The following is a 144,179-nucleotide window of genomic DNA, read 5'->3' on the forward strand; positions in this document are numbered from 1 at the left end:
TGGGTTCCTTGTCATATCACCATATATTTAAATGTTATTTAATATAATGCACCTATATACTTGGTAAAAGGTGGAAGGCTCGGCCTTTCTTGCCTGGTGTTTTGTTCCACCTTTGCCCCCTTAGTTTTCGGCTATCGGTGTTATCTTCCATAAATGAGCACTCCTAACACGATCGGGGTTGTTATGGGGACCCCCTTGATAATTCGTTTTAGATTAAATCTGGTCTGGCAAGGCCCAACTTTGGTACTACATTTGCCTAATAACTAATGAACTTCATAGGGAGTAATTAACCCGAGGATAATTTAATCAACCCCCGGGCCAGTGCTCCTCATGAGTGTTGGTCCAAATCGGCAGACTACGGGGCCACCGCGGGGCAACCCGAGGTTTGGTATCTCCTAGTGTGACCCATCCGTCGTGTCCTGAGAACGAGGTACGCGACTCCTATCGGGATCGTCGACACGTCGGGCGGCCTTGCTGGATTAGTTTTACCTTTGACGAAATATCTTGTGCATCAGGATTCCGGTGATGCTTTGGGTAATCTAAGAGTTGAGGTTTTCCACTAGGCAATCCGACGAGATCGCGAGCTTCGTGATTGAGGATTTCTATGCGGCTTGTGGTAATTTGTGATGGAATAGTTGGAGCACCCCTGTAGGGTTAAATATTTTCGGAAAGCCATGCCCGCTGTTATGTGGCAACGTGGTAGCTTTGTTTAACACTGGTTCTAGATAACTCGAAGTTAACTTAATTAAAACTTGCCAACTGTGTGCGTAACCGTGACTGTCTCTTTCGTGAGTTCCTTCTCCGATCGAGGACACGGTGGGGTTATGTCTGACGTAGGTAGGTGTTCAGGATCATTCATTTGATCATCAGTAGACACGTCCGTTATGTGTAGATCTTCCCCCTCTTAATTCTTGTACTCGTAAGTTTAGCCACCAAATATATGCTTAGCCGCTGCTGCAACCTCACCACTTAACCATGCCTCACCCATTAAGCTTTGGTAGTCTTGATACCTTTGGAAATGAGATTGCCGAGTCCCCTGTGGCTCATAGATTACTACAACACCAGTTGCAGGTACAGGTAAAGGTTACTCAACGCGAGCGCGTTGATTGTTCATTTGGAGTTGCTTCTTCTTCTTCTTCATCGATCTAGGATGGGTTCCAGGCCGGCAGCCTGGGATAGCAAGGATGGACGTCGTTCTTCTTTTCTCGTTTGTTTTCATCTATAGTTGGACCCTTCTCTTACTCTTGATGATTATGTAATGTAATGATGTGACTCTGATGTAGCTTGTGGCGAGTGTAAGCCAACTCTATATATATATCTCTTCTTTTCAGTATATGTACTTGTAACGATATCCATTCTTGCGACACGACGAGATGCGCTTCTATCCCTCACGAGGCCTTCGTGCCAAATTGAGGATGGGGTCGCATCTTGGGCGTGACAAGTTGGTATCAGAGCAGTACCGACCTAGGAGCCCCCTTGATTGACCGAACTTGGCCGAGTCGAGTCTAGTGAAAAACTACTTTGAGTCTAGTTATATATCAGAGAGTAGGATTCTTTATTTTCCTCTTCTATGCTATGGTGAGGATGCTTGACGTAATAAATTATTCTACTCCTCTTCTCACTCAAATTTTGTTAGGATCACGCGGATATTCTTGGAATCTATATGATGCTGATGTGACGGAGTTCTGTCTTGGTGCCTCGTGTCTGACTTGATTTTCTTCCGGGGAGTTGAGCTCCAGGGAATTCTCAAGCACATCGTTCTCATTTAGATTTCTTAGTATCTCAGAACGAAGGATGTTCGTAATTGCTTCAATACTAGTAGTGGCGAGATAACCCCGATGTCCCCAGTACTCGTGGAGATTGTTCGGGAGTACTGCCATACTTTGTATCGTTCTGATCACGAGGGTCTGTTGTAGATGAAGGTCCGAGATTCTGGTTGTGTGTTGACGGATGTGATACAGGTGAAGGGTTAGTATATGAGTTGTGTGAAATATTACTCCTTGTATCCGTGTACCAGATTGCATGACCAGATATTTCGGGAATTCAGAGGTGGGAAGTCAAGTAGTTACTTATAGGACGATCTTCCAACAAATTCGTGTTGCTTCAATGTCAAGTGGTGATTTTAGATATTTTCTAAGAGGTGTTCTCATATTTTATGAGAGTATTAATTCTTTTGCTCTATCAATTATCATGTCAATTCCTTTTAAACCGGAGTCATCGTATCAATTCCATTCAACCGGTGTGCTTCTCTGCAACTGAATTCAACCCTCTCCAATTTTTGCAGATCATTCTCTCAATTCTTTCCGGAGTTTGTCTCATCTGTCTCAAGTTGTCTTTGTTTTTCCCCGCTCTCCCACCCTTTTCTTCAGTGATTCAATTTTCATCCAAGAGTTTTCTCTTCTTTGTGCTTCTGCTATGTGTTCTTTTCTCTCTTACCGGGTGAATTCAGTTCAAGCTATCCGTGTTCACTATATACTATTCATCCCTTTAATTCTTTCCTATGTGGGAATTCTTGTGAGCCTATCTTGTTATTTATTCCTCTCTTTCTAGAGGCCGCAGGGGTACATGGGCACTCAGGCCCGAGTGTGTGCGTGCAGGCAGGCCAGAAGTTTCGGGTGCCGGATATTCCGAGCAGCTGCGAGGAAGGTTCCGGCCTTTCCTGAGTGATCTCGCTCGTCGAGGTGCCGAGGCTGAGCAGGGGCCGGATGTTCCGGGGGCCGAAAGTTTCAGGCTTGTTCCAGGCTAGGACGAAAGTTGTCAAGGCCGTGGTTCCGAGGTTGAGCAAGGGCCGGAGGTTCTCGGCAAGCTGGAAGCTCCGTGCACCGGAAGCTCCGGGTCCGGGGAGCTGACTTGTCCTTCTTCCTTTTGTCCTCTCGCTCGTTCTCTTTTGAGTCCATTTCCGTCGTGTCTTGGATACCTTGATCCTGGTACCTGAGCATGCACAGAGTCAATACTTGAGGTAGCACCCCGTTCAATTTGTATCAAAGGAATGGTCATTAAGGACAGATGTCACCGTGTGCGGGCTCTTGTCATGGGACCACTTTTAGCTTGAGGTGTATCCATGGGGATGATAGTGGTATGCTCCGTATCATCCCACCTTGGGAAAGATCCATCCTCGGTTCAAGTTCTTCATCACCATGGAAAGGAGATTGGTCCTTGACGTTGAATGTGTCGCTCATGTTGTACTTGTCGCATGGAATGTCGATCTTGTAGGCATTATTATTGTAGCGTGCCAACACCTTGATAGTTCCATCCGCTTGGGGTAGCAACTTGGACTTGCGTTCATTGGGGAAGCAATCCTTACGAAGGTGTAGCCACACGAGATCACCGGGGCTGAACACCATGGGGTGTTTGTTCATGTTGCGCTTGTTGGTGACACATTCCACTTGGAGTTCAATCGTGTGCCTTGTATCTTCATGAAACTTATTGATATAGCTTGCCCTTGTACTTGCGTCCATGTCCACTCGCTCTTGAAGTGGTAGAGGAAGGATGTCCAATGGGGACAATGGGTTGAAACTGTAGACCACTTCAAAAGGAGATTTTCCGGTGGTGAAGTGTCTTGCACGGTTGTAGGCGTACTCGGTGATGGGGATGCAATCTTCCCATTCCTTGAGATTCTTCTTTATTAACCCATGTAGGAGAGTTGATAGTATTCGGTTTGTAACCTCCATTTGGCCTCCGGTTTGTGGATGATAGGACGAAGAGAATAGGGGCTTGATTCCAATCTTGGTGCATAGAGTCTTCCAGAAGTAGCTTGATCTCGCGGTCTGACACAATCGACTTGGGGACGCCATGTAGTCTCAAGATGTCCCTACAAAAGATATTTGCAACATATGAAGCATCGTCTATCTTGTGACATGGAGTGTGAGCCATCTTGGAGAAATGGTCCACAACAACAAACAAAGAATCATTACCATTCTTTGTTTTAGGAAAACCGAGCACAAAGTCCATGCTTATATCTTCCCAAGGTTGAAAAGGTATAGGGAGGGGCATGTACAGACCATGGGATTGAGCTTTTGTCTTAGCTTTGCGACATGTAGAGCATTGGTTGGTGAAGCATGCAACATCACGAAACATATTTGCCCAAAAGTACTTGTTGGAGAGTGTGGCATATGTCTTGTCGCGTCAAAAGTGACCCACAAGTCCTCCACCGTGAGCTTCTTGCAAAAGCAACAAACAAAGAGAAGACTCGGGAATGCATAATTTGTTAGCATGCATAAGATAGCCATCTTTCATGTATTATTTTTCCCAACAAGGTTTATCATGTCATTTAGAATATGGGGTTGCATAGAAAGTATCATGCACATATAAATCTTTAATATGCTCAAACCCAATGACATTCAATTAAAGCTACGTAAGGAGCATGCATTTGCATGAAAGCGCATCGGCTACTACATTCTCTTTACCCTTAATGTATTTGATAAGATAAGGAAAAGGTTTAATGAATTCACTCCATTTAGCATGTCTCGTGTTCAACTTGGTTTGACCCTTAAGGTATTTCACTGTTTCATGGTCGGTATTAATGACAAATTCATGAGGTCTTAGATAATGTTCCCAAACATGCAAGACTCTCACTAAAGCATACAATTATTAGTCATATATGGGATAGTTGAGTTGGGCGCCCCAAAGTTTTTCACTAAAATAAGCAATTGGGTGTTTGTCTTGCATGATCACACCACCTATGCCATTACCACTAGCGTCACAATGCATTTCAAAAGTTTTATCAAAGTTTGGTAAGGCATGCAATGGTGCGTGAGTGATAAAGTTTTTAAGCTCATGAAAAGCGGTGTCGTGCGATGGTCCCCAAACAAAATGTGCATTTTCTTGCTCAAAGCATGTAGAGGATATGCAATGGTGCTAAAATCCTGAACAAAACAACAGTAAAAGCCGGCTAGGCCAAGGAAACTACGCAGTTGTTGCAAATTTGTGGGCATGGGCCAAGTTCTAATAGAATCAATTTTAGTTTCATGAACTTGCACACCCTTAGAAGATACAACAAATCCAAGAAAAATAATATTGTCAATACCAAAAGTGCATTTTTCCAGGTTTGCATAAAGTTGTTCATTTCTAAGGACTTGCAATACTTCCCTAACATGTTTAGCATGCTTCTCTAGAGTGTTGCTAAAAATAAGAATGTCATCAAAGTAGACCACACCACAATCACCAATGATGGCGTAAGACATAATGCATGACACACATAAAAGTACTTGGTGCTTTGGATAATCCCATACACATCACTAGCCATTCATATATACTAAACTTAGTCTTAAATGTCGTTTCCACTCATCACCTTCTTGTATGCGTATTTGATAGTAACCACTTTTAAAATATATTTGGTCAAATATAGTGGCACCTCTAAGTTCGTCTAGCATATCGTCAAGGCGAAGTATATGATGTCTATAATGAATGGTGATAGCATTTATGGGGCGGCAATCCGAACACATACACATACTCCCATCTTTCTTAGGAATGAGAATTATCGGAACCGCATAAGGACTTAGGCTCTCACGTACATTCCCATTATCTAGGAGTTTTTGGACTTGCCTTTGTATCTACTTAGTTTCTTCGGGGTTGACGTGGTTAGGTGCCTTGTTAGGAAGTGGTGCTCCATGTATGAGGTCGGTGAGATGTTCAATCCCTCGTTTTGGTGGTAGTCCCGGAGGTAGCTTGTCAGGAAAGACATTGGAATTCCTGCAATAGATGAGACAACACAAGAGGTAGATGTTGTGAAGCATTAGTCCTTACGTCCTCATCTTTGCACACAAGTACAAAGTGAAGAACGGTTGATGGGCTCTCACTCACATCCCTGAAGTCTCTTTTGGTGGCTAAAAGAACTATGTTTCTCTTGTCTCTCATCATGGAGTCACTCCATTTTGGATTGTGGAGCTCACTATCTTTTAAGTAGGTCGCTCTCTCAGTTTTGTCTCCATGACCTGGTGTATTTTTTTGTCGACGGTGACTTGAATTGGAGTCATTGGTCGAAGCATATATTACTTTGCCATCATCTTGAAACTATTGTGATTTGTCGGGACCCCGATCCTAAGCCATAGGAATCCAGCCTGTAACACATCGCATCCCTTTGTGGTCTCACGCACGGTTAACTCCACGGCTACAACCTTACCTTAGCCGGGACCGTTTGCGTCTTTTGACTCACGTATGCGATAGTGTCGCTAGCAATCCAATGTCAAAGAACCCGGATCGACATGTCTAGTGATAAACGAAAGTGGCAGTACCGCACAAGGACATGCATACATGACCCAACAAAGCAGGTGTCGGTCATTAGCGAACGTAGACGAGTCGTAGCAAGCTACAAGGGCTCCATTACGCCGCGTGACATTTCCCCAAAGGGGACAGACACAGCAGCTAAGAAGGACACATGCCGGTCAACCAATGTGTCTGGAGTAGTAGCGAACTACCAAGGCTCGTTGGATCACAAAGGGGCATTTCCTTGTAAGGAGTGCTACTAAAGTTCACGACTAGGTATTCGAACCCCATACATATCAAGTAAGACACACGTACGCATGGCATACCGATATGTATAGATACATCGATGGCATCACAACATAACCATAAACATACAAGCTTTATTTAAGAGGCTCGGAAGAGCCACACACATAATATTACACATTAAGGGTCTCACGACCTATAATAGCAGTCATACAATTACAAGCCAGCGGAAGAGTTATAAACTGTCTGGGTACAGACAGGGCAACTAGAAGGCACATGGCCTGACTATACTACAGAGCCGACGTAGGGCCAGATCGTAGCTGGGACACCAGCTACTCGTCGTCGTCGATGTCTACGAAGAACCCTCCATTAGGGTCATTAGCAACCTCTGCAACATTTATTAAGCAAACATGAGTACGAAGGTACTCAGAAAGACTTTAGGAGAACTAACTACTCATGCAAGGTATCAAAAGGTATTGTGGGGTTTCATGCGGGAAGCCAGCATATGACTCGTGGCTAGACAACTTGCATTTTTAAATAATTTTGACAACTTGATTTCTCGCACACGAGTCCACTAACACCACAACAATACACTATCGTGGAATCATTCCGTATCCGTACGGAAATGCCGTCCACGACACTCACGCTTATCTTGGCAATTTTATGAGTAGCCATTGAAGTTATCTATGAACAACATATGTCTCCAAGTAGTCCATATCCGCGGACGCGGCTATTCGAATAGATCATAACCCTGCAGGGGTGTACTTCGTCACACACGCTCTCGCCACTTATCGCCATGTGCACGTCATGCACCTCGGCAACCTTCAAGCGGAAGCCCAGGGAGGGAGTCGGCCACGACCGTTAACCACACTAGTACCTAGTCCAGGTTTATCGCCTATCTGAGAGTAACCCGTACGGAAGTCCGGCCGAGGTTTCCGCCACGGCCTCAAACGATGTGCGCAGGGTTCCCAAGCCCACCATCCGGGTGCCACTTGGTACACCGTGCCACTGCCTACCGCATCACGGTCCACCTCTCAGGTCAGCACCATGCACGGCCTCCAGCATTACGATAAACACCAGAAACTACTTGCAACTCCTGGACCGAGTACTACGCGATTAATAGGCTGAGCGGGGTCATATTTCAGGGCCCAGCATGTGGTAGTAACTAGTCTTGGAATACATACACGGAACTCAGTTCCTAAGGACGGTTCCAATGAAACAACCCGCCATGTACTCCTACACAGCCTTTCACTGGTACCTTTACCAAATCAAGTTCAACACACAACCTTTTCTCACCAAACACATTCCACAATTCTGTTCATCTCCCAGATGACAGACCATACACAACTCTAAGCATAGCATGCATAGCAGGATAAGGCACATCATAGCTCAAGCAACTACCAGGTATGCTAGGTTGGAAGGTTCGGCTATTTACAGTGACAAGGTTAGGTCATGCAAAGGAAGTGGGTTCAACTATCGTGGCAAAAGTAGTTGAAGCATTTGATCCTAATGCAATAAATAAGTGCAGGAGCAAGAGCATGGGAATTATCAGGATGATCAAAAGGGTTGCTTGCCTTGTTGCTCAGAGGAGGAACGATATCCGTCAGAGGGATATTCGGTGGAATCCGGGGGTGCGGAGCCTACCGAATGAATGGCAACATTCAATAACAATCATTTGCACTCAAAATGATGCATGAGCATGGCATGGAATGCAAGGTGATAAGTTATTATTTTCAACATGTATTAGGTTAGAGTTGATTAGAATCACATTCGAATAGCAATTCAAACGGGTATTCTCGGATACCGGTTTAATTGATTCGACCTGATGCTCAGATCAACCTGATGTTAACATGCATGAAATTTCATGTTATGGTACTGATTTGTATCTAGGACAGTGTCTGATCATTGCATTCATAATGAAATTTGAATATTTTTCCAAATTCCATTTTAAAAAGTAATTATAAGAATTGCATTATTCCTTATTCCACAATTTAGGGTTCTGTAACTTTTTCAAACATAGTTGAAAATAGCATATTCAGAATCCTTTAATTTTTCATATATAAATTATTTTCATATATAAATTATTTTCATGGGAGTTACAGATTAATTTCTATGATTTTTACAAGTTTTAGCAATTTCCTGAATTAGTTTTATACTGGAAATACTTTTATTGCATCAGCATGACATCAGCAGGTCCATCTGGCCGTTGAAAGTCAAACCTGACTAGTGGGACCCACTGGTCAGTCTCTCTGGTCAATTTTTTGATTAAGATTAACTTAATTAACCGATTAACCTTGCTGGACCCACATGTCAGTGACTGATTAACTTATTTGATTTATTTTTATTAGTTTTAAACTTGCCAGAGGCTGGCCCCACCAGTCAGTGGCTCAGGCCAGCCTAGATCCACCGGCGACGAGGTCGTCCTCGCCGACGGGGAGCCTCCGGCGACCACCAGCACGGCGGAGGGGCTCGGAAACGGCGCACAGGGGGCCAAATGCTGCGCGGAGAGCACCAGAGGAACGACACATCTCCCGCAGCTTCATTTCTGCACTTAGCCGGGGCTGATCTGGCCGGAGATGACGCCGGCGACGAGCTTGGCGGCGGCCAAGGCTCGGGCGTCATCGGGGTCCTTGATTCAGAGGAAACTACGCTCGGTTCTTAGCTGCTACAGCATCTACGCGTCGACATGAAGCTGCTGGTGCCCTCGGAAGGACGAGCTGATCATCGGAGGGCTACCGGCGACGAGCGACAGCGGCGGTCCTCGTCGGGCTCCGGTGAAACTAGAGCTAGAGGAGGGGATCGACGGGAAAATCTTAGGGGAAACGACCGCATGCTCACGGGGAGTGCAGAGCAGGGCTTAGACGGCTCGGGGAAGGCCTGGGGGCGACGAATCGACAGGAGAGGTCCGGCGGCCGGAGGTGGAAGACGATGGCGTCGCGGGCGTTGCAGGGCTCGGTGTGGCTTCGGCTTTTGCAGGGATGACGAGGGCGACGAGGCGGAGCTAACAGCGTGCTCTGGGAGGGGATCCTATGGCTAGGGGCACGGGCAGCTCGAGCTTTGCTCGGCTCCAATGGCGGCAACAAGGAGGAGGAAGAGATCCAGGAGGAGGGAGAGAGCCGATGCGGGGAATGGATAGGGGAGGCCTCGGGGAGCTTATCCCCGGCCTTGCCAGCACGAGGCGGCGGCCAGGCAGGCGCACAGGTGCGTGGCCGCGCCGGAGGAGGCGGCGGCCACCTCCTGCTCCTACTGGCATGAGGGAGGGGACGAGCCAGGGATGGGCCGGGCCAGGCTTAGGCAACAGGTAAGGGTTTCCCATTTTTTTTTTCTGTTTTTGTTTTTCTGTTTTGCTAACTATTGTTTTGCTATTTATTTCAGCTCCAAAACAAAAAGTAAAAACTATTTTAGACCTCCTGAAATATTGTTATAGCATTCCCAACCATTTCCAAAGTTTCCAACATTTTTGGAAATTTATAGATTCTGATTTCAAATTTAAAGTTTGAAACCAGTGGCTTTTGTATTAATTTAAAAATGCTTAAGGTGTCAAGAAAATAGTTTTCTCCAATGCTCATTTACTTTCATGATTTATTAGAAAGTTTGAACATTTCTTGAGGCCATTTTGGGTTCATTGATTTGAACTAGTTTGAGATTTCCTTTAATTGAAATAGTGTATAGGGTTTTGGGTTTTTCCTTTGCCACTTTGTTATTTTTGTTGAAACTTCTTAGATGCAAATGCAAAGAAGACATGAGCACAAGACTAACTTGCTTAAGGGTTAGGGATGTGACAACTCACCCCCACTCAAAAGAATCTCGTCCCGAGATTTAGAAGTCGTCGATAATAACGCAGGGTATTCAAGTCGGAGACGATCCTCTCTTTCCCAAGTTGCCTCCTTTTCGGAATGATTTGACCATTGAACTTTAAGAAACTTGAGGTTTCGACGTCGAGTGGTACGCTCAGCTTGATCAAGAATACGCACGGGGTATTCTCGGTATGAAAGGTTATCTTGGAGATCAAGCGTTTCGTGGTCCACTTCACGGATAGGATCCGAAAAGCAACGCCTGAGTTGCGAGACGTGGAAAACATCATGAACCTTGGAAAGATGCGGAGGAAGTTCCAAGTGGTAGGAAACTTCTCCTTGTTTGGCAAGAATGCGAAAAGGACCAATGTAACGAGGAGCCAATTTTCCCTTGATACCGAATCGATGGGTACCCTTCAAAGGTGTAACCCGAAGGTAAGCCTTCTCGTCAACTTCAAAGGTCACAGCCTTATGATGACGATCATATTGGCTCTTTTGACGAGACTGGGCTGTTTTCAACTTTTCACGAATAATGCGAACCTGCTCTTCTGCATCCTGGATCATATCCGGGCCAAAGAGTTGCCTCTCTCTGGTTTCTGACCAATTAAGAGGTGTTCGACATCTTCGTCCATAGAGAACTTCAAAAGGGGCTTTGCCCAAGCTTGATTGGTAGCTATTGTTATAAGCGAATTCAGCGAATGGAAGACACTTCTCCCAATTCATACCGAATGATATAACAAAAGCTCGGAGCATATCTTCTAGAATTTGATTCACTCTTTCTACTTGACCACTTGATTGGGGATGGAAAGCAGTGCTAAAAGATAAGTGAGTCCCCATGGCATTCTGAAGACTTTCCCAGAAGTGAGAAGTAAAGATACTTCCACGGTCCGAGTTAATTTTCAGGGTAACACCATGAAGAGACACTATTCGAGAGATATATAACTCTGCTAGCTGGCTAGCTGTTATACTCTCACGAACGAGAAGAAAATGAGCCACTTTGGAAAGACGGTCAATGACCACAAAGATAGCATTATTTCCTTTCTTGGTCTTGGGAAATCCGGTAATGAAATCCATGCTAACTTTATCCCATTTCCATTCAGGAATAGCTAGAGGTTGAAGGGTGCCAGCAGGCCTTTGATGTTCTGCCTTAACTCGATGACAAACGTCGCAGTTAGCAACGAACTCAGCAATTTCTCTCTTCATCCTAGTCCACCAGAACCTCTGGCGTAGGTCCTGATACATCTTAGTACTACCGGGATGAATGGTGAGAGGAGAATCATGAGCCTCCTTAAGGATTAACTGCCTTAGATGTGGGTTCTTAGGAACCACTAAACGATTCTGGAAGAACACAACACCTTGATCATTCATGGAAAATTCTTTAGCGTTTCCGCTAAAAATATTCTCCTTGATCCGTGATATACCCTTGTCACGCTTTTGGCCAGCTATAATTTGATCCTTAAGAGTAGGCTTCGCCACCAGGGTAGAAAGGAATCCTTGAGGAATAATATGAAGATTCAACTTCCGAAAGTCCTCATGGAGATGTGGTTGACCTTGTTGTAGCATCAAATTGTTACAATAAGATTTACGACTTAGCGCATCGGCCATAACATTGGCCTTCCCCGGGGTTTAAGTTATCCCTAAGTCGTAATCCGAGATCAACTCAACCCACCGTCTTTGCCTGAGATTCAAATCCGGCTGGGTGAAGATATATTTCAGACTTTGGTGATCAGTGAATATTTCGCAACGATTACCCAGAAGGTAATGTCGCTAGGTTTTTAGTGCATGGACCACAGCTGCAATCTCAAGGTCATGTGTGGGATAATTTTCCTCATGTGGACGCAACTGTCGAGATGCGTATGCGATCACATGACGATCTTGCATGAGAATGCAACCTAATCCTTGTCGCGAGGCGTCGCAATAGATAACAAAGTCCTTAGAAAAATCTGGTGGTAGCAACACAGCTGCGGAAGTCAGGCGTCTTTTCAGTTCCTGAAAACTATGCTCGCACTGTGGTGTCCACTCGAACTTTTTATCTTTCTTGAGGAGTTCAAGTAGAGGCTTTGCAACCTTGGAGAAATTCTCGACGAAGCGGCGACAATAGCTCGCTAAACCAAGAAAACTCCTAACTTGCTTAACCGATTCAGGTTGAGTCCAATCAAGGACAGCTTGAACTCTCTCGGGATTGACAGCAATACCCTTACCAGAGATTACGTGGCCTAGATAGGTCACTTCTGGTAACCAGAATTCACATTTTGAAAATTTGGCATAAAGGCGATGCTCTCGAAGTTTCATCAATACCAGCCTTAGATGCTCGGCATGTTCTTGTTCATTCTCCGAGTAGATGAGAATATCATCGAGGTATACCACGACGAATTTATCCAAATACTCCATGAAGATTGAGTTCATCAGCCGAGAGAAAGTGGCTGGGGCATTGGTTAAACCGAAGGACATAACGGTGTACTCATATTGGCCATAACGAGTAACAAAAGCCGTTTTTGGAATGTCCCCGTTCTTAATCTTGATTTGATGGTATCCCAACCTCAAATCCATTTTGGAGAAGACTGAGGATCCAGCGAGCTGATCGTACAGGTCGTTGATCCTGGGGAGCGGATACTTGTTCTTTATGGTGACCAGATTAACTGGTCGGTAATCTACAACCATCCGATCCGTTCCGTCTTTCTTCATAACGAAGAGGACGGGACAAGCCCAAGGAGAAGAGCTAGGATGAATGAAACCCTTGTTCAAGGCCTCATCTAATATCTTCTTAAGTTCGGCTAGCTCCAGGGGTGCCATCTTATATGGTCTTCTGGCTATTGGGACAGTTCCCGGAACAAGATCTATTACAAACTCTACATCTCTGTCAGGTGGAATTCCTGGCAGTTCCTCTGGAAAAACACCCGGGAAGTCACGGACTACCGGAATGTCTTCAAGTTCCGGAAGAGGGTTGGCATTTAGGGAATAGAGTTGGCATTTGGCAACTCGAGTAGAGACATTTACTATCTCACCCGAGGGATGGGTAAGCTGGACATTTCTAGAATGAGTATCAATCTTGGCATAGTGAGCTGACATCCAGTCCATGCCCAAGATGATATTAATATACGAAGATTTCAATGCTATCAATGAGGCTAGAAAAACTAGCCTGTCTACTAGAATTTCATTGTCATAGGTTATCCTAGAGGTTTGCCATTTACTACCAGGGGTTTGGAAAACCAATGGGATGGGCATATCACAAAATGACATGTTATGCAACTGTGCATAACTTTCTGAAATGAAGGAATGAGAAGATCCAGTGTCAAAGAGAACGAACGCTGGGTGATGATTAACAAGAAGCGTACCCAGCATGACGTCGGGATCCTCTGCAGCTTCTTCTGCTGACACATAGTTCACACGGCCACGTGCCGGAGTTGGCTTCACATAATAAGCTTTGCCCGACTTGGCCTGCCCGACGGACTTTCCGGGTTGCTTGGCACCCACATTCTGAGGACACTCACGGGAATAGTGCCCTGGTTCTCCACACTTGTAGCATATCACTTGGTTGGCATGTGGTGTAGCATTGCTAGCTAGACCACCATAAGCTTTTGCTGGAGGGTTGGCCTGATTCGTCTGAGGCGCCACGTAGGATGGCCTCGGAGTGTATCTTGGTGGCAGAGAACTGTTTGGAACCCACAGCCTACGTTTTGGAAACGCGGAACCAGAAGATGAGCCAAAGTCACGGGAGTGCTTCCTTGTGGCTTCGAAGTCAGTATGACCAGTCTCCGCACTGATCGCCTTGTTGACCAGGGCTTGAAAACTTGCACACTCATGGAGGCGCAGATCACGACGGAGCTCAGGGCTCAGACCTTTACGGAATCTTGCTTGCTTCTTGGCGTCAGTAGACACCTCCTCTGTTGCATAGCGGGCGAGGTTACCGAACTCGCGGCTATAGGCATCCACAGACAACTTGCCCTGAGTGAAGGCACAGAACTCCTCTCTCTTTCTGTCCATCAGGCCCTCTGGAATATGGTGCAGACGAAAAGCTGCACTGAAGTCTGCCCATGTGGCCACTGGTTCAGCGGGACGCATAGCTTCAAAATTCTCCCACCACAGATTGGCGGGTCCCTCCAGGAAATACGCCGCGAAGGTCACCTTGTCGGCCTCAGACACATTCGCAGAGCGAATCTTGCGTGAGATGCTGCAAAGCCAGTCATCAGCGTTGAGGGGATCGATGAAATGATGAAACTTTGGAGGATTCAGCTTCACAAAGTCATTGAGGGACACTGCAGCATTCCTAGGCTGTCGAGCCGTATTCTGCTCAATACGCTCTAGCAGTCGGTTGGTCTCCCTTTTGTTTCTTTCTGCCTCAAGCATCACTTCTACCAGAGAAGGTGGGTGAGGCAGGTCTTCCTGCGACGCTTGACGACCCTCACCTTGCTCATGAGCAGGGGCACGGTTCAACCTGGTGAACACCATCCTGACAAACAAACTCATAGCTTAGACCAATATTATATCAATACTAACTATGGATTAAGAATGTACTGAACACACGGAATGCGGAAATGATTATCCGAACAGCATGGTAACAAGCAACTGCTATATATACACCATGGTTCATACACACCCTTACATAGTTCAGTACACCCTTAACCGAAGAGCAAACTACTGAAATTGTGAAACTACTCATCAGAGGCTTACAAGCTGCCTATACATTATTTATCTAGGCCTCCGGAATTCATTTCACATTACAACCACACTTCACAAGTCACGCAGGACTGTGAACGTACGGCTACTACCATACTATCCTTCCGCTCACAGCTCAGGCATCCGCATAGAACATCTCATAGAGATTACCTCCATGACCTGGAAGCTCAACCTACGGATCAGGAAACACTCTAGCCTGAGATCCCTGGGATCCATAAGGACACGGATGTGGCCTTGGTCCCCTGACTGGTGGTAAGAGGGGTCCCCTAAGAGGTGTGACTCCTCCTATAGCTGGCCAGTCAACGTGGGCCGGAAGATGGTTCCTAACAGGGTTCAGCATCTCCCTCTCTCCATACCCTGTCTGGACTACCGGTGCCAGCTGCGTCAAAGCTGTCCACAGACGGGCACAGGCAGCATAAAGCTCCATGCGGAGAGCACGAGCATCCCTGTCTCTGTTCTCTAGCATCTCAACAGTGGACTGCAGTAGTGGATCCTCCATAGAAGAATCAAAATAGACTCCACTGAGGTATCCCTCTTCACCAGGCTGAGAGGCCGGAACATAGCAGAACTCTGAATTCTGCAGCAGTGCATGTCTCGCTCTCATAATGGTCAGCATTGAGTAGGCAGCATCCTGTACTGCCATGTCAACAGTGACCCCCAACCCATAGGACCAATGGATTGGCGTCTCCGCTCCAGGGTAGTCTGGAAATACCTTAACAGTGCAGATGTACTGGCTCTGGTTGAAGTCGCGGTACTGTTCCTCCACTGTGTACTCGGGGTACCAGCGGTAACCGCACACCGACATCACCCTGACCAGCATGGCCGTATGACCCGGTACATCAATGCACCTGGTCAGACGTACCACCTGACGAGAAGGACGACCAGGCATCTGTAATAGAGAGTAATGCAAAAACATTAGAGCTCCAAATGCCAAATTGGGCAGCATAACGGCTGTAAATGCTCAAAAACAAATTTTGAGACAACCCAAAAATGGAATAGCGTAACCACTCAACTATCAAGTTCAACTCTCTGATCATCAAACTTACTTCCTGCTTCCTAGGAATAAAAGAAACCCAATATCTCTCGACCCGTAGTCCTATAATCTACCGATCAGAAACACGAGCCTAGGAGAAGATGAGTTACCTAGTCCTTAATTCCCGCAGAAAAGACGAGGATGTCCAGAATAGAATAACTTGAGAAGAGAACAAGAGTCTTACGTTCCCTTCCACAAACAATTCCCTTATATATAACTAAAGCAATTCTAGACTCAACTTCGACCAGTTTGGCTTAGTAATCCTACAGTCAGTCACGCACTGATACCAACGCCGTCGGGACCCCGATCCTAAGCCATAGGAATCCAGCATGTAACACATCGCATCCCTTTGTGGTCTCACGCACGGTTAACTCCACGGCTGCAGCCTTACCTTAGCCGGGACCGTATGCGTCTTTTGACTCACGTATGCGATAGTGTCGCTAGCAATCCAATGTCAAAGGACCGGATCGACATGTCTAGTCATAAACGAAAGTGGCAGTACCGCACAAGGACAGGCATACATGACCCAACAAAGCAGGTGTCGGTCATCAACGAATGTAGACGAGTTGTAGCAAGCTACAAGGGCTCCATTACGTCGCGTGACATTTCCCCAAAGGGGACAGACACAGCAGCTAAGAAGGACACATGCCGGTCAACCAATGTGTCCGGAGCAGTAGCGAACTACCAAGGCTCGTTGGATCACAAAGGGGCATTTCCTTGTAAGGAGTGCTACTAAAGTTCACGACTAGGTATTCGAACCCCATACATATCAAGTAAGACACACGTATGCATGGCATACCGATATGTATAGATACATCGATGGCATCACAACATAACCATAAACATACAAGCTTTATTTAAGAGGCTCGGAAGAGCCACACACATAATATTACACATTAGGGGTCTCACGACCCATAATAGCAGTCAGACAATTACAAGCCAGCGAAAGAGTTATAAACTGTCTGGGTACAGACAGGGCAACTAGAAGGCACATGGCCTGACTATACTACAGAGCCGACGTAGGGCCAGATCGTAGCTAGGACACCAGCTACTCGTCGTCGTCGATGTCTACGAAGAACCCTCCATTAGGGTCATTAGCAACCTCTGCAACATTTATTAAGCAAACATGAGTACGAAGGTACTCAACAAGACTTTAGGAGAACTAACTACTCATGCAAGGTATCAAAAGGTATTGTGGGGTTTCATGCGGGAAGCCAGCATATGACTCGTGGCTAGACAACTTGCATTTTTAAATAATTTTGACAACTTGATTTCTCGCACACGAGTCCACTAACACCACAACAATACACTATCGTGGAATAATTCCGTATCCGTACGGAAATGCCGTCCATGACACTCACGCTTATCTTGGCAATTTTATGAGTAGCCATTGAAGTTATCTATGAACAACATATGTCTCCAAGTAGTCCATATCCGCGGGCGCGGCTATTCGAATAGATCATAACCCTGCAGGGGTGTACTTCGTCACACACGCTCTCGCCACTTATCGCCATGTGCACGTCATGCACCTCGGCAACCTTCAAGCGGAAGCCCAGCGAGGGAGTCGGCCACGACCGTTAACCACACTAGTACCTAGTTCAGGTTTATCGCCTATCTGAGAGTAACCCGTACGGAAGTCCGGCCGAGGTTTCCGCCACGGCCTCAAACGATGTGCGCAGGGTTCCCAAGCCCACCATCCGGGTGCCACTTGGTACACCGTGCCACTGCCTACCGCATCACGGTCCACCTCTCAGGTCAGCACCATGCACGGCCTCCAGCATTACTATAAACACCAGAAACTACTTGCAACTCCTGGACTGAGTACTATGCGATTAATAGGCCGAGCGGGGTCATATTTTAGGGCCCAACATGTGGTAGTAACTAGTCTTGGAATACATACACGGAACTCAGTTCCTAAGGACGGTTCCAATGAAACAACCCGCCATGTACTCCTACACAGCCTTTCACCGGTACCTTTACCAAATCAAGTTCAACACACAACCTTTGCTCACCAAACACATTCCACAATTCTGTTCATCTCCCAGATGACAGACCATACACAACTCTAAGCATAGCATGCATAGCAGGATAAGGCACATCATAGCTCAAGCAACTACCAGGTATGCTAGGTTGCAAGGTTCGGCTATTTACTGTGACAAGGTTAGGTCATGCAAAGGAAGTGGGTTCAACTATCGTGGCAAAAGTAGTTGAAGCATTTGATCCTAATGCAATAAATAAGTGCAGGAGCAAGAGCATGGGAATTATCGGGATGATCAAAAGGGTTGCTTGCCTTGTTGCTCAGAGGAGGAACGATATCCGTCAGAGGGATATTCGGTGGAATCCGGGGGTGCGGAGCCTACCGAATGAATGGCAACATTCAATAACAATCATATGCACTCAAAATGATGCATGAGCATGGCATGAGAATGCAAGGTGATAAGTTATTATTTTCAACATGTATTAGGTTAGAGTTGATTAGAATCACATTCGAATAGCAATTCAAACGGGTATTCTCGGATACCGGTTTAATTGATTCGACCTGATGCTCAGATCAACTTGATGTTAACATGCATGAAATGTCATGTTATGGTACTGATTTGTATCTAGGACAGTGTGTGATCATTGCATTCATAATGAAATTTGAATATTTTTCCAAATTCCATTTTAAAAAGTAATTATAAGAATTGCATTATTCCTTATTCCACAATTTAGGGTTCTGTAACTTTTTCAAACATAGTTGAAAATAGCATATTCAGAATCCTTGAATTTTTCTGATACTTTTTCATATATAAATTATTTTCATTGGAGTTACAGATTAATTTCTATGATTTTTACAAGTTTTAGCAATTTCCTGAAATAGTTTTATACTGGAAATACTTTTATTGCATCAGCATGACATCAGCAGGTCCATGTGGCCGTTGAAAGTCAAACCTGACCAGTGGGACCCACTGGTCAGTCTCTCTGGTCAATTTTTTTGATTAAGATTAACTTAATTAACTGATTAACCTTGCTGGACCCACATGTCAGTGACTGATTAACTTATTTGATTTTTTTATTAGTTTTAAACTTGCCAGAGGCTGGCCCCACCAGTCAGTGGCTCAGGCCAGCCGAGATCCACCGGCGGCGAGGTCGTCCTCGCCGGCGGGGAGCCTCCGGCGACCACCAGCACGGCGGAGGGGCTCGGAAACGGCGCACAAGGGGCCAAATGCTGCGCGGAGAGCACCAGAGGAACGACACATCTCCCGCAGCTTTATTTCTGCACTTAGCCGGGGATGATCTGGCCGGAGATGACACCGGCGACGAGCTTGGCGGCGGCCAAGGCTCGGGCGTCATCGGGGTCCTTGATTCAGAGGAAACTACGCTCGGTTCTTAGCTGCTACAGCATCTACGCGTCGACCTGAAGCTGGTGGTGCCCTTGGAAGGACGAGCTGATCATCGGAGGGCTACCGACGACGAGCGGCAGCGACGGTCCTCGTCGGGCTCCGGTGAAACTAGAGCTAGAGGAGGGGATCGACGGGAAAAACTTAGGGGAAACGACCGCATGCTCACGGGGAGTGCAGAGCAGGGCTTAGACGGCTCGGGGAAGGCCTGGGGGCGACGAATCGACGGGAGAGGTCCGGCGGCTGGAGGTGGAAGACGATGGCGTCGCGGGCGTTGCAGTGCTCGGGGTGGCTTCGGCTTCTGCAGGGATGACCAGGGCGATGAGGCGGAGCTAACAACATGCTCTGGGAGGGGATCCTATGGCTAGGGGCACGGGCAGCTCGAGCTTTGCTCGGCTCCAATGGCGGCAGCAAGGAGGAGGAAGAGATCCGGGAGGAGGGAGAGAACCGATGCGGGGAATGGATAGGGGAGGCCTCGGGGAGCTTATCCCCGGCCTTGCCAGCACGAGGCGGCGGCCAAGCAGGCGCACAGGTGCTTGGCCGCGCCGGAGGAGGCGGCGGCCACCTCCTGCTCCTACTAGCGCGAGGGAGGGGACGAGCCAGGGATGGACCGGGCCAGGCTTAGGCGACAGGTAAGGGTTTCCCATTTTTTTTTCTGTTTTTGTTTTTCTGTTTTGCTAACTATTGTTTTGCTATTTATTTCAGCTCCAAAACAAAAAGTAAAAACTATTTTAGACCTCCTGAAATATTGTTATAGCATTCCCAACCATTTCCAAAGTTTCCAACATTTTTGGAAATTTATAGATTCTGATTTCAAATTTAAAGTTTGAAACCAGTGGCTTTTGTATTAATATAAAAATGCTTAAGGTGTCAAGAAAATAGTTTTCTCCAATGCTCATTTACTTTCATGATTTATCAGAAAGTTTGAACATTTCTTGAGGCCATTTTGGATTCATTGATTTGAACTAGTTTGAGATTTCCTTTAATTGAGATAGTGGCTAGGGTTTTGGGTTTTTCCTTTGCCACTTTGTTATTTTTGTTGAAACTTCTTAGATGCAAATGCAAAGAAGACATGAGCACAAGACTAACTTGCTTAAGGGTTAGGGATGTGACATGATTGGTCCGTACTATGCGGATGACATCACGGTCGAATTGCCAAGGTCTTGCAAGTAGGAGATGGAAAACACACATGGGAACGACATCACACTCCAATGTATATATCTTCATAAGAGGCAATCTTGAATGATACTTTCACGGTTTGTTCGACTTGGAGTGTGTCAAAGTCACTAAGACATTGTACCTTGTAGGGTCGTGGATTCTTATGCTTGACCAATTGCAGATTTGAGCAAAGTTCCTCACTTGCCAAATTGGGGCAACTTCCACCGTCAATGATGACCTTGACAGATTTTCCTTGAATGCCTGCCTTTGTGAGGAAGATGTGGCAACGTTGGTACTCTTCTTGTTGTTGTTGAAGAGTCCACACCTTTGGAATAACGAGAGTGGGGCTCGAATCGTTGTCGCAATAGATTTGCGCATCTTCATCTTCATTTACTTGTTGGTGCATGACCACATGGTCCAAAGCTTCCATCTCGTCATCGCTCATAAAGTCATAGGTGCCGTCATCTTTGAGGATCATCGTGCGTCATGTGGGACACTCGTAAGTTTTTTGGCCACGACCTTGGCACGTGAAGCGCTGGATGGAGGTTGTTTTTTAGTTGGCATCCGGTGTTGGAGTAGAGGATGAAGCTCTTGGCTTGTAGTTTCTTGTTGTGGGAGTGCGGCTTGACGAAGTAATCAGGTTCTTGTAGCTAGACTTGTCGCTGGTTGTTGTAGGAGACTTTGGCGTTTAAGGCGTCATAGTCGGAGAAGCTTGAGCACTTGAGCCATAGGTCTTGGAAGAGAACTTGGAGTACTTGTAGTCATCTTGCACTTGGCATTCCGCTTTTGATGCTTGATGCACTAGCTTGAGTAAGTTGGCGCAGGGTTGGAAATCTGCAATTTTCTTGACTTGGTATTTGAGACCATTCAAGAAACGCACTATTGTTTGCTCTTCATCTTCCTTGACATTGGCTCGGATCATGGCCCTTTGCATTTCTTGATAGTATTCTTCTACCGACTTTGTGCCTTGCTTCAGTACATGTAGCATTTTGAAGAGGTCACAGTTATAGTGAGTAGGCACGAAGCTATCTCTCATGAGATCTTTCATTTGGGTCCAAGTCGTGATAGGAGGATCACCCTTTTCTCTTCTTCGCTCAATCAATTGTTCCCACAAAATGAGAACATAATCTTGGAACTCAAGTGAGGCCATGGCAATATTCTTATATTCATCAAAGTTTCATAGATGGAAGATCTTATCAACTTTGAGTGCCCATGAAAGATAATCTTTGGAATCATTGCTACCGGAGAACTTAGGCATGGTGAACTTGAGATTGTCGAGGCGGTGCTCTTCATGGTTGTTGTTTCGGTGTTGACCGTGTGTTGGCGGAGGGTCCTCAATGTCATTGTTGATTTTGTGTTGTTGTTATTGCCTTGGAGCTTGGTTTTCATTTGCCTCATCTTGCACGGTGTCGTAGCTCTTGGTGCTCCTCTTCGTGCATGACTCCTTTCCGATGTTCACGTCGGAGTGCATCTTATTCTTCTCGTGCTTGGCGGTTGTGTTCTTGCATCACGCGTGTTGCTTCTCGTAAAGAACATTGAGATTCAAGTGCTTGTTCTTCACGTTGTCATTCGTCTTCATAGCGTTGTTGAATGCGTGCTTGCTACAAAGCATCTTGTTCCTGTCGATGGCGTCGATCATGCTCATGAAGTCGATCTTGTGATCCATTGGCATGGAAAGGATTGTCCGATTCGTGGTTGTGGTGACGGTCGTCACATTGGTGATGTCGATCTCGTGCAGGACTTGCGCCGAAAGAGTACTCATCAAAGTGGCGACTTGAGTGGCTCTTCCGCGATGAAGTAGAGGTTGAGGACGCACGGTTCACCATCAATGCACGGATCTCGTTCATGTGGCTTGATAGCTTGTCATCTAGGTAGTCCCTTGTGCGGACCTCGGATTGACGCAAGTCGGTGGCGAGTTGCTCAATGCATTCATTCATAGCGTCTTGTGCTTGGTGCATTCCTTTTTGGGCATCGAAGAAGTGTAGTTTGGTGACATAGTTGTCATCATCATCGTCTTGCTCCTCAAAGGCCGTGTTCAACATGGTAGTCTTATCCATAGCACTCAGGTAGATATAAGTGGAAGAGTGAGAAGACAATATCATTTAGCGATCCAAAAGTTGAAAATGAATCAAGATCACCCAATGTGCAATTATGCAAATAGTAGATTTGGTACCGAAGCAATAGTAGATTTGTCCTTCTCACACCTACACAAATAAAGCTTATGGAGGAGCTTGGTTAGGATGGTGGAACAAAATTCAAGCTATCGTAAGATGAAAATCAATAATGTTGAAAGAAAATCACAAATTCACAAGTAAGACAAGCTAGATCAATAGCAATGAGTATACATGGAAACACAAACACGGATAGAAAAGTGGGGTCATGCAACCAAAAGATGAGCACAAATTGTGGTTTTCCATGAAAATTCTCGCGTTGCACAACACTAGAGAGACACTAGCACGATTGCTCAAATGGGCATGATACGAATTTGTGCACAAGCTATAAGAAACAAAATGCGTCGTCTTCCGATTCCCGACTTTTTCTATATGTACGAGCAAAGTTGTCATAATCGTGACTCAAGTCTTAGAATCTTACGATCTTACGATCCAAACTAGGCCCTAGGATTCTACGATTTTTGTCATAGAATCTAAGTTTCTACGATCCTGATAGTTATGATTCTACGATTCACGATCCTAGCAAAGGAGCTCCGATCCGATTCAGAATCGTTATACTGACAACTTTGTGTACGAGGCACAATGTCTCTCGCTCACGTGATCCAAGATGATCAAGTATGATATTGTATGATATTAGTGTTATGCAAGTTGGTGATGCTATTTCTCTTTGCACTTGCTTAAAAGCTTTGCTTTTATTTCTTTTGGGCGATGATATTTTGTATGCCACTATGCGGGACGTGCACAAACAAGATAGCAATTTTGTATGCGGGTACTGTTGAAACACAAAAGATACTAGTATTACACCACAATATGATGGTTATGGTGTTTGCATGCAATTGAAGCTATGCGGCATGTGTATCACTAATGTGCACATGTAGTGTGGCCTGCAATACTCAATGGCTAGTCTTGATAGGCAAGCTACGCAAGTAGGCTCGGGTTAACAATGCAATGGCAAGGGTGTATGTCAAGACTATCGTCGCGGTTACCGTCCTTGCTTACGGTGAGGCGTCAATGAAGAGGTGGTTCGAGAGGATACGGGGCGAGGATGAGTGGCGATGTCGGTGTAGAACTACTCCTAATTAACTGAAACACCTTAGGAAGTGGCATGGCTCGCGACTCAAAATCTCAAATGCAAATGGGTTGCGGAAAAAAATGGTGGTGGTTGAGAAAGAAATGGAGGAAACGCTGTGCGTAGCCCGGAAGGTCCGGACTGGCCGGAGGGTTCGGTAGCCGGAAGTTCCGGGTGGAGCCAGAAGTTTCGGGGGTCAGGAAACATGGGATGAACCCTAATTTCCAGATTTGAGATTTGGGTGGAGAAACTGGGAGAAAAGCCCAAACCGTGTGATGAAAAAGAAAAATTGGTGAAAGTTGGCTGGATGGAAAACTAGATCCACTCATCCACAACGAAATCCATGCATCCAAATGGACAAAATCTCTTCAAATCCAACGAATTCAAGAAATTTTGGGTATGGCTATTTTTGTGGGGAATTTTCCAAATTAGGTCAAATCAAATAGAAATTTGCTAGAAAGTGGGGGATGAGACTCCAAGGTGTTAATCAACCTGGCTCATGATACCAATATGATACAGGGCACACCTGTGGTGGTCGATCTTTTCACACTTGGAGGGGGAAAGGGAGGGAAAAATAAAGAGAAACACACAAACTCAAGAACATTCCTCAAATCACACATCCACTAGATCTACATAAACACATGGGTATACACGATCCAAAGTCAACAAAAGGATACACATAACTATAATATTCCCTATGAGAGGGGCCTTGTATCCACGAGGGGATCATCCCTAGATTAGGGCCCTTGGCATCACTATGGATCTTCTCACATGGTGGACATCTCCATGGAAGTAGGATAGTTGATGGAGATCAGTGATGGGGATATGTACCTACGGTAGGGTCACAGGCCTGACTTAGATGTCCTACCTAAGGGTACCTCATTAAAGACTTGAAGGCTACAAGGAAGATTCCGACTGGATAGCCATAGCGTCCAAGTCACTCGATAAGAAATCACTCAGAGTATTTTCCCTTCACTCAACAACCAACTTCCACTCGGAAGAAGCCAGTCGACACAAAAGACCAGAAGCCACTCCAGGGAGGCCAACAGGGAGCGTTCGGCTGGTCGTCATAAATATCATTGATTACATACGTTATTAGTAACGTACACCTTTAAACTCCATTGATCGAACCCTTAGATGCTGAGCCTTGATGAGGGGTAGCGCACTCTATATAAGCCACCCCTCCCCTCTGGCACAAGGGTTCACACTCATTGTAACACGCATTCCACACTGCAAGAGATCGCGAGCACTGAGACGCACGAGAGGGGCCTAAACTGATACATCTTTCTTACAATCTTGCCGTAGCTTGGACTCTGCCCTCTCCTTTTGTACCCCCACCTCTACTGTCAAGTTCATTTCCACGACAGTTGGAGCCCACCATGAGGCAGGCATCCAAGCGACTTCCGGCAAGTTTGTGATTTTCATTCTCCGTCATGTCTTCCAGCTGCGATTCATTCTTGGGCGGCAAGATCCGTTTCGGCACACTTGTCTTTGTTGGCGATGACTCGACATGGCTTCAGGAGGCGCCTCTCGACATCCAGGTGCTCCCGATCCGCAGGGCGACACACTTCTGTGCAAGCTCCTGCGGCGTACTCCTTCGGCAGCCGTCGACTCCGGTCGTCGTCTTCCAATTTCCAGTCAGCATCAGCGACAAATCTTTTCGAGTGGACGTCAAAACAACATCGAGGTATTTCGTACTCCGGTACTTAATGTTGCAACTGCCGCTAAGATAGAAGATTACATTCAGCCGTTAGACTCAGAGGCTGGTAGGGGCTTAGAGGAGATTCGTACTTGCTTCAAGCAGTGCAGTAACAAAACTCAGTTGTGTCACAGTCGCTCAATAGGTTGCATGGTAATTCACCCACAGAAGATACAATTCATTTAGTTTTCAGTCCAGGGTCACCTCAGTGTCACAGAGATGGAGGTTACCAAGAGAACCAACACAGAGATCAGCGTCACGGTGCAGTATCTTTTGGCATCAATATCATGAACATGTGGATTACTACGATCGAGATTCAATAAACCATTGAAGGTATTTATTCAAGCAAATAGAATAACTATTATTCTCTTTAAATGAATAATCGTATTGCAATAAACACGATCTAATCACGTACATGCTCAACGCAAACACCAAATAACATTTATTTAGGTTCAACACTAATCCCGATGGTAGAGGGAGCATGTGATGTTTGATCACATCAACCTTGAAATTTCTTCCAACACATATCATCACCTCACCCTTGCTAGCATCCGTTTATTCCATAACTTTTATTTTGAGTTACTAACACTTAGCAACCGAACCGGTATCTAATACCCTGGTGCTACTAGGAGTACTAGTAAAGTACACATGAATATCATGTATATCCAATATACTTTTGTCGACTTTGCGAGCCTTCTCATCTACTAAGTAACTAGGGTAGTTCCGCTCCAGTGACTGTTACCCTCATAATAGAAGCACTTAGTCTCAGGTTTGGGTTTAACCTATGGTTTCTTCACTAGAACTGCAACTGGTTTGCCTTACATGAAGTATCCCTTCTTACCCTTGCCCTTCTCGAAACTAGTGGTTTTACTAACCATCAACACTTGATGCTCCTACTTGATTTCTACCTTCACGGTGTCAAACATCGTGAATAGCTCAAGGATCATCATATCTATCCCTAATATGTTATAGTTCATCACGAAGCTCCATAGCTTGGTGGGTGTGACTTGGAGAACTATGTCAATCACTATCTTATGTGGAAGATCAACTCCCACTCGATTCAAGCGATTGTAGCACTAAGACAATCTGAGCACATGCTCGACGATTGAGCTTTTCTCCCTTACTTTGTAGACAAACAATCTTGTCGGAGGTCTCATACCTCTCAACACGGGCACGAGCTTGAAATCCCAATTTCATCTCTTGGAACGTCTCGTATGTCCCGTGAAGTTCGAAACGTCTTGAGCACCTCAATTCTAAGCCGTTTAAGCATTATGCACTGAACTATCATGTAGTCATCAAAAACGTGTATGTCAGAGGTTTGCAACATCTACAGACGACGCTCGGGGTTTAGCACACCAAGCGGTGCATTAAGGACATAAGCCTTATGTGCAGCAATGAGGACAATCCTGAGTTCACGGACCTAGTCCGCATAATTGCTACTATCATCTTTCAACTAAATTTTCTCTAGGATCATATCAAAAATAGTAGAGCTACAACGCACGCTACAACATAATTTGCGAAGACCTTTTGACTATGTCCATGATAATGACTTCAATTAATCATGTTACTTAAGAAATCCCACTCAAATTGACATCCCGAGTGTCGCATGATCCAAATTCACTAACTCAAGTCCAATCATCATGTGAGTTGAGTTGAGCTTCAATGGTGAACATCTCCATGTTGATCATATCCACTATATGACTCATGCTCGACCCTTAGGTCTCTTGTGTTCCGAGGCCATGTTTGTACATGCTAGGCTCGTCAAGTTTAACCCGAGTGTTTTGCGTGTGCAACTGTTTTGCACTCGCTGTATGTGAACGTAGAGTCTATCACACCCGATCATCACGTGGTGTCTCAAAATGATGAATTGACGCAATGGTGCACAGTCGGGGAAAACACAATATTATCTTGAAATTTATGAGGGATCACCTTATAATGTTACCGTCATCCTAAGGAAAACAAGTTGCATAAAAGGATTAACATCACATGCAAATCATAAGTGACATGATATGACCATGAACTTGTGCTTCTTGATCTGCATCACCAAAGCATGGGCATGATCTCCTTCGTCACCTGCGCCACACCATGATCTCCATCATTGTGCTGCCATCGAGGTTGTCGCGCTAACTATGATGTTACTACTAAAGCTACTACTAGTGATAAAGCAAAGCATCTCCAAGCGCAAAATAATTAAAGACAACCCTATGGCTCCTGCCGATTGCTGTAGCGTCGACGTGCAAGTCAATATTTAACTATTACAAAATAATCATCTCTTACATCCAATATATCATGTCATGTCTTTGGCAATATCACATCACATGCATACCGTGCAAAAACAAGTTAGACGTCCTCTAATTTGTTTATGCATGTTTTACGTGGCTGCTATGGGTATCTAGTATGATGACATCTTACTTACGCAAAACCACAACGGTGATATGCAAGTTGCTATTTAACATTCTCCAACGACCGCCTCGGTCAAATATGATTCAACTAAAGTTGAAGAAACTAACACCCACCAGTCATCTTTCTGCAACATGTTGCATGTTAGTAGATGAAACCGGTCTCTCGTAAGCGTACGAGTAATGTTGGTCCGGGCCGCTTCAATCCAACAATACTGCCGAATCAAGAAAAGACTAAGGAGGGAAGAAAATTGAACATCAACGCCCACAAGCTCTTTTGTGTTCTACTCGAGATATCATCTACGCATGAACCTAGCTCATGATGCCACTGTTGGAGAACGTTGCATGCGAAACAAAAAAATTACTACGCACACGCAATACCTATCCATGGTGACGATTGATACGTCTCCTTGGTGGGGATGGGCCAGTGGGCCACAAGCCCTGTAGCCGCAACCCCCTGGTGGAGGCTAGCAAGCTTGTGGGGCCCACGTGGCCCTGCCGCCCCCAAACTCAGCTCTATAAATTCACTTTCGTCCTAGAAAAATCAAGAGAGAAGATTTCGTCGCGTCTGCGATACGGAGGCGTCGGCACATCCCATTCTTCATCTGGAGGGCAGATCTGGAGTCCGTTTTGGGCTGCGGAGAGGGGAAATCGTTGCCATCATCATCATCAACCTTCTTCCCTCTCCAATTCCATGAAGCTCTTCGTCGTTCGTGAGTAATCTATTCGTAGGCTCGCTGGGCGGTGATGAGTAGGATGAGATCTATCTTGTAATCGAGTTAGTTTTGACGGAGATTGATCCCTAGTATCCACTATGTTCTGAGATTGTTGTTGCTACTACTTTGCCATGCTTAATGCTTGTCACTAGGGCCCGAGTGCCATGATTTCAGATCTGAAATTATTATGTTGTCACCAATATATGTGTGTTTTAGATCCGATCTTGCAAGTTGTAGTTACCTACTATGTGTTATGACTCGGCAACCCCGGAGTGACAATAACCGGAACCACTCCCGGTGATGATCATAGTTTGAGGAGTTCATGTGTTCACCAAGTGCTAATGCATTGGTCCGGTTCTTTATTAAAAGGAGAACCTTAATATCCCGTAGTTTTCTTTTGGACCCCGCTACCATGGGAGGGATGGACAATAGAGGTCATGCAAGTTCTTTTCCCTAAGCACGTATGACGACACACGGAATGCATGCCTACATCACATTGACGAACGGGAGCTAGCCACATATCTCTCCGTGTTATAACTGTTGCATGATGAATATCATCCAAACAAATCACCGACCCATTGCCTACAAGTTTGTCCCACTACTGCTGTTACTTGTTTTGCTCTGCTGCTGTTACTACTATTGCTGCTGCTGTTACTTGTTGGTGTTAATACTTTGCTTACAAATACTAATCTTTCAGGTGTGGTTGAATCTGACACATTCAGCTGCTAATACTTGAGAGTATCCTCTCAGTTCCTATTGGCGAATCAACAAACTTGGGTTGAATACTCTACCCTCGAAAGCTGCCTCGATCCCATGCGCTGGTGGGTCATTGCAAGACAATTTATAATTGTTGAGCAATCGAGAATAGCAATTGTCTAGCCATTGCTAGAGATCTGCTAAACATCATTTTTCTGGCGCCGTTGCCGGGGAAGCGATTGCTATATTCTGTGAGTCACTTGGGATTTATATCTGCTGATCACTATGAAGAATCTGAAAGATCCAAAAACCAGAGTTTTGCCCTCAACTACGAGGGGAGGTAAGGAATTGCCATCTAGCTCTGCACTTGATTCACCTTCAGTTATGATTAAGTTTGCGACATCACCTCCTGCTAGAAATCTTGATATGTCGCCTGTGCTTGATGATGCGTATGATGCTGCTATGCCTGATACTGCTAGAGATGCTATGCATGATACTGCTAGAGATGCTATGCCTGATGATGCCAGAGATGATATGCCTGATACTGCTTTGCCTGATGATGCTATGCTTGATACTGCTAGAGATACTACTTTGCTTGATGTTCCACTAGGGGTGTTCCTTGATGCTCATATTGCTAGAGTTACTGCCAATGCTCGTGATGCTTCTGAAACTGCCGATACTATTGAGATAGAGCCTGCTTTTGCTCCTGCTAGATCTAGCTCTCCTAGATATGAATTCCCTGATATACCTGAGGGTTACGTTATGGAGGGAGAGATAGCTGAGGATTTTCTTGCATGTAAGGATGCCTATGACGCTGAGAAATTACTTCTCAAGTGGAAGGAAAAATCTCTGAAAGTTAGGATGAAATACGACCCGAAGTTTGCCACTTCACCTCTCTTTATCACCGATAAGGATTATGAATTCTCTGTCGACCCTGAGATAATCTCTCTAGTCGAATCTGATCCTTTCCATGACTATGAGTCTGAGACGGTCGTAGCCCATCTTACCAAACTACACGATATAGCCACCCTTTTCAGTAGTGAGGAGAAGATCCGCTACTACTATATCCTTAAGCTATTTCCTTTCTCTCTAAAGGATGACACTAAAGCCTGGTTCACTTCTCTTGCTCCTGGATGAGTGAGTAGTCCCCAAGATATGGTCTATTACTTCTGTGAGAAATATTTCCCTGCCCATAAGAAGCAAGCTGCCTTGCAGGAAATATACTACTTTGCTCAACTCCAAGAAGAGAGTCTCCCACAAGCTTGGGGGAGGCTCATCCAGCTACAAAATGCTTTGTCTGATCACCCTCTTAAGAAGAATGAGATACTTGATATCTTCTATAACGGACTTACCGATGCTTCTAGAGACCACCTAGATAGTTGTGCCGGTTTTGTTTTTAGGGAACGAACTATCAAACAAGTTGAGATCCTTCTGAATAACATCTTGATCAACGATAATGCTTGGACTATTCCCGAACCACCTCCTAAGGCAACTCCTAAGAAAAGAGGTATTCTATTCCTCAGTCCCGAAGATATGCAAGAAGCCAAGAAATCTATGCAAGAGAAAGGCATTAGATCTGAAGAAGTCAAAAATCTACCACCTATCGAAGAGATCCATGGTCTCGATAACCTGATACAAGTAGTAGAAGTGAATTCTCTGCATAGGTTTGATGAGAGTGATAGTCCTTTTGACAAACCTGCTAGCCTATGCTTTGATGAATTTGATAAATTTCTTGCCAAACAACAGAGTTTCAATGATTATGTTAGCAGACATTTGGAACAAAGTACTCATATGCTTAGCCAGTTTAGTGCTTGTGTAGACAGAAATGTCAATGATCTGAGAATTAATGCTGATACACCTAGTCATCCTAAGGAGAAGAAGAAGGATGACAGAAACCTACATGCCGGTTCACCAAATACGGTCACACCTGAAGAACCTGATGATATTTCAGCGTTTGATGTAGAAACACAATCTGGTGATGAACATGAACCTGGTGACAATATGGACAGTGATGTTCATAATAATGCTCAACCTAGCAATGATGAGGATGTGGAGATTGAACCTACGGTTAATCCTGATAACCCACAACCTAAGAGATACGATAAGAATGACTTTGCTGCTAGGAAGCATGGTATAGAAAGGGAGCCATGGGTTCAGAGACCTATGGCCTTTGGTCCTAAGCCATCCAAGAAAAAGGATGATGAGGATTTTGAGCGCTTCGTTGAGATGATAAGACCCATCTTTCTACAGATGCGGTTAACCGATATGCTCAAAATGTCTCCATATGCCAAGTACATGAAAGATATCGTGACCAATAAACGGAAGATACCAGATCTTGAGATCTACACCATGCTTGCCAATTACACTTTCAAAGGTGGAACTCCTAAGAAACATGGTGATCCCGGAGTGCCCACGATACGTTGCTCCATTAAAGGAAACAACGTAAGAACTGCCTTATGTGACCTTGGAGCCGGTGTTAGTGTTATGCCGCTGTCTCTTTATCGTAGACTTGAACTGGATAAGTTGACACCCACTAAAATTTCTCTGCAAATGGCCGACAAATCAACAACTTTCCCTATCGTCATTTGCGTGGATGTGCCTCTTGTGGTTGCTAACACCACTATCTTAATAGACTTTGTTATCTTGGATATTCCCGAGGATGATGCCATGGCTGTCATCCTCGGAAGACCCTTTTTGAACACGACAGGGGCTGTTATAGATTGCAACAAAGGCAATGTCACTTTCCATGTCAACGGTAATGAGCACACAATGCACTTTCCGAAGAAACGATATCAAGTACATTGGATCAATGCTATCGAAAGAACTTCATCGATTCTTATAGGGAGCTTTGAGTGCCCTATTCCTCGTGTCAAGATGAAGTATGATTTGCTTGTTGGGGAGATACATATCCCGATTGAGGTAACTTAGTGGCTATTCGAAAATTCTCCGTTCTCTCTTGCGATTCGAGAAGGTTTTGTCATGAGGATTTGATCAACCCCATTGACAGATTTCTTTCGATGACCATGAAATGGATGATTCAAAGAGTCACATACCTCTGTTTTAATCTTTCACTTTCTGTTGCTTAGAAGAAAAATGATAGATTTATTTTAGTTTTTCCTGTTTTCTGTTTTAGCGTCCCGGAGAAAAATACCCCGAAAATAAAAGTTCTCCGATGGTCCTCAAAATCTAGTATGATTTTTTCTGCAATATTTGAAAAATACTGGGCCTCACACCTGGCCTGGGGGCCAAACCAGTGGGCCACAAGCCCTGCAGCCGCCGCCCCCCTGGTGGCGGCTAGCAAGCTTGTGGGGCCCACAGGGACCCCCTCCACTCATTCCAGCTCCCATCCTCTTCTTCCACCTCCAGAAAAAATTGTTTCGCAGCTCAAACCCGTGTTCTTGCTCATTTGGCTGTGATTTTCGATCCCCTTGCTCAAAGCACCATTCTCCGAACGTTTTCGGGAAATTACTCCTTGGTAAGTGACACCTCCATTGGTCCAATTAGTTTTTGCTCTAGTGCTTTATCCTTCACGTATTCTTGCTACCTTGGTGACCCTGTTCTTGAGCTAGAAATGTTGATTTTAGCTGGTTCCAAGTAGTTTTAGCGCATGATTCGGTCTCTAGGCACTAGTAGGAATAGTTGCTACAAGGTGTGGTTGGTCTTCATTCACTTTTCTCTTGAACTTCAAAAATTTCAGCAAAAGGAAATTATGTTCAGGAGGAAGTTTCATGGTGGTTCCTCAAGTAAGAAGGGTCCCCGTCTTTCTTTTTGAGAGCCCGAACCTTGTCAACTAAGGGATGCACCGGTACAACCATGTGAATGGCCTTCCAATGAGTTCATGAGCGAAGTAGGCTTCAAGGATGAGTTTGATACACTTGTCCGCAATGCCGGGTTAGAAGAATTTCTCTCAGATAAATATGAACAGTATGCTATGCTCACTGCCTCTTTCGTGCGTATATTTAAATTTTCAGTTGGTCGTGACTCATCCATACTTTTTGATCTGTATGATAAATCCTACACCATGGATTTGGAGGATTTCAATAGGATTTGCAAGATACCTGATGGGGGTAGTTTTGATAATCCTGCTAAGTCTTCGGTCAGAGACTTTCTCTCTAGTATAACTGTGGGAGAAACTAGAGATATCACGCAAGCTACCATAGGAAGCATTCATTTCCCTGCCTTGCACTACTTTGCCCTCTTCATAGGTAGGTGCATTAACGGCAAGGGTGCACATTGTCACCTATGCGCTTCCAACCTTATTATCCTTAAGAGCGCAGTAACAGGTGAAAGGAGCTTAAACATGGGAGCTATAATAGCAAGGAGGCTGAATAACAATGCCATTGAGGGGGATTTCTTTGGTGGAATTTATGCTACACGCTTAGCAAATTTTCTTGGAGTATCCATCCGTTCAGAAGACCCCCCTCTCCGTACAGCCTACCTTGATCGTGTCGCTCTAGCACGCTACCAGTTCCTTGAGAGGGATCATGGATCCCTCCTATACTGCTTGATATTTAACCGGCAGCGTGTTTTCCAAATTACCCTTCCTGCTCTTGCTTTCTTTGACTTTCAGGTAAAACGAAGATACTACATAACCATAGGAGAGGCAGAGGAGTATGAGAGGGAGGCGATGGCTGCTCGACTTCATGAGGCAGCTATTGAGGGAGTGGCTGCAGCACTCCCGTATAACACCCATTATGATTTTGGGTTTCGCCAGGACCATCCTTAGGAGTAGACCAAGCTAGGGCAAAAGCCTAAGCTTGGGGAATACGTGTTCTCACCAACCTAACATTCATGCTTATGCTTTCACTTTGTTAGTCGGTGTTTAGACTTTGCCGCTGTATTATCCGTGCTAGTTTATTTTCGTTTTCTTGTTTTCTTGTTTTGTGTCCTTTTGAGAAAACCCAAAAAGATTTTCCTTTCTTCATTTGCTTGTTGGGAGTTTTCCCGTGTAAATAGTTTTCTTTTTCTTTGGGTCAAGGTAGAAGATATTGGTTACAATGTTTAGAGCCTCTTGCATGCATACCTGTTTAGCTTTCAAAGAGCCATATTACTTTGTCTTCTCCTTTGTGTTTGCCTGCAGATTCAGCTTAGTCCAATGCACGAGCACTCTTATTATTGTTCACATCGTTCGATCGTGCAAATGAAAGGCAATAATGATGATATATGATGAAGTGATTGAGACTGGAAAAGCTGGTATGAACTCTATCTATTTTGTTTTTGTAAATATGACTAGCTTGTCATGCCCGATTCGGCCTTGTTGGTGAGAGAACCATGTTTGCAATGACAACTTAGAGATCATAGTTTCTGATGCCATGCTTAACTAGCTGAGAGCTTATAATGGTTTGTCTTGAATGCCAACATAGATTTTGAGATGACTATGATGTAATATGATAGGATGGTATTCTCCTTTGAATGATTCAAGTGGCTTGACTTGGCGCATGTTCATGCATGTAGTTGAAACAAAATCAACATAGCCTCTATGATATTCGTGTTCATGGTGATTTATATCTAGTTCATGCTTGCATTCAATGATAGTCAAACTCATTGCATCTTGATGAGTGTTGTCGCTCTCTAGTTGGTCGCTTCCTAGTCTTTTGCTAGCCTTCACTTGTACTAAGCGGAATACTGCTTGTGCATCCACTTTCATGAACCCAATTTTTTTTCCATGAGAGTCCACTATACCTACCTATTTGCGGTATCTACCTGCCGTTCCATGTAAATTTGCATGTGCCATTCTCTAAACCTTCAAGAAATAATCTGTTTTGCATGCCCGAACCGCTCATGTGGTGACAGAGGGCTATTGATATCTTCCATGTTAGGCGTGTTATCCTCGACATGTGTTTATTCACTTTCATTCACAAGAAAGGGACCGGTAATTGGAATGCCCAGTTCCACGCCTAAATCAAAAACATAACTGTAAAACAAGACTCCCCCCGGATTGATGTTAGTATGGACGGTACCCGAGGATTCGGCTAGCCGTGGAGTGTGATTGATTGGTGGTGGGGGAGTTAAAACTTTACTTTTCTATTTGGGAACCGCCTATAGCATGAGTAGCATTTAAGATATTGAGAACTCTTGGTCATTGCGTTGAGAATGAAAGCATGCCACCCAAAATTAATATCTCTGTTTTCAAAGCTTGAGCTCTGGCACCTCTGCAAATCAATGCTTCCCTCTACGAAGGGCCTGTCTATTTATTTTCCTGTTGAGTCATCTCCTTATTATATAAGCACCAATTAGAGAGCACCTCTGTCATTTTTATGCTTTGCTTTTGATTGATATTGAATATGACTATGACTGGATCTTCGTTGCTATAAATTATAATGTTCAGTCAGCCCTTGATTTTTGAAAGTGCTCTGCATTTATGTTTTGCGGTCTCGGAAAGAGCTAGCGAGATACCACCTATTCATATTGCTTCATACTTGTTTTGATTGAATTGTTGGTATTTGAAACTCATTATTATTTGCTTGTTAGCTGATTATGCCATTGATATTAGTTTACCGTGAGACCTTTGTGTCACTTGCTTATGTGGTTAACTTGTGATCTTGGTGAAATTCTGGTTATGAGTTAGACATAGTTGCAACAACAAGATCAAACAGAGTTTGTCAAAGTTTTTCTTTGTCTTTCAGTTTGTCAACTGAGTTGCTTGAGGACAAGCAAGGTTTTAAGCTTGGGGGAGTTGATACGTCTCCATCGTATCTATTTTTCCAAACTCTTTTGCCCTTGTTTTGGACTCTAATTTGCATGATTTGAATGGAACTAACCTGGACTGACGCTGTTTTCAGCAGAATTGCCTTGGTGTTGTTTTTGTGCAGAAATGAAAGTTCTCGAAACGTCCTGAAAATTTACGGAGAATATTTCTGGAAAATATGAAAAATACCTGCGCAAAGATCCACCGGAGGGGATGGGCCAGTGGGCCACAAGCCCTGTAGCCGCCACCCCCCATGGTGGCGGTTAGCAAGCTTGTGGGGCCCACGTGGCCCTGTCATCCCCAAACTTAGCTCTATAAATTCACTTTCGTCCCAGAAAAAATCAAGAGAGAAGATTTCGTCGTGTTTGCGAAACGGAGGCGCCGCCACATCCTGTTCTTCATCTGGAGGGCAGATCTGGAGTCCGTTTTGGGCTCCGGAGAGGGGAAATCGTCGCCATCGTCATCATCAACCTTCTTCCCTCTCTAATTCCATGAAGCTCTTCATCGTTCATGAGTAATATATTCGTAGGCTAGTTGGGTGGTGATGAGTAGGATGAGATCTATCATGTAATCGAGTTAGTTTTGACGGGGATTGATCCCTAGTATCCACTATGTTCTGAGATTGATGTTGCTACTACTTTGCCATGCTTAATGCTTGTCACTAGGGCCCGAGTGCCATGATTTCAGATCTGAAATTATTATGTTGTCACCAATATATGTGTGTTTTAGATCCGATCTTGCAAGTTGTAGTTACCTACTATGTGTTATGACCCGACAACCCCGGAGTGACAATAACCGGAACCACTCCCGGTGATGACCATAGTTTGAGGAGTTCATGTGTTCACCAAGTTCTAATGCGTTGTGCCGGTTCTTTATTAAAAGGAGAACCTTAATATCCCGTAGTTTCCTTTTGGACCCCGCTGCCACGGGAGGGATGGACAATAGATGTCATGCAAGTTCTTTTCCCTAAGCACGTATGACGACACACGGAATGCATGCCTACATCACATTGATGAACGGGAGCTAGCCACATATCTCTCTGTGTTATAACTGTTGCATGATGAATATCATCAAAACAAATCACCGACCCATTGCCTACGAGTTTGTCCCACTACTGTTGTTACTTGTTTTGCTCTGCTTCTGTTACTTCTGTTGCTGCTGCTGTTACTTGTTTTGATCTACTGCTGTTACTACTGTTGCTGCTGCTGTTACTTTGCTGTTGATACTTTGCTTGCAGATACTAGTCTTAAAGGTGTGGTTGAATCTGACACATTCAGCTGCTAATACTTGAGAGAATCCTCTCACTTCCTACTGGCGAATCAACAAATTTGGGTTGAATACTCTACCCTCGAAAACTGCCTTGATCCCATGCGCTGGTGGGTCATTGCAAGACAATTTATAATTGTTGAGCAATCGAGAATAGCATTTGTCTAGCCATTGCCAGAGATCTGCTAAACAACGATCATCTACGAGAGGGGAGAGTGTATCTACACACCCTTGTAGATAGCTAAGCGGAAGCGTATATAACACGGTTCATGTAGTGGTACTTCTTCGCGATCCAAGTCGCAGCCCGTCACGCGATCTCATCCCAATCCGTCCCGTGATCCCATGACGATCCATACCAATCTAGTGCCGAACAGACGACACCTCCGTGTTCAGCACACGTACATCTCGATGACGATCACCACCTTCTTGATCCAGCAAGAGGGGCAGAGAGGTAGATGATTTCTCCAGCATGGCGGCGTGGTGGTGGTGGTGGTGAATTAATCCAGCAGGGCTTTGCCAAGCTTCTGCGGAACTAATCTAGAGGAGTAAACGATCTAGAGGGAGAGAGGGTTGCACCTTTGCTTGAGGTACAAAAAGACTCTCTACCCTCTAGTATATATAGGAGGGAGGGAGGGGAGGAGGCATCCCAATGGCTCTTCCTTGGCTTGGCCGAATAGGTTGAGGTGGAAGAGACCACCTCCAATCCTACTCCAAGTAGGACTCCTACTTGGAAACCTCCTCACCTTTGGATTTTTTCCGTTCTTTTGCTCCTTGGCTGAAACAACCTTATTGGGATGGCCGCACCAGACCACTAAGGGCAGGTGCACTACCTTCAGGCCTATTAGGTTTTCTCCCGGGTGGGTGGCCCCTCACGGTAAAACTCCAGAACCATTCGTCACTCCCGGTACTTCACCGGTAATGCCAGAAAACTTTCCGGAAGCAAAATGAAACTTCCGTACATATCAATCTTTACCTCCAGACCATTCCGGAGCTCCTCGTGACTTCCGGGATCTCATCCGGGACTCCGAGCAACTTTCGGTCACCAAACACACATATAACTCAATAATACCAAAACGTAACCGCACCTTAAGTGTGCAGACCCTGCGGGTTCGAGAACTATGCAGACATGAAGTTGGACACTCTCCGGTCAATCATCAATAGCGGGACCTGGATGCCCATATTGGCTCCTACATATTCCACGAAGATCCCTATGTGTTGAATCTCTATGTCAAGGATTGAGTTAATCCCGTATGATGTTCCCTTTGTCCTTCGATATGTTACTTGCCCGAGTTTCCATAATCATTATCTCTATACCTAGTTCAATCTCATTACCGACAAGTCTCTTTACTTGTTCTGTAATACAAGATCCCGTGACTAACTTCTTAGTCACATTGCTTGCAAGGCTTGTTGTGATGTTGGATTACCGAGTGGGCCCTAAGATACCTCTCCGTTACACAAAGTGACAAATCCCAGTCTTGATCCATTCCAACCCAACACACACCTTCGGAGATACCTGTAGAGAACCTTTATAATCACCCAGTTACGTTGCGACGTTTGATACACACAAGGTATTCCTCCGGTGTCCGGGAGTTGCATGATCTCATGGTCATAGGAACAAATACATTGACATGCAGAAAACAATAGCAATAAACTGACATGATCATATGCTATGTTCATAGTTTGGGTCTTGTCCATCACATCATTCTCCTAATGATGTGATCCCGTTATCAAGTGACAACACTTGTCTATGGCCAGGAAACCTTGACCATCTTTATTCAAAGAGCTAGTCAAATAGAGGCTCACTAGGAACAATGTGTTGTCTATGTATCCACACATGTATTTGAGTTTCCAATCAATACAATTCTAGCATGAATAATAAATGATTATCATGAACAAGGAAATATAATAATAACCAATTTATTATTGCCTCTAGGGAGAATTTCCAACAGTCCCGACATGTGGGGCAATCGTTGTCTCCATCATCATTTCCTCAGTGAGAGAGTGCTCTCATAAAGATGATCATCACACTTTTACTTACTTACAACTCAGTATGAAAAATTGTAGTATGACTCTATATGAATGCCTATAGGAGATTAGTGGGATGCGTAATGATGTAGCATAGCAAAAGATATCGAAAAATGGACAAGCCATGGAAATATTATGATAGCTATCTTATGATCATGCAAGGCAATATGACAATGAAAGTACTAGTCATATAGTGTGACAGTGGAAGCTGCATGGAAATATATCTGAGAATGGCTATGGAAATGGCATGATAGGTATGTATAGTGGTTGTTTTGAGGAAGATATAATGAGGTTTAAGTGCAACAAAGTGTATCATGTCACGGGTTTTTGATTGCACCAGCGAAGGTTGCACCGATCCTTGAGGTGAGAATGGGAAATGCATGGTACCCAAGAGGCTAGCAAATATGTGAAAGTGAGAGTGCGTTTATCCATGGATTCACATTAGTCATGAAGAACTCAAATACTTATTGCAAGATTTTATTAGCTATCATGGAGCAAAGCACTACTCGCATGCCCCTAGGGAGGAGGTTGGTAGGAGTTAACCATCGCACGCCCCCCGACTTAAACAACACTAGGATTTCAACGAGGAATAAGTATGCTCAGACATCATCACCATGCCATAAAAATATCTGAATGAACATCAAGTTAGCAACCTCTAATTCACAATACATATATTAACCAATGATCATGCACTCATGCTTTTTCATATTACCACATTGAAAGGACGTGGATGTTGCCTAGAGGAGGGTGAATAGGCTCTTTAAAATAATTACGTTTTAGGATTGAAAAATTGCGGAATAAAACTAAAGTTTAAATAGTCAAGCACAAAACCTAAAACAACTAGGCTCACCTATGTGCACCAATAACTTGTGCTAAGAAAGATAAACATCTAAGTGATTGCAAGATATATAGCAAGAAACAATATGGCTATCACAAAGTAAAGGTCACCGAACCCGTACAAACAAGGTTGGGGAAATCTCCACAACTTAATTGGAGGCTCCCAACAACACCACGAAGCTTCCCCATAATGGATTGTGGCTCCGAGATGACCTCAAGTTCTCGGGGCAATCTCCACAATGTAATTGGAGACCCTGTCGCTTGCTCGGAGCTTTACATCACAATGATTGAGCTCCGAGGCGCCAACAAGCTTCTAGGATGCCAAAGCACACAAGAAGAACAAGCTCTTGGGTACCAAGAACCCAAGAGTAATGAGCTTTCCAAACTACACTTCCACATATCACCGTAGAGAACTCAAACCAATGCACCAAATGTAATGGCAAGGGCACACAGTGTGCCCAAGTCCTTCTCTCCCAAATCCCTCCACAAGAACTAATGCTATGGAATAAAATGAGAGGAAGAACAAAGAAGAACACGAAGAACTCCAAGATCTAGATCCAAGGGGTTCCCCTCGCATAAAGGAGAAAGTGAGTGGTGGAAATGTGGATCTAGATCTCTTCTCTCTTTTCCCTCAATAAATAGCAAGAATCATTGTAGGGATTGAGAGTTAGCAAGCTCGGAGAAGGTCAACAATGGGGGGGGGGGAAACACGAGCTCAATAGATGGGGTTCAATGGGGAAGAAGAACCCCTTTTATAGGAAGGAAAAAATCCAACCGTTACCCCCTCAGCCTGCAGATGAGCGGTACTACCGCTCCGAGGAACGTTACTACCGCTGGGGCAGAGGTCATCAGTCAATGGGGGAGGCAGAGGCCGGTGGTATAGCCGGAGCGGTACTACCGCTGCCAGGAGCGGTACTACCACTTCAAGGAGCGGTACTACCGATTATAAGAGGTAGTACCGCCCCCTATATCCGCTCATGGCGTGCTATAGACCTATCTAGGAGTACCAAGGGGTTGATACGCGGTAGTAACAAGCAGTACTACCGCTTGCTGGGCGGTACTACCTCCCTGCACCACCGCTCTTGAAAAGTGTCGATACCCACAAGCAGGGGTATTAGAGAGCGGAACTAGTGAGAGTACATCCGCCCGAGAGCGGTACTACAGTTGCCAGGGCGGTACTACCGATCATAAGAGGTAGTAGTGCTCCAAGGAGTGGTACTACCACTTGGATTATTCCACGTAGACCATAGGCAACAGATGAAAACATCAATATGAGAACTGTCATAACTTTCGCATACGAGCTCCGAATTGAGCAAACTCAAGCTTGTTGGATTCAGGACGACATGTGCTATCCAACAACTACAGTATAAAAATGCCAATGATATAGAGATGTGAAAACCTCTATGAGTGAAAAACCGGAAAAACTCCAGCATTGAAAACATTATATAAGATGCATATGGACTCTGCTTTTTATGAATTCGAGCTTGTCATAAAGATGATCATAATCTCTAAAACTCACAAAGAGAAACACCAAACACGAACCAATAAATATGATGAAGAATTCGAATGTTTTGAGATCTCAACGAATTATATGATCAAGCTACATACTTGAGAGCCCCCCCCCCCCCGTGACAGTATGACAATCTATCCTAAAATAGAAAACCTATGAAGGTAAAACCTATACCTTACATATAGTTCACTTGAGGTAGATTATGATGCATTGGCTTGATGAAGACTAGTTGATTGCTCCCCAACACTCACTATGGGTGAGGCACTCTTCAGCACATCTTCACAAGTCCATTGCCACCACAATGGACGTCATGCTTCAAGCATGATATCTTTGTGATGCTCCACTTGAACTTGCACACCGCAATCTTCATGAAGATCACCACTTCATGTCATCCTACCTGGCTTGTAGATCTTCCTCTTGATGCAAGCCCATGGAAACACACCTAACCCCACATAGAACTCTCACGAAGACCATGTGTTAGTACACAAAGCATAATGGACAATGCTTACCATACGATGGGATCACTTGATCCCTCTTGGTACATCTTGTACGCTTTGTGTGTTGATCAACTTGATCCACTCTTTGACTTAGTCTTTATCAACCTTGTGTGTTTATGACCAATCTGTGGATAAACCCTTAAATACCACCTTGGTCATCATATAAACTCCTTGAAACCAACAAATGGACTTCAAGAAGTGCCTATGGACAAATCCTTCAAGTATAACTGAAGGCAACCATTAGTACATAGGGATTGTCATCAATTACCAAAACCACATATGGAGAAATATGCTCTGACACATATTAATATCATAAACCATGACTTCTCTTTTATGTGCTACATTTTATTTTTATTATGCACTCATTGAATACCTATTATCTTTGGACTAGTGTTATAACCCATGCAAATCACCGCTATTGTTTATTAACTCTCAAGAAAATATAAGAAGAATGAGAGTGCAATTATTTCTTTAGAATCTATACACCACCGTGCTCCAAATGATATAAGTGAATCAATAGAAGAACTTCTAAGCTCAATATATATAAGTGAAGCACTGTGGGATCACTAGAAGGGATGTCAAGAGGGGGGGGACTGAATAGACTACTTGCATAAATTAAAACCTAGCCTTTTCCCAAATTTTACTGTTAGCAGATTTTAGCAATTCTAACAAGTCTAGTGCACCCTACACATGCTAGTCAACATATATGGCAGCGAAAGGTAAAGACATTGCACATGTAAGTAAGGAGTAGAGTTTAGGAAGATCAAACGCAAAGATGGACACGACGATTTTTGGCGTGGTTCCCATAGGTGGTGCCATAGTACGTCCATGTTAGTGGAGACTTCTACCCACAAAGGGTAACGACCGTGGGAGTCAACGGAGGGCTCTACCCACAAGCGGTCCATGAAGAAGCGGCCTTGTCTATTCCACCATGGCTTACGCCCACGAAGGACTAGCCTCACTCGGGGTATATCTTCACAAAGTAGGCGATGACCTTGCATGTACAAATTTCTTTGTTCAACTCCACATCTAGAAGTAGGACGCTCCCAAGCGATACCTAACCAAACTAGGAGGCACCACCCTCCAAAAGGTAATAGATGCGGTAGAAGGATGAACTCCTTGCTCTTGTTCTTCAAAAGATAGTCTCCTCAACACTTAATCACTCTCTCACAGACTTGCCATGGGTAGAAGAGATTGATTGGGTGGAAAGCAACTTGGGGAGGCTAGAGATCAAGTTTCTAGTGGATGGATTGGAATCTCTTGATGTCAATACATGAGTAGGTGGCTATCTCTCGAAAAAATGGATATGGAAAGTGTGTGTGTGTTCCGAGTGCTTCCCCTACGAGTGAGAGGTGGTGGAGGTGTATATATGGGCATCACCAAAAATCCAACTGTTACAACATTATTGCCCAACTCGGTGACACCAACATGAATCTCGGTGGTACCGAGTTGCACTAATTGTTGCAACTTTCGAATAGGAATCTCGGTGGTACCGGTATGGTGACTTTGGGTAGTTTCCAAATCTCGATGAGACCGAATTCAAAACTCGAAAATTTCGATTCTTGGAATCGACAAACGAGAAGGTTGGCCACTAATTTTCGATGGTACCAAAGTGAAAGTTGGTGGTACCGAGATTCTAGGGTTTGGCATAGGATCTGTCTGTGGAAAAAATCGGTAGGGACGAGTAGAAATTGTTGGTGGCACTGATTGTGAAGTTCAGGCTTTGGACATAGAATTTTGTGGGAGAATGACTGAACATTTTTGGTGGCTATCTCTAAGTAATTTGAGCAACCAATTCATCATAGATACCACACCCCTTTAATAGTATTGGATTTTCTATGGACTCAAATGTGATTTCTCACAAATATAAAATCTAGAGTCCTCTTGCTTGAAGCTTGGCCAATTATATTCCTTTCCTTGCATCAAGGGGCTTCTCCTTACAATCCTTTATCCAATGCATCTCTATGGACTATACCTGAAATATACTAGGTAAAAGTGTTAGTCCAACAAACAATGTATGTTGTAAAAAATTATCAAAACCACCAAGGGATCATATGTGCTTTCAATCTCCCCCTTTTTGGTAATTTATGACAACATACAATCAAAGCTTCAAATAAAGATGAGCAGTAGAATATGACAACTTTGAAAGATACATGACTAATACAATCTCCCGCTAAATGTGTGCAATCCATTTTAAGTGTTGTTTGCTTTGGACTGCCTGAGCACACACATAGTTGAAAGGACATGACAAGTCATGTGAATCTTGGCTATATGCATCAAACATATGGGAATTCAAGATTTCCATGTTCAAGACTCACCCTTGCAAACAATATGTGCAAGAGACAAGAGATAATCTTGAATAAGTATATGATGCATATAGTTACCTTGAGGATCTTGAGCATCTTAGTAGTAGGAGTACACCTGGGAAAACAAATGTTAGATAACACAAGAGTATTCTGCTGTAAAGAAGCAAAGAGCTTGAAAAGTACCAAGATATTCAAGACATATTGAAAATAGGATTTTCTAATAGGTATGTATCCAAGAATATTTAGAACTTTCTCAACTAAGAATGAATATGAAGATTTCTTCCCCCCTTAATCATAGCATGTAGATATTGGGACTAGGTAGGGTGAGGCAAGTTCAATCAAAAGTAGGCAAAAATAAGATGCAAATAAAATATTCTCCTTTTATATCCCCCTCCTTAATGGTATCTCTCCCTCTAAATGTGTAGGTTTTGATATATCTCCTCCTTTGGTAGATGTCCCCTTAGGATATAAACATTTAGAATCTTTAATATATCTCCCCCTTTGGCATTAGTTTTCAAAATGGTCAGAGAGAAACGGTTCATAGAGAATAAGGGCTCTTGGATTCTTATTCTTTTGACGAGGGTTCCTTGAATTTCTCCCCCCTGTTTGTTAGGGATCCTAGATAATTCTCCCCCTTGAGTATAGATAAGAGTTCCTTGAAATATCTCCCCCTTTTTTTAGGGATCGTAGATGAATATTATGGGATCACTGAAGTTCTCTCCCCCTTTGAAGTTTTCTCCCCCTTTGGCATAAATGGAAATGATTAATTAGAACTGAGGAAGTAATAAAACTTGGGATCACTTAGAAGTTTTTCCCCCTTTGGCAAAAGTCCAGAAATACACAAAGATCACATACATTAATAAAATTTGGAGTCACTAAGGCAATATTGTTTGGTAGAACCGAGAATGAACTTTTAGCCTCTCGGAGAAATCGGTAGGACCAATTTTCCCACATCAGAGAGACCGAGTTGCGATGAAGTATCAAATGCTCAACGTAAATAGAGAGAAAATATCCAGAAGTTTGAAAAAAGAAAAGAAACATACATATATATGAGAAACATACATATCGATGAGAAACATACATAAAGAAACATACATATCAAAGAGACTATTTTTTTTGAAATATATACATACATATAGACGAGAATTGAATGGTTCAAAGAAAGAATACAACAAAAATATGAACCATACAAGAATATTCATCTAGATGTTGTGCGGTGACTATGTCACCTATATTACAGTATATTGACTTGAGGAGTCAAGCAAGAATGCTTGATCATAGGTCATTGATACGGAGCACACCCGCGATGGTCAATCTTTTCACACTTGGAGAGGGAAAGAGAGGGAAAAATCAAGACAAACACAAGAACTTAAGAACAATCCTCAAATCACACATCCACTAGATCCACATAAACACATGGGGATACACGATCCAAAGTCAACAAAAGGATACATGTAACGATAGTCTTCCCTATTAGAGGGGCCTTGTATCCACGACGGTATGATCCCTAGATTAGGGGCCTTGGCATCACTATGGATCTTCTAACATGGAGGACATCTCAATGGAAGGAGGATAGTAGATGGAGCTAAGCTCAACAAAAGGTTTTTAAACATTAGCTAACCCTCAAACAAAGGTAGGGGAAGAGTATTTGTAGTCTAGGTCGAAAATAGAGGCCGAAGGGGTACATGGGCACTCGGGCCCGAGTGTGTGCGCGCAGGTAGGCCGGAAGTTTCGGGTGCTGGATGTTCTGAGCAGCTTCGAGGAAGGTTCCGGGCTTTCCCGAGTGATCTCGCTCATCGAGGTGCCGAGGTTGAGCACGGGCCAGACGTTCTGGGGGCCGAAAGTTTCGAGCTTGTTCCAGGCTAGGACGAAAGTTGTCGAGGCCGTGGTTTTCGAGCTTGAGCGAGGGCCGGAGGTTCTGGGCTAGCTGGAAGCTCAGTGCACCGGAAGCTCCGGGTCTGGGGAGCTGACTTGTCCTTCTTCCTTTGGTCCTCTCGCTCGTTCTCTTTCGAGTCCATTTCCGTCGTGTCTTGGATACCTTGATCCTAGTACCTGAGCATGCACAGAGTCAATGCTTGAGGTAGCACCCCATTCCATTTGTATCAAAGGAATGGTCATTAAGGAGAGATGTCACCGTGTGCGGGCTCTTGTCATGGGACCACTTTTAGCTTGAGGTGTATCCATGGGGATGATAGTGGTATGCTACGTATCATCCCACCTTGGGAAAGATCCATCCTCGGTTCAAGTTCTTCATCACCATGGAAAGGAGATAGGTCCTTGACGTTGAATGTGTCTCTCATGTTGTACTTGTCGCATGGAATGTCGATCTTGTAGGCATTATTGTTGTAGCGTGCCAACACCTTGAAAGTTCCATCCGCTTGGGGTAGCAACTTGGACTTGCGTTCATTGGGGAAGCAATCCTTACGAAGGTGTAGCCACACAAGATCTCCGGGGCTGAACACCATGGGGTGTTTGTTGATGTTGCGCTTGTTGGTGACACGTTCCACTTGGCGTTCAATCGTGTGCCTTGTATCTTCATGAAACTTATTGATATAGCTTGCCCTTGTACTTGCGGCCATGTCCACTCGCTCTTGAAGTGGTAGAGGAAGAATGTCCAATGGGGACAATGGGTTGAAACTGTAGACCACTTCAAAAGGAGACTTGCCGGTGGTGAAGTGTCTTGCACGGTTGTAGGCATACTCGGTGATGGGGATGCAATCTTCCCATTCCTTGAGATTCTTCTTTATTAACCCATGTAGGAGAGTTGATAGTATTCGGTTTGTGACCTCCATCTGGCCTCCGGTTTATGGATTATAGGACGAAGAGAATAGGAGCTTGATTCCAATCTTGGCACATAGAGTCTTCTAGAAGTAGCTAAGGAACTTGATCTCGCGGTCCGACACAATCGTCTTGGGGACGCCATGTAGTCTCAAGATGTCCCTACAAAAGATATTTGCAACATATGTAGCATCGTCTATCTTGTGACATGGAGTGAAGTGAGCCATCTTGGAGAAATGGTCCACAACAACAAACAAAGAATCATTACCATTCTTTGTTTTAGGAAAACCGAGCACAAAGTACATGCTTATATCTTCCCAAGGTTGAAAAGGTATAGGGAGGGGCATGTAAAGACCATGGGATTGAGCTTTTGTCTTACCTTTGCGACATGTAGAGCATTGGTTGGTGAAGCGTGCAACATCACGAAACATATTTTCCCAAAATTACTTGTTGGAGAGTGTGGCATATGTCTTGTCGCTTCCAAAGTGACCCACAAGTCCTCCACCGTGAGCTTCTTGAAAAGCAACAAACAAAGAGAAGACTCGGGAATGCATAATTTGTTAGCATGCATAAGATAGCCATCTTTCATGTTTTTTCCCAACAAGGTTTATCATGGCATTTAGCATATGGGGTTGCATAGAAAGTATCATGCACATATAAATCTTTAATATGCTCAAACCCAGTGACATTCAATTAAAGCTACGTAAGGAGCATGAATTTGCGTGAAAGCGCATCGGCTACTACATTCTCTTTACCATTAATGTATTTGATAACATAAGGAAAAGGTTTAATGAGTTCACTCCATTTAGCATGTCTCGTGTTCAACTTGGTTTGACCCTTAAGGTATTTCATTGTTTCATGGTCGGTATTAATGACAAATTCATGAGGTCGTAGATAATGTTCCCAAACATGCAAGACTCTCACTAAAGCATACAATTATTTGTCATATATGGGATAGTTGAGTTGGGCGCCCGAAAGTTTTTCACTAAAATAAGTAATTGGGTGTTTGTCTTGCATGATCACGCCACCTATGCCATTACCACTAGCGTCACCATGCATTTCAAAAGTTTTATCAAAGTTTGGTAAGGCATGCAATGGTGCGTGAGTGAGAAAGTTTTTAAGCTCATGAAAAGCGGTGTCGTGCGATGGTCCCCAAACAAAAGGTGCATTTTTCTTTCTCAAAGCATGTAGAGGAGATGCAATGGTGCTAAAATCCTGAACAAAACTACGGTAAAAGCCGGCTAGGCCATGGAAACTACGCAGTTGTTGCAAATTTGTGGGCATGGGCCAAGTTCTAATAACATCAATTTTAGTTTCATGAACTTGCACACCCTTAGAAGATACGAAAAATCCAAGAAAAATAATATTGTCAATACCAAAAGTGCATTTTTCCAATGTTGCATAAAGTTGTTCATTTCTAAGGACTTGCAATACTTCCCTAACATGTTTGGCATGCTTCTATAGAGTGTTGCTAAAAATAAGAATGTCATCAAAGTAGACCACACCACAATCACCAATGAGATGGCGTAAGACATAATGCATGACACACATAAAAGTACTTGGTACTTTGGATAAGCCCATACGCATCACTAGCCATTCATATATACCAAACTTAGTCTTAAATGTCGTTTCCACTCATCACCATATTTGATAGTAACCACTTTTCAAATATATTTCAGAAAATATAGTGGCACCGCTAAGTTCATCTAGCATATCATCAAGGCGAGGTATATGATGTCTATAATGAATGGTGATAGCATTTATGGGGCGGCAATCCAAACACATACACATACTACCATCTTTCTTAGGAATGAGAATTATCGGAACCGCACAAGGACTTAGGCTCTCACGTACATTCCCATTATCTAGGAGTTTTCGGACTTGCCTTTGTATCTACTTAGTTTCTTCGGGGTTGACGTTGTAAGGTGCCTTGTTAGGAACTGGTGCTCCATGTATGAGGTCGGTGAGATGTTCAATCCCTCGTTTTGGTGGTAGTCCCGGAGGTAGCTTGTCAGGAACGACATTGGAATTCCTGCAATAGACGAGACAACACAAGAGGTAGATGTTGTGAAGCATTAGTCCTTACATCCTCATCTTTGCACACAAGTACAAAGTGAAGAACGGTTGATGGGCTCTCACTCACATCTCTGAAGTCTCTTTTGGTGGCTAAAAGAACTATGTCTCTCTTGTCTCTCATCATGGAGTCACTCCATTTTGGATTGTGGAGCTCACTCTCTTTTAAGTAGGTCGCTCTCTCACTTTTGTCTCCATGACCTGGTGTATTTTTTTTGTCGGGGTGACTTGAATTGGAGTCATTGGTCGAAGCACATATTACTTTCCCGTCATCTTGAAACTATGGTGATTGGTCCGTACTATGCGGATGACATCACGGTCGAATTGCCAAGGTCTTCCAAGTAGGAGATGGCAAACAAACATGGGAACGACATCACACTCCAGTGTATATATCTTCATAAGCGGCAATATTGAAAGATACTTGCACGATTTGTTCGACTTGGAGTGTGTCAAAGTCACTAAGACATTGTACCTTGTAGGGTCGTGGATTCTTATGCTTGACCAATTACAGATTTGAGCAAAGTTCCTCACTTGCCAAATTGTGGCAACTTCCACCGTCAATGATGACCTTGATAGATTTTCCTTGAATGCCTGCCTTTGTGAGGAAGATGTGGCAACGTTGGTACTCGTCTTGTTGTTGAAGAGTCCACACCTTTGGAATAACGAGAGTGAGGCTCGAATCGTTGTCGCAATAGATTTGCGCATCTTCATCTTCATTTACTTGTTGGTGCATGACCACATGGTCCAAAGCTTCAATCTCGTCATCGCTCATAGAGTCATAGGTGCCGTCATCTCCGAGGATCATCGTGCGTCGTGTGGGACACTCGTAAGTTTTTTTGCCACGACCTTGGCACGTGAAGCACTGGATGGAGGTTGTTTTTGAGTTGGCATCCGGTGTTGGAGTAGAGGATGAAGCTCTTGGCTTGTAGTTGCTTGTTGTGGGAGTGCGGCTTGACGAAGTTATCAGGTCCTTGTAGCTAGACTTGTCACCAGTTGTTTTAGGAGACTTTGGCGTTTAAGGCATCATAGTCGGATAAGCATGAGCACTTGAGCCGTAGGTCTTGGAAGAGAACTTGGAGTACTTGTAGTCATCTTGCACTTGGCGTTCTGCTTTTGATGCTTGATGCACTAGCTTGAGTAAGTTGGCTCAGGGTTGGAAATCTGCAATTTTCTTGACTTGGTAGTTGCGACCATTCAAGAAACGCACCATTGTTTGCTCTTCATCTTCCTTGACATTGGCTCGGATCATGGCCCTTTCCATTTCTTGATAGTATTCTTCTACCGACTTTGTGCCTTGCTTCAGTAGATGTAACATTTTGAAGAGGTCACAGTTATAGTGAGTAGGCACGAAGCGATCTCTCATGAGATCTTTCATTTGGCTCCAAGTGGTGATAGGAGGATCACCCTTTTCTCTTCTTCGCTCAATCACTTGTTCCCGCAAAATGAGAACATAATCTTGGAACTCAAGTGAGGCCATGGCAATATTCTTCTATTCATCAAAGTTGCATAGATGGACTTATCAACTTTGAGTGCCCATGAAAGATAATCTTTGCAATCATTGCTACCGGAGAACTTAGGCATGGTGAACTTGAGATTGCCGAGGCGGTGCTCTTCGTGGTTGTTGTTTCAGCGTTGACCGTGTGTTGGTGGAGGGTCCTCAATGTCATTGTTGATTTTGCGTTGTTGTTATTGCCTTGGAGCTTGGTTTTCATTTGCCTCATCTTGCACGGTGTCGTAGCTCTTGGTGCTCCTCTTCATGCACGACTCCTTCCTGATGTTCACGTTGGAGTGCATCTTATTCTTCTCGTGCTTGGCAGTTGTGTTCTTGCATCACGTGTGTTGCTTCTCGTAAAGCACGTTGATAGTTAAGTGCTTGTTCTTCACGTTGTCGTTCGTCTTCAAAGCGTTGTTGAATGCGTGCTTGCTACAAAGCCTCTTGTTCTTGTCGATGGCGTCGATCATGCTCATGAAGTCAATCTTGTGATCCATTGGCATGGAAAGGATTGTCCGATTCGTGGTTGTGGTGACGGTCGTCACATTGGTAATGTCGATATCGTGCAGGACTTGCGCCGAAAGAGTACTCATCAAAGTGGCGACTTGAGTGGCTCTGCCGCGATGAAGTAGAGGTTGAGGATGCATGGTTCACCATCAATGCACGGATCTCGTTCATGTGGCTTGATAGCTTGTCATCTAGCTAGTCCCTTGTGCGCACCTCGGATTGACGCAAGTCGGTGGCGAGTTGCTCAATGCATTCGTTCATATTTTCTTGTGCTTGGTGCATTCCTTTTTGGGCATCGAAGAAGTGTAGTTTGGTGACATAGTTGTTATCATCGTCGTCTTGCTCCTCAAAGGCCGTGTTCAACATGGTAGTCTTATCCATAGCACTCAGGTCGATATAAGTGGAAGAGTGAGAAGACAATATCATTTAGTGATCCAAAAGTTGAAAATGAATCAAGAGCACCCAATATGCAATTAAACAAATAGTAGATTTGGTACCAAAGATTTTCCTTCTCACACCTACACAAATAAAGCTTATGGAGGAGCTTGGTTAGGATGGTGGCACAAAATTCAAGCAATCCTAATATGAGAATCAATAGTGTTGAAAGAAAATCACAAATTCGCAAGTGAGACAAGCTAGATCAATAGCAATGATATACACGGAAACACAAACACGGATAGAAAAGTGGGGTCGTGCAACCAAAAGATGAGCAAAAATTGTGGTTTTCCACGAAAATGCTCGCGTTGCACAACACTAGATAGACACTAGCACGATTGCTCAAATGGGCGTGATACAAATTTGTGCACAAGCTATAAGAAACAAAATGCGTCGTCTTCCGATTCCTGACTTTTTCTATATGTACGAGGCACAATGTCTCTCGCTCAGGTGATCCAAGATGATCAAGTATGATATTGTATGATATTAGTGTTATGCAAGTTGGTGCTGCTATTTCTCTTTGCACTTGCTTAAAAGCTTTGCTTTTATTTCTTTTGGGCGATGATATTTTGTATGCCACTATGCGGGACGTGCACAAACAAGATAGCAATTTTGTATGCGGGCACTATTGAAACACAGAAGATACTAGTATGACACCACAATATGATGGTTATGGTGTTTGCATGCAATTGAAGCTATGCGGCATGTGTATCACTAATGTGCACATGTAGTGTGGCCTGCAATACTCAATGGCTAGTCTTGATAGGCAAGCTACGCAAGTAGGCTCGGTTAACAATGCAATGGCAAGGGTGTATGTCAAGACTATCGTCGCGGTTACCGTCCTTGCTTACGATGAGGTGTCAATGAAGAGGTGGTTCGAGAGGATCCAGGGCGAGGATAAGTGGCGATGTCGGTGTAGAACTACTCCTAATTAACTGAAACACCTTAGGAAGTGGCATGGCTCGCGACTCAAAATCTCAAATGCAAATGGGTTGCGGAAAAAAATGGTGGTGGTTGCGAAAGAAATGGAGGAACGCTGTGCGTAGCCCGGAAGGTCCGGACTGGCCGGAGGGTTCGGTGGCCGGAAGGTCCGGGTGTAGCCAGAAGTTTCGGGGGTCAGGAAACAGGGGATGAACCCTAATTTCCAGATTTGAGATTTTGGTGGAGAAACTGGGAGAAAAGCCCAAATCGTGGGACGAAAAAGAAAAATTGGTGAAAGTTGGCTGGATGGAAAACTAGATCCACTCATCCAAAACGAAATCCATGCATCCAAATGGACAAAATCTCTTCAAATCCAACGAATTCAAGAAATTTTGGGTATGACTATTTTGTGGGGAATTTTCCAAATTAGGTCAAGTCAAACAGAAATTTTCTAGAAAGTGGGGGATGAGACTACAAGGTGTTAATCAACCTGGCTCATGATACCAATATGATACGGGGCACACTTGTGGTGGTCGATCTTTTCACACTTGGAGGGGGAAAGGCAGGGAAAAATAAAGAGAAACACAAGAACTCAAGAACATTCCTCAAATCACACATCCACTAGATCTACGTAAACACATGGGGATACACGATCCAAAGTCAACAAAAGGATACACATAACTATAATATTCCCTATGAGAGGGGCCTTGTATCCACGAGGGGATCATCCCTAGATTAGGGCCCTTGGCATCACTATGGATCTTCTCACATGGTGGACATCTCCATGGAAAGAGGATAGTTTATGGAGATCAATGATTGGGATATGTACCTACGGTAGGGTCACAGGCCTGACCTAGATGTCCTACCTAAGGGTACCTCATTAAAGACTTGAAGGCTACAAGGAAGATTCCAACTGGATAGCCACAACGTCTAAGTCACGCGATAAGAAATCACTCAGAGTATTTTCCCCTTCACTCGACAACCAACTTCCACTCGGAAGAAGCCAGTCGACACAAAAGACCAGAAGCCACTCCAGGGAGGCCAACAGGCGAGCGTTCGGCTGGTCGTCACAAATATCATTGATTACGTACGCTATTAGTAACGTACACCTTTAAACTCCATTGATCGAACCCTTAGATGCTGAGCCTTGATGAGGGGTAGGGCAGTCTATATAAGCCACCCCTCCCCTCTGGCACAAGGGTTCACACCCCTTGTAACACGCATTCCACACTTCAAGAGATCACGAGCACTGAGACGCATAGTCGTTACCTCTACGAGAGGGGCCTGAACTGATACATCTTTCGTACAATCTTGCCGTAGCTAGGACTCTGCCCTATCCTTTCGTACCCCCACCTCTACTGTCAAGTTCATTCCCACGACAGTTGGAGCCCACCATGAGGCAGGCATCCAAGCGACTTCCGGCAAGTTTGTGATTTTCATTCTCCGTCATGTCTTCTAGCTGCGATTCGTTCTTGGGCGGCAAGATCCGTTTCGGCGCACTTGTCTTTGTTGCCGATGACTCGGCATGGCTTCAGGAGGCGCCTCTCGACATCGAGGTGCTCCCGATCCGCAGGGCGACACACTTCTGTGCAAGCTCCTGCGGCGTACTCCTTCGGCAGCCGTCGACTCCGGTGTCGTTCGTTCGCTCTGCTGCTCGTCACCACAAACGATCTGGTCGCTTACGACTTGAGTGATGGGTGAAACACGCAATAGCTCGTGAGGCGTCAGCTCCGTCATCTCCGCAAATTGCTACAATCGAGCTTGCTGAACCTCTTCGGGGCGCGATCCACTCTGTATTAGATCCGTTTGATGTTCGTTCCGAGTGCGAGAGCTGCAATCCTATGGCGGAGCTCTTCATGGTGTGTTCTATGGAGAGCCTGCCTGGGTTCGGTCGGGGCGAACGTGAAGTTGGAGAACCGTCGAGTGGACACGCCCGTTGTCGTCTTCCAGTTTCCAGTTAGCATCAGCGACAACTCTTTTCGAGTGGACGTCAAAACAACATCGAGGTATTTCGTACTCCGGTACTTAATGTTGCAACTACCGCTAAGATAGAAGATTACATTCAGCCGTTAGACTCAGAGGCTGGTAGGGGCTTAGAGGAGATTCGTACTTTGCTTCAAGCAGTGCAGCAACAAAATTCAGTTGTGTCACAGTCGCTCAATAGGTTGCATGGTAATTCACCTAGAGCAGATACAATTCATTCAGTTTTCAGTCCAGGGTCACCTCAGCGTCATAGAGACGGAGGTTACCAAGAGAACCAACATAGAGATCAAGGGCGGAATCAGTTCTCCCCCCGATACCACCGTGATGACCGTTGTGTGGTGCATCCTCCTCCAAGGAGTGGTACGTATGTGTCCTGACACTACGACGAGAGGCGCCCATTCGGTGATGAGCGGAGTCTTGGATTTGATGCGAGAAATGTATTCGCGCAGAGGAGGATTGACACGAGCAGAGCTCACAGAGATGGCTTTGACAGAGATCGTCCGAGTGGTAACATCACTGCAGTTTCTGGCCCCGAGTGCTTCAGTAGAGCAATCCGTTCAGCTGATATTCCCCCAACTTCAGGTTGGCAGTTGGAATAAGTAAGTTCACAGGAGAATCTAATCCTAAAACATGGCTTGATGACTATCGAGTGGTAGTGAAGATTGGTGGAGGCAACGACAACGTCGCCATGAAGCATTTGCCTGTGATGTTGGATGGTTCGGCCAGGGTGTGGCTGAGTCAGTTGGCTCCTTCTAGCATCTACAGTTGGGTGGATCTCGCCCAAGTGTTCATCAAAACATTCGAGGGCACGTGCAAGCATCCTACTGGTTTGTCTAAATTGCAGCTTTGCGTGCAGAAGCCGAATGAATCTTTGAGAGATTATATCCAGTGTGGGACCAACCTTCATCACACGGAGGAGAATGTTTCCGACCACCAGACAGTCTGTGCTTTCAAAGCTGGTGCAGGTGCACAGAGCTATATTTGAATTCAGTCGTCGAGGCGACATGTCCAGGAGCAAGATGATGGAGATTGCTGCCCGATACGCCAATGGCTAAGAAGAAGACCGCATTCGCAACGATAAAGGAAAAGCAGTCGACAACAGTGCTGGTGGAAATTCCAATCGGAAACAGAAGCGCAAGGCTGATGGTTCCGCTCTAGCAGAAGCATCCGCCCTAGCGGCACAAGGAAAATGCAAGGCAAAACTCGAAGGGAAATTTCCACCAAAGAAGTCTAAGAACCAGTTAGATGTTCTGGATCTACCGTGTGCAATCCACACGAAGAAAGATGAGGATGGAAATCTGGTATTGCCCAAGCACACCACTCGTTAGTGTAGGCTGTTGATCCCAGAGTACAAAGATACGCCATCGAATGAGAAGACTCATGAGAAGGAGGATGAAGAGGATAAGGAAGATTTTCCAAGTATGAATGCCACCTTGATGATTTTTGCTGATGTAGAGAGCAGAAGTCGATTGAAGGTCATTAACAGAGAGGTCAACATTGCAGTTAGACCACCCCCTCAGACCTCAAGTGTTCTTAGACTCCCATAATGTTCGATCAGTCGGATCACCCTGCTCACGTCGCTACTCCTGGTCGACAAGCTTTGGTGGTCGACCCAGTTGTGGGAGGAGTTCGTCTTTGCAAGGTCTTGATGGATGGTGGGAGTGGGTTGAACATCTTGTATGTAGAGACCCTCATAGGAATGGGCATTCCGAAGTACCGATTGAGTGAAAGCAGTACACAATTCCACGGGGTCATCCCTGGGAAGAAGGCCAAGTCACTCGACCAGATTGCGCCGGATGTGGTATTCGGCACATACAAGAACTTTCATAAGGATAAATTGACTTTTGAAGTTGTAGATTTTTAGTGTGCTTATCATGCCATCCTTGGTCGCCCCGCTTATGCGTGTTTCATGGCACGCCCATGCTACGTGTACCTCAAGATGAAGATGCCAGGGCCCAAAGGAGTCATCACAATCACACGCAGTCGAAAGAGAGCCGAAGAGTGCTTGCAACAAGGCTCTAAGATCATTGATCAACATATGGTTGTGGTTGAACTAGAGGATTACCAGAAGAACATTGACCCTGCCGACCTGATACGCTCCAAGAAGCCCTCTTTTGAGTCCTCCTTTCAGTCAGCTAGTGAAGTCAAACCAGTGAACATCCACCCGACGGGTCCTAACGCTTCCCCGACCAACATCTCAACGACACTTGACATCAAATAGGAAGCCGAGCTCATCCAGTTCCTCTGTGAGAACTGGGACATATTCACATGGAAGCTTGCTGACATGTTGGGTGTGCCTAGGGAACTGGCTGAGTATCGGCTGAGAGTGGATCCGAAGGCAAAGCCTCTTAAAGAGCATTTGCGTCGGTCTGCAGTGGGGAAGAGGAAAGCAATCGGCAAGGAGGTGGCTCGACTCTTGGAGGCGAAGTTCATACGTGAGGTTTACCACTCCGAGTTGCTCGCAAATGACGTCATGGTCCCCAAGAAGGACAAGTCCCTTCGTATGTGTATCGATTTCAAGAACATCAACAAGGTCTACCCGAAAGATCACTTTCCGCTCCCCCGCATTGATGAAATTGTCGATTCGACTGTGGGGTGTGAGTATATATCCTTTCTTGATGCTTATTCTCGCTACCATGAGATTCGTCTGTTTGGTCCAGATGAAATAGAAATGGCCTTCATCACCCTTTCCGGCTGTTTCTGCTATATGTTGGAAATATGCCCTAGAGGCAATAATAAAGTGGTTATTATTATATTTCCTAGTTCATAATAATTGTCTATTATTCATGCTATAATTGTATTAACCGGAAACCGTAATACATGTGTGAATATATAGATCACAATGTGTCCCTAGTGAGCCTCTAGTTGGCTAGCTCGTTGATCAATAGATGGTCATGGTTTCTTGATCATGGACATTGTATGTCATTGATAATGGGATCACATCATTGGGGAATGATGTGATGGAAAAGACCCAATCCTAACCATAGCACTAGATCGTGTTTCTCATCTGCTAAAGCTTTTCTAATGTTAGGTATCATTTCCTTAGACCATGAGATTGTGCGACTCCTGGATACCGTAGGAGTGCTTTGGGTGTATCAAAGGTCACAACGTAACTGGGTGATTATAAAGGTGCACTACAGGTATCTCCGAAAGTGTGTGTTGGGTTGTACGAATCGAGACTGGGATTTGTCACTCCGTGTGACAGAGAGGTATTTCTGGGCCCACTCTATAATCCAACATCATACTAAGCTCAATGTGACTAAGGAGTTAGCCATGGGATGATGTGTTACGGAACGAGTAAAGATACTTGCCAGCAACGAGATTGAAAAAGGTATAGGGATACCGACGATCGAATCTCGGGCAAGCATCATGCCGGTAGACAAAGGGAATTGCATATGGGATTGATCGAATCCCCGAAATCAGGTTCATCCGATGAGATCATCGTGGAACATGTGGGAACCAATATGGATATCCATACCCCGTTGTAGGTTATCGACCGAAGAGGTGTCAAGGTCATGTCTACATGCTTCCCGAAGTCTACACACTTAAGGTTCGATGATGCTAGGGTTATAGGGGAATAGTGTACGTGGTTACGAAATGTTGTTCGGAGTCCCGAATGAGATCCCGGACATCACGGGGAGTTCCAGAATGGTCCAGAGGTAAATATTCATATATAGGAAGTGAGGATTTGGTCACCGAAAGTGTTTCGGGCGACACCGGTAATGTACCGGGACCATCGGAAGGGTTTCGGGGGTCCACCGGCAAGGACCACCAGCCCCAAGCTGCTACATGGGCCAAAAGTGGGAGGGAACCAGCCCTTAAGTGGGATGATTTGCCTCCACAATCTTCGCAAGGCGCAACAAGGGGTGGAAGAGGCAAAACCCTAGGTGTGGAGAGGCCACCTTGGGCCTCAAGGCCCACCCTAGGGCGCCTCCACCACCTTGGCCGCTGCCCAAAGCCATCTAGGGCTGCCGCACACTTAGAGTGGGAAACCCTAAAGGGTGGGCACCCTCCTCCCTCTCCTCGTATATATAGTGTGGGTTTTGGGATGATTTGAGGCAACAATTGCCTATCTCCATGGCGCAACCCTACTCCTCCTCCTCCTCGTCCTCCGTAGTGCTTGGCGAAGCCCTGTCGGAGTACCACGCGGCTCCACCGTCACCACGCCGTCATGCTGCCGGAGCTCTCCCTCAACCTCTCCTCCCTCACTGCCGGATCAAGACATTGCAGACGTCACCGGGCTGCATGCGTGTTGAACGCGGAGGCACCGTTGTTCGGTGCATAGATCAGAATCCACCATGATCTGAATCTCTACGAGTACGACTCCATCAACCGCGTTCTAGTAACGCTTCCGCTTAGGGATCTTCAACGGTATGAAGATGCTCTACCTCTTTGCTCGTTGCTGGTTTCTCCATAGATAGATCCTTGCATGACATAGGAATTTTTTTAAATTATTATGTTCACCAACAGTGGCATCCGAGCCAGGTTCTATGCGTAGATTCTATGCACAAGTAGAACCCACAAGTTGTGGGCGCTGATTTTGTCAATTGCTTGCTGTTACTTGTCTTATCTTGATTCGGCGGCATCATGGGATGAAGCGGCTCGAACCGACTTTACACGTACTCCTACGTGAGACTGGTTCCACCGACCGGCATGCACTTGATGCATAAGGTGGCTAGCGGGTGTCTGTCTCTCCCAGTTTAGTCAGATCGGATTCGATGAAGAGGGTCCTTATGAAGGGTAAATAGCATTGGCATATCAACATTGTGGGTGTCACGTAGGTAAGAAGCGTTCTTGCTAGAAACCCTAATCAGCCACATAAAACTTGCAACAACAATTAGAGGACGTCTAACTTGTTTTTGTAGGGTATGCTATGTGATGTGATATGCCAAAATGATGTGATGTTACATATGTGATGTATGAGATTGATCATGTTCTTGTAATAGGATTCACGACTTGCATGTCAATGAGTATGACAACCGGCAGGAGCCATAGGAGTTGTCTTAATTTATTATATGATATTAAATTACTTTATTGCTAAACGTTATCTATAGTTGTAGAAGTAATAGTTGGTGTGACGACTTCACGGAGACACAATGATGGAGATCATGTCACTATATGATTGCATGTGATATTTATCATGTTTTTCATCTTATTGCTTAAAACAATGGTAGCAAAGATAAGATGATCCCTCATTAAAATTTCGAGATATGTATTCCCCAAAGTGTGCACCATTGCGAATGATCGTTGTCTCGAAGCACCACCTGATGACCGGGTGTGATAGATTCTAACATTTGCATACAACGGGTGTAAGACAGGTTACAGACGCAAAACACTTAGGTTGACTCGACGAGCCTAGCATGTACAAACATGGCCTCGAATACGGAAGACCGAAAGGTCAAACATGAGTCATATGGTTGATACGATCAACATGGAGATGCTCACCATTGATGACTAGTCCTTCTCACGTGATGATCAGACACGGGCTAGTCGACGTGGATCATGTAACACTTCGATTACTAGAGGGATCTCGATCTGAGTGGGAGTTCATTAGTAATTTGATTAGATGAACTTAATTATCATGAACTTAGTCTAAAATTGTCTTCACAAATATTGTAGATCCAATGGCCAATGCAAATGTCTCATTCAAGTTCAACGCGTTCCTAGAGAAAACCAAGCTGAAAGATGATGTGAGCAACCATGTGGATTGGGCTCGTAACTTAAAGCTCATACTCACTGCTTCCAAGAAGGCATATGTCCTGAATGCACCGCTAGGTGATCCTCCCATTCCCGCGGCAACCCAGGACGTTAGGAATGCCTGGCAGTCACGGAGTGATGACTACTCTCTGGTTCAGTGCGGCATGCTTTACAGTTTAGAACCGGGGATCCAAAGGCATTTTGAGTAACAGAGAGCATATGAGATGTTCGAGGAGCTGAAACTTGTTTTTCAAGCTCATTCCCCGACCGAGAGATATGAAGTCTCTGAGAAGTTCTTTAGCTGTAAGATGGAGGAGAATAGTTCTGTCAGTGAGCACATACTCAGAATGTCTGGGTTGCACAACCGCTTGACTCAGCTGGGAGTTGAACTTCGAGATGATGCGGTCATTGATAGAATCCTCCAGTCGCTTCCACCTAGCTATAAAGGCTTTGTGATGAACTACAACATGCAAGGGTTGGAAAAGACTATTCCCGAGTTGTATTCAATGCTGAAAGCTGCGGAGATAGAAATCAAGAAAGAACATCAAGTGTTGATGGTGAATAAGACCACCAGTTTCAGGAAAGGCAAGGGTAAAAAGAACTTCAAGAAAGACGGAAAGCAGTTGCCGCGCCCGGTAAACCAGTTGCTGGGAAGAAGCAAAAGAAAGGACCTAACCCTAAGACTGAGTGCTATTACTGCAAGGAAACCGGTCATTGGAAGCGGAATTGGCCTAAGTACTTAGTGGATAAGAAGGCCGATAACATCAAAGGTATATATGATGTACATTTTATTGATGTGTACCTTACCAGCGGTCATACTAGCTCATGGGTATTTGATACTCGTGATGTTCCTCACATTTGCAACTCAAAGCAGGGACTGCGGAACAAGCGTAGGCTGGCTAAGGACGAGGTGACGATGCGCGTCGGGAATGGTTCCAAGGTCAACGTGATCGCCGTCGGCATGCTACCTCTACGTCTACCTTCGGGATTCGTTTTAAACCTTAATAATTGTTATTTAGTACCAGCTTTGAGCATGAACATTGTATCAGGATCTCGCTTGATGCAAGATGGCTACTCATTTATATCTGATAATAATGGTTGTTCTATTTATATGAGTGGTATGTTTTATGGTCATGCCCCGCTGGTCAATGGTTTATTCTTGATTAATCTCGACCGTGATGTTATATGTATTCATAGTGTGAGTACCAAAAGATGTAAAGTTGATAATGATAGTCCTACATACTTGTGGCACTACCGCCTTGGTAATATCGGTGTCAAGCGCATGAAGAATCTCCATACAGATGGACTTTTGGAGTCACTTGATTTTGAATCATTTGACACATATGAGCCGCGCCTCATGGGCAAGATGACCAAGACTCTATTCTCGGGAACAATGGAGCAAGCAACCAACTTATTGGAAATAATACATATCGCTTCATGCGGTCCAATGAGCGTTGAGGCTCGCGGTGGCTATCGTTATGTTCTCACCCTCACTAATGATTTAAGTAGATATGGGTATGTCTACTTAATGAAGCACAAGTCTGAAACCTTTGAAATGTTCAATGAATTTCAGAGTGAGGTGGAAAATCAACGTGACTAGAAATAAAGTTCTAACGATCTGATCGTGGAGGAGAATATTTGAGTCACGAGTTTGGCACGCACCTAATGAAATGTGGAATTGTTTCACAACTCAGGCCACCTGACACACCGCAGCGCAACAATGTGCCCGAACATCGTAATCGCACTTTATTGGATATGGTGCGATCTATAATGTCTCTTACCGATTTACCACTATCATTTTGGGGATATGCATTGGAAGCTGCCGCATTCACTTTAAATAGGGCACCGTCTAAATCCGTGAAGATGACACCATATGAATTATAGTTTGGCAAGAAACCTAAGCTGTCGTTTCTGAAAGTTTGGGGATGCGATGCTTATGTGAAGAAACTTCAACGTGAGAAGCTCGAACCCAAAGCGGAAAAATGTGTCTTCATAGGATACCCTAAGGAAACTATTGGGTATACCTTTTATCTTAGATCCGAAGGCAATATCTTTGTTTCCAAGAACGGATCCTTTCTAGAGAAAGAGTTTCTCTCGAAAGAAGTAAGTGGGAGGAAAGTAGAACTTGATGAGGTAATTGTACCTCCTCTCGAACCGGAGAGTAGCGAAGCGTAAGAAAATGTTTCCGAGGGGCCTGCACCGGCTAGAGAAGAAGTTAATGATGATGATCATGAAACTCAAGATTAAGTTGCTACTGGACCTCGAACGTCACAAGAACACGTTCCACACCAGAGTGGTACCACAACCCTGTCATGTTGTTGGACAAGAGTGAACCTTCGAACTATGAAGAAGCGATGGCGGGCCCGGATTCGAACAAATGGCTTGAGGCCATGAAATCCGTGATAGGATCCATGTACGAGAACATAGTATGGACTTTGGTGGACTTGGCTGATGATAGGTGAGCCATAGAAAATAAATGGATCTTTAAGAAGAAGACTAAAGCGGATGGTAATGTGAACATCTATAGGGCTCGACTTGTCGCTAAGGGTTATCGACAAGTTTCACGGATTGACTACGATGATACCTTATCACCCGTAGCGATGCTGAAGTCGGTCTGAATCATGTTAGCAATTGCCGCATTTTATGATTATGAGATCTGGCAAATGGACGTCAAAACGGCATTCCTGAACGGCTTTCTTAAGGAAGAATTGTATATGATACAACCAGAAGGTTTTGTCGATCCTAGCAATGCTAACAGGGTATCCAAGCTCTAGCGCTCCATCTATGGGCTGGTGCAACCATCTCGGAGTTGGAACATTCTCTTTGATGAGGTGATCAAAGTGTTTGGGTGGTTTATACAGACTTATGGAGAAGCCTGTATTTACAAGAAAGTGAGTGGGAGATCTGTAGCATTTATCATATTATATGTGGATGACATATTGTTGATGGGAAATGATATAGAAGTATGGGAAAGCATAAAGGCCTATTTGAATAAGAGTTTTTCAATGAAGGACCTTGGAGAAGCTGCTTACATATTAGGCATCAAGATCTATAGAGATAGATCGAGACGCCTCATAGGTCTTTCACAAAGCACATACCTTGACAAGATATTGAAGAAGTTTAATATGGATAATGCCAAGAAGGGGTTGTTGCCTATATTACAAGGTGTGAGGTTGAGTACGACTCAACGTCCGACCATGGCAGAAGATAGAGAAAAGATGAGTACCGTTCCCTATGTTTCAGCCATAGGTTATATCATGTATGCCATGCCGTGTACCAAACCTGATGTAAACCTTGCCATAAGTTTGGAAGCCATGTACCAAAGTGATCCAGGAGTGGATCACTGGAAAACGGTCAAGAACATCCTTAAGTACCCGAAAAGGACTAAAGATATGTTTCTCGTTTATGGAGGTGCCGAAGAGCTCGTCGTGAAGGGTTACACCGATGCTAGCTTCAAAACAGATCCGGATGACTCCAAGTCACAAACCGGATACGTGTATATTTTGAATAATGGGGCAGTTAGCTGGTGCAGTTACAATCAAAGCATCGTGGCGGCATCTACATGTGAAACAGAGTACATAGCTTCTACGGAAGCAGCACATGAAGGAGTGTGGATGAAGGAGTTCATCACCGACCTAGGAGTGATTCCAAGTGCGTCGGGCCCCATGACTCTGTTCTGTGATAACACTGGAGCTATTGCCATTGCAAAGGAGCCCAGGTTTCACAAGAAGACCAAGCACATCAAGCGTCATTTCAACTCCATTCGTGGATACATCGAGGATGGAGATATAGATATTGTTAAAGTACACACGGATCTGAATGTCGCAGACCCATTGGCTAAACCTCTTCCACGAGCGAAACATGATCATCACCAAAACTCTATGGGTGTTCGATTCATCACAATGTAACTAGATTCTTTACTCTAGTGCAAGTGGGAGACTGTTGGAAATATGCCCTAGAGGCAATAATAAAGTGGTTATTATTATATTTCCTAGTTCATGATAATTGTCTATTATTCATGCTATAATTGTATTAACTGGAAATCGTAATACATGTGTGTATATATAGATCACAATGTGTCCCTAGTGAGCCTCTAGTTGGCTAGCTCATTGATCTATAGATGGTCATGGTTTCCTGATCATGGAAATTGGATGTCATTGATAACGGGATCACGTCATTGGGATAATGATGTGATGGACACGACCCAATCCTAAGCATAGCACTAGATCGTGTTGTTCGGCTGCTAAAGCTTTTCTAATGTCATGTATCATTTCCTTAGACCATGAGATTGTGCAACTCCCGGATACCGTAGGTGTTCTTTGGTGTATCAAATGTCACAATGCAACTGGGTGATTATAAACATGCACTACAATATCTTCGAAAGTGTGTGTTGGGTTGTACGAATCGAGACTGGGATTTGTAACTCCGTGTGACAGAGAGGTATCTATGGGCCCACTCGGTAATCCATCGTCATACTCAGCTGAACGTGACCAAGGAGTTAGTCACGGGATGATGTGTTAAGGAACGAGTAAACAGACATGTCGGAAATGAGATTGAACAAGGTATAGGGATACCGACGATCGAATCTCGGGCAAGAATCATACGAGTAGACAAATGGAATTGCATACGGGATTGATCGAATCCTCGACATCGTGGTTCATCCGATGAGATCATCTTGGAACATGTGGGAACCAATATGGATATCCTGACCCCGCGATTGGTTATTGACCGGAGAGGTGTCTCGGTCATGTCTGCATGCTTCCCGAACCCATAGGGTCTACCGACTTAAGGTTCGATGACGCTAGGGTTATAGGGGAATATTGTACATGGTTATCAAAGGTTATTTGGAGTCCCGGATGAGATCCTGAACATCACGAGGAGTTCCGGAATGGTTCGGAAGTAAAGATCCATATATAGGAAGTGAGGATTTGGTCATCAGAAGTGTTTCGGGCGACACGAGTAATGTACCGGGACCACCGGAAGGGTTCCGGGGGTCCACTGGCAAGGGAAACAAGCCCCAAGCTGCTAAATGGGCCAAAAGTGGGAGGGAACCAGCCCCTAAGTGGGCAGGTGTGCCTCCACAATCAGCCTAAGGTGCAACAAGGGGCGGAGGAGACAAAACCCTAGGTGTGGGGAGGCCACCTTGGCCTCAAGGCCCATGTAACGCCCAAGATGCGATCCTATCCTCAATTTGGCACGAGGGCCTCGTCAGGGATAGATGCGCATCTCGTTGTTTCGCAAGAATGGTTATCGTTACAAGTACATGTACTGAAAAGATGAGATATAAATAGAATTGTCTTACACTCGCCACAAGCTACATCAGTACAATTTAAACATCATGAAGAAGAGCACGGTCCGACTACGGACGAAAACAAACGAGAAAAGAAGAACGACGTCCATCCTTGCTATCCCAAGCTGCCGGCCTGGAACCCATCCTAGATCGACGAAGAAGAAGCAGAAGAAGAAGCAACTCCAAATGAACAATCAACGCGCTCGCGTCAAATAACCTTTACCTGTACCTGCAACTGGTGTTGTAGTAATCTATGAGCCAGAGGGGACTCAGCAATCTCATTTCCAAAGGTATCAAGACTTGCAAACCTTAATGGGTGAGATATGGTTTAAGTGGTGAGGCTGCAGCACGCGACTAAGCATCTATTTAGTGGCTAACTTACGAGTACAAGAAATAAAGAGGGGGGTGAGCTACGCATAGCGAACGTGATCTACTGATGATCAAATGAATGATCCTGAACACCTACTTACGTCAGACATAACCCCACCGTGTCCTCGATTAGAGAAGGAACTCCGAAAGAGACAGTCACGGTTACGCACTCAGTTGGCATATTTTAATTAAGTTAACTTCAAGTTGTCTAGAACCAGTGTTAAACAAAGTTTCCACGTTGCCACATAACCGCGGGCACGGCTTTCCGAAATATTTAACCCTGCAGGGGTGCTCCAACTAATCCCTCACAAATTACCACAAGCCCCATAGAGATCCTCGATCACGAAACTCACGATCTCGTCGGACTCCTTAGTGGAAAACCTCAACTCTGAGATTACCCAAAGCATCACCGAAATCCCGATGCACAAGACATTCGTCAAAGGTAAAACTAATCTAGCAAGGCCGCCCGATGTGTCGACGATCCCAATAGGAGCCTGGTATCTCGTTCTCAGGACACGACGGATGAGCGACGCGTACGGTGGCCTGATAGAAATCTCCCAAGTTGCCCTGGGTTGGCCCCCCATAGTGCTCTGTTTTGGACCAGCACCATCAGCACTGGCCCTCCCTGTATTATGTAGAATTACTCCTCAGGTTCATGACGCCCTATGCTTTCAGTGTTAACAAAATTATTATGTTCGGCAAATGTAGTACCAACATTGGGCCTTGCCAGACCAGCTTTAATCTAAAACGAATTATCAAGGGGGTCCCCATAACAACCCCGATCGTGTTAGGAGCGCTCAATTATGGAACATAACACCGGTAGCCGAAACTAAGGGGGCAAAGGTGGAACAAAACACCAGGCTAGCAAAGCCAAGCCTTCCACCTTTTACCATGTATATAGGTGCATTAATTTAAATAGCCTTTAATATGGTGATAACAATGAACCCATGTTATCACATGGAAGCAACTGCACCTGCAACTAGCAATGCTAACACATGGTTAAGCAAGCGGTAACATAGCCAGTCAGTGGTTTGCTAGGTTGTCAACAGGTTGAAGGTTTTCATGCAATGTTGGGAGGCTGATATTTAACATGTGGTAGGCAACGAGACATAATCGATAGAAACAATAATGGTATCTGGGGAAATGGTCATCTTGCCTGAGATCCCGCTTGGAAGAAGAACGACTCCGTGAAGCAGACGAACCGACGTAGTCGAACGGGTCCTCACAATCCGACACGCTTGCGGAACTCTATCGACACGAAGGAAACCGGAAACAATCATCAACATAGATATTCACCATGCACATGCACGACAAGATGCAATCTGCATATGATGCATGATCAGCTGAACTTATGCAAGACATGGCATGACAAATCACTACAATCAAACACTACACGTTAAGTGAAGTTCAATATGCAACGAGTTGCATATTGACGAAACTCCACACACGAGTTACTTAGTTCTATCCCGATTAGGTACACGGCAATATTAAATGTGGTTAGGAAGTGAGCCTAGCTCACTTGGCTAGTGGAGTGGATGTACAACCCAGCCACCCAAGTTCAAGTCCCCACGGGTGCGAATTTGGGTTCTTATTATTTCAAAAAAAAAATCACTGTGGGGGGTCTCCCTTACAGTTTTCCTTCAAAATAATAATAATATTAAATGTGGTTAGACATGGCAAGAGGTGAAGCATAATTAAACTACCTATCTAGGCATTTTTAATGAGGTCGGAAATGACATATAGCACCTCCGAGGCGACCTCACATGTTAATTTATAATTCTGTCCAGATCTGAACTAACATGTTTAGTTAGTTGTTAAACAGAAAAACAAATAGGTTCACGTGATACTACACGTCGTTACAAGCAATTTACACATAGAGACCATCTCCAACGGAGCTACGATTCAAAAGATACGAACACCGCAAGATATGATGGCATGTATGCAATATGTGTGCAACGACAGTCACGAGCATCTCAAAACACTCAACCAGCAACATAATATGAAACTACACAAGATTCTAAGCAAGTTTCATATAGGACATGACCCAAACGGAGCAACGGTTCAACAATTACGGGCTAAACAAGAAATCACTATAATCTGCCAAAATCAGCCACATATCATTTTCTACACCCCACAACTATGAGCTACACAAATCCAACATGCTCAACCAAGCCATGAGATGATAGAGGGAAAGATGCAATACCACATGCAACTTATGACACCAAGCATGGAAGCATGGATCAGTAGGATAAGAAGTCACAAAATGGCTTATCACACACAGTTTCAGACTTAGTGAAAATAATAGTTTATGAAACTGCAGTTTTCGATCTGAAGGCATATTGACAGCAGCAAAACCATAAGCTACAGGACTCCAAATGGCATGAAAATACACAGCATGCTAGAGAATCCCAAAGTCTACAACTAACTCCATTGCATCAACCTCAAAAGAGCTATCGAACACCAGACAGAATCAAGACAAGACAACAACAAAATATAACAGATTTCAGACTTAGAAATATTTCAGCATCTCTAAAACAACACTATTTCCTAACAAGTAAAGAACAAACAAACCACACCGAAACATGGATTTTTATTGCAACCAACATTACGAGGGGCTGCACTAAACATCCAGGGTTATATCTTTAGTTGACAACTCCTTCATAACACGCATGGATTAAACATCCAAGGGCATATCTTTAGTTGACAACTCCTTCATAACACGCACGGATTAAATCCCACAAAATAAACAAAAGGGCAACATGGCAAAATATCACGCGAACTAACTTGCTCAAAAGCTAAAACTAAATGCACAGTTAAATCCAATGGATTTTTCAACCCCGAAAACATATATAACATGAGGGGTTGCAACACAAGCATATCGCCACACGTATATGCGAGATAATGTCCTAAACACGGTATAGCAAACTAGCTACAGAATCCTACATGCAAAAATACCAATGACTACTCTAAAATACATGGCAAAAGGGTTCCTAAAACATGATCATTTTATCTACATAGTTCGAGCAATCCGGGCACGCACGAAAAAATAACACGAGATAAACTCCTATTAGGACAGCACACTAAACTAGGCATATGGCAAGCCAAACTACTTCAAAAATTTATGCAAGTTATAAATTCGTAATCTACACGCAAATCTACACAAGATCCATATATAGATCACCTCAATCCGACATACAGATTAAAAACTACGGACGATTTAATATCTAGTATTTCCGTGAAAATAATTAAATTTGCAGGAATCTAAAAAAACAAACGGGCCGAATCCTATGGGCGCAGTATACAAAAAGGGTGCCTAGGCGGGGGATAGAGACAGCAGGGGGGCTTACCTCACGGGCTAGGCCGAATTCGAGAGGAGGGGCGGCTTGGGGCGATGATGGCCGCTGGAGGCGCTGGCCAGGGCAGACTCGGCTGGCGAGGCCCAGGAGCCAAGGGAGGATGGGCCTGGGGCGCGCTGGAGCAGGCCACGGTCGTGTGTCGAGCTGGGCCGGCGGCTCGGGGCGCTAGGCTGGCGCGAGGCGGGCCTCGGGGTGGTCAACGCGGGGCGATCTGGCTCCTCTCGTGCTCCTCCCGAGCAGGAGCCAGAGGCGGCTCGCTTCGAGGGCTCCGGACGGCGGGGATGGGAGAGTGGCAGCGAGGACCTGGCGTGGGGCGGCGGCTCCGGCCGCGTGGGCTAGCACCTGCGACGGGAGGCCTGGGGAGGGCCTCGGATCCGGGAGGTGTGCTCCGGCAGCCATGGCCGGTAGGGTCTGAAGCGGGGCGAGCCGCCTGATGCTGCGGTGGCCGGCCCCGGCAGGCTGCGGGGTCGCCGGCGGCGTTGAGGCAGGTGGCACGGGCGCGGAGCTGCGGAACCGAGGTGGCGGCAAGGGCTCCCGGCGGCGAAGGTTGCTCGGGAGGAGGATGCTGCACGGAGCTCAGAGGCGGACACGAGCGGCGGCGTTGGATCCGGACCCGGCGGGCCTCGGATGGGCTCGGGCGGGCCCGCGGCGGCTGGAGGCTGGTCGGAGGAGAGAGAGAGGCGGGAGGCTAGGGTTAGGGGCGTGGATCCCGAGGGGAATTCCGTTTGCTGTCTAAAATGCACGGGGGGGGGGGGGGGTCTATAAGGGGGCTAGGTTTAGTAGAATTCCGCCCCGGTTTCAAGCGCGCGGTCGGATTCGAACAATTCCGAACGCGGGACTGGCTAAGTGGCCGTGTAGAGTACTTATCTGGAGACGAGAGGGAAAACGGGCAACCCGACAATGAGATTTAAAATATCAAAAGACGTCGGACTATAGACCGAATACGGTGCCGCTACGGTTGACCGTTCGGGTACTAGACGGACTCCGATTGCGACGAAAGTTGACAGGCGGCCTAGCTACAACTATTTTCGACCGCACACCAAGTTACAACCCAATCAGAGAAAGTTTTATACACACATTTAAAACAGGGTTTTGATGATACCGCGGGCGCGTGCGTGTGTGGTCGGGCTCAGAATGGACAACGACGTGAACCAGCAACTACTAACGGATGCAAGTTTGAAAACTGGCGGCAACGGGGATGCCGATGCAATGCAGATGATGCGAATGATGCGATGATGAGGCGACAAATAAAATAATCACACGACGAAAAGGGAATAAAGGGGAATCTTTTGGGGCGTCGGTATCGGGTTGTCACAGCCCACCCTAGGGCACCTCCACCACCTTTGCCGCCGCCCAAAACCCTCTAGGCCTGTCGCACCCTTAGGGTGGGCACCCTCCTTCCTCTCCTCCTATATATAGTGAGGGTTTTCGGCTGATTTGAGACAACAATTGCCTCTCCCCACGGTGCAACCCTACTCCTCCTCCTCCTCGTCCTCCGTAGTGCTTGGCGAAGCCCTGTCGGAGTACCACGCAGCTCCACCGTCACCACGCCGTCGTGCTGCGGGAGCTCTACCTTAACATCTCCTCCCTCCTTGATGGATCAAGGCATTGGAGACGTCACCCGGCTGCACATGTGTTGAACGCAGAGGCACCGTTGTTCGGTGCATAGATCAGGATCCACCGCAATATGAATCGCTCCGAGTACGACTCCATCAAACGTATTCTAGCAACGCTTACGCTTAGCGATCTTCAAAGGTAAGAAGACGCTCTACCTCTTTGCTCGTTTCTGGTTTCTCAATAGATAGATCCTTGCATGACGTAAGAAATTTTTGAAATTAGTACGTTGCCCAACACTATATCACCATGCCTTTTGGTTTGAAGAATGCAAGGACCACTTTCATGCGTATGATCCAGAAGTGCCTGCTTGATGAAATCAGTAGGAATGTTGAAGCATACATGGATGATACTGTGGTCAAGTCTCGCAAAGGTTTCGACCTACCGACTTACCTGGTAGAGACATTCACCAACCTAAGAAAGTACGATATCAAACTGAATCCAGCTAAGTGCACTTTTGGAGTCCCTCGCGGCAAGTTACTCGTTTTCCTCGTTTTCGAAACTGGGATCGATGTCAACCCCGAGAAGATCAGAAGCATCGTCCAAGTGAAAATCCCTGTGCATGTGCACGATGTCCACAGGCTCATAGGCTGCTTGGAGGCGCTGATTCGGTTCATCTCTCGTCTCAGTGTGAAGGCATTGCCTTTGTACCGACTCATGAAAAAGTGTGATGTGTTCGAATGGCATGACGAGGCAGAAGCAGAGTTTGTCGAGCTAAAAGCCCTGCTTTCCACCTAGTCGGTGCTTGCTGCTCCATACAGCAAAGAACCACTGCTCCTATGCATCGCAGCTACTAATCAAGTCATCATTACAGCTCTCACTGTCGAGCGAGAAGAGGAAGGCAAAGCTTAAAAAGTCCAGTGGCCAGTCTACTACATTTCTGAAGTACTGACCCATTGAAGCCAAGGTATCCTCATTACTAGAAACTCCTTTATGGAATATATTTATCAGCAAAGAAGGTGTCACCTTACTTTGAAGACCATTCGGTATCAGTCGTCAGTGATGCCCCACTGTCAGAGATTCTTAACAATTGGGACGCATCTGGTCGTGTGGCTAAATGGGCCATCGAGCTGTTATATGTTGACATCAAGTTCGAGGCAAAGAAAGCTATCAAGTCTCAAGCGCTTGCTGATTTCATGGCCGACTGGGTGGAACAACATCAACCAGCTCAAATTTACTCGACACACTCGACTATGTTCTTTGATGGCTCCAAAATGTTGAATGGGTCCGGTGCTGGTGTGGTACTGGTGTTCCCAAAAGGCAACAAGCTCAACTATGTTCTCCAGATTCATTTTGATCCCCCCAACAACGAGGCTGAATATGAGGCCCTCCTCTACGGGTTGCGTATGGCCATCTCACTTGGCGTTCGACGCTTGATGGTGTACAACGACTCAGATCTGGTGGTCAATCAAGTGATGAAGGAATGGGATGTCAAAAACCCCGCCATGACGGGATATTGTCACGCAGTAAGGAAGATGGAAAAGAAGTTTGAAGGTCTGGAACTGCACCATGTTCCCCGATTGAAAAATCAAGCAGCTGATGAACTAGCCAAGATTGGGTCTACTCGAAAACCTGTCCCTAGCAATGTGTTCCTCGAACACTTACATATTCCTTCGACGCAAGAGGATCCTTTCACTGAAGAGCCCTCACAACCGATAAGCACCTCCAATCTGACTGATATTGATGTTCCACCAGTCGTTGATTTGGTTATGGAAATTCTGGTGATCACGCCCGATTGGACAGTACCATACATTGCATACATCCTTAGGCGAGAACTCCCAGAAGACGAAGTTGAAGCTAAGAAGATTGTCCGCAGATCAAAGGCTTTTACTGTGATGGGAGATCAACTTACAGAGAAAGTGTTACTAGCGTAGCTCAACGGTGCATCTCCCCTAAGGAGAGCCGACTGATCCTGGAGGAAATCCACTCGGGGACCCGTGGTCATCACGCGTCCTCTCACACCATTGTCGCCAAAGCATACCGAGCTAGGTTCTTCTGGCCGCGCTCTAATGAGATGGCCAAAGATATCGTTGATCACTTTGGAGGCTCCCAATTCTATTCTAACTTGACTCACAAGCCTGCGTCTGCCTTGAAGACCATCCCACTCGTCTCGCCATTTGCTGTTTGGGGTTTGGATATGGTCGCCCCATTCCAAATGGGCTAGAGTGGATTCACACACCTTCTTGTTGCAGTCGACAAGTTCACTAAATGGATCGAAGCCAAGCTGATAAAGAAGTTGGAATCGCGCACCGCCATCAAGTTCATGAAGGAAATAACATTTTGGTACGGAGTTCCCCACAACATCATAACAGACAATAATTTCTAACTTCGACTGGGAAGAGTTCAGACGGCTTTGCTTTGCTCAAGGACCCCGGGTGGATTATGCGTCTATCGCACACCCCCAAACCAATGGACAAGCTGAGCGGGCAAATGGCCTTATCCTTCAAGGATTGAAACCTCGACTCATGGGAGATTTGGAACTGAATACCATTTGTTCTGTGGGGCTTGAGAACAACTCCCAATCGGTCGAGTGGACGCACACCCTTCTTCTTGGTGTATGGAGATGAAGCCGTCCTGCCGAGTGATCTCCTTCACAATTCTCCCCGTGTGGATTTATATTGAGAAGCTAAGGCTGAACATGCGCGACATGGCAAAGTAGATCTCTTGGAAGAATAGCGTGAACTGGCCTTGGTTCGGTCGACTGTATACCAACATGATCTACGCCGCTTCCATGCGAGGCATGTCAGGAGTCGGGCGTTCCACAAAGGCGATCTGGTGCTCTGAGTGGATCAACAGCGACCTCACAAGCTTGCCCCTACGTGGGAAGGACCATTCGTCGTCACCAGGGTACTAAGTAATGGAGCTTACCACCTTTACAACCTCAAGAAGGGAGCCGACAAACCCCGAGCTTGGAATGCAGACCTACTCCGATGTTTTTATGCTTGACAACTGATTGGTTTGATGTAATAACACTAGTAGAAAATAGCCCATTTGTCCCGGTTCCAGAGGCCCATTAGTCCCGGTTCTTGAACCGGGACTAAATGGTCGGGACTAAAGCCCAAAATGCTTAGTCCCATTTCCTTTACCAACTGTGACAGAAGGGCCTCCACGTGGCCTCTGCGGGGAGCCCAGGCAAGAGGGCCTATAGTCCCGGTTGGAAATACCAACCGGGACCAGGAGGTGATTTTTTTGAATGGGGGGGGGGAGGGTATGTTGGGGGTTTTGGAGGGTTAATTTAAGGGTTTCATATTGTGTTAGCTAGCTAATAGAGAGAAGTCTCCTCTCTTTCTCTATGATGTAGAAGTAATGACTTTAGCAAGTTATCCTTGATCTCTTAGGTATTGTGGCGTACCGACCATTCATTTACAACATCTGGGCTAATGAACCCAATGTCGAAGATTCATCCACACATGAATCTAATCCGTTTTCCTTCCTAAAATGATATAATAACCAATCATGATCATAATAACAAATTATCATGATAATCATGATCAACATCATCATCATATTAATATAAAAACTATTGCATCACTATAGCTAATAATCATCAGAGTCATTGCCACCAACACTATTTAATCATCATTTTTGCCAATGAGACATCATATATATAAAAAAAGTTGGTTACTAGTCATAATCACAACTCCTCCTCCTCATCATCAACTATAACACATTGTAGAACATAATAACACATTGTACCTAAGACCTACTCCTCTCTCATAGGACCTACTCTACCCTCTTTTAGGTAGAATATCATAAAACAAGATGGGCCCTGACTCTCCATTATGGAGAATGTAGATCATCTTGTCTCCCATTCTTGGCCTACGCACAATGTTGCTTCCAAGTAGGTCTCTACGATTGACCAAACATTTTTTCCAATCTTTGATTGTCATTTCATCGATTTTAGAAATCCGGTATGGACATGAGTGATGAAGATACCTAGGCTGACCTGGCCGTGTTGGTCGTATGCTCATAACATCAATGCGACCTCTTGGAAACATCAGATGAGGCACACAATCTTGCAGGATTTTCTGTTGAAAAACATAGTATTAACTTTGTAGCTAGCAATGTAGTTTAGTTTTACAAGAATTTATGCAAAAGATGCACGGATGTTGTAATAGTAGAAATCTTAGCATGCAATCTCCATGCATGTTACCATAGTTCACCACGTGCACCAGTGGCACGTATTGACCATAATGTGGGGGAGTTTGCTGATAGGTATTGTAATTCTCAAGATCATTGATAAATGCGACAAGATGATGTTTCTCCTTACAAGTTAATTCCGCTTCATCATTGTAGTAATAGGTTTTGTCTACCATCTTCCGTACATTTTTTGAAGAACGAAAATAAGTTGTCAATGGAAATAAGTTGTCAACTATTTTTAAATAAACAGTATAAATTACCTAATAAATATGGTTGAGAAACTCACATAATGGTAGAACTGGAGGCGTTTGCACATCGACCCAGATGTCGATATTACCTTCAGTTTCATCTTCCGGACGAATATCGAAGATGATAAGCATATTAGGCTCAAATGCATAAGACTTGCATAGTGCTTGCCAATTTGTGCATTCAAAATAGGAGTAGGTGTCTGCATTGTAGAACTTTATGACAAAAGCATAACCATGCTCGGTCCTCAAGTGAACTCTCTTTACCTCCATAGTTTTTTCAGTACTAAAACCAATCTTATCCACGACAAATTCTTGCATGGCAGGGAATATGATACAAGAATAGTAAAAAAATAAAAATTATAAGTCGAAGCAAAAGAGGTCATGCTTAATTACAAAAAAAGACTTATCGTTGTGACTTACTGTATCCACATCGAAGTCCTCATCCAGCATGATGCTGAAGCGCCTATCATCAACTAGGTGAGGCATGTCGCACAAGCTGCGCTCGTCCTGGCAGTATTCGCACCTAGCGAATTTCCTTTCGTCGTTAGACATTTCCTTCCTAAAACTGATCAACACACACACCACTATTACTCAATATGCAACGTGGTGACTTTAGGTGTGTAGATTCTTTCCTTCCTAAACTCTCATCTCACGTATATCGTGGACACTCCCTCTGATATTTCGATCGTCGGTGATGGTCGCTACTCCTTCTTTCCCTAGTGCATTACAAATATGTAGCACAAGGAAAAGAAGGATAAGTGACCCCCACGACAACAGTCAGGATTCTTCCTCTATCTAGCACACAAGGAAAAGAAGGAGAAGCGACCATCACGACACCTAAAGTCAACCCGTTCCATACATAAAATAAATGACATATAACTCATCATCGTCTTACTCATTTAACAACTCATGGAAGTCATACAAGGAGCAACGACAAACCGAAATATAACCGATATTATCACTAATACATATCGAATATTATCATACAATATCACTGAAAAAACCTAGTTGACGTCTCACGGTGCAGGCGGTGGCAACCCAAAGATAAGGAACCATCACCGGATCATAGCTCGGGTGATGTCCATGGAGAACCTGCCAGGTATTGGAGAACATGGCATCCAACGCAGCCATGTAGCGACCGACAAGCTCGTCCTCCTTTGTGACACGGCGACGTACCACCTCCGTGGGGGCCAGCTCCCTAGGCACCGATAATGGCCCACGCGACCGCCACCAAAGAAGCTCCGGGTCAACGATGTGACCCGGATTCCTCACTATTGTTTGCCCCCCGGAAGGTAGCACCTCCCAGTGCCAGCCTGGCGGAGCCCAGTCCCGGACATGCTGGCGTGTATCAAGCAGGCTCTCGCTGACCACTCGACGACGAGGATGTGGGCCGGGCATCGTCGATGTCGAGACAAATTCCTATAAGAAAATTTTCTTATTGTTTAATGTTTTATTTTCTAGTTATCATTTATACAATAATTATCTGATTTGAATTTAGCTAGCGCCCACTACCTATTTTTCTCAACATGCAAGTATGACACCAAATATACAACAATAAAACACAATATATATATATTCTGCAAATATTTCCACAACAACATTCTGGGCTTGAGCAAATATTTTGCAAATATACAAGAATCATATCCTAGCAAGAACCCTATGCATGGGGATATGGGGATCTTTCACCAGAGGTTTGGGTCGGTGTCGGGGTCGAGGTCGGGGTCGAGGTCAGTGACGGGCTTTGGGCGGCGACGGGCTCGGGGCAGCGACGGCGACGGGCTCGGGGGCGGCGACGCCGACGAGCTTGGGGCGAGGGCGGCGACAACGACGGCTCGGGGGCGGCGAGAACGACGGGCTCGGGGGTGGCAACTACGACGGGCTCGGGGGCCTCGACGATGACGAGCTCTGGGGTGGCGACGCGGAGGAGGAGGAATGGATCGGCGGCAGCGGCGCGGGGCAAATTGGAGAGGTTGTGGAAAATTCGACAACTCCCGCCTTATATGCGAAAACCTCTTGTCCCGGTTTGAGGAACAAACCGGGGCTAAAGATCAATTTTCAGCAGCCTAACGTGCGGGAAAAAGAGACCTTTAGTCCTGGTTTGTGGCGCAAACCGACACTAAAGGCTGTCTTCGGTCCCGGTTTGTACCATCAACCGACACGAACGGAAGTCTTTGGTCATGGTTGGTGCCACAAACCGACAAGAATGTCCTGTGCCTGCCACGTCCCAAGTGCTTGGTGAAGTACCACCAAAAAGGTAGATGGTGAAGTTCCTGAAGCCGGGCAAAGCGGTGATCCTGCTACAGCGCAGGTACACCGGGAAGAAGGCGTTGATCGTGCGCGTGTTCGAGGAGGGCACCCGCGACCGCCCCTATGGGCACTAGCTGGTCGCCGGCCTGGCAAAATACCCGAAGAACGTGATCCGGAAGGACTCGACCAAGAAGACGGACAAGAAGTCCCGCGTCAAGGTCTTCCTCAAGCTCGAGGATTTGTTCAAGACCGGCAAGATCATGTGGTTCTTCACAAGGCTCCGCATGATTCGACATGATTCAAGAAATGCCAACAAGATCTATTATTCAAATGTTCGATATGATTCGACATGATTCAAGAAATTCCAACAAGATATATGATTCACATGATTCTACATGATTCAAGAAATTCCAGCAAGATCTATTCTTCACATGATTCAACATGATTCAGGAAATTCCAACAAGATCTATTCTTCACATGATTCGACGTGATTCAAGAAATGCCAAACAAGATCTATTCTTCACATGATTCGACATGATTCCAGAAATGTCAACAAGATCTATTCTTCACATGATTCGACATGATTCCACATGATTCGACATGATTCAAGAAATTCCAACAAGAAATATTCTTCACATAATTCAAGAAATTCCAACAAGATCTATTCTTCACATGATTCGACATGATTCAAGAAATGCCAACAAGATCTATTATTCTTCACATGATTCGTCACGATGCGACATGATTCGACATGATTCAAGAAATTCCAAGAAGATCAATTCTTCACATGATTCGACATAATTCAACATGATTCGACATAATTCAACAAATTCCAACAAAAACAATTCTTCACATGATTCGACATGATTCAAGATATGCGAACAAGATCTATTATTCTTCACATGATTCAACATGATTCAAAAAAGGCCAACAAGATCTATTATTCTTCACATGATTCAAGAACTCTTAGTAGGTTGAAAGTTGGCATGGTATCATCATTTCACCCACATAGCATGTGCTAAAAAGTTGAGAGGGTTGCCGCAAAAACTGGATGCACTTCATGTACAAATTGGACAATCTCTTTCAAAGTATGAGCGATTCATACAAAAACTCATCACTTACAAAAGGTATTTCATTTTTTTGAACTTATTTGAACTCCAGACTTTTTGCGTGTTCAAAATGAACCATTCAAGGCCACATTATTAATTTTCAACACTTTCTGACTTCATTTGGTATTTTTCATGCTTTTACCAATTTTTTGTAGCTAAATGACCCAGAAAATAAAAAGCACTACAAATGAACTCTTAATAGGTTGAAAGTTGGCATGGTATCACCATTTCACCCAAATAGCATGTGCTAAAAAGTTGAGAGGGTTGCCGCAAAAACTGGATGCACTTCGTGTACAAATCGGATAATCTCTTCGAAGTATGAGGGTTTCATACGAAAACTAATCGCTAGAAAAGGTAGTTCATTTTTTCGAACTTATTTGAACTCCAGACTTTTTGTGTGTTCAAAATGAACCATTCAAGGCCACACCGTCAATTTTCAACACTTTCTGACTTCATTTGGTATTTTTCATGCTTTTACCTTTTTTTTGGAGCTAAATGACCCTGAAAATAAAAAGCACTACAAATGAACACTTAGTAGGTTGAAAGTTGGCATGGTATCACCATTTCACCCACATAGCATGTGCTAAAAAGTTGAGAGGGTTGCCGCAAAAACTGGATGCACTTCGTGTACAAATCGGACAATCTCTTTCGAAGTATGAGGGTTTCAATCGAAAACTCATCTATTAGAGAAGGCATTTAATTTTTTCGAACTTATTTGAACTCCAGACTTTTTGTGTGTTCAAAATGAACCATTCAAGGCCACACCATCAATTTTCAACACTTTTTGACTTCATTTGGTATTTTTCATGCTTTTACTGATTTTCTGGATCTAAATGACCCAGAAAATGAAAAGCACTATAAATGAACTCTTAATAGGTTGAAAGTTGGCATGGTATCATCATTTCACCCACATAGCATGTGCTAAAAAGTTGAGAGGGTTGCTGCAAAAACTAGATGCACTTCGTGTACAAATCGGACAATCTCTTTCGAAGTATGAGGGTTTCATGTAAAAAGTCATCTCTTACAAAAGGCATTTCATTTTTTGTAACTTATTTGAACTCTAGACTTTTTGTGTGTTCAAAATGAACCATTCAAGGCCACATCATCAATATTTAACACTTTCTGACTTTATTTCATATTTTCATGCTTATACTGATTTTTTGGAGCTAAATGACCCAGAAATAGAAAAGCACTACAAATGAAATCTTAATAGGTTGAAAGTTGGCATGGTATCATCATTTCACCCACATATTATGTGCTAAAAAGTTGAGAGGGTTGCCGGAAAAAATGGATGCGCTTCGTGTACAAATCGGACAATCTCTTTCGAAGTATGAGGGTTTCGTACGAAAACTCATCTGTTACAAAAGGCATTTCATTTTTTCGAACTTATTTCATTTTTTCCACATGGGTGTGTGTATTAAAAACCATTACAACATATCATGAATAGAGAACTGACCAAATTAATAGAAATTCATTATCACATTAAAGCCAAAGTATAGTAGTGATCAAAATAAATACATAATGTTCTTACATAGTTCACATTATTGAACAACATATAGTTCTATAGAGCATCTAATTAGAACATATATTGAAACTACTAAATTTAAATGCAACAACAAATGCGATCATAACCGCAACTAAGCTACAAATTGATCCAACGGCATAACGATACCAAGCCTTAGTATGCATGACATATTTTCTAATGTTTCTAATTCTCAAGCACATTGTATTCATCTTGATCTTGTGATCGTCACGCACCTCAGCAACATCCAACTCCAATATCATCTTCTCCTCTTCAACTCTTTGTAATTTTTCTTTCAAGTAATAGTTTTCTTTTTCAACCAAATTTAACTTCTCGACAAGAATTTTTATGTGGGTTGGAATTTCCGGTTCACATACCTCCTAGATTAAAAAATATATGTCACGTTGGTCGTCATAATTGTCATAAAACTAAATAAAATAAATAGTTATAAAAGATACTATATACCACATCCAAATTATAGTCAGGACGAGGGCCAACGGAGCCGGATACCAAAACCATCACACTATATAATAACAAACAATAATAGAATTAAGAAAATTACACAAGTATCTATCTAATTCTAAGAACTTTTTTCTTTTAGAAAGAAGATAAGAAGAAGAGACTAACCACGGTAGTGCTGACGCCGAGATGGACGCAGGCGATCGACAGCGGTGAGGACATGGACGGGACACAGATGGACCGTCAAAGCAACACAAAACTAGAGGAAAATGGAGCTTGGATCAGGAGCTTCAAGAGGAGAAAGCTTAAGTGTGGCTTGGGCATTTCATCGAACACCTCATGTGCATAGGAGGTGAGCTAGAGCACCACAAAGCTCTCCCACGGCCGGCCAAAAAAAAACAAAGCAGTGCACTGCTCTGCTCGCGGTCAGGTGGTATATATAGGCCAAGCATTGGTCCAGGTTTGAGGACGGAACCGGGAGTGAAGGACAACATTTGGTCCAGGTTCCAACCAAAAACCGGGACCAATTGTTGTGGGCCAGGAGCGAGGCACATTCGTCCCAGTTCGTGTCTGGAACCGGGACCAAAGGGGCCAGACGAACCGGGACCAATGGCTCACGAGGCCCGGCCGGCGCCCTGGCCTCACGAACCGGGACCGATGCCCCCATGGGTCCCGGTTCGTATGTGAACCGAGACTAATGGGATTCCATCAGGTGGACCAAAGCCCTCTTTTATACTAGTGTAAGAGAGTTTTTATGAACAATGTTGCTTGTCAAAGTCATGATTCCTATAGTTTTTGTTAATTCTGATCGAGCAATTTCACACTCAAAATATACTCCGACTGACGAACAATCCTCTCACTCGGGGGCTTAGTTTCGAACATGTTTTCGCCTAAGTTAGAAACCCTTCCGAGTGAATAGCAACCAATTCACTCGGGGGTTTAGCTGCGAACCAGTCTTCGCCTAAGTTGAAAATATACTCCGTGTGAAGAGCAATCCTCTCACTCTGGGGCTTAGCTGCAAACCAGTCTTCACCTAAGTATAAAAACTACTATGAGTGAAGAGCAATCCTATCACTCAGGGGCTTAGCTGCGAACCAATCTTCGCCTAAGTATAAAAACTACTCCGAGTGAAGAGCAATCCTATCACTCGGGGGCTTAGTTGCGGATCAGTCTTCGCCTAAGTATGAAAACTACTCCGAGTGAAGAGCAACCCTCTCACTCGCGGGCTTAGCTGCGAACATATTTTCACCTAAGTTAAAAACCCTTCCGAGTGAATATCAACTTATTCACTCGGGTGCTTAGGAGCGAACCAGCCTTCGCCTATGTTTAAAATATATTCCGAGTGAAGAGCAATCCTCTCACTCGGGGCTTGGCGGCGAACATGATTTTGCCTAAATTAAAAACCCTTCCGAGTGAATAGAAACCTATTCACTCGGGTGCTTTGCCGCGAACCAACTTTCTCCCAAGTTTAAAATATACTCCGATTGAAGAGCAATCCTCTCACTTGGGGGCTTAGCTGCGAACCAGTCTTCGCCTAAGTATAAAAACTACTCTGATTGAAGAGCAATCCTCTCACTCGGGGGCTTAGCTGCGAACTACTCTTCGCCTAAGAATAAAAACAAGTCCGAGTGAAGAGCAATCCTCTCACTCCGGAGGTTAGCTGCGAACATATTTTCGCCAAAATTAAAAACCCTTCCTAGTGAATAGCAACTTATTCACTCGGCTGCTTAGCTGCGAACCAGCCTTCACGTGAGTTTAAAATATACTCCTAGTGAAGAGCAATCCTCTCACTTGGGGACTTAGCTGCAAACATGTTTTCGCCTAAGTTAAAAATCCTCCCGAGTGAATAGCAACCTATTCACTCGAGGACTTAGCCGCGAACCAGACTGCGACTAAATAGAAAACACACTCCGAGTGAGGAGCAATCCTGTCACTCGGAGGCTTAGCTGCAAACATGTATTCGCCAAAGTTAAAACTACCTCCAAGTGAATATCAACCTATTCACTCGTGAACTTAGCAACGAATCAGTCTTCGCCTAAGTTAAATTCCACTCGACACTTAACTGCAAAATAAATTTCGCTTAAGTAAGGAGTTTCCTCGAATGTCGAGAACATTGTAAAACCAAACAAACTCAGCCAAATGCGAATAAATTCAAAGAAATCCAGCATGGATTAAAGTCGTCCATCGAGATGAAAGTACTCGGGTTCAACACCCGAACGTAGTTTTAACGGATACATTAATACTCGACATACCGAGGTGAATTAAAGTTGGGACGGTAATCAAAGTTCCTTCTGAAGCCTCACCGGGACTCGCAGGCTCAACGAAGATGTCAAGGTCGATCCCATCAGCAATGCGAGTTGCCGCGTCGATGAAGGTCTCCATGAAGTCCTCAAAATGGAGATACTTCGTATTAGCCCCATGGAACGCCTTGAACTTATCTTCTCTAGCTTCTTTGCAATGGACTCGGACAAGCGAAAGGGTCACGTAGGGTCCACAGCGTGCGGCAGACTTCTTCCACGCCTGCACCCTGTTTGGAATCTGGTCCAAGTGGCTCATTATTGACTCCAGATCAGTGTGGACGGTGTCTTCATGCCACAACTCCTTGTCGACCTTCCCCAATGCGGCTCGCAGTCGGGTGATGTACCCTTGGACCTTCAAGAGATGAGCGTTGAGGCGAAACATATCCATGGACACGTCATCTGCAACATGCAACTTGATAGGGTCCAGATATGGCTCCACCTCTTCAGTCTCCTTATCAAAGTATTGGTAGAATTCTATGTGAAGTTAAAATGAATAGCCAGCCACAATTCATTCGGTAAAGTTCGAAGAGATCCACTCAGTCAAAAAAACATACCAGTAACTCTCCCGAGCATTTTGCCCAAGAAGTCCTTCAGATACTTTTCCATGGCGTTTCCCCTTTTCACCATCTTCTCAAGCGTTTTCCCTCATTCGAGTCGTTCTTTCTTCAGCCTGGTGTTCTCTTCTTCCACCTGGCCGATTTCCAAGAGCTTCTTGTCAGCAGCCTCAGATCTCTCCTTAGATTCCACGAGGACCTTGTCCTTGTCCTTGAGTACTTTCTTCAAGACATTCAAGTCATTTGCCGTCACTTCTAGATCCAGCTGAAGCTGGTTCTTCTCTGATTCCAATTTCGCATACTTGACTCCAATCTCATAGGTTTTCTTAAAACATCAAAGAAATAGTTTAGTCGACACTAATATTTTTCCACTCTCGAGTGGATAAGTGTAGTGAGTCGACCGAATGGCGGCCCGTCGCTCACACCCACACTCCCCTAAAGTACTCTAAGTACAAAAAGGACCATGCGTCCAAGTTATTAAGACTATTGCCCTTTGTAAACGATCAACAATAGTCTCAGGGATTACACCCAGTGGGTGCACTCAGCGTGCCCCCACTGGATACAAAACCACTTGGCCAGGTCCGGCTGGCCTAGCCAAAAAAAGAAAAGAAAGAAGAGTGTTTCTTCCAATCAGACCTCTGCCGATGCAAGCACTCGACAATGGTCTCAGGGACTACACCTAGTGGGTGCAATCATCATGCCCCCACTGGATACAAAACCGCCGACCATGTCCGGCTTGGCCGAGTCAAAAAAAGATAAGATACTCTCTTCCAATCAGACCCAAGGTGATGCAAGCACTCGACAGCAGTCTCTAGGACTACACGCAATGGGTTCACTCAGCGTGCCCTTAGTGGATCAGAAACAAGCAACCATACGACACAAGAAAACACAAAGTGGGTGCAAAGTCAAGATGTACAAGATTCAATCGGAAACGAACTTACAATTGCACTTAGTCGAACGTTAGATTGAAGCGCTGAACTGGCATCGTACGCCAACTTGCTAGCCTCATATGCCTCTCTTGTCCGCTGCATCATCTGTTCGGGCTGAATCATGGCCTCTTTAGCAGCTCCAGTTTGGTCTTCCGGGACACGGTGCAGAGTATATGCAAGCATTGAAGGAGTCGGCGTTGCAGCAGAGGTAATAGGAGTTACCGGAAGAGACGCAGTTGGCACTATAGTCACAACAGTCAAACTAGTTGGAGGAGCTGTAGTCAGAACAATCGAATTGGCTGGAGGAGCACTCGACATGAGCGTTTCAGGCATGGTCTTGGCTAATTTGGTAGTCGAGCGCCGCAGTTCTTCATTGCCATCCAAGAGGATGACGTCCATAGCTGTCAGTCGACAATATCATTTAGTTAAATCAACGAATTTCATCTAGAAAGAAGAGCAGAATGAAGACTTGCCATACCTAGTTGGGAGGTAGGCATGTCCACGGCATCCAAGTCCATGGGATCTTCTTCATCTCCAGCACGCGACGTCACCGAGGTAGCAGCTCTGGCAAGTAAATTCCACTCGGTTGTCAAAGGCATGAAAACTCATAATGACAAAAGAAAGAAAGAGATAGACACTCACGTTCAAGTGACTCTCACGACAATCCTCATTCGCGGCAGAGCCTTCCGAGGCTTAGGATCGTCAGGCTTGGGTTGTTTGGCGGCTTTTTCTGTAGATTCAGTTGTGGTGGCTCTATCACACTTTACATTCCTAGTGCTGGACACTAAGGTCTTGCTTAGGGTAGCCACTAGATCATGGCGATGCTTGGATCGAGACTCGGGACGCGGAGGAGACTGGTTTTCTTCCTCACTCTCACCCAAGTCATCTTCACTCCCCTCGCTGTCTTCAGCATAGTCACTATCAATGCTGCCACCTTCACTTTCCCCACCGACAAGATGTGAAAGCAGCAAAGTCAGTCGGTCGAAGATTCAGTCACTCAACAAAGATATGAAAGTAATCTGCAAAGAAATAATGCACCAGGTTCCGTGGCTTGTTTTCAGGAGAGTAAGGCAAGACCCGCTTGGCTCCTAATGAATTGTCGCAGGCTCCGATGATGCTTTTAACCCACTGAGCCACGGTTTCTTCAGAAACCTCCTCCGGGTGCGACCGAGTGGAATCCCCAGGGCCTGAGTACTGCCACATATCATGATCCCTCGCCTAAAGAGGCTGAACGCGCTGACCAAGGAACGTTTCAAGGAAGTCCATCCCCGTCACTCCGCCACGAACCAAGTTGACCACCTCATTTACCAACATCCCTACCTGAGTCTTCTCCTCATCCAACACATTTATTGTCCTAGGAGCAGTCGGTCGCTCCAAGGTGAATGGGGGAAGACCAGTCGACATGTTTGGAGATGCAATATAATTACAGTAAAACCAAGTCGACTGCCAGTTCCGGACTGACTCAGGAAGGGTCATTTGAGGATACGTCCTCCTACTCCTCTTCTGAATCCCCAGACCACCCCACAACTGAATGACATGAGTCCTACTATCATTCGGATTTTCTTTCTTCACTGCTTGGGACCGCACAGAGAAGCTGTGTTTAAACAGTCCCCACTGAGGAGGACAACCCAAAAAGCATTCACATAGCGTGACGAATGTTGCGAGATACGCGATGGAATTGGGAGGAAGATGATGAAGTTGTGCACCAAAGTAATGCAGAAAAACACTGGTGAAAGCATAAGGGGGCAGAGAGAAACCTCGCTCAATGTGAGTAAGGAGGAGGACTCGCTCCCCTTCGCGTGGCTCTGACTCGAGCTCCCCTTCAGACAGCCTCAACGACTTCTTATCTATCATCCCATGTTTGACAAGCTCCAGAACATCCTCCTTACGGACTGTTGATGGGAGAAAATCTCCCTGGATCCACCCTCGCGGCAACACAGATCGGACGCCTGGCTTATTCAACTTTCCGCCCTTCTTGGTGCGATCGAGCTAGCTTGTCTTGCCTTTCGTCATTGCAGCGGCGATGGAGGCAGGTCAAGGCAGCACCTGCGAGGCAGAGGTGGAGAGGAAGCATGGGAGAATCTGAGAAAAGCGCCGCTCCAACCCTAACGTCGGCCATATTTATAACTGCCCGAGTGAGTCACTAAATGGTGGACCCGCTGGATCTCTGTCTATGCCGATAACAGAGGAGGCACGATACGTGGCGAAGCGCGATAATCGAGGTGCCACTGTCCCACTTGCCCTAGTTGTCATGTCATTATCGCACAACGCGCGCTAACCGAAATTTCGAAACCCGTGAAATCCAGACCCGACGAAGTTATCTGTCAGATCGCAAGATCTCGTTAGCCACTCGGATCAACCTCAATGCTTAAGTTCACTCGGACATGCTTCACAACAGAATCGATCAGGGGGAATGACGAAGACTTCAGTCGACGCACAGTTCTATTAAGCTCGGAAGTACGTTCAAGATTGTTATGCCTCGATAGAATCTGCATTGACCCCTTCCTCACTAGAACCTCGATCCATTCGGGGGCTAAAGATGGGGATATGTACCTAGGGTAGGGTCACATGCCTGACCTAGATGTCCTATCTAAGGGTACCTCATTAAAGACTTGAAGGCCACAAGGAAAATTCCGACTGGAAAGCCATAACGTTTAAGTCACTTGGTAAGAAATCACTTGGAGTATTTTCCCCTTCACTCAACAACCAACTTGCACTCGGAAGAAGCCAGTCGACACAGAAGACGAAGCCACTCCAGGGAGGCCAACAGGCGAGCGTTCGGCTGGTCATCATAAATATCATTAATTACGGACGTTATGAGTAATGTACACATTTAAACTCCATTGATCGAACCCTTAGATACTCGACCTTGATGAGGGGTAGTGCACTCTATATAAGCCACCCCTCACCACTAGCACAAGGGTTCACACCCCCTGTAACACGCATTCCATACTGCAAGAGCTCCCGAGCAGTGAGACGTAGGGCTGTTACTTCTACGAGAGGGGCCTGGACTCATACATCTTGCGTACAAGCTTGCCGTAGCTAGGACTCCGCCCTCTCCTTTCGTACCCTACACCTCTACTGTCACGTTCATTCCCACGACACTCAGATCAACAAAAGGTTGTTTAAACATTAGCTAACCCTAAAACGAAGGTAGGGAAGAGTATTTATAGTCTAGGTCAGATATAGAGGCCGAAGGGGTACATGGGCACTCGGGCCCTGCTAGCAGTCCCCGGCAACGACACTAGTAAAATGTTGTTGACGTGTTCCAGACTTGATGCCACCATAGCAACGGAGCCATAATTGCTCTGAGTTGCTCAACAATTAGCAATTGTCTTGCAATGGCCCACCAACGCGTGGGTTCGCGGCAATTTCCGAGGGTAGAGTATTCAACCCAAATTTGTTGGTTCGCCCGACAGGAAGTGGAGGAATATTCTCAAGTATTAGCAGCTGAATGTGTCAGATTCAACCAGACATGAAAGATTAGTATCTGCAAGCAAAGTATCAGTAGCAAAGTGGTATGATAGCAACGGTGCTAGAAACGATCTGTTGACGACAGACTATTCCTAACAGTTGTATCAGTGTAGCCAGAAGTTGCCCGTAGACGGGAAATAGTCTTTTCCCGGCAACGTCGGGAGAACAATTATTGTAGCAGTTAGCAGCAGTGTAACGAGTAACAGCAGTAGCAAGTAGCAACAGTAGCAAGTAACAACAGTAGCAAGTAGCAGCAGCAGCAAGTAACAGTAGCAGCAACAGTAGTAACAGCAGCAAAGCAAAACAAGTAACAACAGCAGAAGTGGGACAAACTCGTAGGAAATGGGTCGGTGATTTGTTTGGATGATATTCATCATGCAACAGCTATAACACGGAGAGATATGTGGCTAGCTCCCGTTCGTCAATGTGATGTAGGCATGCATTCCATGTGTCATCATACGTGCTTAGGGAAAAGAACTTGCATGACATCTATTGTCCATCCCTCCCATGGCAGCGGGGTCCAAAAGGATACTACGGGATATTAAGGTTCTCCTTTTAATAAAGAACCGGAACAACGCATTAGCACTTGGTGAACACATGAACTCCTCAAACTATGGTCATCACCGGGAGTGGTTCCGATTATTGTCACTCCGGGGTTGCCGGATCATAACACATAGTAGGTAACTACAACTTGCAAGATCGGATCTAAAACGCACATATATTGGTGACAACATAATAATTTCAGATCTGAAATCATGGCACTCGGGCCCTAGTGACAAGCATTAAGCATGGTAAAGTAGTGGCGACATCAATCTTAGAACATAGTGGTTACTTGGGATCAATCCCCATCAAAACTAACTCGATTACATGATAGATCTCATCCTACTCATCACCGCCCAGCGAGCCTACGAATAGATTACTCACGAACGATGAAGAGATTTATGGAATTGGAGAGGGAAGAAGGTTGATGATATCGATGGCGACGATCTCCCCTCTCCGGAGCCCAAAGCGGACTCCAGATCTGCCCTCCAGATGAAGAACAGGATGTGGCGGCGCTTCCGTATCGCAAACGCGGTGAAATCTTCTCTCTTGATTTTTTTTGGGATGGAAGTGAATTTATAGAGCTGAGTTTGGGCGCGGCAGAGCCACGTGGGCCCCACAAGTTTGGTAGCCGCCACCAGGGGGGCGGCGGCTTCAGGGCTTGTGGCCCACTGGCCCATCCCCTCCGGTGGATCTTTGCCCAAGTATTTTTCATATTTTCCAGAAATATTCTTCGTAAATTTTCAGCACGTTCCGAGAACTTCCATTTCTGCACAAAAATAACACCAAGGCAATTCTGGTGAAAACAACGTCAGTACAGGTTAGTTCCATTCAAATCATGCAAATTAGAGTCCAAAACAAGGCTAAAAGAGTTCGGAAAAGTAGATACGATGGAGACGTATCAACTCCCCAAGCTTAAAACCTTGCTTGTCCTAAAGCAACTCAGTTGACAAACTGAAAGAGAAATAAAAACTTTGACAAACTCTGTTTGATCTTGTTGTTGCTACTATGTCTAACTCATAACCAGAATTTCAGCAAGATCACGAGTTAACCACATAAGCAAGTGACACAAAGGTCTCACGTTAAACTAATATCACGAGCATAATCAGCTAGCGAGCAAATAATAATGAGTTTCAGATACCAACAATTCAATCAAAACAAGCATGAAGCAATATGAATAGGTGGTATCTCGCTAGCTCGTTCTGAGTCCGCAAAACATAAATGCAGAGCACTTTCAAAGATCAAGGGATGAATAAACATTGTAATTCATAGCGACGAAGATCCGGTCATAGTCATACTCAATATCCATCAAAAAGCAAAGCAGAAAAATGACAGAGGTGCTCTCTAATTGGTGCTTATACAATAGGAGGATGACTCAACAAGAAAATAAATAGACATGCCCTTCGCAGAGGGAAGCATTGATTTGCAGAGGTGCCAGGGCTCAAGCTTTGAAAACAGAGATAATAATTTTGGGTGGCAATGTTTCATTGTCAATGCAATGACCAAGAGTTCTCAATATCTTCCATGCTACTCATGCTATAGGCGGTTCCCAAATAGAATATAAAGTTTTAACTCCCCCACCACCAATCAATCACACTCCACGGCGAGCCGAATCCTCGGGTACCGTCCATACTAACATCACTCCGGGGGGAGTCTTGTTTTACAGTTATGTTTTTGATTCAGGCATGGAACTGGGCATTCTAATTACCGGCCCCTTTCTCGTGAATTACAGTGAATAAACACATGTCGAGGATAACACGCCTAACATGGAAGATATCAATAGCCCCCTGTCACCACATGAGCGGTTCGGGCATGCAAAACAGATTATTTCTTGAAGCTTTAGAGAATGGCACATGCAAATTTACTTGGAACGGTAGGTAGATACCGCAAATAGGTAGGTATGGTGGACTCTCATGGAAAAACTTTTGGGTTTACGGAAGTGGATGCACAAGCAGTATTCCGCTTAGTACAAGTGAAGGCTAGCAAAAGACTGGGAAGCGACCAGCTAGAGAGCGACAACAGTCATCAAGATGCAATGAGTTTGACTAACATTGAGTGCAAGCATGAACATGATATAAATCACCACCAATACGAACATCATAGAGGCTATGTTGATTTTGTTTCAACTACATGCATGAACATGCGCCAAGTCAAGCCACTTGAATCATTCAAAGGAGAATACCATCCTATCATACTACATCATAGTCATCTCAAAATCTATGTTGGCATTCAAGACAAACCATTATAAGCTCTCAGCTAATTAAGCATGGCATCGGAAACTATGATCTCTAAGTTTTCATTGTAAGCATGGTTCTCTCACAACAAAGCTGAATCTAGGATGACAAGCTAGTCATACTTACAAAAACAAAATAGATAGAGTTCATACCAGCTTTTCCAGTCTCAGTCACTTCATCATATATCATCATTATTGCCTTTCACTTGCACGATTGAACGATGTGAAAAATAATAAGAATTCTCGTGCATTGGAGTAAGCTGAATCTGTAGGCAAACACAAAGGAGAAGAGAAAGTAATATGGCTCTTTGAAATCTAAACAGGTATGCATGCAAGAGCCACTAAACATTGTAACCAATATCTTCTATGTTGACCCAAAGAAAAAGAAAACTATTTACACGGGAAAACTCCCAACAAGCAAAAGAAGAAAGGAATTTTTTTTTGGGTTTTCTCAAAAGGACACAAAACAAGAAAAAAAAAATAAACTAGCATGTATAATACAGTGGCAAAGTGTAAACACCGACTAACAAAATGAAAGCATAAGCATGAATGTAAGGTCGGTGAGAACACGTACTCCCCCAAGCTTAGGCTTTTGGCCTAGCTTGGTCTACTCCCAAGGCGGGAAATAACCAGCTCTGGGATACTCCTGAGCGGACTGCGGATGCCACTGCTGTGTGAGCTCCATTGGCTCCCACTGATAAAATGGCATCTGGTACTCGACTGGCGGCTCGTGCACGGGCACCTGTGGTTGGGCCAAGCCCCAATATGCGTAGATGTCCGAGGGCATAATAGTGTACCTGCCTGCATGAAGATCGAACAAAGAAGGAGCAGGCAAAGTAATAGTCTCTCGAGTACCCTGACTAAATACCAGGTTATAAATCATCCGTCTACTAGCATCTCTATCCACAAAATCATGGCGAACCATGCTGTCATAATCTAGATATTTCTCAGGAAGAAGCATCTCTCCTTCATCCCCAAGTCTAACGGGTATCTGAAAGTCTTTGGCAAGATGGGTAGCATAGATACCTCCATAGACGATACCCTTTGAACGGTTTGTGTTCAACCACTGAGCTACTATAGCACCTAGGCTATAAGTTTTGTCGTTATAAAGACCTTCACGCAAAACCGCAAGGTCTGGAGAACTAAGTGATCCAACCTCCCCATAGCCAATCAAACATTTTCCCACAAATAATGAGAAGTATCGAAGCACAGGAAAATGTATGCTAGCAATTCTAGCGCGAGACACTCCTCTCTCCTCTCCAACAGCAATAGTACCTATGAAATCCTCCAAGTCCCGTGGGCGAGGGTCATGAATATCCCCAACATACGGTAATTTGCATACATTGCAAAAATCATGTAGTGTCATGCACTGGGGGATGTCGTATAACATGAACTCAACCATGGGAGGATTCTTTCTCGGATAAAAGTTGAAGCTTTGAACGAAAATATTGGTGAGGAGGAGGTATTGTGAGCACTTATCTTCAACGAACGCGGTTAGAACTTCATAAAGGCCGGCGGCGCGCAAAAATTCATCACTTGGCCAGTCGCACGCTCGAACTTCTGTGACTCGAGGAACCACGTACTTGGGGTGATTCTTCTCAACCTCCTTGGGGTTATGGATTGAAGAGCCTCTCAAGAACCTCCTCATCTTTTCTTTTTTCTAGCTCTGAAAAATTCTGAAATTTTTAGAGACTTCGAAAGAAAAGTGAGTAAGGATTAACCCAACTCGTAGTAACTACTCCTACTAGTGTCTAGAGACCGTATCACGCGCTAAAACTACTTGGGACCAGCTAAAATCAACATTTCAAGCTCAAGAACAGGGTCACCAAGGTAGCAAGAATACGCGAAGGATAAAGCACTAGAGCAAAAACTAATTGGACCAATGGAGGAGTCACTTACCAAGGAGTAATTTCCCCAAAACGGTTTGGAGAATGGTGCTTTGAGCAAGGAGATCGAAAATCTCAGCCAAATGAGCAAGAACACGGGTTTGAGCTTCGAAACGATTTTTTCTGGAGGTAGAAGACGAGGATGGGAGCTGGAATGAGTGGAGGGGGTCCCTGTGGGTCCCACAAGCATGGTAGCCGCCACCAGGGGGGCGGCTACAGGGCTTGTGGCCCACTAGTGTGCCCCCAGGCCAGCTCTCAGTCCCAGTATTTTTCAAATATTCCAGAAAAAATCATACTAGATTTTAGGACCATCGGAGAACTTTTATTTTCGGGGTATTTTTCTCCGGGACGCTAAAACAGAAAGCAGGAAAAACTAAACTAAATCTATCATTTTTCTTCTAAGCAACAGAAAGTTAAAGCTTAAAACAGAGGTATGTGACTCCTTGATTCATCCATTTCATGGTCATCGAAAGAAATCCGTCAATGGGGTTGATCAAATCCTCATGACAAAACCTTTTCGAATCGCTAGAGGAAACGGAGAATTGTCTAATAGTCACTAGGTCACCTCAATGGGTATATGTATCTCCCCAACAAGCAAATCATACTTCATCTTGACACGAGGAATAGGGCATCCAAAGCTCCCAGTAAGAATCGATGAAGTTTTTCAGATAGCATTGATGCAATGTACTTGATATTGTTTCTTCGGAAAGTGCACTGTATGCTCATTACCGTTGACATGGAAAGGGACATTGCCTTTGTTGCAATCTGTAACAGCCCCTGCAGTGTTTAAAAAGGGTCTTCCGAGGATGACAGCCATGGCATCGTCCTCAGGAATATCAAAGATAACAAAGTCTGTTAAGATGGTGGTGTTAGCAACCACAACAGGCACATCCTCGCGAATGCCGATAGGGAAAGCAGTTGTTTTGTCGGCCATTTGCAGAGAAATTTCATAGGGTGTCAACTTATCCAGTTCAAGTCTACGATAAAGAGAGAGCGGCATAACACTAACATCGGCTCCAAGGTAACATAAGGCAGTTCTTACATAGTTTCCTTTAATGGAGCAAGCTATAGTTGGCACTCCGGGATTACCAAGTTTCTTCGAAGTTCCACCTTTGAAAGTGTAATTGCAAGCATGGTGGAGATCTCAAGATCTGGTATCTTCCGTTTATTAGTCACGAGATCTTTCATGTACTTGGCATATGGAGACATTTTGAGCATATCAATTAACCGCATCTGTAGAAAGACGGGTCTTATCATCTCAACGAAGCGCTCAAACTCCTCATCATCCTTTTCTTGGATGGCTTAGGGGGAAAGGGCATAGGTCTCTGAACCCATGGCTCCCTTTCTTTACCATGCTTCCTAGCAGCGAAGTCATTCTTATCGTATCTCTTAGGTTGTGGGTTATCATGATTAACCGTATGTTCAATCTCCACATCCTTATCATTGCTAGGTTGAGCATTATTATGAACATCGCTGTCCATATTGTCACCAGGTTCATGTTCATCACCAGACTGTGTTTCTGCATCAGACGCAGAAATATCATTTGGTTCTTCAGGTGTGATAGTATTTGGTGAACTGACATGTAGGTTTCTATCATCCTTCTTCTTCTCCTTAGGATGACTCGGTGTATCAGCATTAATTCCATGAGAATCTTGATCAATTCTCTTAGGATGGCCTTTAGGATACAAAGGTTCCTGAGTCATTTTGCCTCCTCTAGTAATAACTCTGACAGAGTTGTCATTTAATTCATTGAGCAAGTCATTCTGAGATTTAAGGACTTGTTCTACCTGAGTAGTAATCATAGATGCATGTTTACTCAGAAGCTTCAGATCATTGACATTTCTGTGTACACAAGCACTTAAATGACAGAGCATACGAGTACTTTGTTCCAAATGTGTGCTAGCATAATCATTGAAACTCTGTTGTTTGGCAACAAAGTTGTCAAATGCATCAAAGCATAGGCTAGCAGGTTTATCAAAAGGACTATCACTCTCATCAAACCTACGCAGAGAATTCACTTCTACTACTTGTATCGGGTTATCGAGACCATGGATATCTTTGATAGGTGGTAGATTTTTGACATCTTCAGATCTAATGCCTTTCTCTTGCATATATTTCTTAGCTTCTTCCATATCTTCGGGACTGAGGAATAGAATACCTCTTTTCTTCGGAGTTGGTTTGGAGGTGGTTTGGGAATAGTCCAAACATTATCGTTCATCAAGATGTTATTCAGTAGAATCTCAGCTTGTACGATAGTTCGTTTCCTAAAAACACAACCGACACAACTATCTAGGTGGTCTCTAGAAGCATCGGTAAATCCGTTATAGAAGATATGAAGTATCTCATTCTTCTTAAGAGGGTGATCAGGCAAAGCATTCTGTAGCTGGAAGAGCCTCCCCCAAGCTTGTGGGAGACTCTCTTCTTTGAGTTGAGCAAAGTTGTATATTTCCTGCAAGGCAGCTTGCTTCTTATGGGCAGGGAAATATTTCTCACGGAAGTAGTAGACCATATCCTGGGGACTACTCACACATCCGGGAGCAAGAGAAGTGAACCAGGCTTTAGCGTCATCCTTTAGAGAGAAAGGAAACAACTTAAGGATATAGTAGTAGCGAATCTTTTGCTCACTAGTGAAAAGGGTGGCTATATCGTGTAGTTTGGTAAGATGGGATATGACCGTCTCAGACTCATAACCGTGGAAAGGATCAAATTCGACCAAAGTGATTAACTCAGGGTCGATAGAGAATTCATAATCCTTATCTGTGATAAAGATAGGCGAACTCACAAACTTCGGGTCGTATTTCATCCCAGCTTTCAGAGATTTTTCCTTCCACTTGGGAAGTAATTTCTCAGCGTCATAGGCATCCTTACAAGCAAGAAAATCCTCAGCTATCTCTCCCTCCATAACATAACCCTCAGGTATATCAGGCAATTCATATCTAGGAGAGCTAGATCTAGCAGGTGAAATAGCAGGTTCTACTTCAATAATCTCAGCAGTTTCAGAAGTATCATCACATTCAACAACAACTCTACGAATTTGTGCATCTAGGAATGGACCTAGTGGCAAAGCAGTATCAAGCAAAACATCATCACAAAAATCATGGATAGTGATACGTCTCAAACGTATCTATAATTTTTTATGGTTTCATGGTGTTACCTTGTTATCTTTGGATGTTTTATGTACCTTCTATATCTTTTTTGGGACTAACTTATTAATTCAGTGCCAAATGCCAGTTCCTGTTTTTTCTGTGTTTTTGGCTCTTTTCAGATCTGATTTTGGAACGGAGTCCAAATGGAATAAAATCCCCGAAATAAAATTTTCCCGAACGGAAGAAGATCAGGGGGCTTGTGGGCCAAGCCAAGAGAGCTACAGGGAGCCCACAAGCCCTGTAGCCGCCACCAGGGGGCGGCGGTTAGCAGGCTTGTGGCCTCCCTGGCGCCCCCTGACCTAGCTCCTTCGCCTATATATTCCCTAAAATACAGAAAAAAAATCAAGGGATCCATGAAAATACTTTTCCGCGGCCGCAAGCTTCCGTTTCCGCGAGATCTCATCTGGAGACCCTTCCCGGTGCCCTGCCGGAGGGGACTTTGGAGTTGGAGGGCTTCTACATCAACATCATCGCCCCTCCAATAACTCGTGAGTAGTTCACTTCAGACCTACGGGTCCTTAGTTTGCAGCTAGATGGCTTCTTCTCTCTCTTGGATCTTCAATACAAAGTTCTCCATGATCTTCATGGAGATCTATCCAATGTAATCCTCTTTGGCGGTGTGTTTGTCGAGATCCGATGAATTGTGGATTTGTGATCAGATTATCTATGATATATATTTGAGTCTTTGCAGATTTCTTATATGCATGATTTGATATCCTTGTAAGTCTCTCCGAGTCTTGGGTTTTGTTTGGCCAACTAGATCTATGATTCTTGCAATGGGAGAAGTGCTTGGTTTTGGGTTCTTACCGTGTGGTGACCTTTCCCAGTGACAATAGGGGCAGCAAGGCACACATCGTGTAGTTGCCATCAAGGTTAACAAGGTGGGCTTTGTCGTAGATATGAGATTGTCCATCTACATCATGTCATCTTGCTTAAGGCGTTACTCTGTTCTTTTGGACTTAATACACTAGATGCATGCTGGATAGCGGCCGACGTGTGGAGTAATAGTAGTAGATGCAGAAAGTATCGGTGTACTTGTTTTGGACGTGATGCCTATAGATATAATCATTGCCATAGATGACGTGACGACTTTGCACGGTTCTATCAATTGCTCGACAGTAATTTGTTCACCCATCGTCTACTTGCTTTCATGAGAGAAGCCTATAGATATAATCTTTTCCACTTTCGCTTTTACTTTGCTTTGTTACTTTGTTTCTTTCAGTTCTCACTTGGAGAACAATCTATAAGGGATTGGCAATCCCTTCATAGCGTTGGGAGCAAGCTTTTTGTGTTTGTGCAGGTACTTGTGATACTCCTTCACTGGATCGATACCTTGGTTCTCAAACTGAGGGAAATACTTACCACCGCTATGCTACATCACCCTTTACGCTTTGAGGGAACACCAACGCAAGGATCCAAGGCCACGGGGGAATTCCTTTGCATATTTTCCTAGGAAGTCCCTTAAGACGTAGCAGTAGCAGAAGGATTCCTGGTGCCGTTGCTGAGGAGTATCAAGACAAGAACAGTCTCCCGTCAGCACATTTCTGGCGCAGTTGGAAGGTCTTTTGTTGAAGTTGAAGATAGCAGAAGTAGCATCATCAAGCACAGGCGACACATCAAAATTTCTAGGAGGAGGTGGTGTCGCAAACTTACTCATAACTGAAGGTTAATAGTGTGCAGATCTAAATGGCAGTTCCTTATCTGTGCTCGTAGTTGAGGGCAAGACTTTAGTTTTTGGATCTCTCGGATTCCTCATAGTGATCAACAGACGTAAATCCCAAGTGACTCAGAGAATAGAGCTGTGCCTCCCCGGCAACGGCGCTAGAAAATAGTCTTGATAACCCACAAGTATAGGGGATCGCAAAAATTTTCGAGGGTAGAGTATTCAACCAAAATTTGTTGATTCGACACAAGGGGAAGCCAAAGAATATTCTCGATTATTAGCAGTTGAGTTGTCAATTCAACCACACCTCAAAGACTTAGTATCTGCAGCAAAGTATTAGTAACAGAGTAGTGTGATAGCAATAGTAGCAATGGTAACAGTAGCAGCAGTGACATCAGTAGCGATAACAGTAGCAGAAGTGACAGCAGTAGCGGTAACAGTAGCAGCAGTGACAGCAGTAGCGGCAAAGTAACATAGCAAGGACCAGTAGGAAAAGACTCGTAGGCATTGGATCGGTGATGGATAATTATGTCGGATGACATTCATCATGCAACAGTTATAACATGGGGAGATATGTAACTAGCTCCAGTTCGTCAATGTAATGTAGGCATGTATTCCGTATATATTGATACGTGCTTAGGGAAAAGAGTTTGCATGACATCTATTATCCATCCCTCCCGTGGCAGAGGGGTCCTAATGGAAACTATGGGATATTAAGGTTCTCCTTTTAATAGAGAACCGGAACAAAGCATTAGCACTTAGTGAATACATGAACTCCTCATACTATGGTCATCTCCGGGAGTGGTTCCGGCTATTGTCACTCCGGGGTTGCCGGGTAATAACACATAGTAGGTGACTACACCTTGCAAGATAGGATCAAGAACACACATATATTGACGAGAACATAATAGGTTCAGATCTGAAATCATGGCAATCAGGCCCTAGTGACAAGCATTAAGCATAACAAAGTAGTAGCAACATTAATCTCAGAACATAGTGGATACTAGGGTTCAATCCCCATCAAAACTAACTCGACTACATGATAGATCTCATCCAACCAATTACCATCCATCAAGCCTACGATGAGATTACTCACGAACGATGAAGAGCATCATGGAATTGGCGATGAAGGATGGTTGGTGATGACGATGGCGACGATCTCCCCTCTCCGGAGCCCAGAACGGACTCCAGATCTGCCCTCCATAGGAACAATAGGTAGTGGTGACGCGTCCGTACCGTAAAACGCGATGAACTCTTCTCCTTGATTTTTTTCTGGACAGAAGGGACTAAATAGAGCTGGAGTTGGAGGCGGCGGAGCCCCGAGGGCCCCACAAGCCTGCTAGGCGCGACCAGGGGGGCGCGCCTCCTCGGCTTGTGGCCTCCTCGCTCCACGCCTCCGGTTGATTCTTGCGCCAGTATTTTTTATATATTCCACAAAAAATCCTCATAAATTTCCAAGTCATTCCGAGAAGTTTTGTTTCTGCGCAAAAATAACACCATGGCAATTCTGCTGAAAACAACGTTAGTCCGGGTTAGTTCCATTCAAATCATGCAAATTAGAGTCCAAAACAAGAGCAAAAGAGTTTGGAAAAGTAGATACGATGGAGACGTATCAGCGCCGTCCGGGAGCCCCCGTCGGTTTCAGGAATGTTGGGGCCCCGCCCTGTGAGGCGCGATCCTAACGGCGGGGGGCAAATGTGAGGGGTCGGGGCCTGACGACGCAAAGCGGGTTGCGTGTCAAGGGGGCTCTTGAGCAGCACGCCTCAGGAGCCTTACCAGTCATATAACCACCTGGCCTTTGGGTCAGGGCCTCGCCCTGTGGGGGACTACCTTGGTAACGGGTTGCGCCTTACTGAGGCGGGGAAATGTGCGCCCGCAGACATAGACTGCCGAAAGGGTCTTGACCCCGTCCCACCTACGAAACAGGAGCTACACATGAGGGACTACGCGAGGGCCGACACAAACCCACGAGCTAAGTACCCCACAGGCCCGGACGGGAGCCTTCTCGCCTCACGTCAAACTAACAATGAATTAAAAACATGCGCGGTAACGAAGGGATGCAGAGCCTAAGGATTCGGCTACACCGAAGAACAAGATCATCGTCCAAGCACACGAAGGCATGAGTGGTTCCTCGGGAAGACATGGCCTCGTCAGGGTCCCGGACCCTCGTCACCTCGAGCAAAGACTGGTGCGGCGAAGGGCCCTAGGCTCCGAACCTAGCCGCATCACCCCCGACAAGCAAGCCATCAATCCAAGAGCAAAGGGAAAAAGGAGAATGAGACAAAAGCAGGTAAACAGAAGCTAGGGACACCTAAGGGGAGGGGCTGCCGACGTCACCCATGGTGACTGCCGTCTCGGCGTCGGGACCCGCCTCCTCGCTCAAGGTGGGTACCTGGACTTACTGCTCCACCAGGCCATCCACGGGCGGGCGAACTTTGTCTCGGAGAATACGGCGAGACTCAGCACGCGCCGACTCGATGACGCGCTGAAGGTTGAGCTTCGGAGCGAGGCAGCGTAGGTTGGAGAAGACGAGCGTCAGGGCAAGGCCCAGAAGCTCACGCACGCTGGACGCACTGTCCTCCTCCATAGGGGAGACGCTAGCCTCCAGCGCCTCCACGACGCTCTAGAAGAAGGTGAGGTAGCCCCCATCGCTCCTTATGTTAGGCAGCGCCGGGATCTCCCCCGCAAATCGTCACATTGCAGCGGCCGCCCGACCGACGATGTACGTGAATTGCTTGGCACGCTGGGATGCCATCAGCTGGGCGTACGACGCCTCACCCTGAGTGGCCTGCACGGCATTAGTCGCCTCCTTGACCTGCAGCTACACCTTCGCCAGCTCCACCTTGTCATGCGCCTCGCCCTGGCGGGCGGCGTGGAAGGCAGCCTCAACACTCTCAAGCTGAGCCCGCAACGCCTCCACCTCCTATTGGAGCTCGCCAAGCTTGGGCTTCTTGGAGGAGGGCGCGCTGGTGAAGAAGGAATGTCAACCAACAAGCAGCAAATGAAGCAACACCTATAGGAGATGCAGCGGAGGCGGATGCGCAGGGCCCTGAGGGCTCTCCACCGCTGCCTCCGGAGCCGGATGAAGGTGCAGGATGCGCCGCGTGCTTCCCCCGGCCAAAACCACCTATGAGCTACACCATGAAGATGAAGAGCGAGGGGGAGGAGGCTTTCTTGCGGCAAGTAGAGGAAGTAGAGAAGAAGCTCGAGGTTGCGGTGCCTCCCTCCCGACGGGGCTGGGCGAATTTATAGGCGGGCCAACCACGCATCGTCATGGTCACCAACCGTCGTGGGAGCGCAAGCTTTGTGTGCCCCACGAGGATCGCGAGGTGGGCCGGCGGGAGCGCTGCCGCCCATGTTGCCTCACCTGTCCACCGAGCAGTCACGTCCGCGAGGGCCGTTGGGTGTGGTCAGGCCACACCCATGCCATTCCATGAGCAATGATGGCCTGCACAATTCTTGGGGATTGTACCGTCATGGCCTGGCGCAACCCAAGCGCCTCGAGGAGCGAGAGCGTCACCGCGCGACTGCAGGACATATGAGCCGCCTGACCCCCACGCAAATACGGCTTGCAATGCTTCAGGCCACCCTCAAGGCTTCACCGGGAAGCCAACCCAGGCGCGCCTTGGGCTCGGGGCCTACCGTGGGCGTTAAGGGAATGGGGGTACCCAGACCTGCCTGCCTGCGGCCCAGGGCTGGCCCACTTCATAAACATAAGATCAACTGGCACGACACCACCTAGGACAAGGCCCTCGCGAGGGACGAAGCCTCGCGAGAAGGAGCAGCATCAAGACCCGGAGGGGGACTTCTCAGGACGCCTCCAGAGCAGCGGATATTCCGAGGCGGGGCCCAACCTCATGAGTCAAGGATGGCGTAGAGGGAGGACAAATGAGCCGCGGGCTCTAGGCGGTGCAGTTTCCCCTTTGGTGCAATGAGGGCAATGGCAAATGCGGTTTCCCAAGGCATCTCCTAAAGGTTTCCCTTTTAGTGCAACAAGACCATGGCCGCCCGCCGGCAGGACTGGCGTCATCACTGCGCCCACACCAGCAGTGCAGGCGGCTAGTTTGCAAGCGAAGACCACTTTTGACAAGGGAAGCATGTTCCCTTGTCCCCCTTCGAAATTGGCCGTTGTGGGATCCCTTCCTGCCAAAATGATGAGGGAAGAGGACCCGGGCCTCCAATATAAACAGAGAGGGTAGGATATTTCGTAGAGGGGAGTTGATTCTGACCCTTGAACAACACACAAAGCCACCCAGCCTCCAAAGGCATGAGAGCACTGTACTAGTTCATCCACCAACCTCCCCGAGAGGCAATCCACCAAAGCAGGAGTAGGGTTTTACGCTTCGCATCGGCCTGAACCAGGGTAAACTGTTGTGTTCTATGTTTTCCTCACCATCGAGTGAGTCCTTCGTCGTTCCCATCGCGTAGCATGCTAGGCAAGGTCAAGCAGGGAAAGATCTTCGTAAGCACCCCTGAGTTCGAACCTTTAGGGTTTTGCGGAGCTCAAAATCCGACAATTCCTTCTTCATCAAGAAAAGTATCCACATTTGTGTTCTTCAACTCCGATCCGTTGTCTCTCCCAAATTTCTTGATCTTCACTTCAAACTGATTTTGAGCTTTCCGAGCGAAGTTCTTGAAGATCTTTTGTACCTGCGACTTGTCATCAAGAAATAATAGCAACGGAAATGTGGAACAATCATCAACAATAACTAGACCAAAAGAATTTGAGGCTCTTGTAAGCATGGGGACCAAAGAGATCCATGTGAAGCAACTCGAGTGGCCTTCTAGTAGACATGATATTCTTCACGGGATGACTTCCACTGACTTGTTTTCCTGCTTGACAAGCAATACAAAGTGTATCCTTTTCAAAGATAACATCGTTCACACCCAGAATATGATCGCCTTTGGTAAGCCTGTCAAGATTATGCATACCAACATGTCCTAGCCTTCTATGCCATAACCAACCTTTAGAAGATTTTGCAACAAGACATGTATGGGGTTTGGATCTTTCAGTGAAATCGACAATGTACAGATCGCCCCTACAAAAACCAGTAAAGACCATGTTATTATTGTCACTACGAAACACTTGGCAGTCAACTTTCATAAATAGCACATTGAAACCAAAGTCCACTAGTCTATATACGGAAAGAATGTTGTAGCCAAGGGATTCAACAAGCATGCCATTTTTAATGGAACTATCTTGAGATATGGTCACCTTACCGAGTCCTAGTACCTCACACATGGATTTGTCCCCAAAAATCACATACCGTCGTGGTCCATGGTTTGCTGTGATCTCATAAAACATGTCTCTATCTCGAGTCAAGTGATTGGTGCACCCACTGTCAAGTATCCACTCCTTTCCTCCGGTGATGTAGTCTCTAAGGTTTTCCATAAGGCTAAGACTCCTCGTGGTCTTCTCATACTCGACGTCAAGTTCTTTGTCTTCATTGTATTATCCATGCCCCACATTGTCATCGTCATAGGGGATATCCTCATCATAATAACCAAGAATTTCATCAGAATTTCGACTATGGAAATGTTCATGTTTATGTATGTGCATGCCTTCAAGAATGATGTTACTTATGGTAATGACATCTCCTTGAGCATACATGAGGTCACGAAGCTGAAATAGACATTTATGAAATTTAGGGTCATTGGGCTTCATCTTGTGAAACGCAATAGATTTTTGGAAAATGATATCAACATTTTTCAATGACTATTCAAGATATCTTTTCTCCAAATCTTTCCACAAAGTATAAGCACATTCAAAGTTCTTCATTTGATTAAGCATATTTCTTGGCAAAGCTCTAATGATGAGATTAACAATTTTAAGATTACCAAGCATATTAATTTCATCAGCATGATAAGGATGTAAGGGATCAACGGGATGCACATAGGGATATGCAACACACATGCTCAAATGGAATTCATTAAATATATTAAGAATTTCACCTTTCCATTGTCTATAATACTCTCCATTGAGAATAGGCACTCTACAACTAAGGTTCCACAAACTAGACACATCCACCTTACTCCAATGGTGATTAAACCAAGGCTATGGAGACCAAAGCTCTGATACAAATTATGGGATCACTAGAAGGGATGTCTAGAGGGGGGGGGTGAATAGAATACTTGCATAAATTTAAACCTAGCCTTTTTCCAAATTTGATTGTTGGCAGATTTTAGCAATTCTAACAAGTCTAGTGCACATGACACATGCTAGTCAACATATGTGGGAGAAGAAAGATAAGACATTGCACATGTAAGTAAGGAGTAGATTTCAGGAATATTAAACACAAAGATGGTCACGACGATGTTTAGCGTGGTTACGATAGGTGGTGCTATCGTACGTCCACATTAGTGGCTACTTCAACCCACGAAGGGTAATGAGTGCGAGAGTCCACAGAGGGCTCCAGCCGCAAGGGGTATCGAGGAAGCGGCTTTGTCTATTCCACCATGGCTTACGTCCACGAAGGACTAACCTCACTCGGAGTAGATCTTCACAAAGTAGGCGATCTCCTTGCTCATACAAACTTCTTGGTTCAACTCCGCAACATGAAGTAGGAGGCTCCCAACCGACACTTAACAAATCTAGGAGGCACCACCCTCCAAAAGGTAAAAATTGCGGTAGAATGATGAAATCCTTGCTTTTGTGCTTCAAGAGATAGTCTCCTCAACACTCAACCACTCTCTCATAGATTTGGCATGGGTACAAGAGATTGATTGGGTGGAAAACAACTTGGGGAGGCTAGAGACCAAGTTTCTAGTGGATGGATAGGAATCTCTTGATCTCAACACATGAGTAGGCGTCCCTCTCTCTCGGAAAATGGATATGGCAAGTGTTTGTGTGTGTTGTGAGTGCCTCCCCTGCGAATGAGTGGTGTTGGAGGGGTATATATAGGCATCTCCAAAAATTCAATCATTACAACATTATTGCCCAACTCGGTGACACCAACATGAACCTCAATGGTACCGAGTTGCACTAAATGATGCAACTTTCTAATTCTCAGTGAGACCGATATAGGAATATCGATGGTACCGATATGGTGACTTAGGGCAGTTTCCAAATATCGGTGAGACCAATTTCTAAACTAGAAAATTCCAATTCTTGTAATTGATAGACCACAAAGTTGGTCACTGATTTTCGGTGGCACCGAAGTGAAATTTGGTGGTATGGAGATTCTAGGGTTTGGCATAGGATCTGTCTTTGTAAAAATCGGTATGGTCGAGTGGAAATTGTTGGTGGTACTGATTGTGATGTTTACGCTTTGGAAAGATAATTTTTTGGGAGTATGACTGAATATTTTTGGTGGCTATCTCTAAGCACTTTGAGAAATCAATTCATCATCAATACCTCACCCCCTTTTAATAGTATTGGCTTTCCTATGGACTCAAATGTGATTTCTCACAAATATAACATGTAGAATCCTCTTGCTTGAAACTTGGCCAATTCTATTCCTTTCCTTGCATCAAGGGGCTTCTCCTCACAATTCTTTAGCCAATGCATCTCTATGGACTACCTGAAATATATACTAGATAAAAGTGTTAGTCCAAGAGACAACGTATGTTGTCATGAATTATCAAAACCACTAAGTGAGCATATGTGCTTTCAAGCACATAGAGTATTATAATAAATTATGGTGATCTCATGTCTGTCTCAATTGGGTGTATTCATAGAACAATGATTGTGGAAAAATAAATCAAAAGCAAACACTGTAACAACCCAGAACCGATGCTCCAGAAGATTCCCCTTTTATTCCGTTGTCGCCGTGTTAATTATTTGGATATCGCATTCATCATCGCATCATTCGCATCATCCGCATTGCGTCGGCACTCCATTGTCGCCAATTTTGAAAACTTGCACCGTTGTTAGTTGCCGGTTCTCTCTGTTTTTTTCGTCGACCATTTTGAGACCAACCACACACGCCTGCTCCCGCGACATCATTATTTTTTTATAGAAGTCTGTATGTAATTTTCTCAGGTTGCCTTGGAAGTTGGCGTGCGGTTTTAATATAGTGTCGGTAGGACGCATGCAAAATTTCATTGCAATCGGACTTGTTTGATACCCGAACCGTTAAATGTATAGCAACACTATAGCCGACTTAATTACTAGACGTTTTCGGTGTATTAACACTTGTGCTGGCCGCACACCTTCCTCTCTTCTCAGCCCAAACCTATATACGCAGCTCACTAGACCACCTAGCGTACCCCTCTATTTCAGACCGCCCAATCGAGATCCTACGGTCCAAAAACAGATGAAATTAGCTAAATCTTGCCCACATAATATAAATATAGAACCTCCCCTCCCTGTTTTGAAACCCTAGCGCATGCGACCTCGTTTTCTGCACGCAACTGACAGCCTCCCACCACTCAACCGCCTCCCACCTCCAGCCACGGCTTGCCAGGCCCATCCGGGGCGTACCAGGGCCCGAGCCGCATCGCTGCAACCCGCATCACCGGCCATAGGTGCCAGTTGCCCGAGCTCCATCCCATGCCCGAGGGCCTCCTCGTCGTCACACCTGCCCGACCATCGGAGTCGCCACCGGACCACCAGCAGGAGGTCGCCGCCACCCGGCCAAGCTGAGCCGCCACCAAGATGTGATAGGATTCGATCGCCCCGGCTCCCCTCCTGCCATCCTTGCCTCTGTCGCCGCCCGTCGTGTCGCAGCTTGTCGCCGTCCTCCCCGCTGCTAGATTTGGTGGCTCCCTATATTGGGCCGTCCGTGGAGGCAGGCCGTTGCGTTGGTGCCTGCCCTTGAACCCGTCGCCAGCATGTTGACGTGTGCCGCCGCTGCTGCCTTCGGTCGGGAGGAGCTCTAGCAAGGAGCTTAGCCAACCGCCGTTCGCTCATGCGTGGGCCATCGGGAACACAAGGCTGTGCTTCGCCATTGTGGCCCAGCCGCGCGACCCCGCCGGCCTAGATCCCGCAGCCAATTCCCCCCAGCCAAGCATGGCCGAGCCGCATTCGCCTCCCCAAGGCCTAGTAGTCGTCCTGCCCCACATGGGCCTCTGGTGAGCGTCCCATATCTAACCACCGCCCCGTGTGAAATATAGTATGCCGCTCTAACCTTGATGGCCCATTGACATGTCTGGTTCGGCCCGATATGTTGTTTTTCTGCGCACGACAATTTTTGCAATTATCTAGTGAATTGCAGTTTTACAGATTAGTCCCTCATGCTCATGCAATAATAATTTAAGAGCCATGCATCGGATTAAAATGATTTCAACATGAAAAATGTGTATAATTTCGTGTAGATTCATAATTTCCAACTTTCAACCGTGTTAAAAATATTTAACTTGCTTTTTTCACGTAATTTGCATGAATGCCACATTAAAACGGTTTAATTCATAGATATTAAGCCATAACTCCGATTAAAATGTTTTATATTTGTAACTTGGCTAGAAAAATGTGTAGAATAACATGGGAACATTTATTTTGCTGTTTAAGAACTCTAGAATTGTGTTATAGGAAGAAAAATACCAAAATCTTTATTTGCATAAGGGTACTTTCCAGAACTGTTATTCGTTGTTCCGAACTCATTAAAACTTGCTTAGAATATCATGTAGCTTCATAATATCTTATTGCGTCCATGTTTTAAAATACTTGTGGTTTCCATTCGCATACATTTTGCAATCATGCCATATCATCTTATGTTGGCCATATCTCTTAGACCGTAACTCCGTTGCAAATGATATATATATGTAAATCAACTAGAATGACATGTAGAATCACATGGCCCACTTCATTTCGCTGTATAATAAATAGAAATATGTTTAGTTTAGATCTGGACCAATTTCGAAATTAACTTATGGGGTCATTTCAGAAATGCTATATGTTGTTTTCGACCTAATTTAACATGCATAGGTTGCGTAGTTTATTTATGCTTCACCTCTTGCCATGTTTAATAACATTTAATATTGTGGTGTAGCTAAACACGAGTAAACTAAGTGATGCAAATGTGGAGTTTCTTTAATATGCAACTCGTTGCATATTGAGATTCACTTAATGTGTAGATGTTGATTGTTGTGCTTTGTCATGTCATGCATAATTAAATGGGCATGCATCTTATTTATTTGCACCTCATGTCATGAATATGTTGTCTTTATTATCGTGTGTTGATTGTTTATTACGGATTACTTCTTCTCGTTAGAGTTCCAAAACCGCCTCAGAGTGTGAGGATTCGTTCAACTACGTTGGTTCGTCTACTTCACAGATTCACTCTTCTTTTAGCGAGATCATAGGCAAGACGATCATTTCCCCAGATATCACTACTATCATTGCTATGCTAGTTCTCTCGTTTGTACCGTCATGTGTCATTACCTACCACTTAAAATTCCAGCGTCCCAACATTGCCATGAATTCCTCTAACCCCCTCCACATCCGAGCAAACCTTTGTTTGGCTATGTTACCGCTTGCTCAGCCTTCTTAAAGCGTTGCTAGTAAATCAAATATAACATGGATTCCTTGTTATATAACCATATTATTGATATTTAACTTAGTGCACCTATATACTTGGTAAGAGATGTAAGGCTTGGCCTTCTAGCTTGATGTTTTGTTCCACCTTTACCGCTCTAGTTATTTGTGTACCAGTGTTATGTTCCATATTGAGCACTCCTAACATGCTTAGGGTTGTTATGAGGACCCCCTTGATTTTTCTTTTGGGATAAAGCTCGTCTGGCAAGGCCCAACATTGGTACTATTTGCTGAATAAAAACTAAAAATTTGCTTAGGGTAGTGATCACCGCCTGGATAATTAATCAACCTCCCGGGCCAGTGCTGCTTATGAGTGTTGGTACACATACCTAGTAGTCGGTGGTGCCGCCTTGGGGCAACTAGAGGCATTTTCTGTCTATCGTCTAGTTTGCAAAGACGGATGACGCTCGTAGATAGAGAGAACACGGCTCTAGATGCAGATCTGGCTCATCGGGTGTCCTTGCTATATTTGTTTTACTCTTCTTGAACATCTTGTGCGAGGGATTCTAAGGATACTTTGGGCTATCTCACGGTTGAGGTTTTCCATTAGGAATCCGAGGAGATCAAGGGTTTTTCATGGTCGAGGTTTCCAACGCAGCTTGTGGTAGTTTGTGATGGACTAGTTGGAGCACCAGTGCAGGGTTAAATCTTTGGAAAAGCTGTGCCCGTGGTTATGTGGCAACCTGGAAACTTTGTTTAATACCCGGTCATAGCAAACTTGAAGTAAAATTAATTAAAATATGCCAACTATGTGCGTAATTGTGACTGTCTCTTCGCGTGAGTTATGCATCCGAGAGAGGACATGGTGGGGTTATGTTTGACTCATAAGTATGTGTTCTAGATCACCTCATCATCATTATTGTTTCACATCCGTTATGCGTAGATCACCCTCTGTTATTCTTGTACTCGTAAGTTAGCCACTCAAATAAATGCTTATTGATTGCTGCAGCCTCACCAATTAACCATACCTCGCCCATTGAGCTTTACTAGTCTTGATACCTTTGGAAATTAGATTGCTGAGTCCCTCTCGCTCGCAGATTACTATAACAATAGTTGCAAGTATAGGTAAAGCGATACTTTGGCGTGAGCGCGATGATAGTTCTATTTAGAGTTTCTTCTTCTTCTTCTTCATTTATCATAGGTTGGGTTTCAGGCCGGTAGCCTGGGATCGCAAAGATGGACGTCATTTTATTGTTTGATTTCGTCTATAGTTGGACCCTGCTCTTCTACATGGTGCTTCAATATATTGTTGTATTGATGTGTTCATGCTGTTGGTTGTGGCGAGTGTAAGCCAACTCCATATACTCATCTCTTCTGTACATGAACTTGTAATGATATCCATTCTTGCAAAACGACGAGATGTGCTTCTATCCCTGTCGAGGCCATAATGCCAAAATATGGATAGGAACACATCTTGGGTGTTACAACAGTGCTCCAAGCAAAACTCATATCATGTGATAAATAAAAATATATCTGCAAGTGACAGACCAATGGACTCAGATGAAAGAGGGCATGCCTTCCGAGGAATCCCCATGCTTAGACGCTTGAGTCTTCCTAAAATATTATCTTGGGGCTCCTGGGTCATCCCAAAGCATAGGATCTTCCTCCTCCTTATTCCTTAATCCAACGTGATAACACCCAAAACTTGAAAACTTCAGCACACAAAACTCAACACAAACTTCATGAGATCCATTAGTATAATAAACATATCAAATACTTTAGGTACTTTTATAAATTGATTAGTAATATTTTATTACTGCATAAGGTAACTTATTATAACTTCTCCGTGACTTATACCATTCGATACACCGCATGGCATGATCAAAACTAGCAAGGTATGCAAGCAAAAACAGAATCAGTCAAAAATAGAACAATGTGTAATGATATAATTAAGTACCATCCTTTTGTAAACTGAATATTTGTGAAAAATTAGGATAACCTAAGGAATCTGTACAAAAATATTGTGTAAAAGTTTTAGACCAAAAAGATGTTCGAGTAAAATCTGAGAAATTCTGTACTCGACGCTAAAGATTCTAATTTTGCACCGCATCAATTCTACTATCATTCAAATCATCGCAAAGGATTTACTTGGCACAACCACGAATTTAAACATAAATACACAATCATTATAGAGTCAAAAATCATGTTATCACACACAAACAGAAAGTAAAAACATAAATATTAAGATAACTATTGGCTTGCCTCCGAACTAGTGCTATTGTTTTACACCACTAGCTAGGCATAATGCATATGATTAAGTGTTGTCATCTTTGACAACATTCACATATTGGGATATGTGTTCATGTGGAGGATTTTCAAATATAATAGGAAAAACATCATCAAGTAATATCTTAGGATCATTAATACTACTCTCCTCAAAACCTTTTGTATTCTCTCTTACTATCCAAGACTATTGTTTATTGATGGCATTGAAAACTTATTGGATAATATGAATAGGAGGAACTTATTTTCTAGTACTTTCATCAAAAGTATGGTTATCTTGGAACACATGCCTCATCATATAGTCCTTATTATATAAAATTTCATCTATCACATGATGTTGATGACTCTTATTGTAGTGATCAAAGATATCTCGAGCCTCTCGAACTATATATTCAAATTCATGCATAAGCATAAGAGTGGCTGTACTCTTAGCCCAGTTTTTTATGAGGGCAACTCACATAAAAACCTTTGCAAAGTAGGGCGCGTACACATAATTATTCTGTCAAGTTTAAGAACAAGAGCGGAAATAGCATCGACTAACTTTTTGTTCTTTTAGGGATTGGAGTATCCTTGAAAGCTAAATTACCCGTACAATTAAGGAATTCTTGGATAATGATTTTCCCTTTAATATTCCCCTTCCCCGCAACAATATATTTTACTTCTCCCTGTGGGAGAGTTTCCTCTTTTGGGGTTTTCCCGCATCATCTTTCTCAACGAGAAGTCATACATCATGGCAATTTTAAGTGAGCAAGTAACAAATAAAACAGGTAAACTAGCAAAGGTAAATTATTTTGTATTTTTTTATGAAGCAAAGCAAATAAAAAGAAGAACAAGTGAATCATGATTTTTGTGAAGTTACTTGATAGTAGGTTGGTGATACTCCCCGGAAACGACGCCAGAAATACTTCCTGGTGCTTGTGATATACGTTGGGTTTTCCTTGAAGGCGAATGGGTGATGCATGAGAATATAGGTAAGTACTTCCCGCAGCTAAGAACCAAGGTTTATCGAACTAATAGGAGTAACAACCAGCCCCCATCTTCAGTGACTACACACAAAGAAGAAAATACTTGTAGCCAACACGTGCAAGAGGGTTGTCAATTCCCTTGGACTCGTTATTTGCAAGTAAGTAAAGTTTCTAGATGAAAGTTGACAATTGCAAAGTAAATAAAAACTACATAAAGGCAACAAGGTAATTGTAGCGTTTCTAAGCTTATAAGTGAATAGACCCATGGGCAGTGCTTTTTCCTAAGGGGATCTCTCATGTAGTAGGCATACAGTGGGTAAACAAATCACTGTTCGGGAATTGATAGAAAAGCGCGTAGTTATGTGATAGTCATGACAATGATCATGTATATATAGACATCACATCCATAAGAAAATAGGTCGAATCCTTCCTGCACCTATTACTATTACTTCACCAATTGTCCGCTATCCAGCATGCATCTAAAGTATTAAGTGAAATAGAGTAATGCTTGGAGAACAATGACATGATGCAGATAAACAAAATTGAATCAATATGAATTAACCCCATCATTTTGTACTTAGTGGCAAGAATACAAAGATGTATCTTCTCCCCTTTTTTCACTGGGATATGGAAACCCTGTCAGATTGAACCATGTACAACACACCCCTCTCACTGAAAAAATATCAATTTAGTTGGGCAAACTATCTCAATAGATCAAAGATATTTACGAAGCTATGATAATCATGCAAATAAGAATCATAATAGAAACCAGAGAAGGGTCAAATCTTTATCATGAATAATCTGAACATAAACCCACAATTCACGAGATCCCAACAAACACACCACACAAAAAGATTACATCGGATAGATCAAAGCGAAGATGCGATGATCATTGTATTGAAGATCAAGAGAGAGATATATATAGCCATCTAGGTACTAACTACAAACCCGTAGGTCTGTGGTAAACTACTCACACATGAATATGGGAGCACCAATGTTGATGTAAAGGTCCTCCCTGATCGATCTTCCTCCGACAGGATAACGGAAAAGGGCTCCAGATGGGCACACGGTGGAACACAGACTTGAAGCGGCGAAAAAAGCATTTTTGGTTGCTCTATAGGGTTTTTGGGTTATTTGAGGATTTATAGTACGAAGAGGGACGCCAGGAGACGCATGGGGGGCCACTACACATGAGGTCGCGACCACCACCTAGGTGCACCCTGTTGTGTGCTGGCTCCCTCGTGTGGCCTATGGTCTCCTTCCAAAGCTTCGAGGTCTCCTTTGGTCTAGAAAAATCATAAAAAAGGTTCAGGGCAATTGGACTTTGTTTACTACTGTAAACCTGAAAATCCAAAAATGGAGAAAACAGTAATCGACATTGGGCAGTGGGTTAATAAGTTAGTGCTCAAAAATAATATTAATTGGTATATAAACACCCAAAAAGTATCCCTGAATGATAATATTATAGCATGGAACAATCAAAAATTACAGATACATTGGAGAAGTATCAATGTTGGCAATTATTAGTCCTCCCGATCTCGTCTTTACACACAAGTATACAGTGAAGCACAGTTGATGGGCACTCACGCACATCCCTTAAGTCTCTTTCGGTGGCTAGTAATACGTTCATGCTATATTTACCCATGTTTTAACTATTTTTGGTGCAATTTTATGTGATTTAATGTATTAAATTTATGTAATATTCATGCCATATTTACCCAAGTTTTAATTAACCCTGATTGACATTATTTTTAGCAAAATTACCATGGTGTTATTTTTGTGAGGAAAGCAAAGTTCTCGGAGTTGAACAAAACTTTTTGGTGAATTTTTATAGAACAAAACAGGCCCATGGAGCAATGGAGATGTGCGATGGGGTGGCCGAGGAGGCCAAAAGCCCAGGGGCGCACCCCCACTAGGGAGCACCCTAAAAGCTTGTGGGCCCCTCGGGCACCTCCCTGACGTAAAACCTACACCCAAAAATCCTATATATCCTGGAAATCCCCAAACTTAAGCAAGAACTTTTGCTCTGTTGTTCCAAGCCTCTGTACCAAATCCATCTCATCCGGCGCCCTTTTTGGGCACCCCGTCAGAGGGGGAAATCATCACAGTAGGCCATCTTCATCATCCCGGCATCTCCGTGGCAAGGACGCAGTAGTTCAACCTTGGGGTGAGGGTATGTACCAGTTGCTATGTGTTTGATCTATCTTTGTCTTGTGTTCTTTGAGATGGAACGATCTTTATGTATCACGGGCTTTGTTAATATGTTGGATCATATAGTGTTCTTCCCTAGCTATCTTGATGTGATGAATTGAGTCATTCTATTTGGGATTTTGTTATGTTGGACTGGATTTGAGAACACATGATATATGTATTGCATGTGGATACCCGTGGTGATAATTGGTATTCTATTGAGTCACTTGATATATATTAGTCATCACCTTGCGGATTCAAGTGACATTGGGGTGATCTATGCACATAGGTTGATGCACGTTTTCGTCCTACTTTCTCTCATAGTAATCTCGAGGTAATCTTTTAAGTTCTTTGTGTTGGATTGAAGATGATGAATCTAAAATTGTTTGATGGATGTTTAATAATCAATTCCGGCATACTTGTGGTGACATTGGAGTACCTAGGTGACACTAGAGTTGCTTGATGCGTATGATAGGTGTTATTCTAGTATGAACTCTAGGGTTGTTTGTGACACTTATAAGGATTGCTCAATAGATCAATCACAAAGGATAACTTTGACGTTGTTTGACTACCTACAACAATTACATCTTATGTTCTACTCTAAACAGGAACTTTGGAGTGATCCTTTGTCATGCGTTGAGGGATGGTTATATGATTCAATTATGTTAGCATCACTATGAGATTGCACTAGTGAAAGTATGAACCGTAGGCCTTGTTTCTAAGCATTGCAATATCGTTTGTCCCACTTTTGTCACTTGTTACCTTGCTGTTTTTATATTTTCTAGTTACAAAGCATATATCTACCATCCATACTACACTTGTATCACCATATCGTCGCCGAATTAGTGTACTTATACAATTTACCATTATATTGGATGTGTTGGGGACACAAGAGATTTCTTGTACTTGATTGCAAGGTTGTTTGAGAGAGACCATATTCATATTACACCTTCCATGGATTGATAAACCTAAGGTCATCCACTTGATAGAAATTTGCTATTGTCCACCAAAACTCTGCACTTGGAGGCCCAATAACATCTACAAGAATAAGGTTGCATAGTACACATCAGCTAGTAACATTAGGTCTTTCTTGTCCCTCATTGTGGAGTCACTCAAACATGGCTTGCGGTTCTCACTCTCTTTTAGGGGGATAGCTCTCTGGATTTTATCTCCACGATGGTTTCAAGCTTGCTTGTCGATGATCACTTGGCTTGGAGACAATGGTCCAAGCGCGTACTCCTTGCCCTTCATCTTGAAGCTATATTCATTGGTCTGACATTTGTGGATGATGCTGCGGTTAAATTGCCAAGGTATTCCAAGAAGGAGATGGCACACGGACATGAGAACCACATCACACTCCAAAGTTTCTTCATATGAACAAATGTTGAAGTAGACTTGCACGGCATGGTGGACTTGAACGGTGCTGGGGTCATTTAGCCATTAAACCTTGTAGGGGTGGGGGTGCTTCTTCTTGAATAAATGTAGCTTGGAACAAAGTTCTTTCCTTGCCAAATTGTGGAAACTTCCGACATTGATTATGACCTTGACGGATTTTCCCTTGATACCCTTTTTAGTGTGGAATATATGGCAATGATGATCTTCGTCTTATTGTTGTTGAAGTTTCAACATCTTGGAAAGAACAAGAGCAGTGCTCGAATCGTTGTAGCAACATATTTGCACATCTTCATATTCATTTACTTGCTGGTGCATGGACACGTGCTCCAAGTCTTCCATCTCTTCATCACTCATGGATTCATAGGTCCCATCATCATGAGAGATCATAGTGCATCTTGTTGGGCACTCAAAAGTCTTGTGGCGTCAGAATTGGCACGTGAAACAATTGATGGAGCCTATTTTAGCTGTAGCATCTGGTGGTGTCGTAGAGGATGAAGCTATTGGCTTATAGTTGCTTGTAGATGGATTATGACTCGAAGATGTTGTCTTTGTCTTGTAACTTGACTTTTTGCCGGTAGTTGTAGGAGTTCTTGTAGTCGATGGTGTCAAAGCTGTAGAAGCTTCATTATTCAAACCGTAGGTCTTGGAAGAGAACTTATAACACTTGTAGTCATCTTGCACTTGCCATTCCACCTTTGATGCTTGATGCACTAGCTCAAGTAGGTTGGGGTAGGGTTGGAAGTACATGATTCTCTTAATTTGGTAGTCGAGCCCATTCAAGAAATGCACCATTTTTTCTTCATCATCTTCCTTGACATTGGCTTGGATCATGGCCATTTCCGTCTCTTGGTAGTACTCTTTCTCTCTTGGTAGTACTCTTTTACCGACTTGGTGCCTTGCTTGAGGAGTTGTAGCTTCTTGAAAAGATCATGGTTATAGTGGATCGGCATAGAGTGAGCTCTAATTACCCACAAGTATAGGGGATCAATTGTAGTCCTTTCGTGTGGGGACCCCGACTTACGAGTCGAGACCGCCGAATGATCGTGCTTAGTGATCCCAGAGATCAATGCTCAACGAATACACAAATACTGAATATTAAGAGTCTTACATCCTTACATACCATTTGCCACAACAAATGATCATTATGGTCGAGTCTCACATAGGTAGGGCCTATAAGGCCAATCACACCAATACATGTACTAGCGGAAAACATGGCAATAAACGGGAACCCAAGCCATCAGCCTTCACCAACACGCATTCTGACCGGGAAGCGTCCTAGATCACGTGCCCCTCTCCAACAACGAATTCTTCTCCGAACTCTGGTTCCTCCATGTCTGGTCAATAACATAACAAGTGGCAAGCTAGTGAGTACTTTGAATGAACTAGCAACCAACCCATGATGTGGATAATGGAGTTGGTACGATAGTAAGTAATATGCAGCCTTTGTGGGAAGCAAGTGTTTACTTAAGAAAATGCACGGTCAATTACATGTATGGATATGCATAATAAGCTAGATGGTATTCATAAAACTGGTTACAGATATCAACATATCTGTTGAGGGCTGAACACTTCGTGTTCACCCTATAGGCCAAGTCAGCGAACTTGACAATATCGTCTCTTCAAATAACATTTGTGAACGCACACACACACACACACACTTGGTTTATGCGGAAACGACTGGACGTACTTTAAGCAGGATTACCCAACTGTCCTTGACCATGGAGACGACTATTCAAATAGTTTTACATGCAACAAACTAATAAGTAGCACACTAAAAAAACAAAGCACAAACTTTCTTTAAAAATGTTAACCTATTGTGAGAAATCGTAACTATAGTTCTAAAAGTGTTTGTCTCTGATTTTGATGTAAAGAGGTATTCTCAAAGCCTAATTAACAATAGCTAAAATATTTAAACTAGGCATTTTATTTAAAGCTGTACATCAAAGTTTTTACAAAAATTAGTACAACAACACTAATAAATTCTACACAATTTTTAGAAGAATTGTGGTGGAAAAATATTTAAATTCGATTAAACATTTAATCTTACAAAAATGATTTAAAAACAGATTTAAAAGGAAAAAACAAAAAGGGCTCAACCCTGGCCTGGCTCGGCCACTAGCTGGGCCGGCCCAACTGGCCACCAGGCCAGTTAGCCAGCCAGCAGCCTAGGTGCGCGCGCGCCATCAGGTTTGAACGTGACGTGCGGGCCCCTATGGTCAGGAATAGAGAGAGGAGAGAGGGGGAGCGACTGGCCACCGATAGGTGGGGCCTGCCTATCAGGGTCATCTTCCTCCTCGGGACAAAGAGGTGGGGAGGCATGCCGGTGGCAGCTCCGACGCCCTCGAGGCCTGGTGATGGTAGGAACAGCACCGTGGCATCATCGCCTACCTGATGGTGGTCGAATGAACGACGGGGAGGCCCTGGGTCACCAGCGACGACGTGGCTATGACGGAGATGGTTTGGGTGGTGGTGGAGATGGGTGCTACGGGTAGGGAAAAGCTCGGGGAAGAGGTGGAGAGGCTTCCTGAACTCACTACGGTCACGGAGGAGGTGAGAGTAGCACGAGAGCTCGCCTGTAACCCAAGATCAATGGAGCTTCGAAGCGAAGGGGCCTCGGTTGATCTCGAGCACCGGAGCTCTTTCTGCTCGAGTGGAGTACCTAGGGGCTCGATTGAGGGTCTGGAGGAGTGGTGTGAGGTGCTGGAGTGGAGGGGGGCCTATTGATAGGCCAACAACTATGCACCGAGCGGGGGAGCACCGCATATTTCACCGCGGCTGCAGGAGAGGGAGAGAGAGCTCGGGGTCGATACCACGGTTTCACAGACGTGGTTTGTGACTCGAGAGACTCAATGAGAGGGAGAGGGGGCTCAGTGTGCGCGTGCTGCGGGGCCAGGCACTTCTAGCCGAATCTAGCCCGTGCGGGCACGCGTCGCCTGGGTCAGCAAAAAGGGGGAGAAGGGGCCCTGACGCTGCCCCGAGTTGGGAGGTTTGTCGGAGACGCGGAGAGACATCGAGGGGAGGTGAGAACCAGCCGGGGCTGGCCTCCTATGCCTCGGGTGCGCCCTGTAGATCGCCCAGAATGCATATTTGGCATGCCACGGCATGGTGGCGTGCTCTGGGGTGCTTTAGCTCTGTTTCGCGAGTCCGAGAGTTGGCTTAGATGCCCTTGGGCTGCTTGGAGCCGAGAGACTCATTGCTGGTCAATGGGAGATGCTGTCAGTTTTGAACCAGAGACTAAATTGGTGATTTTGGCTTACCTGCTTGAAACCAGAGAGGGGCCTCTCGTCTGCAGTTGAGGAGTGATGCTGGCAGCCTGTGCTAAGAGTTTAATGAGATGGGAGTGGGTGTAGAGGGTGTGAGGTGTTGTTTGACTATTTTGGCTGATGGTGTTTGATATGTGCTTTTGGTAGTTAACCGCGACCACTCATGCTGAAAGTTAATAGGATTGGGTTTTATTCAAAAGTAGGATGCTCTACCAAATTTGAGCTCCATTGGACAAGTTTGACATTGTAAACTTGAAAACACCCCCAAATGGACAGTTCTGTCTTATTGAAGGAGAATGTGGGTAAATTAATCCCCACAAATCCAATTCTTGGCAAGGACTCCTCATTTGGGGTATTGAGCACTCCTGCAAAGTTTCACGTCATTCAGACAAACTTTGCTATGTAGAATTGCTACAATTTTCTTTTAGACAGCAAAGGTTTTAGGATTATTTGGTGAACCAAACCACCTTGGAATGAGGTGAAACTTGGCATGATCACCAAATATAGCTTGGGAAGCATGCTAGAATTTTCAGGGAATTTATTGAGAATATTTCCTTTGGAAATATTTCAAAAGGTCAAAACAGACACAATAGGTTTTCACGGATTTTCTCAAATATTTTGAACATAAATAGGGGTTGAAAATCTTATGTATGAAAAATATATGTCCTCTAAGTATCTTAAAATCTTCTTATATTTTTCTAAGGCAGCATAATAATTTTCCATTCAGAAATATCATTTCTGGCCTCAGAAAAGGACATCCAAATAAAATAGATAACTATTTTATATAATAATTATTTTATGATTTTCGAGAGTTATAATAGTTCCAAAAATTAGTATACAATCTTTGGGTGGTGGCACTCCCTAGGAATCAGGGACTTGTAGTGCAAACCCAAAGCAAGGTTTTGAATTAATCAAAATGAAAGAAGGGATCTTTTTTAACTATCATGTTACAAAAAAATAGTATTGTTGTTAGATCCACTCTATCAAGCATACATATAAGACGTGACAATCATGGAAGTCATAGCATTTGCTTAGAAAGTTTTAACAAACCTAAATTTTTAAACACTCCAATTGAAACAAGGTGAAAATAGGGTGTGACAAACCTATCCCCCTTACAAGAATCTCGTCCCCGAGATTCTAAGCTAGGTGTTAGAAAGGTACGGAAATTCGGATAGGAGGTAATCTTCATGCTCCCATGTTGCTTCTGCCTCGGTGTGGTTGCTCCACCGAACCTTGAAGTACTTGATGGTGCGGCTTCTACTACAATGCTCAGCTTCGTCCAGGATGCAGATCAGTCTCTCACGATAGGTGAGGTCAGGTTGAAGGTCAATGGCTTGATGGTCGATGTCCTTATAAAGATGTAGACAGTTTGGCGCCTGAAGGCACTTTCAAACTGGTGACACGTGGAAGATGTTGTGCACACCCGAATGTTCTGTAGGTAGCTCCAACTGGTAAGCGACTTTTCCTCGCCTTGCCGTGATCTTACAAGGTCCAAAAAACCTTGGAGCAAGTTTCCACTTGACGTGGAAACGCTTAATTCCCTTGGAAGGTCTGACACAGAGGTACACCTGGTCTCCAGGGTTGAACTCCACTTCTCTGTGTTGAGAATCAGCATAGCTCTTTTGTCGCGACTTGGCAGCTTTCAAGTATTCCCTGACAAGTTGCACTTTGCCTTCAGCTTCACGGAGAATGTCTGGCCCAAAAATCAAGCATTCGCCAGTTTCTGACAAGTTGAGCGGGGTGCAACACTTGTGTGTGTATAGCACTTCGAATGAGCCATCTGGAGACTGGACTAAAAGCTATTGTTGTATGAGAACTCAGTGAATGGCAGACAATCTTCCCATTTGGTCCCATGTGCTAAGACACAAGCTCGGAGCATATCCTCAAGTTTCTGACTCACTCGCTCCGTTTGTCCGCCCGTCCACGGGTGGAAGGCGGTGCTGAAAGAGAGCTTGGTTCCTAGAGCTTCTTGTAACTTCTTCCACACAATTTCCTTGGTAACTCCATGAAGGCTCACAATACGCTCATTGTAGAGACGAGCCAGCTTGTCAACACCATAAGTGGTGCTGACTGGAATGAAGTGTGAGACATTGGTCAGGTGATCGGCAATGACCCATATGGAGTCATGGCCCCTGCGGGACCTAGGTAGACAGGTGACGGAGTCCATACCAACCTTGTACCACTTCCATTCGGGCACGTCGACAGGTTGTAGTAGTCCGGCAGGTTGCTGGTGCTTTGCCTTGACACATTGGCACACATCGCACTTGGCGATATAGGAAACTATTTCCCGCTTCATGCCATGCCACCAGAATCTTCCTCTGAGATCTTGATACATCTTGGTCCCACCGGAGTGAATTGAGTAGGGTGTGTCGTGGGCTTATTGCAATATTAAATTCTTAAGTTCGGCCTTATTGGGTACACATAAATGTTTCCCAAACCACACAACTCCTTGTTCATCCACTAAGAATTGTGTGGCCTTGCCTTGCTGGATCTTCTTCTTGATACCTTCAATGCCCCTGTGTCCCTTCTGGGCTTCTTTCATGTTGTCAGCTAGAATGGGTTTGACTTTGAGGTTAGCTAGGAATTCTGGTTCAACCAGCTCTATCCCGAAGCTTTCCAGCTTGTCATATAGGGCGGGTAGCCTTTCCTTCATCATAGCATTCAAGGTGCAGGCCTTGCAGCTCAAGGAATCAGCCAGCACGTTGGGCTTGTCGGGGTGGTATTGAATACTCAGGTCGTAGTCCTTGATCAGTTCCAACCACCTTCGCTGCCTCATATTCAACTCCCTTTGGGTAAAAATATACTTCACACTCTTGTGGTCGGTGTATATTTCACATCGTTTCCCCAGAAGGTACTGCCGCCACGTCTTGAGGGCATGCACCACACCTACCAACTAGAGGTCATGAGTGGCATAGTTTTCCTCGTGCGGGCGCAATTGCCATGACAGATAAGCCACGACCCTGTCGTCTTGCATTAGGACGCCACCGAGACCGATTCTTGAGGCATCACAGTATATCACGAACTCCTTGTTGATATCTGGAGTGGCCAGTACCAGGGCGGTGGTCAATCTCTTCTTTAATTCCTGGAGCTTTCTTTGCACTCTGGCATGCATTCGAACTTTTTTCCCTTCTTCAAGAGTTGAGTCATTGGTCGAGCGATGCGGGAGAACCCTTCCACAAACTTGCGGTAGTACCCGCGAGTCCGAGGAAGTTTCTGACTTCCTTCACATCGATAGGCGACTCCCAGTTGGTTACCGTGGTAATCTTGGAAGGATCGACTGCCAATCCATCTGTCGTCATAGTATGACCCAAGAATCCAACTTCGTGCAGCCAAAATTCGCATTTGCTAAACTTGGCATAAAGTTGGTGCTCTCGAAGTTTCTCCGACACTAGCCTCAAGTGTTCCTCATGTTCTTCTTCGGATTTGGAAAAGATTAGTATGTCATCGTGAAGACGACAACAAACTTATCCAGGTATTCCATGAAGACTTTGTTCATGAGGTACATGAAATATGCTGGGGCATTGGTCAACCCAAACGACATGACTTTGCATTCATACAGACCGTACCGGGTCACGAATGTCGTCTTAAATATGTCCTCGGGCCGAATCTTTAGTTGGTAGTATCCAGATCCGAGATCGATCTTGGAAAATACCTTGGCACCATTTAAATGGTCAAATAGGTCTTCAATCTTGGGGAGTGGGTACTTGTTCTTTATTGCGACTTCATTAAGGGAATGGTAATCGACACACAGCCTGATAGTCCCATCCTTCTTGGACACGAATAGAACAGGTGATCCCCAAGGTGACGCACTCTGGCTGATGAATCCTTTCCTGAGTTGCTCATCTAGCTGCTTCTTCAACTCTGCCAGCTCTTTGGATCCCATCCTACAGGGCTTCTTATAAATAGGCCTTGATCCGAGCATGAGCTCAATTATGAACTCGATGTCTCAGTCATGAGGCATCCTAGGAATCTCATCAGGAAAGACGTCCGGGTATTCACAGACTACTGGTATTCGGTCCAACTCTTTTTCCGAAAGGCAATTAACCCGAGGGACTTGAGTGGAGGTAGGTTCAGGGACATATTTGACTTTGACCCCTTGGTCACTTGTCATGGTAATAGCCCTCTTTGTGCAGTCTAGTATGCTTTGGTGCATGGCCAACCAATCCATACCAAGGATCACGTCCAAGCCTTGCGACTTAAGGACGACGAGATGTGCTACGAAGCTTATCCCATTGATGTTAATCCCAACTCCTCTACATCGTAGGTTGGTCCTTAGCACTACTCTCGGTGTATATACTACCATTTCTCCATTAAGGAGGGTAGGCTTCAAGCCACACTTGGAAACAAACTTTTGGGTGACAAATGAATGTGCGGCACCACAATCAAACAATATTGTTGCTAGGGTGGAGTTGTCAAGGAACGTACCTAGAATGCAGTCCAGGTCCTCTTGGGCTTCTTCTGTGGAGATGTGATTCACGCGTCCCCTGCTGTGGTATTGCTGGTTGCGGGGAGCCTGGTTCCTATTGGGTGCTCCATGACCTTGTCCTTGATTAGGCGCATTGGGGTACGGTGCATCAGGCTTCTTGTTGGGGCATTGCCTTGAGTAGTGCCCAGTCTGTCCGCATCCAAAGCAGGTAACCTGCCCTGGAATGTTGGGCTTGGCCCAACTGTTGTTGGGCGAATTGTTTGCTCACTTGGGGTTGGAATACTGTTGGGGTTGGTAGTTCTTGCGGAACGTAGGTGCCTTGTACTGCTGCTGCTAAAAGCTAGGTCTTGTCGGGGTGGATTGCCATGGACGTGCCTTCTGGTTACTTGAACCTCCATTGCCCATCAGCTTACGCTTGTGGGTGTCATCCATTGCTCGACGCTTGTCCTCCAGCATGAGGGCCTTGTTCACGAGATCGCAGAAAGTCTGACATTCATAAACAACAAGCTGGTATTGTAGTGACTGCTGAAGCCCTTCCATGAAGCGTTCTACTTTCGCGGCTTCGGTGTTGATGTACTCTGGTGCATACCTTGACAAAAGACAAAACTTCTATAGGTACTCCTTGACTGTTCCGCTGCCTTGTCTTAGAGCTCGGAATTCCCGCTTCTTAATGGTCATCATCCCAGGGGGAATGTGAGCTACGCGGAATCCTTCCTTGAACACATCCCAAGTGATAGCTTTAGCGTCTCGCATGATCTGGAACCTGTCCCACCAAGCCCTGGTGGTGCCTCCGAGACAGTGAGAAGCAAAAAGGAGTTTCTTGCAGTCGTCGGTGCACTTAACCATCGCGAGGAGGTCTTCAATGGTGCGGATCCATTCATCGGCATCCAAGGGCTCAATTATCTCTTTGAATATGGGGGCGTAGTCCTCATAAACTTTGACAGAGTGGAGCGACCGTTGCTATTTACGCCCTATGGCGAGTTGTTCCCTAAGACTTGAGCCAACTGCTGGATGGCGGCGTTGTTGGCTTGGCGTTCCTCTGAGATAGCTTGGAGAAAATGATCCACGTTCATGCACTCCGGGAGAGGCGGTGGCGGGGGAATGTCACCTTGCTGCCACTCGGGGTGATCTCCATCTTGGGCATACCCACAGGCTCCTGGTTGCTGGCTAGAGGTGCTAGTGATGGGGTTTCTGAAGGTGTTGGTGCGAGTAGAAATCACCATCCTGTTTGTATCAGCCAGGTCAATACTCCAAAGTGGCCAAGAGGAATGCATAAAGGGACGACGTGCCTATATAAGGGGTTTTGGTATAGTGCAGGTGTGCCAAACAAAAAGGTTCGAAGAACCTTATGCAAACACCTTAATTGAAATGGGTGATGCAATTGCTTCCATACTACCTAAGTAAAAAGCGCGAGTTGCATCGAGACATAAACAGGAAACACACAACATTCATGGGTTCTCATGAACCACTAGACGTACTCGACTTCGCATGGGATACTCCTAACTTGTCCTAAGACGTTCCTCTAAGCGGACGATTGTTCGGTCTCATACGCAGGTTCTTCAGGGTCTTCCTCTTCATCCTCGTCGGTGCAGGGGTCTTCTTCCTTCAGGGGTGTAGGGGAAGGAAGAGGTCCATCATGATGATGATTTGTTGGTAAAGAGATGAGGAGCTAAGTGTATTCTTCCACGGTCATACGACGACGCTGAATAGGAGTGGCCTGGAGCGGCGATATTCCTCCTTGGAAGGCGATGGCGGACTGCCTTCCGGGTGCTCCTTCCTTCTTGACCTTGCGTGTCTTCATATTTTCTAGGCGAAGCAGGTCCTTGACTTGGTGAAGTTCTTGGCGAAGCGTCACGGATTTCTTGATTAGAAGGTGAGTCAGGATGTCGACTGAGAGGCTGTAGTAGGTTTGAAACCTTAGTGGCGTTCCGTCTTCCTGGGATGGGTTGAGTGTCCAGCTCCCGCCGATTCCGTCCTTAACAGAAGACAGGTGGCGAGTAGCTGGCTCGTTGGCCATCTCGGGAAGGACATCGCGGAGATGCACGCGCGCCTCTCGTGCTGCTGTCTCCACTGCCAACATGAGATTCACCATGTGTGGTCCTCCAAAGAACCAACTAGTTGGGGAGTCGTTTGCTTTCACTATCACCACCACGTGATATTCCTTCGTGTCGGTGTTGACCCAGTGCTCGTGGTAGAGAAAAATGGGCGTGCGGCCTACTTGAAACTTCTCCAGGTTGTCTCCCAAAAGTAGGGGAAATCCAGTCCAGAGAAGCGTCTCAGGTACGACGGCCAGGTACAAGGTTTTTAGGAGAGGGTTAGAAATTTGGTGGATGGTAGTAGGGTGTAGATAATCTCATGTATAAGCTCAGGGTTCTATTCATCTTGGCTATCGTCCATGCTACCTAAGGCTTCCTACAGTCAGGATGGCTCTGGTACCAGCTATGTGGGGACCCCGACTTACGAGTCGAGATCGCCGAATGATCGTGCTCAGTGATCCTAGAGATCAATGCTCATCGAACACACACATACTAAATATTAAGAGTCTTACATCCTTACATACTTTTTGGTACAACAAATGACCATTATGGTGTAGTTTCACATAGGTAGGGCCTATAAGGCCAATCACACCAATACATCTACTAGCGGAAAACTTGGCAATAAACGGGAACCCATGCCATCAGCCTTCACCAATAGGGATTCTGACTGGGAAGCGTCCTAGATCGTGTGTCCGTCTCCGACGATGAATTCTTCTCCGAACTCCGGTTCCTCCATGTCTGGTCCATAACATAACCAATGGCAAGCCAGTGAGTACTTCAAATGTACTTGCAAACAACCCATGATGTGGATAATGCAGTTGGTATGATAGTAATTAATATGCAGCCTTTGTGGGAAGCAAGTGTTTACTTAAGAAAATGCATGGTCAATTACTGGTATGGATATGCGTCATAAGCTAGATGGTAATCATAAAACTGGTTACAGATATCAACATATCTACTGAGGGTTGAACACTTTGGGTTCACCCGATGCGCCAAGTCACCGAACTTGACAATATCGTCTCTTCTGATAACATTTGTGAACACACACAAACACACTTGGTTTATGCGGAAATGACTGGACGTAGTTTAAGCAGGATTACCTAACTGTCCTTGACCCTGGACATGGCTATTCAAATAGGTTTACACTCTGTAGAGGTTGTGCGCTGTACCCACGAGATCCGGGAAACTTCCGTGTCATCCACGACTCGTGGTATATAACATACCCGAGGTAAGTACCCTATCTTTGCCTTTCCCCTAATGACACCAGAAAGAGAGTACACTCGATTGGTACCCATCCCACATGATGTACGTCTTACGAGAACCAACTCTGGACCGTATCATCGATGCGCGGACCAACGGTGTGCCCGGAACACGTAAAAACAGACTAGTTGGAAGGTACGACCCCGTCACGAGATTGACCACATATCACTCCCGCCACTAGTAATGTGGCCTCTTTGCTAGCACCGACCAAAGTAGTTAACAAAGCCCCGTCCCATAAAGGGGTATTGTGGTCGCACATGTAAGGTTGGGACGGTCGACACATCATAAATCTAATCCCATTTCTGAAACTACTCACACAAAATATTCACAGTGCACCACTTCTTTCACAAGTGGTCACCTAAGTTAACATCATCACCCTCGGGCATTAGTGGCACCCAACGGGGTTTTCGTGAAACCTTTGATATCAACTTTGTGTTACCATCATCATGCACATGCTCTTTCTATGCGTAGCACTACTGTCTACTTGTCAACATATAATCAGTATGACGCTCGTAAATGATAGGGTCATGCTCAATGCCAGTGCTCCAAAGGAGCTATAGGAAACACCATGCTGGGGTGCACCGATTATTCTTAACTATATGCATCGGAGTAGATTAACCATTATGTCATGCATAGAAATATTTCTTAGACATGGTCAAAGGACTGCTTGCCTTGATCAGCTAGGTATCCGGGGTCTTTAGCGTCTTCTGGTCCAACTCCTTCGTCAAACGAGTGATCTATCGTCGTAATAAATATAATACAAATAAGAAGCACACTAAAAAAACAGAGCACGAACACTCTATAGAAATGTTAACTTATTCTGAGAAATCTTAATATAGTTTTAAAAATGTTTGTCTCTAGTTTTGATGTAAAGAGGTACTTTCAAAGCCTAATTAACAGTAGCTAAAATATTTAAACTAGGCATTTCATTTAAAGCTATGTATAAAAGTTTTTACTAAAATTAGTACAACAACACTAATAATTTCTGCACATTTTTAGAAGAATTGTGGTGGAAAAATAGTTAAATTTGATTAAATATTTAATCTAACAAAAATGATTTAAAAACATATTTTAAAGGAAGGTTTACATGAAGAGGGGGAATGCCGGCAGCTGGAATTCTGGCCTGAAAAAGGAGCAAGTTCGAGATGCCTATTCTGCGCAACTCCAAACGCCGAGAAAATCAATGTGGATTTTTTTTGGGATTTATAAAAAATACTTGGCCGAAGAAGTACCAGAGGGGCGCCAGCAGGTGGCCACAAGCCTGCTAGGTGCGCCCCCCCTTGCCGTGCCTAGGGGGCTTGTGGGCTCCCACTTGCCCCTCTGGCTTCCCCCTTTTTCTACAAGAAGGGTTTTGGTCTGGAAAAAATCAGGAGGCTTTTCGGAGGATTGGCCCCCGCCACGAGGCGGAACTTGAGTAGAACCAATCTAGAGCTCCGACAGGACGATCCTGCCGGGGAAACTTCCCTCGCGGAGGGGGAAATCGTCGCCATCGTCATCACCAACACTCCTCTCATCGGAGGGGACGCATCACCATCAACATCTTCATCAGCACCATCTCATCTCCAAACCCTAGTTCACCTCTGGTAACCAATCTCCATCTCGCGACTCCGATTGGTACTTGTAAGGTTGCTAGTAGTGTTAATTACTCTTTGTAGTTGATACTAGTTGGATTACTTGGTGGAAGATTTTATGCTCAGATCTTTGATGCTACTCATTACCTCTCTGGTAATGAATATTATTATGCTTTGTGTGTAGTTACTTTTGTTCCTGAGGACATGGGATAAGTCATGCTATAAGTAGTCATGTGAATTTGGTATTTGTTCGATATTTTGATGTGTTGTACGTTGTTTTTCCTCTAGTGGTGTTATGTGAACATCGACTACATAACACTTCACCATTATTTGGGCCTAGAGGAAGGCATTGGGAAGTAGTAACTAGATGATGGGTTGCTAGAGTGACAGAAGCTTAAACACTGTTTGATGTGTTGCTTCGTATGGGGCTGGTTTGGATCCATTAGTTTAATGCTATGGTTAGACTTTGTCCTAATTCTTCTTTCGTAGTGGCGGATGCTTGCGAGAGGGGTTAATCATAAGTGGGATGCTTGTCCAATTAAGGGCAGTACCCAAGCGTCGGTCCACCCACATATCAAACTATCAAAGTAACGAACGCGAATCATATGAACATGATGAAAACTAGCTTGACAGAAATTCCCATGTGTCCTCGGGAGCGTTTTACCTCCTATAAGACTTTGTCTAGGCTTGTGCCTTGTTACAAAAGGTATTGGTCCACTTTGCTACACCGTTCTTACTTTTGTTACTTGCTACTTGGTACGAATCATCTCACCACACAACTACTTGTTACCGATAATTTCAGTGCTTGCAGATATTACCTTGCTGAAAACCACTTGTCAGATCCTTCTGCTCCTCGTTGGGTTCGACACTCTTACTTATCGAAAGGACTATGATAGATCCCCTATACTTGTGGGTCATCAAGACTCTTTTCTGGCTCCCTTGTCGGGGAGTGAAGCACCTTTGGTAAGTGGAACTTAGTAAGGAAACATTTATATAGTGTGCTGAAATTTATTGTCACTTGTCACTATGGAAACTAATCCTTTGAGGGGCTTGTTCGGGGTATCTTCACCTCGAACGGAAGCACAAAGAGTTGCTCCTCAACCTGCTGCACCTACTGAAAATATTGGCTATGAATTTCCTTCGGGTATGATTGAGAAACTGCTGGCTAATCCTTTTACAGGAGATGGAACATCACATCCAGACTTGCATCTAATCTATGTAGATGAAGTTTGTGGTTTATTTAAGCTTGCAGGTTTGCCTGAGGATGAGGTCAATAAGAAGGTATTTCCCTTATCTTTGAGGGATAAGGCGTTGACATGGTATAGGCTATGTGATGATATTGGATCATGGAACTACAATTGGTTGAAATTGGAATTTCATCAAAAGTTTTAGCCTATGCATTTAGTACATCGTGATCGGAATTATATTTATAATTTTTGTCCCCGTGACAGAGAAATCATCGCTCAAGCTTGGGGGAGGCTTAAATCAATGTTATATTCATGCCCCAACCATGAGCTCTCGAGAGAAATTATCATTCAGAACTTCTATGCTCGGCTTTCTCATGATGATCGCACCATGCTTGACACTTCTTGTACCGGTTATTTTATGAAGAGAGATATTGACTTCAGATGGAATTTATTGGAAAGAATTAAACGCAACTCTGAATATTGGGAGCTTTATGAAGGTAAGGAGTCACGTATGAATTTCAAGTTTGATTGTGTTAAATCCTTTGTCGAAACAAATACTTTTTGTGACTTTAGCGCTAAGTATGGACTTGACTCTGAGATAGTAGCTTCACTGTGTGAATCCTTTGCTGCTCATATTGATCTCCCCAAAGAGAAGTGGTTTAAATTCGTCCTCCTTTAGAAGTCAATGTAGTTAAATCCAGTCCAGTTGAAGAGAAAGTCATTTCCTATAATGATCCTGTTGTTCCCAATGCTTACATTGAGAAAAAACCTTTCCCTATTAGGTTGAAGGATCATTCTAAAGCTTCAACTATGATATGTAGAGGCTACATTAGAACACCTACACCCCCTGAGAAAATTAGAGTTGAACCTAGCATTGCTATTATCAAAGATCTCCTGTCCGACAATGTTGATGGCCATAATATTCACTTCTGTGAAGATGCTGCTAGAATTGCTAAACCACACGCTAGAGACAAACATAGGCATGTTGTTGGCACGCCTGTTGTTTCTGTTAAGATTGGAGATCATTGTTATCATGGTCTATGTGACGTGGATGCTAGTGTTAGTGCAATACCTCAATCCTTATATGATGAAATTAAAGATGAGATTGCACCTATTGAGATAGAGCCTATTGATATCACTATTCAGCTTGCCAATAGAGATACTATCTGCCCTGTGGGGATTGTTAGGGATGTTGTAGTCTTGTGTGGTAAAACGAAGTATCCTGCTGATTTACTCGTTCTTGCTACCACACAAGATAGCTTTTGTCCCATCATATTTGGCAGACCTTTTCTCAATACTGTCAATGCTCATATTGACTGTGAGAAGAAAACTGTCACTGTTGGCTTTGAAGGTGTGTCACATGAGTTCAATTTCTCCAAGTTTGGTAGACAACCTCATTAAAAGAGTTGCCTAGTAGGGCTGAAACTATTGCCCTATCTTCTATTGTCGTGCCTCCTACTGATCCCTTAGAGCAATACTTGCTTGAGCATGAAAATGATATGCATATGGATGAAAGGGATGAGATGGATAGAGTTGTCTTAGAACAATATCCTATCCTTAAGAATAACTTGCCTATTGAACTGCTTGGAGATCCATCTCCACCAAAGGGTGATCCTGTGTTCGAGGTTAAACAGTTGCCTGATACTCTTAAGTATGCTTATCTTGATGAAAAAGAGATATATCCTGTTATTATTAGTGCTAGCCTCTCAGAGCATGAAGAAAAGAAGTTACTAAAAACTCTGAGGAAGCACCGTGTTGCTATTGGATATACTCTTGATGATCTCAAGGGCATTAGTCCCACTCTATGCCAGCACAGGATTAAAACTGATCCTGATTCCAAACCAGTTGCTGATCATCAACGGAGATTAAATTCTAAGATTAAATAGGTAGTAAGAAAAGTAATACTAAAGCTCCTGGAAGAGGGTATTATCTATCATGTTGCTCATAGTGATTGAGTGTGTCCAGTGCATTGCGTCCCTAAGAAGGGAGGTATTACCGTTGTCCCTAATGATAAGGATGAATTGATCCCACAGAGGATTATTACTGGCTATAGGATGGTGATCGATTTTAGGAAATTGAATAAAGCCACTAGGAAAGATCATTACCCTTTGCCTTTTATCGACGAAATGCTAGAAAGACTGTCTAAACACACACACTTCTGCTTTCTAGACGGTTATTCTGGTTTCTCCCAAATACCAGTTGCACAATCTGATAAGGAGAAAACCACTTTCACCTGCCCTTTCGGTACCTTTGCTTACAGACGTATGCCTTTTGGCTTATGTAATGCACCTACCACCTTTCAAAGATGTATGATGGCTATATTATGTGACTTCTGTGAAAAGATTGTTGAGGTTTTCATGGATGACATCTCCGTTTACGGGTCTTCTTTTGATTATTGCCTCAGCAACCTTGATCGAGTCTTGCAGAGATGTAAAGACACCAACCTTGTCTTGAATAGGGAGAAGTGCCACTTTATGGTTAATGAAGGCATCGTCTTAGGACATAAAACATCTGAATGAGGTATTGAAGTCGATAATGCTAAGGTTGATGCAATCGAGAAAATGCCCTACCCCACAGATATCAAAGGTATAGGAAGTTCCTTGGTAATGCTGGTTTCTATAGGAGGTTCATTAAAGACTTCTCTAAGATTTCTAGGCCTCTTACCAATCTCTTGCAAAAGGATATTCCTTTTGTCTTTGACGATGATTGTGAGGAAGCCTTCGAAATACTTAAGAAGGCCTTGATAACTACACCTATTATTCAACCACCTGATTGGAACTTACCTTTTGAAATCATGTGTGATGCTAGTGATTATGCTGTTGGTGCTGTCCTAGGGCAAAGAGTTGATAAGAAGTTGAATGTTATTAACTGTGCTAGTAAAACTCTAGACAGTGCCCAAAGAAACTATGCTACTACGAAAAAGGAATTTTTAGCAGTCGTGTTTGCATGTGAAAAGTTCAGATCTTACGTAGTTGATTCCAAAGTCATTATTCATAGTGATCATGCTGCTATTAGGTACCTCATGGATAAGAAAGACGCTAAACCTACACTTATCAGATGGGTTCTCTTGCTACAAGAATTTGATTTGCACGTTGTCGACAGGAAGGGTGCTGATAACCCCGTAGCAGATAACTTGTCTAGGTTGGAGAATGTTCTTGATGACCCACAACCTATTGATGATAGCTTTCCTGATGAGCAATTGAATGTCATCAATACTTCACGTAGTGCACCGTGGTATGCTGATTACGCAAACTATATCGTTGCCAAATATATACCACCTAGTTTCACATACCAGCAAAAGAAGAAATTCTTCTTTGACTTGAGACATTACTTCTGGGATGATCCTCACCTTTAAAAGGAAGGAGTAGATGGTATTATTAGACGTTGTGTACCTGAACATGAACAGTGACAGATCCTACAGAAGTGTCACTCCGAGGTCTATGGAGGACACCATGCGGGAGATAGAACTGCACACAAGGTATTGCAATAAAGTTTCTATTGGCCCACTCTCTTCAAGGATGCCCGTAAGTTTGTCTTGTCTTGTGAGGAATGTCAAAGAATAGGTAATATCAGTAAACGTCAGGAAATGCCTATGAACTATTCACTTGTCATTGAACCATTTGATGTGTGGGGCTTTGATTATATGGGACCTTTTCCCAAATCCAACGGGTATACTCATATCCTAGTTGCTGTTGATTACGTCACTAAATGGGTAGAAGCTATCCCCACTAGTAGTGCTGATCACAACACCTCTATCAGGATGCTTAAGTAAGTTATTTTCCCTAGATTTGGAGTCCCTAGACATCTAATGACCGACGGTGGTTCACATTTCATTCATGGTGCTTTCCTAAAACGCTTGCTAAGTACGATGTCAACCATAGAATTGCGTCTCCCTATCACCCTCACTCCAGTGGTCAAGTAGAGCTAAGTAATAGAGAGATTAAACTAATTCTGCAAAAGACTATCAACAGGTCTAGAAAGAATTGGTCAAAGAAGCTCGATGATGCACTGTGGGCTTATAGAACTGCCTATAAGAATCCCATGGGCATGTCCCCATACAAAATGGTGTACGGTAGAGCATGTCATTTACCTCTTGAGCTAGAGCATAAAGCTTATTGGGAAATCAAAGAGCTCAACTTTGATTTCAAACTTGCTGGTGAGAAGAGGTTATTTGATATTAGCTCACTTGTGGAATGGAGAACTCAGGCATATGAGAATGCCAAGTTGTTCAAAGAAAAGGTTAAGAGGTGGCATGATAAAAGGATACAAAAGCGTGAGTTCAATGTAGGTGATTATGTCTTGCTATATAATTCTCGTTTAAGATTTTTTGAAGGCAAGCTTCTCTCTAAATGGGAAGGTCCCTATATTGTTGAGGAAGTATATTCTTCCGGTGCTATCAAGATCAACAAAACAGAAGGTAATTGTCCGAGAGTGGTAAATGGGCAGAGAATCAAGCATTATATCTCAGGTACTCCCATAAATGTTGAAAGCAATATTATCAATACCATAACTCCGGTGGAATACCTAAGGGATATTTATCAGCCTATTTCAGACTCCGAAAACGAAGAGGTATGTGTTTCGGTAAGTAAACAGACTCCAAAACTTTTCCAGTAGGAATTTTTCTCCGTTTTGGAATATGTAGAAAAATAGAAAAATTTGAAGTAGTCCGGAAAGCGCAGGAGGAGGCAACAAGCCTCCTAGGCACGGGCCACCTCCCTGGCCGCGCCTGGGCGGGCTTGTGGCCACCTCGTGTGCCTCCCGGACTCCGTTTTCTTGCGGAGTACTCCTTCTGGTCTGAAAAAATTCATTATATATTCTCTCGAAAGGTCTGACCCGCGTATCATGCAAATTTCCTCTATTTTCTTTTCGAGTCTGGTTTCTGCCGTAGATTCAAAGCAACATGTCGTGTCAGGAATCTGTGGGGAGAACGATCTCCTTCAAGTCTATTGAGAAGTAAATGTTGATCTTAAAAGAATGGAGGTCATGGAGGCCAAGGAAAGGCTACCTAAAGAAATCAAAGGAAAAAACGACTCCATGACCATCACCTCCAAAGGAAGACAACTAAGCATGGGTATGGGCAATCCCTTTAGCTTGTGCCAAGCTTGGGGGACTTACCCCGGTATCGTATCACATCTTTTGCCTTTACCTTTGTTTTAGTTTGTTCCTTTTCAGTTTTCTCTTTCTCTAGTAGAATAATGGTCTTAGTGTTTTAGGCTTGAGTTTTGCTTTGTGTCACTCCCGATGTATTTGAGCTCGTGAGCCGTATAATAAAGAGTGTCTTAGTTAAGGGCCTTGCCTCATGCCATGATCAAAAGAATGAGAAAAGAACAAAAGCATGAAAGATCATGTAATGATCTTATGGGAAGTGATGGCTTCACAGATAAGAAGAATGATGATTGAAACTTGTGAGGATAGACAAACGTAGACCTTGGTCATTGTTGCAATTAATAGGAAGTGCTAAAGAAGGAGAGGTTCACATATAAATATATCATCTTTGACACCATCTATGATTGTGAACACTCACTAAACTATTATATGCTTAGAAGTTGATGTTGGACAAGGAAGACAACATAATGAATTGTGTTTGCTTGGTTCCGAACAATGTTATATGATTAGAGATCCCTTAGCATGTGATGATTGCTTCCACCTCATATTAGCCAAAACTCCCGCACCAAGTAGAGATACTACTTGTGCATCCATAAACCTTCCACCCAATTTTGCCATGAGAGTCCACCATACCTACCTATGGATTGAATAAGATCCGTCATGTAAGTTGTCATCGGTGCAAGCAATAAAAAATGCTCCCTAATATGTATGATCTATTACTGTGTGGAAAATAAGCTTTGTACGAACCTGTAACGAGGAAGACATAAAAGCGACAGACTGCATAATAAAGTTCTTTATCACAGGAGGCAATATAAAGTGACGTTCCTCCGCACTAAGAGGACACACACCCAAACCTCAAAAGCGCATGACAACCTCTACTTCCCTCTGCGAAGGGCCTATCTTGTACCTTTACTTTTTGCCCCTGAAAGAGTCATGGTGATCTTCACCAATTCCTTATCTCGCCTTTATCTTGGCTAACGTCATATGCTTGGGAAAGATCTATATTCATATGTGAACTTGGAAGTAAGTATTCATGAATTATTATTGTTGACATTACCCTTGAGGTAAATGGTTGGGAGGCGAAACTATAAACCCCTATCTTTGTCTGTTCCAGCTAAAACTTTGATCTCATAAGTACCACGTGAGTTGTAGCAATTGTAGAGAACGAAAGGATGATTGAGTATGTGTATTTGCTTTACAAGCTCTTATTTGACTCTTTCTGATGTTGTGATAAATTGGGAATGCTTCAATGACTAAAGGCTATCGGTTGTTAATTCTTGGTAAGGTTCTTCATCCATGCTTTACTTTGTGAAGGTATTGTCACTTTAGCATGAGAGATTATATGTTGGTATTGTTGTTCTGATCAAGATCATGATGCCTGCATGTTCGTATCTTGTTTTGTCGACACCTCTCTCTCTAAACATGTGGGCATATTTATTGATCTCGGCTTTCGCTTGAGGACAAGCAAGGTATAAGTGTCACATCCCTGACACCTTAATCAAGTTAGCTTTGTGCTCATGTTTTCTTTGCTTTGCATCTAGGAAATTTTCAAAAAGAACAAAGCAAGTGGTGAAGGAAAATTCTAAAACCCTAGCCACTTCTCAAAATAAAGGAAAATTCAAACTAGTTAAAATCAATGAACCCAAAATGGCCTCAAGAAAAGTTCAATCTTTCTGATAATTCATGGAAGTAAATAAGCAATGAAGAAAACCATTTTCTTGATACTTTAAGCATTTTAAGTAAATGCAAAAAGCTACTGGTTTCAAGTTTAAAATTTGAAATCAGAAACTTTAAGCTTTCAAAAATGTTGAAAACTTTAGGAATGGTTGGAAATATTCCAACAAGTATTTTGGGGTGTTCAACATAGTTTTTACAAACTATTTGGGAGCTGAAATAAATAGTAAATCAATGTCAGTAAATTAAACAGAAACAAAACAAAGAAAAGAGAAAAGTCTTACCTGTCGCTCACCTGGCCCGGCCCAACTTCTTCCTGTCGTCTTCCTCCCCCGCCAGTGGGGAGCAGGAGGTGGCCGCCGCGTACTCCGGCGCGGCCACGCACCTGTGCGCCTGCCTGGCCGCCGCTTTGCGCTGGCACGCGAGGGGATAACCCTCCCGAGGCATGCCCGAGCTAATCCTCTCCTCATTCTCCCCCTCTACCTCGTTTCTTTCTGCCGCCGCCCAAGCAGGGCTCGAGCTCGCCGTCATTCTAGCCTACCCTTCTCCCTCCTGAGCCGCGCAATAGGTCCGCCGCAACTCCCTGAAGCTTTCTAGCCATGAGCCCGACGCCAAGACGTAGTGAAACGACGAGACGCAGTCGTCTTCTTCCTCGGGTCACCGAAGTTCGTCGTCGGTGTTCTTCCTCTCCAGGCCGTCCCCGAGCAAGCTAGCGCCACCACTGCACTCCCCGTGAGCTTGCGCAGCTTTTCCCCAAGTTTCCCCCTTCGATCCCTTCCTCTAGCCATGATTTCACTGGAGCCCGACGAGATCCGCCGCAGGAGCTCATCGCCGGTAGCCCTCGAGTGATCAGGTCGTCCTTCTGAGGCCACCAGCAGCTTCAGGCCATCGCGTAGATGCCGTAGGAGCTGAGTTCCGTGCGTAGCTCCCTCTGTTTCGATGACCCCAATGACGCCCGAACTTTGACTGCCGCCAAGCTCATCGCCGGCGTCATCTTCGGCTAGATCAGCCCCGGCTAAGTGCAAAAATGAACCCGCGGGAGATGTGTCGTTCCTGTGGTGCTCACCGCGCATAGTTTGCCCCCCTATGCGCCGTTTCCGAGCCCCTCCGCCGTTCTGGTGGTCGCCGGAGGCTCCCCGCCGGCAAGGACGAACTCGCCGCCGGTGGATCTCAGCTGGCCTGAGCCATTGACGTGTGGGGCCAGCCTCTCGGAGTTTAGGATTAACAGAAATAAATTTAATTAATTTGATAAGTCACTGACATGTGGGTCCAGAGAGGTTAATTAGTTAATTAAGATTAAAACCAATCTAAAAATGACCTGAGACGCTGACTAGTGGGCCCCCCTGTCAGGTTTGACCTGATCAGGTCAGTTGACCTGCTGATGTCAGGCTGACGCAATAAAGGGGTTTTCGAGTATAAAAATAATTCCAGAAATGTTTAAAACTTCTAAAATTCAAAGAAATTAATTTGTAACTCCAATGAAAATAATTTATATATGAAAAAGTATCAGAAAAATGACATGATCAAACACTGCCCTAATTACAAACCAGCAACCTAACATTTCATCCCATGCATGTTAAAAGCAAGTTGATCTGAGCATCAGGTCGAATCAATTAAAATGGTATCCGAGAATACCTCGTTTGAAGTGGTATATGAATTTGATTGAAATTAACTTCAAATCTAATACATGTTATCTATAATAGTTTACCATCTTGCATTCTCATGCCATGCTCATGCATCATCTTGATTGCATATGTTTGATATTGGTTGTTGTCATTCCTTTCGGTAGGCTCCGCTCCCCCGGATTCCATCGAATATCCGTCTGACGGATATTGTCACTCCTTTGAGCAACAAGGCAAGCAACCATTTTGATCATCCCGATAAATCCCATGTTCTTGCTCCTTCACTTACTTATTGCATTAGGATCAAATGCTTCAAATGCTTTTGCCACGTTAGTTGAACCCACTTCCTTTGCATGACCTATCCTTGTCACAGTAAATAGCTGAACCTTGCAACCTAGCATACATGGTAGTTGCTTGAGCCATGATGTGCCTTATCCTGCTATGCATGCTATGCTTAGAGTTGTGTATGGTCTGTCATTTGGGAGATGAAGAGAATTGGGAGAATGTGTTTGGTAAGCAAAGGTTGTGTGGTGAACCTGATTTGGTAAAGGTACCGGTGAAAGGCTGTGTAGGACTACATGGTGGGTTGTTTCATTGGAACCGTCCTTAGGAACTGAGTTCCGTGTATGTAATCCAAGACTAGATACTACCACACGTTGGGATACTTAATTGACCCTCTCGACTTATTAATCGCTTAGTATTCGGTCCAGGAGTTGCAAGTAGTTTCTGGTGTTTATAGTCATGCTGGAGGCCGTGCATAGCGCTGACCTGAGAGGTGGGCTGTGATGCGGTAGGCAGTGGCACGGTGTACCAAGTGGCACCCAGATGGTGGGCTTGGGAACCCTGCACACATCGTTTGAGGCCGTGGCGGAAACATCGGCCGTACTTCCGTACGGGTTACTCTCAGATACGCGATAAACCTGGACTAGGTACTAGTGTGGTTAACGGTCGTGGCCGACTCCCTCGCTGGGCTTCCGCTTGAAGGTTGCCGAGGTGCATGACGTGCACATGGCGGTAAGTGGTGAGAGCGTGTGTGACGAAGTACACCCCTGCAGGGTTATGATCTATTCGAATAGCCGCGTCCGCGGATATGGACTACTTGGAGACATATGTTGTTCATAGATAACTTAATTGGCTACTCATAAAATTGTCAAGATAGGCATAAGTGTCGTGGACGGCATTTCTGTATGGAGACGGAATGATTCCACGATGGAGTATTGTTGTGGTGTTAGTGGACTCGTGTGCGAGAAATCAAGTTGTCAAAATTATTTAAAAATGCAAGTTGTCTAGCCACGAATCAAATGCTGGCTTTCCGCATGAAACCCCACCATACCTTATTGATACATTGCATGAGTAGTTAGTTATCCTAAAGTCTTGCTGAGTACCTCCGTACTCACGTTTGCTTAATAAATGCTGCAGAGGTTGCTCATGACCCTAATGGAGGGTTCTTCATAGACATCGACGACGACGAGTAGCTAGTGTCCCAGCTACGATCTGGCCCTAGGTTGGGTCTGTAGTATAGTCAGTCCATGTGCCTTCTAGTTGCACCTGTCTGTACTCAGATAGTTTTAAACACTTCCGTTGGCTTGTAACTGAATGACTGCTATTATGGGTCGTGAGACCCTTACTGTGTAATATTATGTGCGTGGCTCTTCTGAGCCTCTTAAATAAAGCTTGTATGTTTATGGTTATGTTGTGATGCCATCGATGTATCTATACATATCGGTATGCCATGCGTACGTGTGTCGTATTTGATATGTATGGGGTTCGATTACCTAGTCGTGAACTTTAATAGCACTCCTTACAGGGAAATGCCCCTTTGTGATCCAACGAGCCATGGTAGCTCCCTACTGCTCCGAACACATTGGTTGACCGGCATGTGTCCTTCTTAGCTACTGTGTCTGTCCCCTTTCGGGAAATGTCACGCGATGTAACGGAGTCCTTGTAGCTTGCTACGTCTCGTCTACATTCGCTGGTGACCGACACCTGCTTTGTTGGGTCATGTATGCCTGTCCTTGTGCGGTACTGCCACTTTGGTTTATGACTAGACTTGTCGATCCGGGTTCTTTGACATTGGAATGCTAGCTACACAATTGCATACGTGAGTCAAAAGGCGCAAACGGTCCCGGCTAAGGTAAGGCTGCAGCCGTGGAGTTAACCGTGCGTGAGACCGCAAAGGGATGCGATGTGTTACAGGCTGGATTCCTATGGCTTAGGATCGGGGTCCCGACAATAAGCTTGGGGGAGTTGATACGTCCATTTTGCATCATGCTTTCATGTTGATAATTATCGCTTTTTTGGCTGTTATTACACTTCATGGTACAATACCTATGCCTTTTCTCTCTTATTTTTCAAGGTTTACATGAAGAGGGAGAATGCCAGCAGCTAGAATTCTGGCCTGAAAAAGGAGCAAGTTTGAGATGCCTATTCTGTGCAACTCCAAAACTATGAAAATCAACGTGGATTTTTTTGGGATTTATAAAAAATACTGGGCCGAAGAAGTACCGGAGGGGCGCCAGCAGGAGGCCACAAGCCTGCTAGGTGCGGGCCCCCTGGCCGCGCCTAGGGGGCTTGTGGGCTCCCTCTTACCCCTCTGGCTTCCCTCTTTTGCTACAAGAAGGGTTCCGGTCTGGAAAAAATTAGGAGGAGGATTTTCGGAGGATTCGCCGCCGCCACGAGGCGAAACTTGAGCAGAATCAATCTAGAGCTCCGGCCGGATCATACTGCCGGGGAAACTTCCCTCCCGGAGGGGGAAATCGTCGCCATCGTCATCACCAACACTCCTCTCATCGGAGGGGACTCGTCACCATCAACATCTTCATCAGCACCATCTCATCTCCAAACCCTAGTTCATCTCTTGTAACTAATCTCCGTCTCGCGACTCCGATTGGTACTTGTAAGGTTTCCAGTAGTGTTAATTACTCTTTGTAGTTGATGCTAGTTCGATTACTTGGTGGAAGAGTTCTTGTTCAGATCTTTGATGCTACTCATTACCTCTCTGGTCATGAATATGATTATGCTTTGTGAGTTGTTACTTTTGTTCCTGAGGACGTGGGATGAGTCATGCTATAAGTAGTCATGTGAATTTGGTATTCGTTCGATATTTTGATGTGTTGTATGTTGTTTTTCCTCTAGTGGTGTTATGTGAACATCGACTACATAACACTTCACCATTATTTGGGCCTACAGGAAGATATTGGGAAGTAGTAAGTAGATGATGGGTTGCTAGAGTGATAGAAGCTTAAACCCTAGTTTATGCGTTGCTTCGTAAGGGGCTGATTTGGATCCTCTAGTTTAATGCTATGGTTATACTTTGTCTTAATTCTTCTTTTGTAGTCGCAGATGCTTGCGAGAGGGGTTTATCATAAGTGGGATGCTTGTCCAAGTAAGGTCAGTACCCAAGTATCGGTCCACCCACATATCAAACTATCAAAGTAACGAACGTGAATCATATGAACATGATGAAAACTAGCTTGACAGAAACTCCCATGTGTCCTCGGGAGCGTTTTACCTCCTATAAGACTGTGTCCATGCTTGTCCCTTGTTACAAAAGGGATTGGGCCACTTTACCACACAACTACTTGTTACCGATAATTTCATTGCTTGCAGATATTACCTTGCTGAAAACCACTTGTCATATCCTTCTTCTCCTCATTGGGTTCGACACTCTTACTTATTGAAAGGACTACGATAGATCCCCTATACTTGTGGGCCATTAGTGCACGCGCGCCGTCAGGTTTGACCGTGACGTGCGGGCCGCTCCGGTCAACGATAGAGAGAGGAGAGAGGGGGAGAGACTGGCCACCGACAGGTGGGGTCTGCCTGTCGGGTTCATATTCCTCCTAGGGACAGAGATGAGGGGAGGCACACCAGCGGCGGCTCCGATGACCTCCAGTCCTGGCGATGGCAGGAACGGCACCGTGGCATCGTCGCCTACCTGCTGGTGGTCGAATGAACTGCGGGGAGGCCCCGGGTCACCGGCGACGACGTGGCCGCAGCGGAGATGCTTCAGGTGTTGGTGGAGATGGGTGCTATGGGCAGGAAAAAGTTGGGGAAATAGGTGGAGAGGCTTCTTGAGCTTACTACGGTCACACGGGAGGTGAGAGGAGCGCGAGAGCTGGCCTGTAGCCCGAGATTGACGGAGCTCCGAAGCGGCGGGGCCTCGGTCGATCTCGAGCACCGGAGCTCTTTCTGCTCGGGTGGAGTGTCTAGTGGCTCGATTGAGGGTCTGGAGGAGTGGTGTGAGGTGCTGGAGTGGAGGGGGGGTATTTATAGGCCAGCAAAGGTGCACTGAACGGGGCAGCGCTGGTGGTTTCAATGTGGCTACAGGAGACGGAGAGAGAGCTCGGGGTCAATACCTTGGTTTCGCGGATGTGGTTTGTGACTCCAGAGACTCAACAAGAATGAGAGGGGGCTCAGTGTGTGCGTGTCGCGGGGGCCGCGCAATTATGGCAGAATCTGGCGCACGGGGGTACGCGTTGCATGGATCAGAAGAGAGGGAGGGAAGGGGCCCTCATGTTGCCCTGAGTCAGGAAGTTTGTCGGAGACGCAGAGAGACACCAAGGGAGGTCAAAACCGACCAAGGCTGGCCTCCTATGCCTCAGGTGCACCCTGTAGTGCGCCCAGAGCGTAGATTTGGCATGCCACGACATGTTGGCTCACTCTTGGGTGCTTTGGCCCTGTTTGGCGTTTACGGGGGTTGGCTCAGATGCCCTTCGGCTTCTTGGAGCCGAGAGACTCATTGCTGGTCAATGGGAAGTGCTTTGGGAGATGGTGTCAGTTTTGAGCCAGAGACTAAATAGGTGATTTTGGCTCACCTGCTTGGAACCACAAAGGTGCCTCTCGACTGTAGTTAAGGAGTGATGCCGACAGCCTGTGCTAAGAGTTTAATGAGAAGGGAGTGGCTGTAGAGGGTGTGAGGTGATGTTTGACCATTCTGGCTGAAGTTGGTTGATATGTGTTTGGGACAGTTAACCTCCACATGTGATGTTGAAAGTTCACATGATTGGGTTTTATGCAAAAGTAGGATGCTCTACCAAATTTGAGCTCCATTGGACAACTTTGACAGTGTAAACTTGAAAACAACCTCAAATGGCCAGTTTTGTCTTATTAAAGGAGAATGTGGGTAAATTAAACGCCACAAATCCCATTCTTGGCACAGACTCCTCATTTGGGGTATTGAGCACTCTTGCAAAGTTTCAGGTCATTTAAACAAACTTTGCAATGTATAGTTGCTACAATTTGCTTGTGGACATGAAAGGTTTTAGGATTATTTGGTGAACCAAACCACCTTGGAATGAGGTGAAACTTGGCATGATCACCAAATATAGCTTGGGAAGCGTGCTAGAAGTTTCTGGGAATTTATTGAGAATATTACCTTTGGAAATATTTCAAAAGGTAAAAACAGATAGAATAGGTTTTCAAGGATGTTCTCAAATATTTTGAACATAAATAGGGGTTGAAAATCTTATGTATGGAAAATATATGTCCTCTTAGTATCTCCAAATTTTCTCATATTTTGCTAAGGTAGAAAAATAATTTTCCATTCAGAAATATCATTTCTAACCTCAGAAAAGGACATGCAAATAAAATAGAAAAATATTTTATAAAATAATTATTTTAAGATTTGGAGAGTTATAATAGTACCAAAATTGGTATACAATCTTTGGGTGGTGGCACTTCCTTGGAATTAGGGACTCGTAGTGCAAACCCAAAGCAAGGTTTTGCATTAATGAAAATGAAAGAAGGGATCTTTGTGGAAATATCATGTTACACAAAAAATATTGTTTTTAGATCCACTCTCTCAAGCATACACACCAGCAATGACAATGATGGCAGTCATAGCATTTTCTGAAAAGGTTTTAATAAACTCAAATTTTTAAAATACTATTGTTGAAACAAGGTGAAAACTGGGTGTGACAAACCTATCCCTCTTACAAGAATCTCGTCCCCGAGATTCCTAAGCTAGGTGCTATAAAGGTATGGAAATTCGGATTGGAGGTAATCCTCACGCTCCCATGTTGGTTCTGCTTCACTGTGGTTGCTCCACTGAACCTTGAAGTACTTGACGGTGCGGCTTCTAGTACAACGCTCAGCTTCGTCCAGGATGTGAATCGGTCTCTCACGATAATTGAGGTCAGGTTGCAGGTCAATTGTTTGATGGTCGATGTCCTCATAAAGATATGGACGGTTTGGCGCGTGAAGGAACTTTCTAAGTTGTGACACGTGGAAGACATTGTGCACACCCGAAATTTCCGGAAGTAACTCCAACTGGTGAGCGACTTCTCCTCGCCTTGCCATGATCTTAAAAGGTCCAATGAACCTTGGAGCAACTTTCCCCTTGACGTGGAAATGCTTAATTCTCTTGAGAGGTGTGACGCGGAGATACACGTGGCCTCCGGGGTTGAACTCCACTTCTCTGCGGTGAGAATCCGCATAGCTGTTTTGTCACGACTTAGCAGCTTTCAGGTGTTCCCTGAGAAGTTGCATTTTGTCTTCAGCTTCACGAAGAACGTCTGGCCCGAAAATCAACCCTTCACTAGTTTCGGACCAGTTGAGCAGGGTGCGGCAATTGCGGCCGTATAGCACTTGGAATGAGGCCATCTGAAGACTGGACTGGTAGTTGTTGTTGTATGAGAACTCAGCGAATGGCACACAGTCTTCCCATTTGGTCTGATGTGCTAATCCACAAGCGCGGAGCATATCCTCAAGTATGTGATTCACTCGCTCCGTCTGTCCACCCGTCTATGGGTGGAAGGTGGTACGGAAAGAGAGCTTGGTTCCGAGAGCTTCTTGGAACTTCTCCAAGAATCTTGAGGTGAACTGCATGCCTCCGTCGGACACAATTTCCTTGGGAACTCCATGAAGGCTTACAATACACTCAAATGTAGCGACTAGCCAGCTTGTGTTACACCCCAATAATTTAATAATATTTTCTTGAAATAAAATTTTGCCTAGAACAAAAATTTTTAGAAAATAATTTGCTTCACGACTCTTGTCAAAGCCTCTTTCGAAAAACTTTCATTTCAAGTGGATTTTCAAAGATCTTTTTGTACTTAAGCCCTTGCTTGAGACCAATTTGAATTCTTTGGGAATATCATTTTGGCTATGTCTATTTAATATCTGAATTTATTGATTTTTAATTAATCTTTGAAACACTCCTTGTCCTTTATAAGGATGTTTTCCCTAGGTAAATGTTTTTGGTAATTTATGTTGGAATCTGAATACTTCCATAAAGCATTTGTTTACTTCTGGTAAATTCTTGGGATATTTTATTTTCATATTTTTACCAAGATTTCCTCTATTCAAAACATATTCATATTTTCTTTTCTTTTGTTAAATTATTGGGATACTGCAACCTTGTGATCACTTCTTCTAAAAATTCTATAAAAATTTGGAGATGACTTGTGATGTCCATGGATCACATTTCTACAAAAATATAGCCAAGTGTTTTG

Source organism: Hordeum vulgare, chromosome 5H (assembly GCF_904849725.1).
Source record: "Hordeum vulgare subsp. vulgare chromosome 5H, MorexV3_pseudomolecules_assembly, whole genome shotgun sequence".
In the NCBI taxonomy this organism is placed as follows: Eukaryota; Viridiplantae; Streptophyta; class Magnoliopsida; order Poales; family Poaceae; genus Hordeum; species Hordeum vulgare.